Here is a 141,535-nt window from a genome sequence, read left to right on the forward strand (position 1 = left end):
CCATGTCCGATGCCTGGGGTTTCTTGCACAACCACATGTTTGTAGCAGATACAACATGGGACCTAGAGGAAGGCCATGTCTTTTTGGAGTGGTCGCTGAGCAAGTGCCCCAGGGCCTCTCCAGTTTCCTACCAGTGCCCAAACTCCTGAATCCCACCTCTGCCTTTAGGCAAAGTCCAGCCATCTGCATTCAAGCATGCTGCATGAATGAGAGGCACATCCCGCCACGGTCTCCACTCATGTCCTTGCACTCAAAATCTTCCAACTCTCCTTCCCCCACAAACCTCTTCTCCCCTCCAGATAATATGGCCAGGCATTGTGCTAATGATGTCCATGGATCACAGGCTGTCCAGGCCGAGGTACTTCTTCAGTGGCACTTCGTCCTTCCTGGAGATCGGTTCACCTCTGTCACAGGCCCCAAGGTGCTGCAGAGTCAGGCAACAAACCTCTCTCCTGACATTTCTCCATGGCCCAGCTCTGTTTCTCCCTGGCCTTGGGCACTGCAGGGTTTGCTCTCTTAGTGGGAACCTCCTTTCACCATTACATTGCCACCTGCTATCTAGGCCAGCATGTCTCTGCTCTGAAGTGGGGCCATTGCACACGTGGTGTCCTTGGCTTTTGATAGCAGGTTTCACCATGACAAATCTGTTCCCTGTGCCACAGCTGAGGCCTTGCAGCACAGACATAAGTAACTGAAGCTTGGGGCACAGACAGGAGCTGATGGAGATGCACAAGCTGTCACAGTGCTGCCACGTGGCTGGAATAACTGAGAGGTGGTGGGACCGCTCACACGACTGGAGGGCTGTGATGGCAGGGTACCAGCTCTTCAGGAGAAATTGGCAGGGAAGATGATGAGGGGGGAATGCCCTTGGTGTGAAGGGGCAGCTCAGATGTTTGGAGCTCTTCCAGAGGATGGAAAGGGGCTGGGTGAGAGCTTGTGGGTGAGCATCAGAGTAAGGGTGACATTGTGATGGGAGCTTCAGACAATGTGCTTAGAGTGAGAAGGTGGACACAGTCTCCTTTAAGCAGCCTGAGGAAGTCTCTGGGTCACAGGGCCTGGTTCTTATTGGGGGGCAGGGAGGGCTTTAATCTCTCTGACATTCACTGGAAGGGCAAACAGCATGGTGCCAGCAGTCCAGAGGGGTTCTGGAGGGTGTCAGGGATAGCTTCTAAGCACAGCTCCCTGATGGGCCAATCAGGGCATCGCTCATCTGGATCTAGTACTTGCAAGCAAGGAAGAACTGATCAGGGATGTGATCATCAGTGGAAACCTTGGCTGCAATGACCATGAAATAGCGGAGTTCCAGATCATGAGAGTGGTGAGAAAAAACAGTAGCAGAGTGCAGAGTCTGGACTTCAGAGGAACAGACTTGGATCTCCTCCGGGGTCTGCTGGGGGATCCCGTTGGAGGCAGCTCCGAAGGGCAGTGGAACTTAGGAAAGCCAGCTGATTGCTAAGTACAGCAGCCACCAAGCACAAGGATGGTTCATACTGATGCTGAGTAATAGCAGTAGACATCCCAGGGGAGCACCTTGACTGAACAGGGTACTATTGTCCAGGGAAGTAGGAATGGTGTTGGGGAAGCCAAAGCTCCTCTAGGATACACATGTGCAGGCACCTGAAGAAGAGCTGCTAATGCTTCAATGACAGTGCAAGAAGAAACAAAGAAACTGTGGGCTCACTGCTGAATGAGGCAGGGAATCTAGTAACAGCAAGTGCAGGTAGGTCTGAGGAGCTCAAGTCCTTCTTGACTTCAGTCTTCACCAACAAGGTCTGCTGGGCTGCTGTGCCTAGAGTCGGAACTCCAGAGGAGAAAAACCACCAGCAGAGGATGAGGCTTGGGGGAGGATTTGCTTGTGAGAACTCAACCCCAACAAGTCTATGGGACTGGATGGGCTGCACATGAGGACATTGAGAGCTGGCCACTGTCATAGAAGGCCACTTGCTGTCACCTTTGAAAGGTTTTGGAGCTCAAGAGAGGTCCCGCTGACCAGAGAAAAGAATGTGTTGTGCCCATTTTCAAAAAAGGCCACAAGCACAACCGCAGGAGCTGCAGGCTGCTCAGTCTCACTTTGGTGAAGATTGTGTCATGGAGCCAGTCCTCTCACATCACAATCCTGGCCACATGAAGAAGGTGCCTGGGAGCAGTCAGCATGGATTGACTGAAGGCAAATCGTTCCTGACCAACCTGATTGTCTTCTGTGATAGAAGAGCGGTACTTGTGGAGGAGTGGAGAGTAGTGGGTGTCATTTACCATGATTTTAGCAAGGTGTTTGACACTTCCTCCCACAATATTCTTGTAGACCAGTAGGACCTTACAACAGGCTGAGCAGACAATCAGACGGGTGAAAAGCTGGTTGGCTGATCAAGCTCAGAGGGTTTTTATGAATGGGTCACGTTTACCTGGAACACAGTGACAAGTGGAGTATGCAGAGGTCTATACTGCAACCTGTCCTGTCCTGTCCTGTCTAACAGGCTTATCAGGGACCTGCAGGACACAGCTCCCCTCACCCCACAGTGGTAGAAGACACCTAATTGAGCAGAATAGTCACATACTTGAGGGCTGGCATTCAGGGGGACCTTAGCAGGCAGGAGAAATGGGTTTTGTGAAATGCCTTGGTTTTGCTTGCTTTCTACCCTTATTTGGGTAGGGGGGGATCATTTCTGAGATGCTTGACGTACTAATTTCTACCTTTGCCAGCAACTGCATTTAACTAGTACCTCCTCTTATTATGTTTAGTGTCCTGCACTTCCACGTGCCGTTATCCTGGTAGAGGCACTGCAAGACAGGATGAACCATCTGCACACACACATGCACACACATTAAGAGCTGACCCAAAGGAGCTTCAGTCCAGAGGGGCCTTGAAAGACTTGGGGATTTGGCCAACAGAAACTTCATGACATTGTACAAGGAGAAATGGCAGGTCCTGTCTCGGGGTGGGGGTGGGGGGCAGAACAGCCTGTGCATCAGGACAGGCTGGGACTTGACCAGTAGAGGAGTGACCCTGAGGAGAAGGACCTGGACATTGCAAGGGATGCCATATGAGCCAGTGCTGCGTGCTCACCATAAATCAGGCCAGCTGCATACGGGGCAGCATGAGGAAGTGAGTGGCCACCCAGACAAGGTGAACTATTATCCCCCTCATCTCAGCACTGGTGTGGCCACATCTAGAATAGGGTGTCCCAGTGTGGGATGTCCTGTGCTGGAGGAATGGGGAGGAACTGGAGAGAGTCCAGAGGAGGTCTGTGAAGATGAGGTTAGAGGTCTAAAGGACAAGGCCTTTATGGAGAGGCTGAAGGACCTGGGTTGCTTTAGCCTGGTGAAGGGGAGGCTGAGGGCAGTAGCGTAGGAGCCTGTGACTGCTTGAAGGGTGGCTTCAAGATGATGCTTTTCTTGGTAGTGGGAAACAGAAGGGAAAGGGGAAAGAGCCACAAGCTGCAGCTTGTGGGGTTTAGATGTGACATTAGGAAAAGGAAATGTCACTCGTAGGGTAGTGCTGTGGTGCCACAGGTCACCCAGAGGGAGCCTGTGATCAGCCCCTGGCTTTGTGTTTCAAGGAAAAGCAAGTGAGGACAGGAAGACATCAGGAGAGGTCGGGAGATCCTGCGGTGAAAGCAAGGTGGGGAAGCAGGTTGGGTATCTATCATCTGCAGGGAAACAGGCACAGGCGTGGGACAGTGTAGGACAGTCTGTGGTGGAGGTGGCCCAGGGCACTGCCAGGGCTCAAAGCTCCCAACAGAACTGAGGTCTTTGTCCTCTTGGTGTCTCTGCCACCAAGGCCTCTGAGAAGACGCCATCTCCTTAAAGCACGGTGGCTTTGCTGCTTCCTCATCCCCAGGGAGCCCAGGAGGTGCCGTATCATTCTCCTGCACTTGGCATTGCACACCCCAACCCGCACACTGCCCCCAGGAAGAGCCCTGAGCAACGCCTGAGGGAAAGGATCACCCTTTCTTGGGGCTGGGTGTCAGTGCCTGGCTGTTCTGCTTGATAACACACATCAAGGTTGACTTGGCATCAGAGCCACCTGCACACTTCCTTTGCCTATCTGCAGTCAGGGCCTCCAACTTTCTGCTCTAATCAGCCCCCAGGAGCCTTCTTTGGTAATGGCCTTCAGTGGGACCCATTAATGCGCCAAGAAACTTTGGGATTTACATCTGACTTTAACTTCTTGAGAGGTTTGTTCAGCTCCCTCTCAACATCTGAAGTACATGGGCTGTGACCCTGATACACCAGAGCAGTCATTAAAATGCATACAGCCCCTAAGGAGCCATATCTCTTTCCATAATTTTCCATAATTATCCATAATTTTCTTCACTTTTTCAATTCTTGTGTGGATATTTGGAGATATTTCAGGAGCACATTTACAAGAGCAAGGTTTTAGTGAGCACCTGCAAGAGAAAGAATTTTAAATTTTCTTTATTCTTTACATTGCAGAATAAGTGATCTCCACATTCTCCAATTGATATTGATCCAGAGTGTCTCCTAATGAGGTCTGGACATGGAGGAAAAGCAGTATTTTTGATAGGAGAGCTGTATGGACAACCTTCCTCCCACCTCCCCAACCCTGCCATTTCTCTCTTCAGCCACTGGGGACTTGCACCACTCTTGTTAAAAATCTAACCTTTTTCCACTCCAGTCTGCAGCTGAATGTTACAGCTCCTATGCACCAATTCCCACCTGCTTGCCATAGAGAACTAGTGGCAGACACAGGAGGATTTTTCTTAATTGCAAAGAAAGAAAAATAAAATATGATTGAGTTTTTAAAAAAAGTAAAATACACTCCCACACTGTACGTTAAGTCCAAGCTGCCTCCAGCAAGGTCCACTTTCCACAAGGAATAAACCTCCCTGAAATGTTTTAGGCAGATAGATAGGAAAAGCTAGATAGAAACACGACTAAGGAGGTGGCTAAAGAGACAATTAGACTCCTGAATGACAAGGCAAGTTGGAGACACCCTGAAGCTCAAAGCAGCAACTGGAGAGCTGAGAGGTATCTGAATGGATAAAGAGCAAGGGGAGGAGGAAGACTGGGAAACAGCAGAAAGGGTGTATGCCCTGATAGTCTGATGCAAAGGGGACTTTAGAAATAATCAGTTTAATCAGGACAGGTGAAAATATGCAAGAGATTGCTGAGATTACATCCACAGCATAACAGAGCAGTGGTAACACTAGTTGAGGGCCCTATCAATATTTCTTCTCCAGCTATTAATACCCTTCCTCAAAATTTCCACTATTTCATTATGGGAAAACATTGGCATTAAGATTAGTCAATCATTTTAGCTGTTGAAAGTGTGCTCATATTTTTCTAAATGTTGAAAACAGCTCTTCCCCTTTCCAGGCAGGGCTCAGATGTCCAACCACAAGCACCCCGTGGCAGCTGGAGAGGCCTTGGTGTCTCTGAGACACCTGCCTGGGCCTGGCAGCTCTCACAGGGGACCTGTGGCAGACTGGAGCCCCTGGGAGCTGCAGAGGGAGGCTGGGCAGAGGGGACCAGGGCACCTGTATGGCACCACATGTCCATGACCCTGTGACTGCATCCCACCCCATTTCAGTGATTTCTGAAAATCACTTTCCTTCTGAAAACAAAAAAAACAAAACAACAACCCCCCACAAAATCCCCATAAAAGACCACTACATTAAAGAAAAGAAAACAAAGCAAAGAAGGACCATAAGAACACAAAGAAGGTTAAAACCTGGAAACTGCAACCAAATATTCCTTCTCTTTTGATCATTCTCTTAATTTTTTCCTTCTTTCATTTGGTATTGACTTTTTCTAGACTTCTCTGTTATAATCAGGCCTGCACCATTAAAACAGATATTTTTGTGTCTCGCACACATTCTAGTGCACCAAAACCACCCCCTGCCCAGGGCTGTCCATGCAACTCCTCACTCTTTGCACAAAGCGAGTCACACTCTGAGGTGTCGAGCTCTCTCAACTGATAGAGGCAAGCAGGGTGACCAGCTTCAGTGAAATGCTGTATCTTTGGATGGCCAAATCTGCACAAACCTCAACATAGCTGTGTTAGAGTGATGTCTGAAAGGAGTCCCTAACCATCTAGCCACTCTCCCGTTTCCTTCCCTGCACGGTAAATGAAGTGCTACTGCATTTGAGGTGACAACAGGGATGAGGCTGATCTCACCCAATGCCAGGCCATTTTAGTGCACATGCCTATGTCTAACACAAGTGTCTGGACTTTCCTTTCTAGTCAAGAAAGAGAAATAAGTTGTCTCACTGAGAGGTCTTGAGAGACTTCTCCTGGTGGCCACGTAATGCTCCAGAAAGGTTCCCGTAGGTCCTGGGTCACATTTCCCAGCTCCACATGGGCACACAGCCATCCCAGGGCATCTCAGGCAGAAATAGCCTCTATATGTGGGCAGATGAATAAAGGCCTGAACACTGACTTTTAGTCATAAGGTAAAACCTATCCAAAAAATAACTCTATGCAAGAGCTGAAAAAAATCCTCATCTCCACAACTTCACTTTTTTTTTATCAATTGGAATGGATTTTTTATTTTTTTTTTATTGTATATATTTCTTATATACATATATATATATACTTACAGTTATTCATTCCCAATACATTTCCTACCAGCACTCTGCATGGAGAAACTTTGTTCTGAGGAACTACGGTATTCAGATTGACATATTTCCAACCTCTTCTTCTGCCTCTCTGTCCTTTCTTCTGCATCTGCAGAGGATGGGGAGAGGCAGGCAAAAAGGACATGGCTGCAGTGTTGATTTTGAGGTCACTTCCACTGCAGCTGCCTGATTGGCCCTCAAGAGATGTGCTGGCCAGTAGGCATTGTGATGTCACCCAGCACCTCAGAGAGCCCACCCAACAGCAATGACAGCCTTGGAGAGAGGAGGGGATGATGCAGGTGAAAGGGTCCTGTCTGGGTGCTGATTGTGAGGGCACCTCTGTCGCAGCCACCCCACCAGCCCATGGCCAGCAGGCAGGCAGGCATGGCTCACGGCCACCCTGCTCAGGACTCGCCCCTCTGCAGCAGACCTGCCACCGAGCAGCCCACAGCTCCTCGCTTAGATCTCCTCTGAGCCCAATGTGCTGCCCCTGCAGCCCAGGGACAGCACAGGCATGATCTGGAAGTTTGCTTTGGCAGCTCAGTGTGCCCAAAGTAGTGCATGATGTATTATTACCAGCCGTGGGGGTTTTACATAGTGTGATACCAAGAAGGAGTCACACTGCGTGCTCTAATGTACAGTTTGATGATGGGTGGGTGAGTTTAACTGTGCAAGGCCTGCTGGGACAGACCTGGACCACTCTAGAAGGAACTGAACCTCGCTTGTCTTTTTCCACACCTCACTGTCAAGAGGGAACCTTTGTCCAAATTAGCCTCAGAACCACACCTGGGATATCATCTCAGAGGGGGTTCACCTCTAAAGAAGAGTCCATGAGTGAGCTAATAGCTGTGCCTGGACTGATCAGGCTCCCAGAGGCCGAGAGGATGAAGGAGCCAGGTGAGTTCATAGTGCTGCAAAGATGAATTACTCCAGATAAGGGCTGAGACCCTCTGTCAGCTGTAAGAGAAGCCTGGATGAGCAAGAGTGGATGGACCTCCCAATGGTGGTTGTCCAAAACAAGGGGAGACAAATTCCAGCTGAAGACCCATGTGGCATGGGAGCAAGCCAGCAGGAGAAAACCCTCCCTGCTGTCCTCTGGATGAACACAGGGCATGGGTTTAACAGTCATGGGTGGGATTCATCTCCCCTGGTGGCAGAACAAACATGTCTGAGCTTCAGGAAAGAAAGGCTGGAGAGGATGGAACCACCTACTTAGAGGTGCAAACCACACAGGTAGAAAACTCACACCCCAGGTACTGAGACACAAGTCACCTCACAGACTGATTCCCACCCATGTGCTGCTCCTTGCCCATCACTTGCAGAGACAGAAGTGACCTCACCGTCACCTTCGTGGCCATGTGCCTCAGATTGGCCTCTGAGCTTTGGAATCTATCAGCCTGTCAGAAACCAGTACTCTCATCATCATCTTCCAACCCTATATGCCTGCTGCTGGCAGGTCAGCTTCTCAGAGGGACGTTAGCCAGCTATGTGCCAGCTGCTATCCAGTCAGGCACTCATGCAGAAGTGACCTCACAATCACAATCCAACCCATGTGCCTGCTGTTGGCCTATCAGGCGCTCAGGCAGAAGTGACCTCACAGACAGTTTCCAACTCCTGTGCTTGCTCCTGGCCCATCACCTGCAGAGACAGAAGTGACCTCACAGTCACCTGCATGATCATGTGCCTCCTAAGAGCTTACAAGCTTCTGAGACACAATCTTCTCCTAAAATACAGCCATGATACAACAGTTGTTTGCACTGCCATTCAGAGGGACCTCAGTAGGCTGGAGAAATGGACACAGAGGAACCTCATGAAGCTCCACAAAGGGAAATGAAATGTTTTGCACGTGAGAAAGAGTAATCCTATGCACCAGGACATGCTGGTTGCTAACTGGCTGGACAGCAGCTTTGCAGAGAAGGACCTGGGGGTGCTGGTAGACAACATGAAGCAGCACGAGGCAGCAACACATTCTCATGGCAAAGAAAGCCAATGGTTTCCTGGGCTGCCCTGGGAAGAGTGTTGCCAGCAGGGCGAGGGCTCTGTGCCTGCAGGCTCTGCGTCAGCAGGCTCTGTGCCTGCTGTCTAATCAGATCCTCAGGCACAAGTGACCTCAGAAGCACATGCCATGCTGTGAGCCTGCTGCTTGCCTATCACATTCTCCAGCACAAGTGACCTCACAAACAATTACCTTCAGCATAAGCCAAAGGCTGACCTATCAGCTGCTCAGAAAGAAGTTACCTCACAATCATCCATCAAGCCCGGGTGCTTGCTGCAGGCCCTTCTGCTTCCCTGATGGACATGACCTAGCTATTTGCCTGCTACTATCCAGTCAGGTACTACAGCAGAGGTGACTTCACAATCAACATCCAAGCCATGTGCCTCCTGCTGGCCTATCAAGAGCTGACACTGCAGTGACATCACAGTCACCAGTCACCTTCACTGCCAGGTACTTGGTACTGGCCTATCAGCTGCTCCATTATAAGTGACCCCACAATGACCATCCAAGCTGTACACTTGCTGCTGGCCTCTAAGCTGCACAGACAGAGGTGACCTCACAGGCACTTCTACACCCACGTGCTGCTGCTGGACCATCATCTTCAGAGACGAAAGTGACATCACTGTCATCTTCACAGCCAGGGTCCTCCTAGTAGCTTAGGAACTTCCAAGACATAATTCACCTCATTATAACTTTGCCACCCATCAGCCTCTTAGTGGCTCATCAGCTGATCAGTTACAAAGAACCTCACAAACAACATCCAAGCCCACGCACCAGCTCCTGGCCTTTCAGCTTCCTGATAGATGTGACCCAGCTACATGCCTGCTGCTGTCCAGTCAGGTCACTGGGCAGAAGGGACCTCAAAATCAACATCAAAGTCATGTGCCTGCTGCTGGCCAATCAGCTGCAGAGACAGGAGTGACCACAAAACCTGCATCCTAGCCGTATGCCTGTTGGTGGCCTATCAGGTACTCAGGCAGACATGACCTCACAACCCCTTAGCCCAGACAGGAGTCAAGTGCTGGCCTATCAGCTTCACCCACTGAAGTGACCTCATGGTCACTTTCCCACCCTTGTGCCTGCTTCTGGTCCATCACCTGCAGAGACAGAAGTGACCTCACAGACACCTTTATGGTCATGGGCCTCCTGCTATCCAAGGAACTTCTGAGACACAATTCATCTCATAAAAATGTCCCCACTAGTCAGTCTCCTCGTGGTCTATCGGCTCACCAGATACAACTGTCTTCATAATTACCTACCAAGCCAATGGACCTGCTGCTGGTCTTTCACCTTCCCTTAGGGAAATTACCTCAGCACGGTCTTTGTTTCCATCTAGTCAGCTACTCAGGCAGAAACGATGCCACAATTATCATCTGAGCCATGTGCCTGCTGCTGGCCTATCAGAACCTGAGAGAGAAGTGATCTCACAGTCACTGTCCAAGCCATGCAACTGTTTCTGGCCTATCAGCTATTCAGTTCCAAATGACCTCACAAGCAACATCCTAGCCCTGTGCCTCTTGGTGGCCTATCAGGTCCTCAGGCAGAAGTGACCTCACAAACAATTGCCCCAAGCATTAGCCAAGTACTGGCCTATCAGCTGCTCAGATAGAGGTGGCCTTACAATCATCGACTAAGCCCACGTGGCTGCTGATGGCCTTTTAGCTTCTCTGATGGTCAAGGTTTGTGTTCTTGCTTGAGAGGTCACTTCCGTCTCAGCCCCGATAGGCTAGCAGCAGGACCATGGCTGGGGCATGCGCATGTGAGATCACTCCTGCCTTAGCAGCTGATAGGCCAGCAGCAGGCACATGGCTTGGATGCTGATTGTGAGGTTACATATATCTGATCAGCTGAACGTGGGGGTTTATTTAGCACCCTGGCTGGAGATCCTGCAAGAATTTCAGGAACCGCAGGCCCCAACCAGCCTAGTGACACATTGCAAAATGTGCTCAGCTGAGCAGGACACCAGAACAGTCAGGTTAGAAATGACCCCCTTAGAGAAGAGAGGAGCATGTGGAAAGGTGAGAACCATAATACTGGTGGGGCTTGCAGAGTTATTTGCATAAAACAACTTCAACTTGGCAAGCTGATTTTCAACTATTTCCTGTCGACCTGCAGGAAAGCGTTTGAATATTAGGTGATGACTTTCAGGGTCCAAAAGCACTGTTGTAATTTGCTTCATTTTCAGTACCAAAAATAAGCTCTGCACCCTTGAGACAGTACTCACTGTCGTATGTACATCTGGTAGTCGTGGTTGTAAGAGCCCAGTTATTTTCTGAAGAAATACTTTGTCCTTGGAAGTTTTTCTTATTTGCCCATTTTGAAAAGTCATCACTGTGACACTGCTGCTTGAAAGAGTATCTTTAAGCGTAAGGGATGGGAAGTTAGGAGAATAACAAAATAAAGACAAAGCATTCTGTAGACATTAAAATTTACTTTACTACTCTTTGTATTTCTCAGCATCTGTCAAATTATCTTTCATATTAGCAAATACAGCTTTTATGTGTTTTCTTTCTCAGGTAGCCTATATTTCAACTCAGTAAGATGGTCCTTTTGAGTGCTAGCTTTTAAGCCCTGCAATTTTAGTCGTAGAAAGGAGTTACCACTAAACAGAAATGCATGTTTTTTTGCTTCGTACACTGTCATTCTAAAAGTAGGACAGACTTACATTACTTGTGGTTCAGTATACCATAGTAATCACAGGCTTAACTTTTCCATTTTTCATGTCTTTTCATCAAAAAGGGTGTACTCAATATTATAAATTGCCTTTCTGAATACTTTGGAAAGACTTTGTTCTTCCCATCCTTTCTGAAGCATATTTGAAACATTAGAAGTGGTGAATGAACATTCGGCTTCTTAGCAGCTTTTGGAATAGATGTGAAGCACAAAGTCATGGAGGTAGATTAATCCATACAACATGAAGAGCTGAAAGTCACTAAACAAAATACCACTTGTTCAGCATTATTCCAGTTCACTGCAACTCACATTTCATGCCCTAGTAAGAGCACAGGAGGTCGTTCCAGTGCTTCTTGGCCAGGGTAAGTCTGTTGTAGACAGGGCAAGTCTACTGACAGACATGTAAAGATGTAATGACAGCTTTCAAGCTAGAGTTGGAAACTGGAGTTGAGACAATCACAGCATCCCACTGGCAAAGTCATAGGACCTTGTCAGAGTGTGTGTGTGCTTCAGTTGCTTCTGGGTCTTTTTGTGTGAGGACAATATAGAAAACAGAGTAAACAGCACACTACGTACCTGCAGTGTGAAACACTGGGGGCCATTTGAGGAGCGCAGTGTTTCATTCCTGATCTCCAAACAAGCCAAAAAAAGCCAGACTGAAACTGAACATATTGTAGTTTTCTCGTCAAAATAATTTCTATTTTTAGGAAGAAAAATACTTCTCATTCTTCATCCTTACCATTTCTATCCAGTGCTTTTCTATGCAAGTATTCCAGATTTCTTCTTCATTACAATGAGAGAGATTATGACTCTGTACATATAAAGGCTTTCTTTGTACTTTCATGGGCTTCCATCCAGGGCATCTTGAGAAACTTGGGGATTCAGCCAACAGAAACCTTATGATGACATTTTACCAAGACGAGTGGCAAATTCTGCATGTGGGGAAGAATAACCCCATGTATCTAGGCAGTTTGGGGTGTGAACGGCTAAGGAATGGCCTGAGGAGAAGGCCTGGATATTGCAATGGATGCTGTAGGAGCCAGTGGTGCATGCTCACTGTGAATAAGGCCAGACATCAACAGGGCTGCATGAGGAGGAGCATGGCTTCCCAGACAACAGGAGTTATCCCCCTCGAATCAGCACTAGTGTGTCCCATTTCCAGGCTGCCTGGAGCTTCTCTTGGTAGTTGGAAGCAGCATGGGAAGGGGAAAAAAACCTCAAACCTGCAGCTTGGGAAGTTCAGACTGGACATTAGCATGAAAGAAAAAAGAAATTACCTAAAGGGTGGTGCTGTGGTGCAACAGGTCACCCAGAGTTTGCTCAATCTCCTCGCAATAGCTGAGGTTCATGGACTCGGCACCAAATACACTATGGGGCTCATTACAATGCAAAAAGCTCTGATGAACCACGTCTCTCCCTATAATTTTCTTGAAGACTTGTATGGATAATTAGAGTGGTTTCAGCAGTGTAGCTGAAAGATGGTGACTTCAGTTAGAACATCATACAAAGGTATTTCTGATTTTTAAGGTTTTTATGATTAGTATTCTTATTCAGCTTCCAGAATAAGTGACAGCAACATTTTCCAAATGCTACAGATCCAGAGTGTCTCCTAATGAAGTGTGGACATGTAAGAAAAGCAATGTCCCAGAGATCAGACACTGTATGGACAACCTTCCTCCCCATCTCCCCAACCCTGCCATTTCCCTCATCAGCCACCTGGGACTTGCATCACTTTTCTTAACATCTAACTAATTTTCCACTGAAGTCTGTAACTGAATGTTAAAGCTCATACGCCCCAGTTCCCACATGCTTTCCTTAGACAACTAGCTGCAAACAGACAGAGAAAAACTTTTCTTAATTGCAAGCCAAAAAAACCCAAAAAAACAAAAAAACAAAAAAAGCCATGATGCAGTTTCCTAAAGAATAATTACACTTCTCAACTGTATGCCAAGTCCAAGCTGCCTCCAATGAAGTCCACAAGGAATAGCCGGACAATAAATCTTTTGGATAGATAGGAAATGCTGAACAGAAACAGAATGAAGGACTTGCCCAGAGGAACAAACTACTGAATGACAGAGCAAGCTTTAAACTCCCCAAAGCGCAAATCAGCAGCGTGGTATGGGAATGAACAAAGAGTAATAAAAGGAGTTATAATGTTACAGTGTCCAGAGAGTGTTCTGTAAAGGGGATGTTAGAAATTGTTAATTTAATCAGGACCTGTGGAAACAGAAGAGAGAGCCATACAGCTCCTGGGGGTCCTGGACCATGCTGGGGGCTGTGCTGCCCTTGGGCATCTTGGACCAGGCTGTGTTTCTGTACAGAATTCTGGAAAACACTCTATGCAGGCCCCTAGAGAAGAGAGATTTTCCTGGACACTCAGAGCAATCCATGCAGGACTCAGGCATGTCAAGGGAAACCCAGCCCACCCACACCAAACCCACTACTCTCCCTAGACATCTTCCTGGAGCCTTGGCCAGGAGCAGGAAGGGGTGTGGGGACATGGCCACATCCCAGACTAGCCTCCATCAGGCCTGCAGCCCCACAACATGTCACAGCTTCAAGTGAGCTCTCTAAAGCAACACTTCGCATGACCCTGGTGCATTGGCAAGACTTTGGGCAGACACCCAGGAGACAGGGCAGAGAAAGGGCAGAGACCTCAGGGTGCACAGCTGAGCTCACAGCATCACAGAGAGGGTGCCGCAGGCTGGATAAGCAACCCAAAAAAGCAAACGAGTCCTTGCAGTGACTTGGAAAGCTACATCTGTGACAGTATTCAAGGGGGATGGAGTCTCCCTTCTGCAAGAGTCACCCTGGGACTGTGCCAAGACTAGGAAGAACCAGAAGGCCGGTTGTAGGAACGTTCTCAAGCTTCAGCAGTTGCAGAGGTGGGAGCTGGTCACCTCACAAACTTCTGAATGGGCCCAAATGCAGGTCCTGAGGCATTGCACTGCCTTACAGGCTCTGCACCAGAGCCTAGACAGCAGTACTGTGGTGTGTGGGCATGTCCTGAGATGCCCAGGGTCAAAACTATGGGAGATCCAGGGTGCCAGGTCTGTAAAGCTCCCCAGGAGACCTTGGTTGACGGCTGGGTATGTCCAGGGTGCCAGAGGCATAAGCAACCCTCAGGCAAGAAGCACTGCTTTGAGTGGACACTGAAAAGCCCAAGGCCCAACTGAGGCCCAGGCAGGAGAAATGGCTTTCCCTAGGCTCAGCCAGAAGGAAAGCTGGGCAAAATGCATGAGAAATGGGAAAACTTCCCCAGATTTGCCCCCTGTCCTGGCCCTCCAGATGATGTGTGTTAAGGGCACATTTGCTCTTTTCTGGCGTATCATCCTAATCTTAAGCACCGCAGAATGAGAAACCTTGCTGAGGACTTTTAAAAACAAAGAGCCTGCTTTGGTGCCTAAAGGAGGAAGGCTACAACCTGTCAAATGTCGTCCTACCTCCTACTTCTACAAAAAGAGCAACCCACAGCAGAAATCAGTTTTGAAGCTCACCAAAGCATCTCAGCTTGCGGCCATGTGCTGTTTCATCCCACATGACTTTGATCCTGGCTTTGAAAAATGCCAAACCTTAAACCAATCCTGAATCCCTGGCTTCCTGCACAGGTGTGCCCAGTGTAGAGACCTGCCAGTAGAGGAGTGCAGAAGTGACTTCTCCAGTGCCCCATTTTGCATATTTCACACCCTTTGACACCATCTGGAGACACTCCTGAAGGATTTATCAGCAAGTTCTGGAAAATAACTGGGGTGAAGGGAGTTGACTGCTTCCCAGGACAAGAGGGGAAGTCTCTCTGCTCTCTCCCTGGCTGTGCCATCTCCATGCCAGTGACCTCCTGAGCCCGCTGATGACACGAGCTGATGTCATAGCGGGATGTGCCACCTCACACAGAGGTCTCCCCAGTGTCACAGGGGTACCCGCACTTCCCTGCAAGGCCTGGTCACTGCTGGGCACCGCTCATGTGCTGCCTGCCACTGCCCTTTGGAGCCACTCCGGGGCAAGGAGAGGGGATGGGAGCTGCACTGGGGCCCCTCACCAACAGGCAGAGGAGCAGGGACACAGCAGAGAGTTTCATGTAACAAGACGGGAAGAGTGTCCTTCCTCCTCATCTGGAGAGGCGAGCCAAGGGCAAGGGGACAAGCGAGATGGAGGACTGCTGGACCAACACCATCAGCCCAGACCATAGTTCCTTGTTCCCAGCACTCCTGCAGCTCTCCACTGAGGGTAAGGGCTTTGGGAGCTCCTTCCTGAGGGGTCACACAGAGACTGTTAACTGCTGTGACAGAGACTGTAACAGAGACTGTTAACTGCTTAATGGGCTGTGGATCCCGGGCTGTGGGGGTGGCTGCATGGGGTGGGGGCTGCTGTAACAGCCCTGTTGTAGGGTCCCAATGGGGCAAGAGGACCCTGCGCTGCCAGGCCCTGTCCAGCCCTGCCCGGGGGCAGCAGGACATTGCCCGCGGGCTCCGGCACCCTGGCCATGCCCAGGGTCCCCGCGCCGGCACCAGGGCCGGCACTAGCACTGGCGCCAGGGCTGCTCTCCTGCACCCAGCACAGCCCCTGGGCAGCCAGGAGCCTCGCGGGGCCGCTGTGGCAGAGGCCAGCCCCTGCGGGGCAGCTGCGGGGCCCCAGGGCGCCGGTCTGCCCACAGGCCCCACCATGCCCTGCGACGCCCTGAGCTGCCACCCACAACATGGCGCCCCACCGCGGGGGGAGGGGAGTGGCAGAGCTGGCCGCCAGGGCAGGAGGCTGCAATGTTTCCTCAGCAACGCCCCAGTGCTGCCTCCTATTGGCTGCTGTGAGGAGGAGGGCGGGGATGAGCTTGACTGGTCTCTCTGTCAGCCAATCGGAGGCCACCATGTGGGGGGGGGAAAAAAAAAAAAAGGAGGTGACAGCAGTGTGGGATCAAAGCAGGAGCGAGGGGCCAGGCAAGAGCAGGTGTGAGTGGGGGTGGCGGGGCTGCGGGCACGTCCCGATGGCGGCGGGTGCCCTCCCGCTGGGGCAGGGGCAGCAGTGCTGCCCCGGGGCTGCTTTCCTCCCAGAGCTGCAGCAGGGGCTGGTGGGGCCGGGAGCACGGGACAAAGCCCCCTGGCCCCGGGGGAGCTGCCCTGCGAGCCAGATGTGCCGGCTGCCCCCAAGCAGCTGGGCCAAGGTGGCTGGGGGGGTTTGGGGGCAGGAAGCTTTGCCCCTGCCCTGGGTCGCAGACCCCTTGTCCAGCCTTTCCCAGAGCTGCTGCTTTGGGGGCAGTAACTGGTCCGTAGCGGGTGTTTTGTTGCCCAATGAGCATTGCAAGGCCCCAGGGTGAGTCCGGGAGGCCGCTCAGGAGCTGGCTGAGCCCTGGGGGAGGCAGGGGCAGCTGCAGGCGGCAATAGCCGCGTGGCTGGGCTGTGGGCAGGGAGGTCACGGCTGTCTGCGAGAGCTGGGCCAGGAGATCCCCAGTGTCAAATCAGTTCTTGGTCAGTAGCTGCCAGGCCAGCAGGAGGCCCGTGGCTCGGCTGTTGATTGTGAGGTCACTTCTGCCTGAGTCCCTGATAGGCCAGCAGCAGGCAGAGCGGTGTGGAAGCAGACTGTGAGGTCTCCTGGGTCAGAGTACCTGGTAGGGCAGCAGCATGTGCATGGCTGGGGATGTTATTTTGTGGCAACTTGTGTCTCTGAAGCCCTTAGACCATCAGCAGGCACCTGGTGGCGGTATGGACTTGTGAGATCACTTCTATCTGAGCAGCTGATAGGCCAGGAGAAGGTCCATGGCTTGGATGTTGGTGGTGAGGTCACTTCTGGGTTTGGTGAGCATGCCAGGAGGAGGAAGTGACACCTGCAGATCTCTACAGCAATACAGAAATGCAACTAATAAATCAAGCAGAAGTAGACAATAATATTCCACATCTTCTGTTACAAATCTTATTCCACTCCATCATCGTGAATTAGTAGTGCTACTTTTAAAATGAGGATGGTATTCTCTGGGAAATGTAGACATGGAGTCTGACTTTGTATTTCTTGCTAAGTATAGGCTTACAGCCTGCTCCTGGTGGATGAAGGAGTCCACTTACAATTTTTATGCTGCTAAATTAATGAAGTGCTGGTGTGAGCAGTGAGATCAATAATCTGATTTCCAGTGTCTGTGTGCTGCAGAATATTCTGTCCCATCAAAATACCAGGGGGCTTGTGAGATTTTTCTCCCAGATCTGAACGATATCTCTGTCCTTTGATTCCTGGAAGTGGGAAGCGAGCAGGTGCAGGGCTGTGCCTGGCTGTTGAGAAGCAGTGCCTGTTGCAAGGCTTTGGAGGACTAGAAGGGAATGGAAAGCTGGAGAGTTGGTCTGTGTGTGTTTTGGGGCCCTTGAGGATGCCCTGGCTGCTGCCATGTGTGGTGCTGTGCCCTGTGTATCCCTGCTGCAAAGGCGCATGTTGGCTGGACACCCTCTGTGAGGCGAGGGGTGGGGGTGTGGGGTGTCACAGTGGCCAGGTACCCTATGGTGGGGATGGGCGGTGGCCCCAGTGTCTTGGTGCTGCTCTGTGTGGGAGGAAGTGTCTGGAGAGAGCAGTTCTGTGCTTGGGGAGTGCTGCCAGGCTGGGGAGCTGGGGAGTCCTTGGAGGTGAGGAGGTGACTTGGCTCGCAGGGCCCAGGCTGCCCTAGCGGTGTGACCAAGGGAATCTGGGAGCATGCTGCTGTCTGTGCAGGAAGTGCAGGCAGGATGTGCAGGCAGGATGCTGCCTAAAGGTCAGGCAGTGTTTCTGCTCTCTCTGAGATGTGAAACAAGCCTGTTTTTTTCCCCTCCTTCCCTCTTGTTTGCTTTCTGCAATGAGAGATTTCCTCTGCAGCAGTGTTTGCTGAGGGAGGAGGAGGCAGTGGGAGATGCTCTCTGCCTGCTGGCTGTTGGCTTGCTGGCAGCTCTTTGGAGGACTGAAAGCCTTGTGGAGAGGCAGTCTTTGGAGATAGGCAAGATTGTTCTTGGTAGATGACTGTCATGGGGCTTATGCCTTCATATGTCTCTTTAAACAAGCAGTCCCTTTGAGAAGGCAAGCCAATCCAAAGTGCCCTGCAAGGGTTGCACAGCTCAGATTTCTCTTCCTTCCAGTTGTAGTTTCTGCAAGTTCCTTCACCATTCTGCTGTAGTGTGACCTTCCTGTGCTGCAGCAGGGAAAAAAAGAGAGCAGCCCATGTGCAGGCACGAGTGTGCTAGGTGTGGTGGTGTTAGCTGCTGCTATGAGCAAGTGACTGGTTTTTGCCTGAGCTTTCGGTGGGTGTGAGGAGCCCCACTTAGCCCTAGATGCATTGCTGTGAGTAGCTGGAGCCAACGGAGTGGAGGTGAGCACAGTCATCCTCCAAGATGGCTTTTGGGCAGGTGTTGTGGACCCTGAGTGCTTTAAGCACTTGACCCTTGGTGTTTTTTTACCTGAGTGCTTTCAGAGTTTCTCCTCCTTTTTCTGAGGGGAGATTCCTAAAGCTTTTGCCTTATGACCACTCTTGTTTTCCAACTCATGCTCCCTGAGGCCCTGATGGTATAGTCTTCCTCCAGGCCTGTGAAGTCAAGGTACCACTGAGTGGAGCACTAGGAGTCAGTTGTTTCCTAGGGAAAGAGAGAGAAGTCGTCATTCCTCCCATCTGCCCCTGGGGCTGGTTTAGAGGAGAGCTCCTTGCACCCAAAATGAGGACTAACAAGCTTCACCCTGCCATAGCCCAAGCTCCTTCAGTGGGTCACTTTGCTGGTGTTCTTGGACTCTCCCTTTGCCATGCCATGTGGGGCCCTGTAGGCAGAGCCTTTGCTGGCTTTTCCATGTGTCACATGCATTGCTGAAACCTGCTGGCTTGGCTCAAGGCTCTTCTTCGGAAAGAAATCCCAGCCCTTGCTGAGACAGTGCAATACAAATGCTTGAGAGCAGTGGAAGCCTTGTGCCATTCTCCCTATTGGAAGCCTGCTTGTCTAGGACTGGTACCCCGGCCCTGTCCATGCTGGTCTATGTGTCCGTGTGCCACCATGTGCTCATTTGTGAGCCGTCTGAGCAAGCCCCGAGAGTGTGGGAACAGTGCCAAAGAGTTTTGGCCTCCTCCCTTGAAGCTGGAAAGGCACCTCAGTAAGGAGGTCCCTTTTGTGAGTGCCTTGAGGGCATGTGAGGCAAAAGTGAGAGTCAAGAGCTGGCCTGCCGAGCTCTTGTGAGAGCACTTCCTCTGTGCTTCCAGGAGGTAGGAAGTGAGCAGGTGCAGGGCTGTGCCTAGCTGTTGAGAGGAAGTGCCTGTTGCAAGGCCTTGGAGGACTAGAAGCAAATGGAAGGCATGGAGCATTGGCTTTGTGTTTTGGGGCCCTGGGTGTGCCCTGTCTGCTGCCATGTCTGGTCCTGTCCCTTGTGTGTCCCTGCTGCAGAGGCACGTGTTGGCTGGCAACCCTCTTTGATGCATGTGGAGGGTGCAGCATGGGCAGGTGGCCTGTTGTGGGGACAGGGGTGGCCCCAGTGTTGTGCTGCTCTGCATGGGAGGAGGTGTGTGGAGAGAGCAGTGCTGTGCGTTGGTAGCCCTGCTAGGATGGGGAGATGCAGAGCGCTCCGAAGTGAGGATCTGACATCACTCCCAGGGTCCATCATGGTGTCCTTCTTGGGGCTGTGGTGTGGGGACTGTTGGTGACCATGTTCCCTCCTTGGAGCATCCTGGTGCGAGCCAGAGATGCTTGCAGTTTGCTGGTTCCTGTCAGCTGAGGTTCATGTTTGCAGTTTCTGAAGATCTTGATTCTGCTTGAGTCTTTGAGATTGTACTGAGTCTTCTGCAGAAAGTCATCTTCTCACTCCTTTCTGTTGAATATGGACCCTCATTACATCTTCCCACCCCAGACACTAAGCCATTCCAGTCCCTCAGAGAGATGGGGAGTTAATCACAGGAGTCAGAGCCACTTCTGCACTTTGTGCCTGCCCAGACCCTTGCAGGCGGCGGAGATGCCACCTCACAGGAAGTCAGGCCTCTCGGGGGTGATGGGTGGCTCTGAGGTGCCTGTCCTTGGTCAGCAGTGGAGGCGGCAGCTGCAAAGCCACTGGTCCCCTGGGAACGGAGTCTCAAAATAGCAGATTCGTTGAGCCTGCAATGGCAGGGACCTGTGAAGGTAGGGGTCCAACACCTTGCTCAAGGCATGGCCCAGTAGATGAGGGTGCTCCAGGCCTTGTCCAGTCCAGTTCTGAATATCTCCAAGGATGGAGATTGGGGAACCTCTCTGGGTCCCTGTGTTAGGTCGCCCTCATGGTGGAAGATGTTTGTTTTTACTGTCTAAGCAGAATTTCCCGTGCTCCAAGATGTCCCTGTTGCTCTCATGCTGTTACTGTGCACCTCCAAGAAAATCTGGCTCCATCTTCTCTGTGTGCTCCATCAGGTAGCTGTGCACAGTAGGTAGACCCCTCCCGCCTCAGCCTTCTCTTGTCAAGGCTGAACAAACCCAGCTCTCCCAGCCCCTCATTATATGCCCCATGCTCCAGCCCCTGACCTACTTGGTGGCCCTGGGCTGGTCTCCCTCCTGTGTGTCAGTGCCTTTCTGGAATTGGGGAGCTCAGACAGGACCCAGTGTCCAGATAATGGTCTCACCTGTGCCAAAAAACAGGGGTAGAGTCTCTGCAGTGGCCCAGCTGCCTGTGCTCTTATGAATGCAGCTCAGCATGGAGGGGAGACATTTGCCCCTGGCTGTTGTGACTATGTAAGGCCAGCAGAATTGATGATAACCCTCCAATTCCTTCTTCCTAGGTCCCATGGTCGTGCAGGCTGCTGGTGCAGTCCTAGAGCCCCCATAGATGGAGGGAGGATGCCAGGGTGTGTCCCTGTAGCTGTCAACACCTTTGCCAACATCGTGACCCTCTGTGAAAGCAGCTGCAAGTGAATGAGGTGAGGCTACATATGGATGCGAAGGCTCCCATAAATGCCCCTGGCTTCCACAGATGACAGTGTGCTGGTTCACCTCCTGGTACCTCGGCTCTCCTTGAAATTCCTCCTCCTGCAAATGCTGTTACTACCATCCTGCTCAGTGAATGCTATTGTGCCCCCTCCTTTGCTAGAGGGTAGTGGTGGCCTATGAGACAAATTAAAGACCCTTGTAATAAACTGCAGCATCTCTTGAATGCCTTTGTCTAAGTGCCCCAAAGCCACCTTAACTTGAACTAAAGAAGTCTCACAGTGCTTGGGCTTCTAAGTTTGCAAGGGGTGAAGATGTGCCCAGGGCTAGGCGGCCCAAGGCACCAAGCCATCACATAGTGCCCTGCAAACCCAGGTGTGGAGCCCGGGCTCCCAGCTCCAGAGCCTGCACCCCCAGGGCAGCTGGCATTCCAGCAGACCTCCAGTCTGGGGCTGTCTCCTTGCTGGTGCCTCATTTCAAAGCCTCCACACTCCTTTTCCCTTCACAGACACTCCTTGTCCAGGTAGCGAAAGGAGAGGGACAGAGGTTACTTTGGGCTTAGGAGGCCTATGGGATTCCCAAATGTCTCAAAGTTTTGTCTGTAACTTCTGCATTGCAAAACAAATCCCTTAACCCTTGTCCCTAGCTGGAGGTTCATGACATGCTGGAGTGCAGGGGGGAGGCAGCAGCCTGCTGTGCCCACAGGGAGCAGCATCCTTCCCTCTGAAAGCAGCAGCATTGCCCAAGGAGCCAGCTCTGGCTCCAGTCTTGTGCTGAGCCTTTTCACATGCCTTTTGAGCCCAGAGTGCCTTGGCCACTTCCTGGTGTTACCATAAGAGCTTCCCTGTGTGCCTGGGCTGAGAAGCCAAGGGAAGGCAGCAAGCGGAGTACTGCCTGGGGACTGTGCAAATGTTGAATGTCTTGTGTCCATCTCTTCTCGCTGGCACTTGGTTGTATCTAGCAGAACGGCCAGCTCTGTGGGGCAGAGACAGTGTGTTTGTAGACTAGCTGCCACAGCCAAGGTCTGGCATCAGGTCGATGCCTGGTGCAGTGCTGAGTAGATCTGACAATGTCAGAAAGCATTTCCAGTGCAGCTGCTCCCTCAGCTGCTCTCTTTACCTAGGCACTAGAAATGGAAGTGGCGTCCTGCTGTCATTTAGCAGGTGCTGCAGAACAAGTAGTTCACAGCTAGGACTCGATGGTAAAGGAAATGCAAGTGCAATTGTTCCCTTTTGTGATGTGTCCCCAGTGTGACAGAGTGGAGATGTCGTTATGACCTGGAGAGAGTCTTGCCAGGAGATGACAGCTGTTTGCAGAGGAGTGTCATGAAAGGAGTGATGACAGTGACATCAAGGGACATGAGGGTGACCCAGGTGAGCTTCTCCTCTGTGAAGGGCATCAGAGAAGCCTGCCTCAACACCTGTTTTTGTTTTGTTTTGTTTTGTTTTGTGTGTGTGTGAAATGCAGACTGGCCCAGAGATGTTTCTCATGCCTGAAGAACCAGTGGATGTTCCCAGATCCATCACCCCGTGACAGACCTTTGACAGAGCTAATTCCTGTAGAGAAAAGGCTGTGTGCAGCAAGGCTCTTTGGTATGTGCAGAGCCTGGAGAGCTCCTCTGTGTGTTTCCCCAAGCAATGCGTGTGTTCTGCAGCAATGTGTATGTTCCCATCTGGTGATGGAGCTGGGACAGACAGGCCCGCAAAGGATTTCTCCTGCAGCCAATCTCTCCTGAAGGGAAAGGCTTTGGAGATTTGTCCTTCCTATGGATTTGGTGTGGTGATCCAAAGAGCTGTGTAGGCAGGTGGACTGATGGCTGTTTCTAACTGATGACCAGTTGTCTTTAAGTTGTTGTTTATTTGTCCTGTCTTCAGGATGAACCCTGGAAAAACTGCTGGTCCCCCTCCTGCTGCACAGACCCAATGGCTCTTGTTTCTGGAGATGGTTTGTTGCTGGCAGCTCATGGGGGCTGCTCTGCTCCTGCCCTCCTACTCTCTCTGAAGGGAGGGAGAGGAAGCAACAGCCACATAGCTGCAGGTGGAGGAAAGCCTTATTTGCCTCCCATGGGAGCAACTGCCGAGCTGCTCACCTTCCCCAAGGGGGACAAGTGGTGAGAGACAGGCCACCCAGGAGCCACAATTATAATCAGCGGGTCTCCCAGGAGAGACAGGAGTTGTCCCACTGTTATCTCTGATGTAGAAATAAAGAGATTAAGAGACATGATCACATCTGGCCATTCCAGTGTGTCCAACTTCCCAACCTCATAGGCCAGCAGAAGGTGGCAGGCCATGAAAGCAGCCAGGAGGAACATGGCTTGGATGTTGGAAGTGATTTTTCTTCCCCTGGTGTGTCTGATAGGTCACTTAAAGGCACATGAGTGGAATGTGCTTGTGAGGTCATTTGGGACTGTGCAGCAGCCAAGCCAGCAGAAAGTACATGCCATGGATGTTGCTTGTGAGGTCACTTTGTTGTCTGGGGCTGATCGGCCATCTTCAGGCTGTGGTCCGTGCAGGTTCTTGGGATGTCACCTCTGTGTATTCTCCTGATCAGCAAGAAACCTTTTAATAGCTGTAGCGTGGACTTTGAGGTCCCTTCTGCCTGAGTACCTGACAGGTCAGCAGCAGGCCCATGGGGAGGGTATGTGCTTGTGAGGCCACTTTATCCTCAGGACCTGCTGGGCAAGCTGCAGGCAGCTGCCTTGGGTGCTGCCTGTGAGGTGACTTGTGCCTCAGCACCTCCTAGGCCAGGGGGAGGCACCTAAGTGCTGTTGGTGCAGGTTGTGAGGTGCTCCTGCCTCAGTCCTTGATAGGCCAGCAGCAGGCACATGGCTTCGAGGCTGAGTGTGAGGTCACTTGTGCCTCGGTATGGGATAGGGCAGCAGCAGGCACATGTCTGCTGTTTGCATTTGTGAGGTCATTGGTGACTCAGTACCTTCAAGGCTTAATGTGAGGCCCCTTTTCAATCCATACCTGGTAGGCCAGCGTCAGGTACAGTACTGCTGGTTGTCTTGGTGAGGATGTTGTGCCTGAGAACTGGAGAGACTGGCTGCATGCACATGGCTTTGGAGATGATGGTGAGGTCATTGTGTCTCAAGACGTGCTAGGCCAGGAGCAGGCACCTTGCTGCTGTTTGTTCTTGTGGGGTCCTTTCTGCCTCAGCACCTCATAGGCGAGCATCAGGCCCATGGCTTGGATGCAGATGGTGAGGTCCCTTGGCCTCAGTACCTCATGGGCCAGCACAGGCATGTTGGTGCAGTTTGTACTTGTGAGGCCACTTCTGCCTCATGCCAAAGACATGGTCACATGTCTTTGATGCAGATTGTGAGGTCACTTGTGCCTGCGGCCTTGATAGGCCAGTGGGAGGCCCATGGCTGCTGTTCATGCTTGTGAGGTCACTTGTGCCTCAGGCCCCATAGGCCAGGCATGCTGAGCTTGAGAGAAATTGTTTGTCAAGTATAGGAGTTTATGAGAGATAAGTGGTTCTACACATATAACAAACATTGGGCAACACCAAACAATCTACAGACTTAAGTATTAACAAACCTAACAGTATATCAAAGCTCTACTGTTAAGCCACGGATGCACAGTACAATGACCATTCTTTCTTTTTCCTTGTCCTTATGTGGGCCACCCGTCCGGTAACAGTTTTCCCCAGATTGTTCTCACCATACTTGAGCTGTGCTGGGATGATTCACGTCCTCCCTGGCAGTTGGCCTCAGGGTCATCCTCACTGATGGGTGGGCTGTCGGGTCTGCAGGCCAGCTGATGGTGAGTCCGAGTCCACACAGAGGTATGTGGCTTACTCTCTTATCCTTCCTGGGCTTAGTTCATTATCCAGTCAAACAATGCCAGACCATGGTTACACTACAGCTATACAGCCCCAGTCAATACCAACAGGCATACCAAGAGATAACCCAGTGCTCAGTCGACAACAGCACGCGTATTCAACAGACAACCGTACTCAGTCGATAACAGTACGCACGCACATCAACAGGTCCTTCAGTGGAGAATTCCACAGTACCTAGATGCCTGCGGTGCGAGTCTGTGGTGTCACTTCCCCTTTGCTGACTAGGTTTGTTCAGCGATCATGGGGTCGTTGGAGGGTGTGCCACTAGGCTACAGCACCTGCACAGTGTGGTGACTCTGGCCGTGGTGCCCCCAGGGTTCCTTAAGTCTTGGGGAGCCCCCCAGAGCAAACCCCTCTTCTATGGGCTGCACCATCCTAAGTCCCTCGCTTGCCTGTGCGGCACCTATCAAATGGCTGCAAAGGCTCTAGCAGGAGACGGAGAGAATGTCTTCCCCTCCCCCCAAGTCCTGGGCCATGTGTGTGCAGAGGCCTCCTATTCGGAGAAGCTATGGTAAAAAAGAGAGGCAAGAGCTGTCCTGTTGAGCCCCTGTGAGAGCACTTCCTCTCTGCTTGCTGGAGGTGGGAAGTGAAGAGGACCAGGGTTGTGGAGGTCCAGAGGAATTCCCTGTTGCAAGGCCTTGGAGGACTAGAAGCAAATGGAAGGGCTGGAGAGGTGGCCTTTGTGTATTCCGGGGCCCTTGTGGGTCCCCTAGCTGCTGCCACATCTAGTCCTGTCCCCTGTGTGTCTCTGATGCAGAAGCATTTGTTGGCTGGCAACCCTCTATGAGGCGAGGGGCAGGTGGTGCGGTGTGTCACAGTGGTGGGGTGCCCTGTGGTGGGAACGAGTGGTGGCCCCAGTGTCTTGGTGCTGCTCTGCGTGGGAGGAAGTGAGAGAGCAGTGCTGTGCGCGGGGAGTGCCACCAGGCTGGGGAGCTGGGGAGCCCTTGGAGGGGAGGAGGTGACTTGGCTCGCAGGGCCCAGGCTGCCCTGGTGGCGAGAGCCAGGGGTGCTGGCAACCTGCTGCCTTCTGTGCACTGAGGTTCAGGCCTTGAGTTTCCTCACCTCTTGCCAGGATCTGCAGCCAGATATGCCACATAGACTGTGAAATACATAGAAATATGCAGCTTGGAGTATTTGGAGTATAAATGGTCACCTTTCTGAAAGGCTTTCTTGTTGGAGATTCTTGAAGTTAACATTTCTGGGATCTGTCCAACTACAAGTTTTTTTAGGCTAGAGGCATAGCAGTTGCCTCTCTCTCCTAGGCAAAGGCTAAGGGAGGATACTACCTGTATACCTAATTGGTGCAGACACTCTTTTCTTTGCACATGGCAGGCCCTAGAAACTCTTTGCTTATAATGCAGTAGTATCCCCCAGTTAGCCTTAATTAACAATCCGATTAGTCCCCCTTCAATCCAGTGAATTATAGAGAGGATCTTGAGCTCTTCTGAAGGCCTCGCTGCTTCGGGGCTCTCTGCTGCACCCTGCGCACTGCTCTGGGCTCTGACACAAGACACCCAGGGGTTGACATGCAGCAGGAGGCCACAGAGAGGAGTTCAGATCACATGGGACTTTTTTCACCCGCACAGTTAACAAGGAAAAGGTCTTGCCACAGTGGAGCACTCAGAGGCACCCTTTCAAGCGGAAGTGCCGCAGTGATTAGATTTTAAAATGTGCAAAATAAGGAAATCTTCCACTGACAAAGTATTTCTTCAGAAGATAATTGGCCTTTAAAAGCCCTTCTCCCAGATGTGCAGTGCCTACAGTGAGTCATGATGCTCCAGCACTTTCCTGCAAGTCAGCAGGAAATACTTCAGGGGTCATAGCTGAGAATCAGCTTGTAAAGCTGAAGTTGTTTTGTGCAGATAACTTGCAAATCTCCTCAGAATTACGTTCCTCACCTTTCCATGTGCTCCTTTCTTCTCTAAGGGAGTCATTTCTGACCTGACAGTTCAGGTGTCCAACTCAGCTGGGCACGTTTTGCAGTGTGTCACTGAGCTGGTTGAGGCCTGCAGTTCCTGAAGCTCCTGCCTTATCACCTCGGGCACAGCCTGGGTCTTAGCTCACTTGTGGAGAGAAGATTCCTGGAGAGTGCTGGAAACAATTTCTTGGCACAGGCAATCAATGAGCCAACAACAGCTGAACTGTGTCAGTCACAAGCAAAGCAGAAGCAGATAGATATGTAAAGGTTGAGGGCAGCCATGGCTGGAATGATCATGAGATAGTGGAGATGTAAGACAAAAAGCTGAAGCACAGCCCAGGGCTGCAGGAGAGCCTATTTCAGCTTGAATCCTGCTTGGCAGGATCCCCCAGGAGACTTCCCTGGAGGGCAGAGGGGCCATGAGGCCTCTGTAAAGACAGACTAGGCAGAGGAAGAGAGGACAGAGAGGCAGAAGAAGAGAGAGGAGACATGTCAATTTGAATACAGTAGTTTCTCAGAACAAAGTTTCTCCATTCAGAGTGTTGCCAGGAAGTGTATCATGAAGAATAACATATACATATATATAAACATGTAAACTCACATAGAGTAATTACTGTATTGCTCGAATATGGCCAGAAAGAAATAAATTAAATAAATTATCAAAAGCAGGAAAAAAAAAGTTTTGCTACAGTTTTCAACTTTTTAAACTTCTTTGTGTTGTTATTGCCCTTTTTTTTGTTTGGTTCTTTTTTGATACACTGGTCTTTTGGGGAGGTTCTTTTTCTTTTTTTGGGGGGGGGAAGGAAAAGTGATTTTCAGAGCTGGGACAGGATGCAGTCAGAGGGTCATGGATGGCTAGTGCCTTTGCAGGTGCCCTGGTCCCCTTTGCCCAGCCTCCATCTGCAGCTTCCAGGGGCTCCAGTCTCCTACAGGTCCCTGTGAGAGCTGCCAGGCCCAGGCAGGTGCCTCAGAGACACCCGCCTCTCCAAGTGCCACTGGGTGCTTGTGGTTGGACACCTGAGCTCTGCCTGGAAAGGTGAAGAACAACAAAAAAAAAAAGCACACTTTCATCAGCTGGGATGACTGAATAATTTTAATAAAATGTCAGTGTTTTCCTATGATGAGATACTGGAAATTTTGAGGAAGGGCATGAATCTCAGGAGAAGAAATGTTGATCTGCCTGTTAACTCGTGTTACCGCTGCTCTGTCTTATGCCATGGGTATAATCTCAGTAACCTTCCACATATTCCCATGTGTCTTGATTAAATTGATCATTTCTAAAGGCATCTTTGCATCAGATGATCTGGATATGTGCACTTTGCATAGTTTCCCAGTTTTCTTCCTCCCCTTGCTCTTTATCATTCAGATACCTCTCAACTCTCCAGTTGCTGCTCTGAGCTTATGGGAGTCTGAAGCTTGCCTCATCTTTCAGCAGTCCTATTGTCTCTTAAACAAACTCCTTCATTGTGATCCTATCCAGCCTTTCCTATCTATTTGTCAAGAACATTTCCTTGTATATTGTAGACCTCACTACAGGCAACGTGGACTTGACATAAAGTTGAGGAGTGTATTTTATTTCTTATGAAGCTGGATCATGTTTTAGTTTGATTGCAATTAAGACAAATCCTTCTGTGTCTGTTTGCAGCTAGTTCTCTAAGGAAAGCAGGCAGGAATTGGTGCACGTGAGCTGTAACATTCAGCTACAGCCTTGAGTGGAAAAAGGTTAGATTAACAAGAGTGATCCCCAGTGCCTGATGAGGGAACTGGCAGGGCTGGGGAGCTGGGGAGGAAGGTTGCCCATACATGTCTCCTATCAAAAATACTGCTTTACCTACATGCCCAGACTTCATTAGGAGACACTGTGGATCAATATTAGGTGGGGAATGTGGGTATGACTTCTTCTGAAAACTGAAGAATAAAGAAAGCTTCAGAAGCAGACATCTTTTCATTTTCAGGTGCTCATTGAAATCTGCCTAATTTAAATACTCTCCTGAAAACTTCCCCATTAGCCACACAAGAATTGACAAAATGAGGAAAATTATAGAAATAGGCATGGTTCCTTGGGTTTTTTTGCGTTTTAATGACCCCTCAGCTGTATCTGGTGCTAAGTCCACGAACCACAGATGCTGAACAAACCTCTCAAGAAGTTAAAGTCAGAAGCAAATCCCAAGTTTCTTGGAGTGTTAACAGGTCCCACTGAGGGCCATTACCAACAAAGTCTCCCCAGGGGCTGATTAGAGCAGAAAGGTGGAGGCCCTGATTTAAGGCAGGCAAAGGCAATGTGCAGGTGGCTTGATGTGTGTTATCAAGCAGAGCAGCCAGGCACTGACACCCAGCCCCTGGGAAGAGTCATCCTTTCCATCACTCATTGCTCAGGGGTCTTCCTGGGGGAAGTGTGCAGGTAGGGGTGTGCAACGCCGAGTGCAGGACCATGATACAACACCTCCTGGGCTCTCAAGGGACAAGGAGGCTTCAAGGCCACAGTGCTTTGAGGAATGGCATCTTCTCATGGGCCTCGGTGGCAGAGACACCAGCCATAGCCAAGAGGACAAAGACTTACCTGAGTTGGGAGCTTTCAGCCTTGGCAGTGCCCTCGGCCATCTCCACCTCAGGCTGTCCTATTCTTTCCCACACCTGTGCCTGTTTTCCTGCAGCCTGTAGACACCCAGCCTGCTTCCCCACCCTGCTCTCACCCGGGAATCTCCTGACCTCTCCTGATGTCTTCCTGTTCTCACTTGCTTTTCCTTGACACACAAGGCCAGGGGCTGATCACAGACTCCCTCTGGGTGTCCTGTAGCACCACAGCACTACCCTTCAAGTGACATTCTTGTTACCTGAAGTCCAGTCTGAAACTCTCAAACTGCAGTTTGTGGCTCTTTCCCCTTCTCATGCTGTTTCCCACTGTTAAAAACATTGAACTGAAACTGTCTAGAGGTAGCCACTTAGCACAACTTCTCTAAAACTTGCTTAGCATGAGGAGCTAAATTTGCTGAAGCCTTAGGCCACACTTAGATAAAATAATGAACTTTTACCTAGTTCAGTAAAAAAGGGCCTCAGAGCTGGTTCAAGCTGGGAAGATGGAAGCTACAAGCAGTCTGCATTCCTGTGTCTCACACTCCGAAAGGGAGGATGTCAAGGCTTTGAAATAAGATGGGTGCAGGGCATCAGGACCTTGAGGGACAAAGCCTCCTCTTGCTGCTGGGGCAGTGTTAATTGTTACGGTTTGGAATCACTTCCTCCTCCTCAGGACCTTGAGAGAAAACAGTAGGACCCAACAAGAAACGAAGGTACAACCGTCAGCAGAAACTGCAACAGTAAAGATAAGGGAGAAAAACAGCCTACCTAGGAACAAGGATGCAACCCAATAAGGAGCAGGAGACCCCAGACCTAAAAATTACTGTTGGTGTAAACTACTGCATGAGGGATGGGAAACTTAAGTTGAAAAAGTTATAATTGCCTAAGGATTTCTTTGGGGTCCCTCTCTGGAGGCACCCAGCTCAAGCTGTAATTACTGCACATGCGTAATTAAAATTTAATTATTTAATTTGCTTTGATTTGGCTCCGAACTTTTCTGAGGGAACCTTGGGTCAGACCCTGTTATGGTGGCTGGCAAGCCTAACCTCCCATAACGCTTCCCATCCAGTGTTATTACAAATAGTTAAATTTACATCAACCATAGATCTTAGGGTTAGTGTAACATTATTGCCTACTATCAGTCCTTGATCTCGTGCTATTACAGATGGTATTGCTCCTGTAACTGTAGTTCTAAAGATGGATTTTGACTTACCTTCAATGTCTGAGTTGTTCCATGGGTACTGTGAAAAGGCGGAGCCTGTTAGAGACAGGCTTCAGGTGTACCTTCCAGTTATCGGTGTTCCCACGGTGACCAGGTAACACCACATTTTCCTGCAAGAGAAGACACTTAGGTCTTGCACATAATACAAGCCTCAGTTATGGTTAACTTACTCCTTTTACTGTCTACAGCATCCCATACTCCTTTTCCATGGTAAAACAAGAGAGTCACCCAGATTGATCCCTGAATTTGGCGCTTAACCACAACCTCATCTCCAGGATTTTGATAGGATTTTACTTCTCTTTTAACAGGAATTTGTACAGCTACTGACATGAATCCCTTATCTATGAGGCTTCCCATGGGAGTTTTTTGCTCATTTAGTCAATTTACAATTTTCCACAAATGGGATCCCCATTTAGAGGTATTCATGGATTGGCTCTTGGGTAGCTGTTATTTCAGTAATCCATTCCACCTTTCTACCATCCCATTACTTTGAGGTCGATGAGGGAGATGGAAAGCCCATTGTACCCCATTTGAAGAACACCAAGTTTGCATTTCTTTATCCTTAAAATGTGATCCATTATCAGACTGTATTTTTCGGGGCAAGGGAAAAGTGGCAAAACCCCTGTTGAAGCCAGCTACAGTTGATAGACCAGTTGCAGCTCAGGTGGGCTGCACATTCCCAATACCACTAATTATTTCTACTCCTGTGAGGATGTATTTTCTGCCTTCAGGTGTTCTCTTTAAGAGCCCAATATAATCTACTTGCCAAGTTTCCCAGAGTAGTTTACCTTCCCTGAGGTTGGCAAGCTCTTGTCCCTTTGACATGTACTGCAAGACTGTTTGACAAAAATGGCATGAATCTACAATTTGCTTTGCCAGAGCTTTTGTCACAGGCCACCCTCTCCTTGCAGCCTGTTGAAATCAATCATAGCTCCCAGTGTGTCCTAGCCATTTGTGTAACCATTTGCCTAGCTGTTCTGCCTCAGCATTTTGTAATACATTGATTTTAGCCAGATGATCGGCTATCTGATTCCACTTTGCCTCAGGTTTTTTAGGTTTTTGGCAGGCAGATGCATGTCCTGTTGATATGTTTTTAGATTGAGCTATATCATAAATCTTTTCCCAGTGTGTTTTTCCCCATACGTTTCTACTATTTACTTGCCAATTTTTTTTTTCGGTCAGTTCCCCAGCCATTAGGTGGCACCAGCCCATATAGCATGAGTCTGTATAGGCACAAGCGGCTCCTTGCTCCAGGGCTATTTCCACTGCTCTGAGCTCTGCTAGCTGGGCCAAGCCATCCATTTCCTCTGTGAAAACTTTTTTGGTCTCTACGGATAGAGCTGTGGCTTTGCCTCTCCACTGCTTCCCTGTGCACTGGGCTCTCCCGTCTGTGAACCAGACTCCTGCTCTGGTCTTGCCGTCCCAGGGAGGGGCGGCGGTTATTGGGGAGGAGGACAGATGGGAGCACTCCACAGGCATCCCTGTTCAGTCTGCACTCTCCCATAATCTGTTTTCTTTATTTGTCCCATCACTTGTACACCACTAATGTATATACAAAGCCCATCCCTGCACTGTAGTCTTTTGTGCTACCCCTAGGGGTGAAGGTTTACCAGTTAAAATTTGTTTTAAAATAGGAATAAGCACACACAGTTTGATTTTCCTTTCTTGACTTAATGGCTCGGTAGTTAACAGCCCTTCATATGCTGCTAATAGCACTTTCTCAAATGGAGTGTAGTTCCCTTGCCATGGTTTAGAGCCAAAGGGAATAGAGTAATCCTTTCTACCTTGCACATCTTGTTACCATAATCCTCACTGATATCCCTTATCACCTATGCCTTATTGCAGCATAAATGGGTGTGTGGGGTGGATCAGCCCCATAGACTGGTAAGTAACAATTTCATCTTTTAAAGCATTTAAAGCTTCATGATGTTTTTGTTCCCAGTTCCATACCATGTTTTTCTTCAGCAAATCATACAAAGGTCCCACCAGAATATTGGATCCAGGAATGTGCGACCTCCCAAGCCCTCAAGTTCCTAATAAAGTCTGCAATTCTTTTTATATCAGAAGGGGCCGGAATATTTGGTATCTCTGTTAATACAGATTCTGGCACAGTTTTCCATCCTTCTATCCATCAAGTACCTAAAAATATAATCTCTTGATTTGGTCCTTGCTGTTTTGAGTCAGGAATGCAAATATTTAATTCTGGTAGGTGCTGGACAATAGCATCCATACTTTGGCAAACTGTTTCCTCATCTGGTCCTTTGATTAGAATACAATCTATATTGTAAAATTGTTACTTCAGGTAGGAGGAGAACTGATTCTAGTTCTTTAGCTAAAATAGCATGGGCAATGGTGGGGCTATGTTTAAAACCTTGGGGTAGGCGATTAAAGACATATTGTATGCCACACCAAGTAAAAGCAAATTCTGGGTTCTCTTGCTCTTGTATTGGGATCATAAAGAACATATCTTTTATACCTAACATTCTCATCCACAGAAAAGCACATTCATTTATTGTATTAACTATATTATTGTATTAAGTATATCTACTATGCTAGGAACAGTGGCTGTTAAAGGGCCGGTTGCTTTATTTAAAGCCCTATAGTTAATAATTAGGTGCCATGTCCTGTCTGTCTTTTTAACAGGCCATATTGGGCTGTTATATGGTAAATGGGTTTTTTCTATAATACTCACTTGCTCTAATTGTTTGACTAATTCTGTCACAAGTTTTATGGCAGGAGCAGGTAGCTTACACTGAGGAATGTTAACTGGTTTGCTGTTAGGCACAAGTGAGGCTATTTGTAGGAGATTCATAGGCTTGATCATATGGAGATTAGTTTTTCTTGTAACTGGAGGACTACCAATTTCCCATTTACCCCAGCTGTCTATCCAAGACTCTCTCTTCAGAATATCCATTCCTGGAATACTCATTTTGCCCGATAACAACAAGGGTCGTATGGTATATCCATTTGGCAATATTAATTTAGCCCTTACAACTGGATAGTTGTTAATCGTGCCATTAACGCCTGCTACTGAAACTGCTTGTTTCTTTAAAGGAGCTTTACCTTCATAGGTATGCTGATCTATCATTGAAACTTGTGCTTCTGTATCAGTCAAAAATGTTGTGGCATACTTATCATTTATAGCGACCAACATTTCTGGACTCTGGTTCCGTGTAGCTGCCTTGGCGGCCGTGACCCAGACAGCAGAGCCGAGTCGGCTCCCCTATTTATTTGAATTGCTTTGTTCAAAGTGCTGAGTGATATCTTCTAGCTTCAAATGTAAGTAGGGAGCTGGTGTGGGTCCTGATCGCTGTGCTGGAGTTTCCCCTGATAATTGTTTTAGCAGTGCAGTTGGAAGACCATGCAGTAGCTGCCTCGTTAACCCTTTATCTAAGCATTTTCACCAGACAGGACTATTTTCCTTAGACACACCACCTAGAGAAATTTTACCTTTAGTATTTCTTGATTGGAATTGAGGGCGAGCGGTGTTGTTGCTGGGTTTAACCGTTTGTATGGTCCCAATCTTTACCTTAGAGCCTGACATTTCATATAAGGGTAAAGCAGACAGCATCTGCTGCAGAACCGTCTGCTACTGAGTATCTGCATCTATTCCTGTCATTGCAGAAAGAGCAAGCGGTACAAGTGCTGCTGTTGCTGCTCTAACTACAGGACACACACACCCCCCGAATGGCATGGGATTGCCAAGGGTTAATCTTTGGGGGGCTGCCCATTCTGATCTACAGGCTCTGGTCTATCCAGCATGTCTGGGAGAGCAAATTTCAGCATGGCAGTTTGTAACTCCTGAGCACTCTCCCACAATCATTTATTCTTCCCACCCCTCTTGCTGGCAGGGAGCCGCCTGGCCCAGCACACAGTGCAGCCCCACAGGGAGTCAGCTTGCTTCAGTGTAGGGGTTTGTAGGAGAATCTCCGGTTCTAATACTAAACTTTGAGCCTCATCCATGGTGAGGGTAACCTGATTTGCTCCTTTTCCCTATATATGGGCCATCCATTCTAGGGGTGTATCTCCTGCTTTAGCTGAAAACTTAGTTTGGAGATCAGTTAACTCCAAGGAAGTAAAACCTCTTGCAGTTGTCTGAGGGGATGCATCTGCTGTTTGCTCGGTTTTTATCATAGGAGCAACTACTTTCATGTTACTTTGTTATCCCATGTCATTTGAATCATTAACAGGAGGAGGATCAGGAGAATCAGAATCAAGCCAGATATCTCCTGACCGCTCGTCATCCTCAGTATACATTGTAGTCATTACTTTAACAGAGTCTATTTGAGTAGACCGCAGTAAGTGATCCCTACGTATGTGGGCATCAGCTATGATGTTGGGCTACAATTTTGCTTCTAAGAACCCATTCTGATTTTCTATCTGTGTACATCTTGTTTTATACATCATGTTATCTTTTATAATTGTTTTTCTCTCTCACTTTAGCATGTTATTCTTACATATCTCCCTTTCTAACTTTTCCACTATGCTCTCAAGCAACTTCCTAACAACCAGCAAAGGCCTGCTTTTGCCTTTCCTTTCCTCAATTTTTTAGAACTTTTCCATTTTTCAAATTCATCCCAAATATCACTGGGATCAGTACAGTGTTTTTCTACCCATGAAAAATACCAGATAGGATTTTTCCATCCCCTTTTTTCAAATTTATTGGCTATTGTTTTTCAACCTTTGTTACTATTCCTAATGGTTTATACCCTCTTTAATGATAGTGGTCCCATCTGCAGCCAGTCTTATCATTACCCTTTCCAACCAGCATGAGTCGCCTCTGTCAGGCTCTTATCTGCGACTGTAACCTTAAATCAGAAATCCTGGTATTGTCGAAATATTATCAATGCAGTAGAAAATATTCACCCTGAGGAATATCCTGTCCGTGACGCAAACTAGTGTCAGAGTCCAGTACTTTCTGACCAGGTTCTTTTAGATATTCCACACACAGAGAGTGCAATGTTTAATATAAAAGTTTGCTTTGAAGGTATTCAATGTTACACAGGATTTTTGATTTAGCAGAGTGATACAGCAATATACTGAAGTCACAGTGCAAGTGTATATACTTAGTATGAAATACAGCAATTGCAATATACAGTTCAATCACAATACCAATGTGATTCCTATTACTGGACTCTACAATATGCTCACTGACTCAACACTGGGTGTCCCCCAGTCACCAGACAGGAATATGTGGGTTGAAGCCAGTTCAAGCCCATTGCTCTCTTTGAAATTTCTTTGGTAGTTGTTCAAGTTTTATAGTCTATGTTGGGCTGAGCCACATATACGTACACACCCACCCTCCATGTTGGCCTGGCTGTCTCAAGGAGAAACATTTATACCTGGTCCAATTAATGGCTATGGCTGCTTATCTAAAACCAAGGTCACCCTCCAGTCCCCTTTGTGTTGAGACAAAGTCAGTTCTCTGTGGAATAGCTGTGATTAATGAGCCACATCCTACATTATTCTTGAACTTCATGAGGCATCCCACCCTTTGAGTCTTCTCCCATTGTAGGGGTTGTTGGTCTGTCACAGGGCCCCAGCTAGAGCTTAAATGGAGTCCTCGGAGCACAGGGCAGAGGTTGCGCAAGGGCAGGTCCCAGGCGGGGCGTGGTCACAGCAGTTCAAGCCAATTAGTGCATCCAAGGCCCTGACCCTCCTAAGGGAGATGCTTTGCCTGACCTGCTATTCACAGACAAACCAGGAAAAACAGACGGGAGTGTGAAGACAGCAGCAGCCTTGGCTACAACAGCTGTTGGATGGTGGAGATCCAAATCTGCCCAGCAGCAGATTGCCTTGCTCAAGGCTCTGCATGGCAGGCTCCCACTTCACAGCCTTCTTCAGGCAGGGAAGTAACTGAGTGCAGGGCTCAACCAGACAAGCGTACTGACCAGCAGCTTGTTGGCATGGGACTGCTCCCTTTCATCACCCCTCCTCTCCATTTTCCCAAACGTCTTCCTCTCTCTTTCACCTGCATCCACCCTCTTCCCTGCCTTTGGCAATTCTCCTGAACATCACAGCATAAGCTGTCACATTCCCACAGTCCCCTTAAAATATCCCAAGAGACATGCTACACATCCACAAAACCCCCTCAAGTATTTCATGAAGTTTGCTTTTTCCCGAGAGACCAAGAATAATTTTGTCTCCTTGTGATCAGATACAAAGCCCTGCTTCACCCTCTCCAAAGTCATACTGGGGAGGTGCCTTCAATGTCCAACCATAAGTGACCTGAGAGGTCTGGTGTCTGTTACCGTCTCTGTTATATATTGCTCGTTAGTGTTTGTGTAACTGTGTGATTGTTTTTACTTTTGCAGTCTTGTCTTTGTCTTTCAAGTTCAATAACCATTCCCTACATATCCTTACAAACCACATGTCTTTGCCTGCTGGATTTCCGTACAAATGCCATGCAGTATTTTTATGAACATTGGGACAATAGGACAGAGAGCACTGTCAGCACATTCATGGATGATTCCAAATTGCAGGGAGCACTCGACACCTTGGAGGGCCAGCTCACTCTTCAGATGGACCTCAAAAAACTGCAGAATTTCATCTGACAGGAGTCTCATGAAATTCAGCCAAGGCAAGTTCAGTGTCCTTCATCTGGCTGGAATGACCCCAACAGCCCTATGCAAAAGTCTGTCTGGGGACCAACTGGTGAGAGAAGCTTTGCAGAAAATGACATGGTGCTCCTGGTGAGGAAGCTGAGAAGCAGTCAGTGCTGTGCACTGGTGGCAAAAGCCAACAGCCTGCTGGACTGTGTTAGTATGAATCCAGCCAGCAGGCCCAGGGAAGGGGTTATTTCCCTTCTATTTGGGGGATATGAGACCACATGTGGAGTCCTGTGTTCAGCTGAGGGCTCTCCAGTACAAGGAAAACAAGGACAAACTGGAGTAAGTTCAGCAAACGGCTACCAAAGTGTTCATGGGGCTGGAGCATGAGGAGGGGCCAGACTAAATATGTCTGTTTCTGAGTACTCTGCTGGCCAGGGATGGAAAGGGAGCCTCTGCTGATGAACCAGCATGGATGAATGTCCCCACTGGAGACAGATGCATCTTGTCCAGTGGCCACTCCAGTTAGCTAGAGCCAGGTGAAAGGAGGGCTCCAGGCAGGCCCTGGAGAGGGGCTTCAGGAACAGTTCCTCTCCCCTGTAGCAGCAGGCTGACCCAGGCTTTCCCACTTGCTCTCATCCCCCAGGCTTCCTGAAAAGGCTTGGAGGACATAAGGGGCTCTGCAGGCACATGGCCTGTGGGCTATGCTGGCACTGGCCTCAGCAAGGGGCTGAATCATCGAGAGGCTGGCACTGAAGTCCCTGTCTGCAGAAGTGCTCTTGGCCACGCATGGGGAATGAAGGCCTTCTCAGATGTCCTCATGTTTCCCTATTGCCTCTATTTCCTCTCCGCCCTCACTCCCCAGCTGACCTCTTCCTGAGCTCCCCATTTCGTGTGCCCAGCACACAAGCATGCCTGGGATACCCAGAGGCACCTGCAACCACAGGAGGCACCTGCATGAGTATGGACAACTCCGCTCACCTGGGCATCATCACAGGAAAGCAGAGGAGTCAGAGTAACAGGCTGAGATACAGAAATGTACCTTGGACACATGCAGATCCCTGGGGAGAGGGCTCCCATCCCAGGAACCCACAGTTAGGAAAATGTGGTCACAACAGCCCCTGGAACAAGCTCACTTTTCAGCTGAAATTCCTTTCTTCTGTTCACATCCAAAGAAATCTGTGGCATTTTGACAGCCTCCAAAGGCAGGACCACCATTTTATTTAGTTAAAAAAAAAAAAAAAAAAGGCAAGGCAATAACATCTCTTCTGCACTAGAACATGTTTCCCCACTGACTCTTCCCATTCAAGAAATTCAATATTCCACAAATTCACAAGGCAAGTCAGGACAGGCACATGCCTGTCCAGGCCCTCTGTGCGTGTTCAAAACAAAAGCAATTTAGTCCATCAGGTCAATAACTACTGTGCCAGGGACCAGTGAGGGCCAGCGGCTCCCTAAGAGATGGGGAGCCATGACCCCAGCTGCGTAACACAACCAGCAGGGCAGAGACCTCACCAGCCAGGACCCATCCTGCAGCACCTGAGTTAGGGGGAGCAAGGTAGGCAGGGATGGCAGCTGGAATCAACCAAGAGTCCAGATCACCAGCCACATTTGTGGTTACTAGGCAGGTCCGAGGTCAAGCCAGGATGTCAATCCAAAGGTCAGGGTCAGGATCAGGTCCAGTGATGGTAACCAGAATCAGACACAGCCCAGTGATCACCAAACAGGTCCATAGTGACAAGACAAGTCTGGGTTCAAGCCAGGAAGTCACTTTCTTGAGATGTCTCAGCTTGGGTGTTCTGAGCAGCATGTAGGCAATGATGAGGGTGCTGTAGAAAGCAGTGATGATGGTGAGGTAAAGGAAAAGGTGAAGAAGGCCTTTAAAGAACCCTGTTCTCTCTGAGTGTCCAGGAAGCCAGCTGCAAGAGCAATTCTGGGAAGGGGCGCTTCAGAGACACATCAAAAGCAGATGCGTATGCATGAGAGCAAGGAAGCAAACTTCACACAAGTGCTTTCGTCATGGGCAAGCAGAGCTGAAGGAAGACAAGGATTTTTCTCCCTGTTCCAGAAACTACTGCAATTTGTCTAAAAGAGTGTTCTGCTAAAATATAGGTAAACCAGTAGAAGTAAGAATTAGAACCAATCCTAAAAAGCACTGCCTGGAGGAAGGGCCAAAAGCTAGAATCTGTCATGTTTGTTCATTTTCAGACAGTACATCTCTATCTCGTGGTTGCAGTGTCTTTGTTTTGGGTGGAGGGATGCAGAAAAATCCCATTTTGGCCTTGCTGCTCTCCCAGGGATTAGGTTGAAGCAGCAGTGCATCAAGGCCTTGTTATGCAGTCCTGGCAGGATTTAGTTATCTGCACACTAGTTCCTGGTTCTCTCTGGACCCTCTGTGGCAACCAAGGCCTATACATGGCGCTACCAGACGTGATACAGGCCCTGCTGCCCTCCAGGTCTCAAGAGAGTGGCCCATTCATAGGTGTCTATTGCCCTTGGCAGTGTCCTCGGCAACTTAATTGAGGCTTTACTAATGGACATGTAGAGTCATCTAAGACAGGGTTCATTTGCTCAAAGGTAAGTGCCTGGCATCATTGTTGCTGCTGGGGGTGGGTATTGATCAGGACCTCTAGCAGTCCCTCCTGAAGGTGAAGTTTCTCAGTCCTTCCAGCCCCACTTGGTGTCTCAGATGCCACAGGGTACTTTGGCTGTATGTAAGCAGTGGCATCCAACCCTTATGTTGCAGCCTTTCCAAGCTTGTTAAAATGACTCTCAGCCTGGAACACAAACCTTCTCCATGGATGCCTGTGTTATCATCTCCTAAGCTCCCCCAAGATGCGTTTGAGGACATGAATTGTTTTAGATTTTGGGTGCCCTAGGAAACATGTTTGGATGCTTGGTCTTGCAAGAGAGGTCCAGTAATCCAATGATAAGAGTTTCAGGATGTTAGAAGTTGCTGGATCTGGTAACCTGACAGAGGTGAGGCTGCTGCTGTTCTATGTGCCCAGGTCCAGGCAGTAGCAAGGCTGAGCTTCCACCCCCGGTAGGTACCCATGACACTATACATACCTGTAGACATACATACCCATATTACCCATAGACACTATACACATGTACAGACACACAGCCGACCACAGAAGAACGAAGACAGAAACACTTAACACTCATGCAAACACAAACAGCAACAGCAGCCTCTTCCTATTCCTATAACCAGCTATCAAAATGAAAGCTGGTTAATAAAAAATATATAATTATACATACATATATACCATATGGATTCCTCCTAGAGATGGTCTTAGATCCTCAGTCCATCCAGGAGCTGGCCCCTGGATGCCCTGTCTCCCAAGTTGCCTCATACCCATACATGCACACAAAGTCGCTCTGGTACAGCATCACAAGAATCATAGAGTTTGGGCAGCCTGCTACTACCTCCTGTATGCTTCCTTTTCATGTCTGAGAACAAGGAGCCTGGAGCTCCTTGTTCATCCTTGCAGGCCCCCTGCCACCTTTGCTTGACTTGCTGCATGTAAGAGGGATCCCTGAAAATCAAAAAGCTCTCCTTGATCTTTCTTCTCTCTAGGGCTATATACCATGGGGTTCTTCCAAGAAGGTCCACCAACATACCAAAGTCTGCTCTGCTGAAATCTGGGGTTGTGATACTCATATTTCCCTTGTTCCCTTTTGTCAGGGTCCTCAATTCCATCATCTCATGGTTTCTGTGGCCAAGGTTGTCACTGACTTTTACATCCCTGACCAGCTCTTCCATGTTTGTAAGCATAAGGTACCTCCCCAGCTCCTCAATAACCAATGTCAGGAAGTTATCATCAATGCGCTCCAGAAAACTCCTGGATTGCTTGTGCCCTGCTGTGTTGTTCCTCCAGCAGATACCAGGATTGTTCAAGTCTGCCATGAAGATCAGGGCCTGTGATCATGAGACTTCTTCCAATTATCTGAAGAAGGCCTCACAGATGCTCTGCAGCAGACACACCACAACATCATCCATGTGGGTCTGCCTTCTAATCCTGACCCATCAGCTCTCATCTGCTCATCATCCATCCCAAGGCAGAGCTCTGAGCATTCCCACTGCTCTCTCATGTAAAGGGCAACTTCCCCTCTTGGTCCAGACCTATGGCCCTTCAAGTACCAGACCTCCAGACCCCACAGTTTCTCCAGTAGCTGATTGGATCAACTGGTCCTTCCAGCAGCCAACTCACAGGGCCTCTGGGCTCTCCAATATCCAACCCAGACTTATGGCTTCTCTGGTAACTGGCTCCCAAGCATCTTACCTTACTTGCTGGCTGGTCTGCCTTGACGTTCACTAGCAGTTACACACATTGACGTACACACCCACACAACATTCACACGCTCCAATCTCTCCAGCTGCTGGCATCCCAGGCACATGGGCCCCTATGACTTGTGGTCCCCACTCCAGTGGCTGGCACTGAGATCTTACACACACGTGCACACAGAATAGGGAGTCCCTTCATCCTGGAAAATGAAGTTTAATAAGAAGACAGGAGAGACTGGGAGGATCAGGTGCAGGGCATGACCGGACAAGCGTACTGACCAGCAGACTGTTTACATGTGATCAGTTCCTTTCATCCCCTTTTCCCTCTATTTTCTCATGTTTGTAGCCCCTCAAAACACCTTAATCCCTTCCTTTTCCCATCTTTGGTCCTTTCCTAAACACCCCTTACTAAGTCTTGCACAATCCCTAAATGCTCTTACCAGCATCCCAGAATGAGTCTCATACTCCCATAGGCAGTAACCACCATCCTCAGTCTACAAGGCCATCCTGGAAGGCTATCCTGTTGACCTATATGGGTAAGTCTCTCACATGAATATTTTGGACCTATCTCTGAATTGAAGTTTCTCCCCTAGAGTTTTTAATTGTTTCTCTGAAAACAGGGTGATTCATGTCCTAGAAATGTCAATTCTTCATTGGTCTTTCTTACAGAAGTGTGGGTGTTTAGGTCAAATTGAAATGCTATGTGAGGTATGTGTGAAACCAAGCAGGCCAAGTGCATCCCACCTAACTGTGACCAAGTCCTGAGGATATCACCTCCATGAAGCATTTCCTTGCACTGATCAAACCTGATACAGGCCATAGCATCTGTACATCTATCTTGATGACCCAGTGAGTCCTTTACCGGCCTGTCTATATTTCCCTCCAAAGGATGTCACACATTTGAGATCCAATGTCTAAAAGGAATTAAAGTGATAGAAGTGCAAGCCAGGCAGACAATAAGGCAGACTATTTCAAAGTTTCAACCACAACAAACATGTCAAACAATGATTATACACTGAGGTACAGGGAGAATCTGAAAGATGGTCCATCCCCTTCTGAGGGAGATACTGAAATAAGTCCGGTGAATCAGCCTGGCTCCCCTTTCTGTCAGTGGTCAGCAAGTCAGTTTAGAAAAGATGTCTTAGATCCTTTTTCCTCACTGATCCCCTTCCCTAAACATTCCTTAGTTTTGCACAGTCCCGTAAGCACCTCTCGAATATCCAAAATCATCATATCTTGTTTTCCCTTCTTACCCATTAGAAAGTCCAGGTACAAGCTATGCCCATAGTTTCTTTATGGCCCAACAATAGTGACTGGAGACTTTTGGTCTTTGTTATAGTCTCCGTTATCCCTTGCCTATCAGGTTTGTGTCTGTGTGTTTTGTTAAGTGCTTCCCCCTTTGCTTATTATCTCTTTTGCACTGAAAAGGTCTGTGATCAGATAACCTTAATGAAGCAAATGCTCTCACATTCCGCATACCCTTACCTCAGCCAGACAAGGGTACTGACCAGCAGTTTCCCCTTGATCTCTTCCTTTTCCTGCCTTTGGCTTTCTGCCTGAACATCCCAGTGTAGGCTTTCTGCACTCCCACAAGCCCCATAAAACATCCTAGAAAAATATCACACAAGAAATTTGCTCTTTCCCAGGAGACTCCAGATAATTTTGTCTCCTTGTGATCAGCTACAGAGTGGTGCCTGACCCTGTATAGGGCTACACTGGGAAGGTTCCCTCACTGTCCATCCATTAGTGACCTGAGAGCTCTGGTCTTTGCTATTTACTGCTCATTACTCTAGAGGGCTGGGTTACTCTTCACGGGGACCTCAACATATTACAGGCAGGAGCCTCTTGAAATTCAGTCGAGGAGAGGGCAGAGTACTGCACCTGGGGTAGAATAACCCCAATAGCCCCATGCCCAAAGTTGGGCTGGGGCCAACTGGTAAATGAGCAGCTTTTCAGGAGAGGACCTGGGGATGTTGGTGAGGAAGCTGAAGAGGAGTCAGCAGAGTGCCCCAGTGGCGAACACCATCAACCAAGATGCGACTCCCAAGGTCCCATGCTGCAGACAGATTAAGGAGTTGAGATGCATGGAGAACCTGGCCCTTAGGCCCACCCCTGCCCTGGGCTCTGGAGAACCTGTGTAAAAGCTTTTAAATGGGAAGGAGGGCTGGAGAAGGAAGCCTGATCATCCAAGGGAAAAGGAGCTAGGAGGGGGTTGGCTGTCCCCTATCTTCCTACAAAGAGGTGATGGGCGAGGAGCAGAGCTGCAGCTGGAGTTGGGGGCTTCCTGATCCCTCAGTGGACGAGAAGGATATGGGAGAGGGAGACCCAGGTGTCACTTCCACCTCTCTTTTTTAGCCCTCAGTAGCAGGAACTGCCTGCATCACCCCAGCCTTTCCATCTCCTCTTGACACAGGAGAAAGCACAGCACCTCACCCAGACCACCCATTTCCTGCATCCCCAGCTGGTCCCTGAGGCTGTGCCAGGCCAGAGGAGGGAAGAGAGTTGTGGTGGGTTTAACCCTCCCAAGCCCCCAAATAGAAAGAGCACATTTTTTTCTTAGAAGTCCAGAGAAAGTGGACATTCACTGTAGGCTGACAGCTTCTATCCTGGAAATGTGCACCACTGAGGGAGATAACTCCCATCCCAGAGACTCACAGGAAGAAAAATCCTGCCATGGTTGCACCTGGAAGGTACTTGTATATCACCCCAAATTTTTTTTTCTAAATTTTCAGGAAAATAAAACTTTTCAACAGTTCACACATGTAAGACCACCATGCTGTTTATTACCAAAGAAAAAGTAAACACATTACATTTTTAACTTTCTCTTCTAAATAAGAACATTTCTCCCCAAGGACTTTCCCTTTTAGGCCTTCTGCCTTCCCATGCTAGATAGGATTCACAGATAGCAGCTATGATGCACACGTAGGAGGCCAGCATGAACAAGAGATGGAAGACTACATCCAAGAAGCCAAATATGAAAGTAACAAGCCTGACCTTCCTGGTGTCACTGCAGGCAAGCTCTAGCCATGGGGTAAAGTCACAGCAGTCGATTGCTATAGGGCACGGAACTTCACCTGGGATAAGAGGAATATGACTATGACAGACAGCATCAAACCCTCTAGCCAAGATGCTGCTGCCAGCTGCAGAGAGACCTTCCAGATCATGAGGCTTGCCTGGAGCAGGGACTGGCATATGGCCAAGTATCGATCACAGGACATCATGGCCAGCAGGTAACACTCACTAACTGCAAAACTGCCAAAGAAGGAGAGCTGTGCCATAAAGCTGTGAGCAGAGATGTTTCTGTTCCTAGTCAGGAAACTGGCCAGCAGCCAAGGCAGGATGGTGAAGCTGTAGCAGGCCTCCAGGGAGGACAGATTGCCCAGGAGGAAATACATGGGGGTGTGCAGATGCTGGACTGTCACCACCAGCACAAGGATGAGGATGTTCCCAAACATTGTTAACAAGTAGATCATAAGTGAGAAGAGGAAGAGTGGTGTCTGGAGTGTCGGGACATTGCCCATTATCAGTAAATTATGCATTATGCAGCATTATGGAAGCATAAATCATGCCTCACAAACCTGATTGCCTTCTAGGATAAAAGAGCTGGATTTGTAGAGAAAGGAAGAACAGTGGATGTCACTTTGTCTTTAGCAAGGCTTTTGACATGTTCTCCCACAGAAGTCTTGCATCCAAGTCAGGATGTGATGGTGAGGATGGATGAGAAACCAAATGGGGGTCGTAGTGCATGGCAAAATGAACATGAGGCAGCAGTGTGCTCTGGCAGCAAGGAAGGCCAACAGCATCCTGAGATGCATGAACAGGAGCACAGCTGTACTTCAAAGGGATGATCACTCCCCATTATTCAGTGCTCCAGACAACCTCTAGAGTAGTGAGTTCAATGTTGGGTCCTGAATAAGGAAACAGACGATGACAAACAGGAGCTCATTCATTGCAGGGCTATCGAAAAGTTCAGGGGGCTGCATCACTTGCCCTGTGAGGAGAGATGAAGGAATAGGGGTTTTTTTCAGTCTGGAGAAGAGATGGCTTTGTGGAGAGGAGATATAATACCAGCCTGCCAATGCCCACAAGCAGATGTCGAGAAGATGGAATCAGGCTTTTCACAGTGGTGAAAGGTGGGAGGATGAGAGACAGAGGGAATAAACTGAAATAAGAGAAGTTCACACTGGATGAATGGAGAAACTTCTTCCCTGCGAGACAGAGGTTGCCCAGAGAGGTTGTGAAGGCTCCATCCTTGGAGGTTTTCAAGACCTGATGGATAAAGCACTAAACAAATCGGTCTGACCTCAGAGTTGACCTTGATTTGAACAGAAGATTGGACTAAAGACCTCCTAATTTCCCTTACAACCTGAATTACTCTTTGATCCTGTGATATATGTGTCTGGGACTATTTCTGATGCTCTTGGGTATTTGAGAAAGACTGAGGCAGTGGGGAGACATGACACAGGGCTTCAAGGTGATTCTCAGCCTCCCCAAAAGATGACTGGAGTCCAGAGATACACTGCAAGAGCTGAGTTCCACTGACTGCCCATGCACAGGGAAACACCTCCCACCTGTCAGCACTCCAGAATAGGTGAGAAACACACATGCTGAATTCCAGTAAGCCCACATCTGTTAAAGAATATTGAGCTGAAACTGTCTAGAGGCAGCTGCTTAGCACAACTTCTGTAAAACTTGCTTAGCATGAGTAGCTAAATTTGCTGAAGCCTTAGGCCGCACTCCCTAGTTCAGTGAGAAAGGGCCCCAGAGCTGGTGCAGGCTGGAATGATAAGGGAGTTACCAGCAGTTAGCATTCCTATGCTTCACACTCCGGGAGGGAGGATGTCAAGGCTTTGAAGTGAGGCCTGCTTGGGCGCCAGGACCCTGGGAAACAAAGCCTCCTCTCACTGCTGAAACAGTGTTAATTAGGGGGGTCTGGACTATCTCGGGGTCTGGATTATATCCTCTTCGTCAGGACCTTGGGAGATAACACCTACTGTCACTGCTGGGGCAGTGCTAATTGTTGGAACAACACCTGTTTGTCAGGGCCTTGAGAGACAAGGGCGGGACCCGAGGAATGAAGACACATCTGTCAGCAGAAACCACAAGATTAAAGATAAACAGCCTACCTAGGGACAGCGATGAGACCCAATAAGGAGCAGGAGACCCCAGACCTAAATATTACTATTGGTCCAAACTACCACATGAGGGGTGGAGAGCTTAGATTGGAAAGTATAATTGCCCAGGGATTTCTTTGTTCGGGGTCCCTCTTCAGAGACACCCAGCTCGAGCTGTAATTACTGCATGCGTGTCATTAAATTTTAATTATTTAATTTGCTTTGATTTGGCTCTGAACTTTTCTGTGGGAACCTAGGGTCAGGCCCTGTTATGGCGGCCGGCGAGCCTAATTTCCATAACAACATCTGTGTTGACAGTTGCGTTAAAATGACTCTGACTCTCATAAAAAATCAGTCCTCCAACTGAGATCCATGTTTCTTTTCCTTTGAAGCTGCATCACAAATTTCTATGTCCACTGGGCCACTATCTTCTGCCTCTACAACCTTTGATCCTATGATATACGTGTCTGGAACTATTTATGATGATCCTGGGTATTTGAGAAAGACTAAGAGAGTATTGAGATGTGACATGGAGCTTCAAGGTGATTCCCAACCTCCCCAAAAGATAGACAGAGGAAAGAGACACACAGGAGCTGAGCTATACTACCTTCCTGTTCACAAGGAAAGGCCTCCTGAACACCAGCACTCCCAAGTAGATGACGAGAGCCCATGTTGAGCTCCAATGTGCACATCTCTGTTGGCATCTATACTGATATGGCTGTGATTCTCACAGATAAACAATCTGAGCTCAGTGTCTCTTGTCCTTAGAAGCTACAGTATCCACGGGCCCATGCTCCCCTCCCCTTCCAGCCCAGTGAAGAGGGCAAGGAGATTGCTTCTCATGACATGCAATCCAACAGGGTTGAGAGGAATCAGCCCCCGATATGGCTTACATTTGTGAGCACATCTGGCACCTCCCAGAGACAAGAGATGGACCTGAATCAGTAGGACATACAGTATCTCCAGTCCCGATCCTAACATGCCAGGCCCCTGTTCCTCAGGGAGAGGTTTGGGACCTTCTCCCTTCAAGAGATAAAGCCTGGCACCTGAGGGCAAATCTCCATGGCTAGTAGGAAATGCCTGTGGCTCGGCCTCTCCCTCCCCACTAACCATCACGGAAGTGTTGGAGGGACCAGCTCAGGCATTAAGGGCTCTATAAACCTGAGAGCCAGTGAACATACAGTTGCTTGCAGGGAGGTGAAGGGAATCTGACTCATGGGAAAGGGAATCTGACTCATGGAAACTCTCCTGGCTTTGTGTCATGATTTTGGAGGAGCCTGGCAATTGCCCAGCCTCAGTTGCCTTTTCAGAAGAGCGTAACCCTGAGTTGAAATGGCACAGGGTTATGGGTAAAGGCAGGCCTTGGCAGAGGAGTTTGTACAAAGTTTCCAGCAGTTCAGAAGTTTCAGTCTTCTTTAAGAACCAGTTCTGCTGGGGAGAACAAAGCTGCAACATGTACCTTCAGACTTGTTTGTGCTCTACACTCCAGGATGCTCTGGAAAGGAGAGGGCATTTGGGCAAGGACTGCAACTCACCACAAGAGTGCTGGAAATGAACAGCAAGGCAGAGCAATGCTTGAGCCCTGGGTTGTGGTTTACAGAGAGACCAGGGAGGGGAAAGATGTGGTGGGGAAGAAGCAGAAGGTGAGATACTAACCTTCATCTTCATTCCCAGGCACCATTAGCATAGAGGTCACCTGCAGGATTACAGTACATCCACATAAATCCATGGCACTGCAGAGCAGAGATCCGGGGAATTGGATCTGGTGGTGTTCAGCTACAGCTGGACTGCTGGTGTGTTCGCCTTCACGGTGCCCAACAGTGCTGAGCAGGGAGCCCGGCCAGCACAGCTGGCTGTGCTGAGGTCCAGCCGCTGGGCTGGGATGTGCAGGGAGGCAGGCTCAGAGCCCTCAGGAACCATCACTAAAGAGGGAAAGATGTGAAACAAATGATACCCATTGTGCATTTCCCTTCCTCCCTGCACAAAGTCTCTTTCATGTTTCCTAGTCAACTCAAGGTTACTTTTTTCTCTCTTTAATACTTTCCCTTCCTCACGCTGCTTCTTTCTTTCTGTACAGTTTGACACACAACATGGGTTCAAATATCCTCTGTGCATAGTCCCTTTTTCGTCTGAGCTAGTTACTATTCATATGCTCTTTACCAAAGGAATAACTTGGTATGTTCAACAGGTGAATTGTCTCCTCTTAAAGCAAAGGTTTCAGAAAGTTGAGACCACTCACCTAGTGCCATACTCAACTTTCTCCTGGTTGGAGAAAGGAAATCTGTCTTGACATGTTCCAAATTATGATGCTTGTCTTCCTGACACATCTTTCCCTTGCCAAACAGCAAAAAATATCTTTCTTCAACTGCTAGTCTGGATAATTGTGAAAATCCATGGGCACAGGAAAGCAGAATATGTAAAAGTGAGCAAACAAACATGATCTTTTTCTTCCAAAGTGAGTAAGAGGCAGCTCCATGAGGCAAGTCACCCCTGTGGTCAGAAGCAGTTCACTTGTGACAAGCAGGTTTGCCCTCTGGAAGAACCTGTTTCTCTCCTTATACTACGGGGGGTGCAGGGTGAGGGGCAAAAATGGACTGTAAACAAAGGAAAAGTATATATATATTTAGTGGGGTTCTGTTTCTTTTTTCAGCAGTAAAGTCCACCACAACTCTTCTTTAATTTAACACAGAAATGCATGTCATTGCTCACAGGATCCCTTCCTGGCAAGTGGGAAAAGAAAGACCGACAACTCTGTATGGAGAAAAGGGAACAGGACAATGGGACCTCACCAAAGGAGTTTCTCTTGCTGGGACTGAAGAATGTCCCTGAACTCCAGACAGTGCTCTTCCTCCCCTTGCTCATCCCATCCCTTCACAAAGCCATCCACCAAGCCATCCACCCCTCCACAAATCCATCCATCCACTAACCCATACATCCATCTCTGCATCCATCCACACATCCTTCCACTCATCCACCCACCCACCCATCCATTAATCCATCAATCCACCAATGAGTCCATTCATCCATCCAACCATCCATCCACATACCCACCTCTTCCTTTCCTCCAGAATTTGCCCCACACAATTCTCATTCCCACCCAACTGTCCCCTCTCACTCTTCAATGTGTCCTTCCCAAATCATCTGTCCCATCATGCCTCTTTCCCCCCTCTCTCCACCCTGGTGGGCCTCCTCTTTCTCCTCCTTTGCCTCTCCTTATTCTCTCCATCTCTGGAATCCCCCAGTCTCCCCATCTGTTCTCAGTGCCCTCCAGACTTCACAGTTGCCCACCCAGACCTCCCAAGCAACCACCCAGACTCTCCCAGTGGCCTCCAGTCCCTCCCAGTCATTCCTCCAGCCCTTCCAGGTCCTGCTCCAAACCCTCCCAGTTACACACACACCTTTCAGTGTTCCCCACCGCCCCCTCACTTCTCCCTCACACCCTTTCAGTATTTGTGGTCCCTCCCAGTCCTCTCCATCCCACTCCACAATCCCTTATCCTGGCATGTCAGAGACCCACATCTTCTCTCCCAGGGTCCCCTCTAATTGACAGGGTGCCCCCTGCACTCTCTCTCCCTGGTGGCAGCTGTAACCGCTGAGCGTTACTCCCCCGCCCTGCACAGCTCCAGCAGGAAATCATTGTGCAAGAGGAAAGAGGCAGCAATACTCTATCAAGGCGGAGACTCAGGGCTGGAGGGAATGCCCACTGAGGGGCAGGGTTGAAGGACACTGTTCTCAGCCAACGTGGCCATCCAGTGTATCCTGTGTAGTCTAACCCTTAGGCCACACTGCCCTGTCCCAACACAGTGGCTGTGTCCATGGAGGAAATGGGCTTTTCCAGACACCTGTGGGAGTGAGTAATAACACACATGGCCTTGTCTCATGGACATCCTCCGACCCCCGAAACCCATTGTGTGTCACTCAAAGTGTCTGTTCATCATCACTCCCTCCCATAGGGGCCTGGGAAAGCCCTTTCGCTCCAGGGTCAGAGTCATTGTGTTCAGCCAGGGCAGTGTGACCTAGCAGTCACATCACACAGGATAATTCACTTCAGGGCCACTGTGCCTGGGGATGTCAGGGTCTTTTATCCCTGACCTTGCTGAGCACTCCCTCCAGCCCTGGGACCCCTCCCTCATGAAGTATTGCCACCTCCTTCCTCTTGTACAATGATTTCCTGTTGGGGCCATGCAGGGGGGAAGTGAAAGCCAGTGGTTACAGTCATAGCCAGAGACAGAGGGGCTGGGGGGTGCCCTGTCCAGGAAAGCAAACCCTGGAAGAGGAGACAGGAGTCCCCAGCGTGCCAGGGTGAGGAAATTTTGGGTTGGGGTGGAGGTGACTGGGAAAGGACCACAAATACTGAGAGGGTGTGCGGTGGAGCTGGGAAAGTGTGAAGGACACTGGCAGGCAGGGAGGAGAACTAAAGTGTCTGGAGGGGGAACTGAAAGAGATAGAGGAGGCCCTGGGAGGGGGCTGGAAAGCACTGGGGGGAGGGGTCCTAGTGGTCACCTGGGAGATATGGGTGGGTAACTGGGAGGTATGAAGACCCTGGGAGTGGGTGGGGGGACTAGGGTATCCTAGGGCACTGGAAGATAATAGGCTGGGCAAAGAAATGAAGAGAATGAGAAGAGAGGAGTGGAGGAGGAAGAGTCCCCACAGGCTGTAGAGTGAGGGAAGGAGGGATGATGGAATAGATGAATACAGATAGGCTGTGGTGAAAGGTGAGAGGGGGATGTTTGAGTGGGAACAAGAAATGGGGGAAGGAGACTGCGGTGAGGAGGCAGTGTATGTATGGAGAGGAGAGCAAATGGTGTAGAAGAGGCAAGTGTATGTATGGGTGGGTAGATGGATGGATGGTTGGGTAGATGGATGGGTGGAAGGATTTATGTTTCAGTGGAAGGATGGGCAGTTGGATGGGTAAATGAGTGGTTACATGGATGAGTGGGTGGATCAGTTATGTGGGTGGGTGGGTAGATGGATGGATAGGTGGATGGTTGGGTGTTTAAGTTTGTCCAGAGAGAGTCTGTGTAACCCCTCTTTCCCCACCCCCAGCTCCATCTGCCTGCTCTGATGACCCTCCCTCGCTTCTCCAATACAACGGCTGCCCCTCTCCCTGGTGCCACCGCGGGGCTGGTGCTGCTGTCACTGGCCTTTGTTGTGGGCCTCCCAGGCAATGCCTTCGTCCTGTGGAGCTCCACAGTGCTGACACACCGGCGTAGCATTCCAGCATTGCTAGTGACCCATCTCGCGCTGGCCGATGTGGCTACCCTGCTTACTGCCCCTGTCTACCTCCGCTTCCTCAGCACCGGGCGCTGGGAGCTGGGCCATGCAGCCTGCCAGGGCTGCCACTATATCTGTGCCGTCGCCATGTATGCCAGCGTCTTCCTAATCGTCCTCATGAGCCTCCACCGCTGCCTGGCTGTCTCCCGGCCCACGCTGGCCCTGGCAGGCCACTCCACTCGGGCAGCCCATGGCGCTGTGGCTGCCGCATGGGCTATGGCCTTCCTTCTCGCTGTGCCCACCATTACTTTCCGGCAGGTGTCCGGTGAGGCACCGAGGGAGCGGTGTCAGCGGGCACACAACAGCACAGGCTGGCTGGTCTTCCACAACCTCCTGGAGACAGTGGCAGGGTGGGCACTGCCCATGGCCACCATCGCTGCTGGCTATGGTGTTCTGCTGTGGCGGCTCCGGCACACCAGATTTCGGAGGAAGGGCCGTACCCAGCGTCTGGTGGTGCTGGTGGTGGTTGCCTTTGCTGCTGCCTGGGGACCATACCATGCCATCAACCTGCTGGAGGTGGCTGGCGAGCTCCGTGGCACACAGAGCTTGCGTGGAGCTGCTGCAGCTGCCCGGCCCCCTCTCACAGCCCTAGCCTTCTTCAGCAGCGCAGTAAACCCCCTCCTCTATGCCTGCGCTGGACGGGGGCTGCTTCGCACTGCCGGTGCCACCTTCATGGCCCGGCTCTTCGAGGGAACGGCTTCAGAGATTGGCAGTAGACGCACAGGCACAGAGAGGGCCACCCAACGCATGGGTGAGCCGCGGACAGAGGCAGAGGGAGAGGTCGGCAAGGAGGATGACACAGCACCAAGCAGCAACGCAGAGTGACTGGGGAAGGCACAGAGCATGTGTGGATGGGCATACGCAGTGAAATGGCTTGGAATAGATGTGTGTGGACATGGCTGCCACCCACCAACTCAAACATCCACCCACACTTCCATCTACTGATTCATCCAACCACCCATCTATCTGTCCATCCATGAATCCATCCAACTATCCACCCATCCACACACCCATCCAGTCATGTCCCTCCTTACCCCTTTGCCATGTACCTGGTGACACCGGGAGGAATGGGTGCCCCCCATCCTCTCACTGCTCTGCTGGGACTCAGTTGTGCCAATGGCACCTGGTGCTACACAGACAGAGCCACCTGAGGCAGGGTGGGAGGGGCAGAGGGCATGGGGACTCTGCTCCATTAAAGGACACCCTGGGGCTCCAAGGGGCTGCTGGTGTCTGTGGGATGGGTGTAATGGATGAATGGGTGCCTAGAGGGTATTTGTATGGATGGATGAATTTTCATGTATGCATGTATGTAGGTATGGGTGGATAGATAGGTGGATGGATGAATGTGTGGGTGAGTGGATGGATGGATGGGTGTACGGGAGAAGATCTGTCCCTTGCCATGCCTGGCTGAAGTGGTTTGCTGAAAGCCCAATGGCAGATTGAAGTGGTGGGCAGACGAAATGCTATTTGAAGCTGCACACATAAGTTTTCAGGTGTTTGAGGGTGGCCATGATACAAAGCCACATGTATGTGCATCATCCCCTCTCACAGGTACCTGACAGAGCCTATTTTCTTGGGGAAATACAGTAAGCAGGGATGTAAGCGGTCATCATGTTGGGCTATGGCAGCATAGCCTGAGGTTAGATGCTAAAAGGTTATCTTCAGGGCCACTGTGGCTTGGGACACCAGGGTTCTTCATCCCTTCCTGCCACCGAGCACTCTCTCTAGCTCTGAGTCCTCTCTCTGCTGAAGTTTTCCACCTCCTTCCCCTTGTTTCCTGCTGAGGCCATGTAGGGGCAGGGGGCGGGGGTGAGAATGTGACATTGAGTGGTTATGGCCACAGCTGGACAGAGGAAGGGGGTACCAATGGGGAGATGTGAATCCCCCACATGCCAGGATGAGGGACCATGGGTTGGAGTGGAGGTGACTGGAAGGGACTACAAATCCTGGCAAGGTGTGGAGGAGGGGGAACTGGGAGGGAATGGGCACACTGGGATGGGGTGGGATAACTGAGAGAATTTGGAGGGGGAATTGGGAGGGATAGAGGAGGCACTGGAAGGGACAGAGGACAGTGAGAGGGTCTGAGTGGGCAGCTGGGAAGTTTGGGGGACCCTGGGAGCAGATGGGGAGACTGGAGGATCCTTGGTCACTGGGAGGCAACACGTTCAGAAAAGAGATGGAGGAAAGGAGGGAGAGAGACAGAGGAGGAAGAAGAAGTGGTTGTCAAGGGTGAAGAGATGGGAAAGGAGAGATGATGGGCCAGATGAGTACAGGGAGACCCTGTCAAAGTGTGAGAGGGGAAAATGGGTAGGAACAAGACATGGGGCAAGGAGGCTGTGGGGAGAAGGTTTCAGGACAAGTGCTGGAGTAGAGGAAGGAATGGCTGTATCGGTGTGTGTGTGTGGACGAATGAATGGTTGGATGGTTGGATGGATGGATAGCTGTGTAGGTGGCTGGCTGGATGGCTGGCCGGCTGGATGCAAGCAGGGATGAGTGCACTGGGTCAGTGGATGGATGTATGCATGCATGCATTACCTCATGGATGGATGAATGGTTGTATGAGTGGATGAATGGTTGGATGGAGGGATGGATGGGTGGGTAGGTGAGTGGGTGCATTTGTGGCTGGATGAGTAGGTGGGTGGAGGGATAGATGGGTGGACAGATGGATTGGTGGGTGGATGGGTGGGTTGTTGGGTGGAATGGTTCAAAGAATGGATGCAGATAGATGGATGGAAGGGTGGATGAATGGAAGTTTGTGTGGACAGGTGGAGGGGTGTATGGCTAGATGGCTGTGTCAGTGGGTGCATAGATGCCTGGGTGGATGTGAGGGTGGATTTTTTGTGTGGGTGGCTGGGTTGGTGGATGGATGAGTGAGTATGTGGACAGGTGAGTGGCTGGCAGGATGGATAGGTGCATAGATGGATGAGTGGATGGATGAGTGTGTGGGTGGATGGTTGAATGGGTAAATGCATGTGTGGATAAGGGGACTGCTGAATTAATATGTGGGTGAGTTGGTGGACGGATGTTTGGGTGCGTGAATGGGTGGATGGATGGATGAGTGGGTGGGTGGATGGGTAGAAGAGTGGATGGGTGGATGGGTAGAAGAGTGGATGGATGGCCAGATGGATGCATGGGTGATGCATGAATTGACAGATGGATGTGTCGATGTTGGCTGGTTGGATAGTTGGATGGATGGGCGAGTGGGTGGGTGGATACATGCATGTGTGGGTGGATGAATGGTTGAACGGATTCATGGGTGGATGGAAAGGTAGGTGGGTGAATGGGTATGTGGGTGGGAGAGTGGAAGGGTGGATAGATGGGTGGGTGAATATACAAGTGGGTAGATGAATTGGTAGGTGGTTGGATTGCTAGATGGGTGGGTTGGTGGGAGGATGGTTGAAAGGATTGGTGGGGATGGATGGATGGAGATTTGGGTGAATGTGTAGATAGATGTTTGGGTGGATGAATGGGTAAGTTAATGAGTCGGTGGATGTATGGGTCGATGGATGGATGAATGGATAGGTGGTCAATGGGTGGATGGGTGGATTGTTTTGTGGATGGATGGATAGGTGGATATATGATGTGTGGGTGGCTGGATGAATGGGTGGCTGGGTGGTTGTGTGGTTTGGTGGGTGAGTGGGTTGGGAGAATAGAAGGGGATGGATGAGGGCCTTGATGAACGCTGGTGAGTTGATGGATGTTTGGGTGGACAGGTATCTGGATGGATGGGTGGCTGCATGGATGGATGGGTGGCTGGATGGGTGTTTCAATGGATAGAAGGGTGGGTAGATGGATGGGTGGGTGGATTTGTATATGAATGGATGGATGGATTGATAAATGGATGAGTTGGTGGTGGATCAATGGATGGGCCCATGGATGGGTGAACAGATGGAAATGTACCTGGATGGGTGGATCAATGGGTGGTTGCATGAACTGTTATGCAGGTGGATGGGTATGATAGCTAAGGAGGTGAAAGAGTCTGTGGGTGGATGAGCGGATGGATGGATGGATGTGTGTACAAAAATCACATCCTCAAAATACACTCTCCCTGTGGCTACTCCTTCTGTCAGCCCAGGGGAAACCATTCTGAAACTTCATAGGGCAGGAAGCTCCTGTCCTTTGAGTCAACTAAACCATGAAAAATCTCCTTCCACTGCCAAAGATCTTGTATGGAGTCATGGAAAACTCAACCCGCTTGAAACAGAAAGGAAAAAGTAATCGCTGGGACAATCAAGAAGCTTTATCAGTCATCCCACAGTAGGTTGTAAAGGCCATTTGGGGCCTTTAGAGGATCCAGGCACCCAGGAAAGGTCCCTAAAGCCTGATGGAGGGCTGGGCCTTGACAGAACACAATACCTTATGTCATGAGAAGGCACATCCATGTCTTTTAACTTCTTTAAGTTGATTTCTCCCAAGGACACGCTGGATAGTCAAGGGGGCTAGCGGGTGATTTCTACAGCCTTAGGGTATTCACCTTCCTCTTGTCAGATGTTTCACCCTCTAGACTCCATTTACTTTTAATTATTTTCATTTAATGGAACTGGCACTTTTGGTAAAGATGGCTTGAACTAGCCATCTGCTTAGAAATACCTTTGGGCACTGAAGATGCTCCAGTGTATAGTGTTATGATGATATTTAGGAGGGTTCTTATAGATGACAGGAATGCCTCAGGAGACCCCTTCTTGCAGATGATCAAAACTAGGCAGGATTTTTTTTTTTTCCCCTCAAAGTTAATATGGGATGACTATGTTCAGACAACCAAATACCTCACTGGGACTTTTGGTACCTTTGGCACTATTTTACGTATTTTGCAGTACCACTTTCTTCACAGGAATGTTTTTAGGTTGATCCACACTTCATTATTTCTCAGGCTACAGACGACAGGACTGAACATGGCCAGGGCGGGGGGTCACAATCGTGCAAAACAGAGTAAGGTTTTTTTCAGTGTCTGCACAATCCCTTGATGGGTGTTTTAAGTATACAACTGTGCCTGAGCTGTAGGGGAGAGCCATCAATGCAAGGTGTGAGGAGTAAGTGGAAAAGGCTTTGCATCTGTCCAGAACTGAAGGCATTTTTTGAATTTCCCTGATAACTATCAAGAAAAAGGGAAGGATGATGGACAGCAAGATCATGGTGTACAGCATCACTTGGTCCCATAAGATGTCTGCACAGGCTTTTTCCTACAGACAAGAAGCCTCACAGAAGTGATGTACATCATGGGATGCACAGAAGGGCAGAGTGAACATCTGAAGACCTACTCTACTTCTACTCTTACAATAGCCATCCAGGATCCCACTACCTGGCTGACACAGAGCTGCACCACTCATGGTGAGGGAATAATGCAGGGGGTGATAAATGGCTATGTAGCAGTCATAGCCCATGGCAGCCAGGAAAAAACAGGAAATACAGCTGATTAGCACAGCCAAGGAAGGAGATCCTGCCATCCCCCTTCAGGAAATCCACCAGCATTTTTGAGAGAGCAACTAATGTGTAGCAGATCTCTAGGAAAGACAAGATTCTCACTTGCCTAAGCTCTATATGTATGTATAGGAGGCTAACACTGGTTGCTTGTTGAGGAAAGGTTTACAAGCAGAAGACAGAAGAGAACCCTTGAGCCTGAATGACCAGGTTTTGACATATGGTAAGAAAGGTTTATTTTTCCTTTTCAGAGGAGATTTAATTGAAGACAATGTGTGGAGATAGATGAGAAAAAGGAAGAAAATGAAGAAAGAGTAATCAGCTTGAGATCAGTCTTGCTTACATTCCCTCTTCAGGTCTCATAAGATCTGTGTATAATGTTAGAACATTAAGCAGAAGTAGGGTGAGAACAGAGAAAATGGGGCAGGGTGAGGCCAGGCAGGACTTGTTTCTTAGACATTAGTCAGAAAGACTCATCCCAGCTCTCCTCAGAAGTGGACTCATCCACTGCAGCTGTATCACAGAATCACAGAATCACAGAATGGTTGAGGTTGGAAGGGACCTCTGGAGATCATCTAGGCCAACCCCCCTGCTCAAACAGGGTCACCTAGAGCATGTTGAACAGCATCGTGTCCAGGTGGGTTTTGAATATCTCCAGAGAAGGAGACACCACTACCTCTCTGAGCAACTTGTTCCAGTGCTCCGTCACCCTCACAGGAAAGAAGTTTTTCCTCATATTCGGATGGAACTTCCTGTGTTTCAGTTTGTGCCCGCTGCCTCTTGTCCTGTCGCTGGGCACCACTGAGAAGAGTCTGGCCCCATCCTCTTGACACTTCCCCTTAAGATATTTGTATACATTGATAAGACCCCCTCTCAGCCTTCTCTTCTCCAGGCTAAACAGGCCCAGCTCTCTCAGCCTTTCCTCACAGGAGAGATGCTCCAGTGCCCTAATCATCTTCGTAGCCCTCCACTGGACTCCCTCCAGCAGTACCATGTTTCCCTTGTGATGGGGAGCCCAGAATTGGCCACAGTACTCCAGATGTGGCCTCACCAGGACTGGGTAGAGGGGGAGGATCACCTCTCTCAACCTGCTGGCAGCACTCTTCCTAATGCACCCCAGGATATCAGGGCAAGGAGAGACTGCAAGACTACCTTAGATCTGTGATATTTATTTTACATGGTTGAGCTCCATTTGTAAATAGAATACACTTCCATCTGCAAACGAATCCAAGGACCTTGAGGAATCCACAGGACATTTTAACAAGGCTGAAAACTAGCTATTTATTCAGAATCCCCATGCTTTCAGGGTCCTTTTTATTCAAGGAATCAAAATACTGTCTCAAACAGTTTTCAAGGCATCCAAGGAGGAAGATAATTAAAGATGAGCCATGCACCATGTATTTACCTACTTACTACAAAGAACATTATTGAAAATAAAAATTCCCTTGCTTAGTCTATCTGCCTCTCTGAAGGCTGCTGTCCTTCAGAGGGTTACAATAAAAACAAAACAAAAAAAACATAGAACTCCCAAAAAACAAACAAAGAAAATACCTGCCAATCCATTAGGTTACATCTTTGCAGTACTTTTCCAAAACTCATCTTGAATTGATGGAATGACTTCCCTTAAGAACATTTAAAGTTACATTCATGTGTTACTTAAGCTTAAGCAGTTTCTTTTATTCTGATGTTTTTCTTCATCATTTGAGATTTTGACCACCTTTCAGAACATTTCCAGCCCCTTCTGCTTTTGCAAAAGTTTTTGTACTTGAAGGCACTGCAGCTTTATATTTTTTTTCTTTCTTTTCTGCCTTGTAACTATGCTAGGGCTAGGGCTATACCTAGGGCTACTAGCAGCTAGTAGTTAGGGCTACTGTCTGCTTCTCAAGTGTTTTTGGATTAGCTTTTTCAGCAGGACAACCTGTGTTTGTTCACAGCTTGGAATTCTTCCACTTTAATATTCAGTTTCTCCCTCTCTTTTGGTTACTTCTTTAGCACTTCCTTCTCTTTCTGCATTCCCTTCTTGAGAACAGCCCATCTCATCTGCATCAGCTATAGCTTGCACTTCAAAGATTCAGCATTCTGTTGGTGGAGGTTTTAGTAGCCAGCTGAATAAAGGGGACTTCCACTTCCCAATCATATCTTGCATTCACTAATTTTAAAATTTAAAAATGATGAAAGTTTAATAGAATTTAAAATGGCAAATTGACTGCCATTTCTTTTCCCTTTGCCACTCCCTTTTTGCTGTTTTTACTAATTCTTTCAATTTTGCAACCTCTTGTTCAGATTTGGAGATGATTTTATCCCCAAAACGCTCCCACGACCAGCTGACACCCAGGCTCTCAATCACCACCAAAAGTCCTAGGGGAATTTCAGTGGGGTGGCTGCAAGAAGAGACCCGCACCACTCAAGGACATATAATCTACACTTTATTCAGGATGGGGATAGCAGGTGGACATGTCAGGATGTGCCAGGATGTGTCCTGGCCCCTAAGCACCATGGCGTCCCGATCCAATATCAGGAAGGTTTCGTTACAATCCCAAGGACGAGATTAAGACGCTAAAACCAGTCAAATATTGTACAACCTTTTAACTTTATTTTCCACGAAGTGGGGAGAAAAGGTGTGGGGGGGAGGTGAAGGGAAGAGGGGAACAAGGGTAAGGGGAAAAGATAGAGAAAGTTGGAAAAGGAGAGAAGAAGCTAGCTACCACCACTCAGAGGCCGATGATGTTCCGCTGACTCCATTCGAATTACAGCTCAGGCTGGGTGCCTCCGACGAGGGACCCCAAACAAAGAAATCCCTGGGCAGTTATAGCTTTTTCAAATTAAGTTTCCCACCCCTCGCGTGATAGTTCAGACCAATAGTAATATTTAGGTCTGGGGTCTCCTGCTCCTTATTGGGTCTCATCACTGTCCCTAGGTAGGCCGTTTACTGTTTCTGCTGACAGGTATGTCTCCATTCTTGGGTCCAGCCATTATCTCTCAAGGTCCTGACAAAGAGGTGGCAATTCCAGCAATTAACACTGTTTCAGCAGTGCACAGGAATGCAAACTGCTGGTAACTCCCTTATCATTCCAGCCTGGACCAGCTCTGGGGCCCTTTCTCACTGAGCTAGGGAGTGTGGCCTAAGGCTTCAGCAAATTTAGCTACTACTCATGCTAAGCAAGTTTTATAAAAGTTGTGCGAAGTGGCAATAATTTACAGTCCAGGTCCCAAAGTCTCTGCCCAATCGTGATCTGGTTCAGCGCAGGCTCGGTATGTCCTGGGTGGTCGCAGGGAGACCATTTCAGGGGTCGCAGCAGCTTAGTCCTGTTTCCGCTGGGGACAGTCGGCTTGTTTGGGGTTATGGTTTGCTTGCACCTTATGTACCAAGAAATGTTTAAGGCAAAAGTTCACTCATCTGTCCGCTACACCTCTGCACACTGCAGTGGGCTGCCAGCTCATGACTGCTATTGGTATGTCGCCTGTGCATGCACGGTTTTCTCACCTGTCTCAGTTCCACTGACACTGCCATGAGCTCAGCCTGTAATTTAACTCATGCCCCATTCCTGCCCTGTGGCCCTCTGGGGAGGATCTCCCCTACTGCAAGAGCACCAGGTTGCTGACGTGTGCATCTCAAATATTCATGCCAGAACGCCACTGCAGGCAATATGGTCTGGCAGGCCCTCCTCCCACAGGAACCCTCTGATCTAGCTGGGTGTTTTCACTGATAAAAGGGGAATTGGAAGTGGAAGGATTTGGCAATCTTTACTCAGCTGAGACAGGGGTTGTGACAGCTGGGTGCTCCCCCCTGCATAGGTACATTAATCTAACTCAGCAGTGGGATTATTACAGATTGCTGGTCAAGCATCTGAGTTCAGCTGTAACCACTTGGGACTTTCTTCTGTTAACTACTGGCTCTTGCGGGATCCTGCTCCACTGCTGTCTATGTAAACACAGATTCATTTCCCCTTTTCCCATGGGTATCTTTTGTACTCTGTGCCTCACTGTTCATCCTGATTGATCTTCCTGGCTCTCCAGCAGCCATGTGCAGGTTATAAATGGCTTCTGTAATGGTGTCTGTAGGGGGAAGGAAGGGACCCCTGAGGAGTCACATTGAGCTCACACTCCCTGGTGACATGTTCTTTCTCTCCGTAGGAGAACCTGCGAAAGTGTCTCCCAGCTCACTGTTGCAGGGAAACACAACTCAATTCATATAGTTTAAGCCAAATCAACAAAAAGTGATATTTTGATTTATTAGTGACATATAAATTACTGACAATCAGTGAACTACATATTCAGGAGTAATATCAACAACACAAGAAATAAACCACAGTGCTAGACACTTACAGGATGTCAATACACACCTAAAAATGTCTAAACTCCCTTCTATATCTAATCCGCAAAAGCTCTCATCACTCCTGCACAGAGTTACATGCACATGCTCACACTCCTTAATTCCTTTCATCACGAATAATTAAGGTCATGAAGGCATTATGACAGTGCCTCATAGGAGGAAGCTGCATTAATTCCAGAGCAGCTGGGTCATCTGTGGTGGAAGAAATATAACTTTATGCAGCAATGAAATTCAAAAGGATGCCTGAGCTGGTTACAGAGGGGACCAGAGATGTAAATTCATATGTTAAAAATGTTTCACTATTTGGGTTTTGATCATATTAGGGGGAAAAACAATCTAATGTTAAAATCTTCTCCATCACACTGCACTTCATCCATAAGGTATTTTATGTCATCTGATCCTAAAGATGTTAAGATTTATTGTAGCTGAGTGAAAATGCTTCAATTGATTCCAGCTTAAGGATTTAGTCCCTTTCGAGCAGTATTTCCGCTATGAGTTTGACATCAGGAAAATGAAAGGTGGTCTTGATGCCTGGGTTCTCTGGGAGATCAGGGACACTGTTTCAGATGGTAAAAAGACACAGGGTGAAATTCACCAGAGAGGGTGAAATTAGTTGTGCTAGTGGATAGACTGGTAAAGACTTAGACGGATGGGTTTGTGGATGAATGGATGAATGGGACGATGGATGGATGGGTGGCTGGATACGTTGTTGCGTGTATTGGTTGATGGATGCATGCATGAGCTGATGGATGGATGGATGGGTGGGTTGGTTGGTTGGTTGATGGGTGGGTTGCTGGGTAGATGAATGGGCTGATGGATGAATAGATTGGTGGATGGATAGAACAGCTGTCTGATGGATTGGTGGATGCATGGATAGGTTTGTGAATGAATGGATGGATGTGCTGATGGATGGACTGGCTGGCTGATGAGTGTGTGAGTGGTTGGATGGATGGGTTTATGGATGAACAGATGAGTTGGCGGATGGGTGGAAGGGTGGTCAGATTGGTGGCAGTAGGGATGAACTGGTGGATGGATGGGTCAGTGGGTGGATACATGATTAGATGGGTTAGTAGATAGATGAACAATCCCCCCCACACATGGAAGGTTATAGGTGTATCTCAATAGAGGAATAAACAAGATGGTAGCTGGAAAATTGGTCAGTCAAGGGGATGGACAGAGAGTGCAAGGAGCTCTACAGTGTTTGGGAAGTGGATGGCATGTATGCTGTCACCCCTATCCCCTCCACTAAACCCGAAGCTATCAATACATGGAAATGCCTGTTTCCCCTAGGAATTATTCACCAGGTAGGGATGGTGACACCCACCAGGGCACTGTGCTCTAATGTTTAGAGTGACCGCGCTTAATTCCAGGGCAGCAGGGGCAAAGCTTTCACAGTTCCCTCCTCCTTAAGCCCCCAGATGCTGCCTCTCACCCAGTTCCCCTTCTGACTGTGGTTTTGCTGACTCTTACATAAGTGTTTCCTGTTCAGTTGTGTAGAGGGGAAGTCACACCCAGTGGTTATAACAATTGCCAAAGGGACTGGTGCAGAGAGACACCCTGCAGAGGAGAGGGAACCTGGTCCTTGCAAAGACCCCAGGAGAGAAGACGTGAGTCCTAGGTGTGCAGGGGACAAGGGACCTGAGGCTGGGAGAAGGAAGAGTCCTTGTGGGGAGGGGGACGACTGGGGCATGATGGAAGGATGTGCAGGGGGAAATGGGAGGGTTGCGAGGACACTGCGAAGGGTTGCAGAAATGACTGAAAAAAAGTAGGGAGTATGGGAAGGGCCCCATGCTCTGAGCTTCCCCCAAGGCTGCCTTGACCCCGCATTCAGCGAGCTTGCCAAGAGTGCCCCAACAACCTATGGGGTTTAAGGAAAGCCCAGGGGGAGCTCCTACATCCTCCTTTCTAATTAGTTGCAATTAGCACTGGGCAATTAAGGGAGAGCCCGCAGGTGGGGGTCAGGAGAGGTCTGGGTTTACTTGGGTGTGTGGAGTGGATCAGGGTGTCTGGACACCTAGTTCCCCTGGAGGTGGGCGGTAGTGGGGTGGGGGGCAGTGGGGTGTACTGGGACACCTGGTTACCTTGGTTCCCTGGAGGGCAAGGGTGTGTGTGAGATGGAGCAGGGGAATCCTGCATGCCTGGGTCACCTAGGGGCAGTGGGGTATGTGGGAGTGTAGCAGGGGGAGCTTGGACATATATTGCCCTGGGGAGTGGTCAGGTGTGTCGTGCAGAAGGGTCACCATTATACCTCGGTCCTCTGGGAAGCAGTGAGGTGCCCCCAGAGGCCCTCAGAATCTGGGAGCCCCTTACAACTCTGTTCCCAGGTTGCCATGGCCATGAGGTCTCTGTGGTTGATGCTGACCTTAGCCCTTGCCCTGCTGGTGTCTGAGGGTGCTCAGGAGACACGCTACCAGAAGTTCTTGCGGCAGCATGTGGACTACCCCACGACATCAGGGCTTCCAGGGGCCCGTTATTGCAATGTCCTGCTGATGCGACGTGCTGTTAACATCCCTGGGAGACCCTGCAAGCTAGTCAACACTTTTGTGCATGCACCAGCTCAACAACTGCTGGCCGTCTGTGCCCACCAGCCTGATGGGTTCCATGCCACCGTGGGGACCCTGCCTGTCACAGCCTGCCGCCTAGTGGGGAGGAATGTACATCCACCTTGCACCTACCGTGTTGCTCAGCTCAACCACCGGGTCCAGGTGGCCTGTCAGAATGGGCTCCCTGTGCATCTGCATCGCACCTTCTAGCCAGGCATGGATAGGGAAGGCGGGAACCCCTTGGATGGCCCTTAGCCCCACAGGTGCCTCTTACGCCCTGTGGCTGCCACAACTGCCCCATGCTAACCTAACCCTGTGGGCCATCCTTGATCTCCCTGGGCTTGTCAGTGAAGGTCACCCCCCCCACCCGAGTTCCTCAATGCTCCTGGGCTCACCCTTAACCCCTTGACAACCCCCAAAACCTTTGGGCAGTCCCTACCCCCCTTAGGCTGACACTAATCACCCTAGCTCACCCCTAGCACCTGCAGGCTAGCCCTAACCCCTTAGCAGCCCTAAGCCTCCAGTGACAATTGCATTCAGATATGCCAACCCTCCCTTTGCAGCTTTTACTTTGTTCAAGGGAAAAACAGTGCTTCATAGATAACATTAGCAGATAACATCACACTTAAAGATCAATTAAAATTACCCCAAAATATGCATGCACAAAGCTTAAAAGACAATTAGCACATGAACCAGTTGTGCCTGATCACTGCGTGCTCCAGTCAGCCTGAATAGTGTAATTATAGTCACTGCATGGGAGGCCCCATCATGTCCATTGCTAGGTGTCCTTGGGCTGGCTGATTCCCATTGAGGTCCCCAGAGGTGCCTTCAAAGAAGCGGGCAAGGAAGTCAGCCCCAGAGGACCGAATAAGGTGGCCAGCAGCAAAGGCATAGAGGATGGGGTTGAGGCTGCTGCTGAGGAAGGCCAAGGCAGTAGCCCCAGCCCGGGCAGCCTTCCAAGCCTGGCCCAAGCTCTCAGCTGCCTGACCTGTGGCCACACTGGAGGTGGCCTGTAAGACATTGACCACGTGGTAGGGCAACCACAGAGCAGCAAAACAGAGCACCACAGCGGCAACCAACCTCCCTGTGCGGCTGCCATGGCGCCATGGCCGGCCTCGCAGCCGCACCAGAATGGCAGCATAGCTGCCAGCAATAATGATGAAGGGCAGCACAAAGGCCACAGATGTCTCCAAGGCCAGGTGGAAGACAGCCGCAGCAGGGTGGCCATGGCATGGCTCACAGAGCTGGCCTGGCGCAGATGGGTCTGGCACCACACGGCGGTAGACTAGCGCTGGTGAGGCCAAGATGGCAGCCCCCAGCCACGTGGCCACCAAGGCCTTGGTGGCCACAGCCTTCCTCCGCAGAGTGAGGGAGAGGAAGGGCTGGCAGACAGCCAAGCAGCGGTCGAGGCTGAGGAGGGTGACGATGAAGATGCTGGCATACATGGAAAGGCCACAGATGTAGTAGAGAGTCTTGCAGGCGACCTCGCCGAGGAGCCAGGACCGAGCGGCAAGGAAAAGGACAAAGAAGGGTGCGAGGATGAGGACAGCGCCATCAGCCAGGGCCAGGTTGAGCACTAGCACAGCGGTGACAGAACGGCGCCCAGGCTGTGTCCGCCGCAACAGGCTCCAGGCCACAAAGAGATTTCCTGGTAGCCCCAGGAGGGCAGCAACCCCAAGGAGGATGGCACCTGCCACACGGGAAGCTGGCAAGGATAGCAGGGTGCTGTTACCAGAGATGGAGAGGCACTGGGCAGCTGAGGGGGGCAACTGGGAGGCACTGTGGGGGGAAGCAATGGGTGAGGAGGGACCACATAGCCTCACTCCCACTTCATAGCACCACTCCCTCCCAACAGCCTCACTCCAACCCTATCACCATGCTCACAACCCTTACCTCATTTCCACCCCATTGCCCCCACTCATACCACATAGCCCCACTCACACGTTATAAACCAATCCCTGACCATAGCCTCACTCCCACTGCTTGGCCTCACTCCCACATGCATAGCCCACTCCAACACCAAAGCCAACCAACCAGGCCAATGAATAACCACTCCAACACCAAAGCCAGTACCAACACCAGGGTTCCACCCTGTAGCCTCCCTCCCACCCCACAGCCCCACTCCCACTCCACAAACTCCTCCCACATCATGGACCAATCACGCCTCATATGCACACTCTCACCCAATGCCAAATTCCCACCTCATAGCCCCATTCCTACCCCAAAGCCCACTCTCATTCCCTAGCCCTACTCCAGCCCTGTTGCCCCATGCCTTGGTCCATTCCCACCTCAAAGCCTTACTCCCACCTTCAAGGACACTCCAATCACAAAGCTCACTCTCACCCCATAGCCCACTCTAATCCCATAGCCCACTCCCACCCAACAGCACCATAGTTATCTATAGCCCCACTCCCACCTCATAGCATGGTCCCAACGTAGAGCCCGACTCCTGCCTTAGATCCTAGCTCCCACCCCATATCCCAATGCCACCATATCATCCAATTGTACCCCATATTCTGAATCCAACCCTATAGCCCCACTCCCATTGTATAGCCCACACCCTCACAATAGCCCCACTCGCACATCATATTCTCAGTGTCAAACCATAATCGAATCCCTCAGCGTGGCCCCACTGTCACCCCATCTCCTCACTTCCACACCATAGCACATTCCCATCACGTAGCCCATTCCCAACCCATATCCCAGTTTCACACTATGACCTCACTTTCACCCACAGCCTTACTTCCAACCCATAGAACCCACTCCCAGCTCATAGCCCCAGTTCCACCTTGTAGCACCACTCCTTCCTCATAGCCTCACTTCACCCCATAGCCTCACACCCACTCAGAGCCCAACTATCAAATCATAGCCCAGTCCAGCCCTATAGTCTTACTCCATCCTATGGTCTCAATCCTATCACGTAGTCCAATCTCACTCCAAACCCAATCCCACTCTATAACCCTTCTCCCACCCCATAACCCACCACCACCAAGATTCACTTCCTCCCCATAACACATCTCCTACCCCATAGACATTTCCCACCTCATATCCCTGCTTCGAACTCAGAGCCCCACTCTTACACCATAATCCCACTCCCACTCTAGAGGCCCCCTCCCACCCTATAACCCTACTCCAACCTTGTAGCCCAATCCCATCACAAAGTCCAATCCCACCACTCACTCCCACCCCACAGCCCCACTTGCCTCCTAGAACCCCATTCCAAACTCTGTAGTTACAGTCCCCCCCATATCCCCAATCCCCCTTGTACCACAAGCATACTCAAGTCTCAGTCGTATTGCATAACCTCACTCCCGCTCCATAGCCCCACCCCTACCCTAGAGTTCCACTCCCACCCCGTAGCTCCAATTCAACAACATAGCAAAATGCCAAATCCATAGCCTAACTTCCACCATATAGCCAAACTCTCAACTCATGGCCCACTCCAGCTGCATAGCCCTACTCTCACCTCATTAAAAAAAAAAAAAAAAAAAAAAACCTAGCCCATAGTTCCACTGCCAATCAGTACCTGGCTCCCACACCATAGATCCCCTACCACCACATCACCCAATGCCTACCCCATAGCCCACACCAACACTATAAGTCCAATCCTATCTCATAGTCAACCCCCACTCAGACCAATGCCTAACCCGCAGCTCCTTTCTTCATACCATAGACCACCGTCTACACCACCTCATAGCCAAATGCCTAATCCATTGTCCTACAGCTGCCACAGTACCATCAAACAGGTCACTGTTAAACCACAGCCAAGTCCCACCCAATAGCCCAGTCTGACCCCATATCCCTCCTCTGGCATCATAGTCAAACACGCACTCCATAGTGCCACTTCCAACTCCTAACTCCTTCCCATCTCATAGCCCACTCCTCCATGACACAAAGTCTAAACTATATCCACACTCCAACTCATAGCTGCACTTCCACCCCATAGCACAATGCTTGCCTGATAATCCCAGTCCCTTCCCATAGACCCACTCACACCACACAGCCAAATTCTACACCATAGGCAAGAAATCACCCTATAGCCCCCCTCCTAACACCTACTCCAAAACCCCATTTTCACCTCATAGCCCAAAGAAAACCCACTCCATTACTCCATTCCTATTCCATATCCTATCACTTGCCCCCTCTCCATTCCAACACTATAGCCTGACAGCCACCCCATTTCTCCCACTACCATCCCATCACCCAGTCCCACCTTGTAGCCTAACACCTGGCCTGTTGCCTTTTCCCCATCCCATTTCCCTTCTCCCATCCCATAGGCCAAGGACAACCCTATAGAACAACATACACTGCATAGTCCCACTCCTACCACATAACCCCAATTCCACTACCAGCCCCACTCTCACCTCATAGCCCCCATGTCTGTCTTGTACTCCATTGCCTCAGATCACTGTCTCCTCTCACTTTCTTTACTCTCCTTCCTTTGTGTCTTCCAAAGATGGAGGAAGATGGAAGGCAGGACAGAAACCCCGAGAGCTGAGTAATAGGGTGGGACAAATACATTGGATTAGGAGGGACACACACACTTCCTCCCCCTTCATCAATGCCTTCTCTTTCCTCCTCCATCCCCGGCTCCCATAGGGATGAAGGCCCAGGCGGAAGAGGGTGGAGGGGAAGGAAGGATGACTGCAAGGTAGTGATAATGTGGCATAAAGTTGGAAGGAGCAGTTCTTGGGATGGAACCATTTATCTCATTCCCATATCCTGCCACACCAGACACCCCCAGTGCCTCCCCCTACCCCACCCCCACAGCCCCCATATCCCACCCCTGTAGCCTGTCATACCCCCAAAGGCCCCCATATCCTTGCTACCACCCATATCTTGAACTCTCCCCCATAGCCTCCAGGCCCATACACCTCCAGTATCCCATCGTCACAGCCCCTCATGTTGATCCCACAGCTCCCTCCTTTCCTGGTATTCCCTGCCACAGCCAACCCCTATAGCATGTAATATTCCCACAGCCTCCCCCCGACTCACAGTGCCCCACATTCACTCCTCATAACCTCACCAATATCCCCACAGTTCCGCCTATTCCATTCCCAGTGATTCAAATGCCATCTCTGTGTTTTCCGTATGCTCCCAGCCCCACACTTCTCTATGTCCCATATCCCATTCCCACAACCCCCTTATACTACCATCCCCCCATCTCATCTCGAAAGACTCCCATATCACCACATCCTCAGTATCTCCTCATCTAAGCCCACCCCATACCCTCGTACTACTCCATATTCTATTTCCACAGGCCCCCATATCACCACAAACCCATACACACAGTCCCTGTATCACATTACTACAGCTTCCCATAACCTCAAAGTCCATCCATATCTCATCCCCACAGATGCCATATCCCCAGAGTGCCCAATATACTTCTATTGAGTTGCTATCTCATCACAAGTCCAATACTCCGGCCCCCATGTTTCCACAGCCCCCATATTCTATCCACACAGCTCCCCACATCTCATACATATAGCCCTCCAATATGCCATATCCTCTCTACACATGCCCTATAACCACACAGTGCCAGCCTCACAGACCTCATATCCCCATAGTGTCCCATATACTCTTCCCACAGTCCTCCATATACCTACACTGTCCCACATACTTCTGCGTTGCCCTCCATGTCCCCACTGTCACCCATTTTCCTGGCTTTTCCCATAGTGTTTCCCATCTCTAACACCTTCACTGCTGCCCTAGAGAATCCATGCATTGGGGCTCCCCTCAACAATCCTTTACCCCATCTGCCATGGCTCCCCAGAAACCTGCTGTATTCCCTAGGCAGCACTGCCCCAACACCAAAGGCAGGGGCAACCCCCAAGCAGGAAGGAGACAGAGTGACAGTGGTTTAATGATACACAGAAGGACTTGATTTTTTTTGGTGATTCTCTTTCTATCTTCTTTCTTCTCTTCCTTCCTTCCTCTCTTCCCTCACACTCCTCCATTGCCTTTCTAACTTGCTGTTCCTTTCTTCCCATCCTTGTGCCCTTCCTCAGCTCCAAGCCTGCCTTTCCTTCCCCATCACTCTTTCATTCATTCTTTCACTCAGCCATTCTTTATCCTTTGATTTTTCATTCACATCCTTGTCTTCCCCCCCTTTTTGTCTCTTTCAGTCATTCTCACTTTTTTCTCCCATTTTATTTTTCATTTCTCACTCACATCTCTTGCCACCTTTGTCTCCTTACTCCTCCCCCCCCACCTTTCCCATGTAAAATGATAATCCTTTTCTACTGTCTCTCCCACTTCCCCCAGGAAATGGTTCTTGCTTTATCCCACAGCCTGGGTCTGATATGGCTGCATATCAGCCTTTCTGGATGTGTCATACATGAGGAGTGGTCTTGAGGGGTTGGAAATGCCCAATATGTCTTCTTTCACTCATCCTGCTCATACCCATGATGCTGAGTGCTGGGCTGGGGTTGCAGGGTGGACAGGGCTCTACAGGCTGTTTGGGAGGACCCAGTGAGTCTGGCTCCAGACTGTAATGGGGAATCTGTGAGAAAGAGAGACAGAAAGTGAGGTGTGTGCCAGGAAGGAAGAATGTAGGCTGTTTCCCCTTGGCTGAGGATATACCTTCATCTTTCACCCACGTCTGGAAGAAGAGGACGATGAGGCCATTGATGGTGAAGAAGCAACCACCCACAGCCAAGAACCATAAAAGGAGGAACCAGCTGTTTCCTGAAAGGGGAAAGGATGAAAGTGTGAATGGTGTTCATGCATGCTCATGGTGGGAAGGATGTGAACATCTTTCTTTCCCCTTCTCTCTTTCTATTTCTCCATCCCTTCTTTACCCACCCTTTTTAGTTCCTGAGGGCTGAACACCCAAGGATTCTCTCCACTTGCCCTTGTGTGCAGAAGGCATTGAATGTTTTTATAGAGATGGCTTAGAAAGTCGACGAGAGGATGGAGTTGGAAGGGTGGATAGAGGAATGGTCAGATCGATTGGTGGATGGAAAGGTAGTTGGGATGATGGAGGGATTGAGTGAGAGGGAGATGGGTGGGTGGAAGACCAGGTGGGCTAGTTCATGGATGGAAGGATGGATGGTTGGACAGACAGAACAGCTGCTAGATGAAAGAATGGAGGAATCAGCTAGTTTGTAGATGGATGAATAGGTGATGGAATGGACTAATTTTAGGATAAATGGAGGGACAGAGGGAGGAATAATGGAATGGGCTAGTTAGTGGATGGATGGATAGATGGACAGATGGACAAATGAGTCTGTGGATGGATGGATGGCTAGCTCACCTCTCTTGTTGCTATTAATATTGACATTCACGGCTTGGCTTGTGAGGGAGGGGATCCACCTCCCATGCATCTTTTCCTCATACTTGCAGGTAAAGTTTCCACTGTGTTGGGGACTAGCATGCAGAAAGCGGAGGACCATGCCATTATTCAAAATGTCCTCTCTCTCAGATGCATTGTTCTCAGAGCCTGCCTTCCTGTGGGGGAACTCTCTCCCATCCCTGTAGAAGTGAAACCTTCGCTCAGTGGCATTTCCAGGGGCCTTGCAGATGATCCTTAGGAGATCTCCTCTCATCACCTCTCTGAGTGGGGACTCCACCATCAGCAGTGGTTGGGGAAGAGGATCTGAACAAGGAAGGGGAAGAAAGAATGAGGATGTAGCAATAAAGACAACAAAGATGTATCTCCAAGTGTTTGTTTTTCCACTGAATGCAGCAAAGCTTGAGATTGTAACCTTCCTACCATGATGGAAAAAGTGGTCCTAGCCAGTTTGACTAGCTGGCAGCCGCCTTCTACCTCATGCTTATCCCAGCCAGATAGATAATCCACCCAGACATCTTATAGGCTACAGGGCAACTGTATGGATTGGACTGATCTCTGGGGCCCATGAGTCTTATGGCCTACCAGTCAATGGGATTGCTCACATCACTAGCAGCTGAGTAGTCATGTTGGGTGAGTATAGCTGATAGCTATGTTTAGGCATATGAATTTAACAGGGACAAAGCAGAGAGAGATAGAGAAATAGAAATCCCATTGCTCACCCTCAATCTTGATCATCAGTTTCTCACTGGGTGGGGATCTGAATAACCTCTGGGCTTTCTGGAGGGTGTAGCTACAGAAATGTGGCCCTCCATGCTGCATTTTGGAGAGGGTGAACTTGTGGGTGTAGTTGTTCTTCTCGCTATACTCTGATAGTGCCCAGCCAGCCTCACCAAAAAGTTGGTACAAACGCTTCCCAGTGACGCTGGGGGGAGTGGTGCACACCAGCGTAACAGCATCTCCAAGGAAAAACTTCTCCTTTGCCTGCAGCACCGAGAGGGATGGAGCAGGGGCTACAGCTGGATTCACTGGTGGATAGAGAAGAAGACAGGCAGGGCTTCAGTCGGGGTGGGGGCAAAGATAAGGTGAAATGGGTAGAGGCAGCAGAAGCAAGGAGTAACTCCACAGGAAAGAAGGAAACGAGATTTTGTTTCAAGGAATAAGATAACAAAACCGTAGAGGGGATTTAATTAAGTGAAAATTTCTCTAGGTTGGGACTCATTTTGTCTCCACCTGAGTCAGCAAAAGCTGGTCACCCCCTGCCTTGGGTTGTTATCTGACAATATAGGAAAAGAAGCTGAGAACAAACAAGGGGCAAGCGGTTGTCTGGCTCTTTCCATGCATCTCTCAGGGGTGTTAATGGCCCTTTTCAGGTACTGTAGTGATACAGATGCGAGAAGGAAGGGCAGAGCAGACTGCCAAAATCATCCCCTCCAAGGATTTCACTTGTTGCTATTGATTCTTCAACTAGGTATAGATTCCGGGGCCATTGAGCAAAACTTGCAGCTCACATCACTCCAGGTCAAGCCATCCTCTGAATTTAAAGCCCTGTGAAGATGCTAGACAAATGTCTTCATCTCTCTTTGTCCCCTGGATGCACTGGGAGCATCCCACAGTGGGACCCAAAGGGGCAAAGGAAACAATTAAACCTTCCCCCACTCCAGACAGTTTCATAATACAAACAGAAATGTCTTTTCAAGTGAGGTTTTCTAACATGAATTGGCACTTTATGAAAATATCAAATGGGAGGGTGGGGGGAAAGGCAAAGGGTGAAGGGTTACACCCATTGCTGATGCTCTTCTGCAGTAGTTGTGTGGAAACCACAGTGCTTGGTCTGTCACCCACATCTTCTGACCCTACAAAAATACCATCTTCCCATATCCAAACTGGGAGGATTCAGTGTGGGAAGGGGAGGACTGAGGATCGTTCTGATGCTCAAGGTGTTTCCAGAGGAAGCACTCATGACAGAAGTGGGTTTACTGCAGGTGGGACTTCCCTGAAGTGAGCTTTTTGGCTTACCAAGGCTTTTTGCCCTACCAATTAATTTCATTAGTGGGTTCTTCATGGGGTATTTGGAAGGGAAAAGAGGCTGAGGACTTCCCAGGTGATCACATCAGTGTGTCCCAAAGCCCTGGATCTAGATCTGGACTAGCGATCCTGGGGTCCTGTGCCCCAGGCAGTTCAGTCCCTCTATAAGGACACCCTCTCCCACCCCTCAGGAGCCCCAGAGGTGTTACCTTCCTCATGGACCATCTGGCAGGGTAGGAGCTGCACAGTGGCTGAAAGAGAATAGGAGAGAGAAGGGCTAAGTACAGCAGTGTGGAGACAGATGAGTGTGGAGAAGGGGGGGAAAAGGGGGTTGTTTGGAGAGAGGATAAAACAGAGGGGGAAGGAAGGTAAAGAAAGGCAAGGGTAAAGCAGGGGAGGGAGAGAAGGAGGGGGAGGGCAGGGCGGGGCGGGGCAGGGCAGGAGGAAGAAACAGAACAGAAAAAGACAGGAATAGAGAGGAAAATGAAAGAGAGGAAGAAAGGACTAGAAGTCAGAAGAGAGGGGAAAAAGAAGAGATGAGGGCAGAACAAGAAAGATGTAGAGAGGAACAGAATGCAGAAGGAGAAGGGATGAAGACAAAGGAAAAGGAGAGAACTGAGAAGAGAAAAGGGAAGAAAAGAGAAAACAGGAGGGACAGATGCATGAAAGAGGAAGAAGAAGAAAAGGTGCAAGGTGAGGAGATCAGTACTCACTGAGGAGCATCATGAAGGGAGAAATTAACATGCCACCGTGGCCCAGCTGGTGCTCAGTGCTCTATACTGGACTGTCCAGGAGAGTAACTTGCTGCTTGGTCACTTTGTCCTTCCCTCTCCGTCCATCTGACTCAAGTTGGGTGGTCACAAGGGACAGAGAGAGGAAGTGCTGCACAATTAAGCACACGTCACTAACCACAGCTGGAGACAAGGAAATTACAGCCTGGACACTGCATGTCTTCAGAGGCATGTGGTGGACTGAGACAATGTCTCGCCTCCTCTCCTTCCTTCCTCCATTCCAGAGGCATGCCTGGATTGTTTTGGCTTTGGCAGCCACATTGACTCGGTAGGCACTTTGCTCAGAGGCTGTCCACATGTTTTTCACATTTTCAGTGATATTTTCCTCCTCCCATGCTCTAGATCATTTTGGAGCATCATCTTTGCCTCATGAGCCACAGCCCATCTCATCCATCACTAAACCAGAGGACAGAAGGGGTCTGTCTCTACTTTCCCCTGCCTTCGATGCCTTCCTCATGACTGGTGATGATTAGAACCAATAATGACAAGGTCCTTCATTCTTGTTCTTGACTTTCCCAGCTGATCAGGCACCTTCCCCTTCCATTTTTCCCCAATTCCCAGTATACCTGAGACCAACCAAAGCGTGCCATGACTAGACATACCTATAGTCTAGTGGCCAACTGCAAAATGGGCTAAGAAGGGACATTTGCCAAGAGGCAAATTTCTTCCTTAATGCCCTTTTGTGTTATACCAGAGCCAGGATAGCATCAGCTGCTGAACAGGGGCTACTCTTGAATTATTTAGGAGCTACAAAGGGCTCACTTAAAATGCATCAACATCCAGTTAAAACAGTTAACTGGCAGAGACTGGAGGAGTATCTCCCCTAATAGTGCTTGGACAGCACTGTTTTTCTGTCTGATGCTTCTTCTGCCCTTCAGGCTCCTGGATCAAAGCAAATGTCCTCTGCATGGGGTAGTACCACAAGCCAGTATGGACAAGACCAACCCTTTTGTGTGCCCTGAGACCAATTTTACCATTTCTATCAGGCTGAGAAAGATGGCGGAAGGGAATGAGAGAAAGAAACATTGGTGGACTTGAAGAGAGATTTACTGACCAGCTGGACAGGGGCATTTACAAAGTGAACTCTGGCTTCAATGTTCAAAGCAAAGAAGAATAGAAACAATCCTTTTCTTTCCTTTTGTCTTCTTTTTTGCTCCACTGAGGTGGAGAAGAGGCTGAAAATGAGTGCATTTTTTGAGCAAAGATATGTGCCAGGCACTCCTGAGATCAAATACCAGTTTAACTGACCAGGGCCAGAGGATAAGCACTTGTGTCATCTTTGTTGTGGAGCCCCTTCCAGTGAACACGGCCTAGCAAAGAGAGAAATGAAAGAGTTTCTGGTTAAAACACCTGGTTTGCTAAAAATGGGCTGTCACCAGCTGAAAAGGCTCATAGGAGGCCCCCAAAATGTCCTATGCCAATATGGTGTTGCCCCCATCATACCCTCCAAGGATCAGGGTTAGGGTTGAGGTGATATTACCAGTTTGGGCTGCCACCATCACACTAGAGCATGCTGCACAGCATGGGTTTGTGGGAGGATGCTCCGCATGCTCAACCTTCTGGGAATAAACTGTGATCCATGCTTTGGAGGGACCCACAAACCAAAGGCATACTAGGAGTAGGGACACTTGCCCCTTGACTGCACATTTTCTTCTCATCAGTGTCACAATCTCCTTTCCTCTCAAAAGTATCCTCTGATCTTAGCCAGCCTGAATCCTCTTTCTTCCCTTTGCACTCATGACTTACCTCTCCTCCTCTGGCAGATACAGACAGCCAGCAGCAACACCAGGACTATAACAGCTGCAGCAGCTGCGCATCCAGTCACCAATGGGATGGGTAGAGATGAGGCTGTTTACCAGATGATTAGGAAAGATAAGCAACTGTGAACTATCCACAAGAGAGCCTCAGTCCATGCATCTACAAAGCCAAACTTTCAATTTTTCCATAATGGTTCCCTCTGTGAGGAAACACAGAGTTGCTGGATATGATGTCTTACTCTGGTCCCTATAGATGATGAGGATGCAGGCAGCACACAGTTTGGCTAAGTTGCCCCCCCCCCCAAAAAAAAAAAAAAGAAAGAAAGATCTATTACCCCTGCAGTCTCGGGGCCCAGACACAGCATCAGAAGAGTGTGCCAGCCAACATCCTCTCTCACAACCATGCTACAACACTTCAGATGTCGTGGGTTTTATTTTTCAGCCGTTGTTGCTCTCCTTTTCATGAGGCAGGTAACACTCTTCAAGGCACATTTTGGGTCTTGGCCCGTGGCTCAAATAAGCCAGGGACCATTCTGCAGTGGAACCAGATATGGCCACCCTGCCCTATAAGCATAAGACTAACAGCATTCCCTGGCCTACTTTACTTTTTGCCCTACCGTTTATTTTTCATTACTATGGTGGAACTAGACCAAGCGTAAAGCTGTTTAGGCATTTGAGTGTCTGAATATGTCTCTAATGCAACTTGAAGGTACCTATACTCTTTCTGGTTGTGATCTAGCCTGGGAAAAGCTTGGATCGGCTATAGGGACTCACCTTGCATGGTGACCATCATTGCTTGGCTCAGGGGTGATGGGATCCACTTCCCACTGACTCTCTCCTCGTACCTGCAGGTGAATTGCCCTGTCACAGTTGGTTCAGCTGCTGGGATGCTGAAGAAAGAATGGTTCCTTGTGCAAGCCTCTGAGAATTGTTCTGTCCCGTCTTTATAGAAGTAAAACTTCCATTCGCTGCTAATGCCATAGGCTACACAAGTGATAAGTAAGGGGTCCCCTTCCCTCACTTCTCCAGAGGGGGGGTTCAAGATCAGCTCTGGCTGAGCAGGGGGATCTGATAGAAGAAACACAGAAAAGGAGTTAGCAAAAAAACCCCAGTGGTCTGAGACCTCTGAGTTAAAAGGAAAAGTACCCCCAGCTCCTTTCCTTAAAGGATGAAGAAAGGTACTTTCACAGGCAGGTGAGGGGTATCATTATAGTACTGTGTTCAGTGTGTTGCAAACTGAGTGCATTTAAGGACACACTGTCTGCTGGAAGGCTGCAAAGGGTGGACAAAGGCAAACTTAGAGGAGCAGAGAAAATGTACCTGGAAGGAATGAGACCAACAGACACTTCAAGAATGAGGTAAAACACTTTTAGGCTGGTTAGGAGGACTGAGGCCTGCCTCTGTAAGATGTAATTGGCCCTGGGAGTCTGAGGAGAGTTAAAACAGCAAAGGCCTGGGAAATCATGCTATGGACTTTCGAAGGCTAATGCTGGCCACTTAAGAAGACTCTGAGGATGAGTTGGGTGATTGAAATTATCCTCAGTTAAAGAGACAGAAACAAGGATAAAAAATGATGACCATTTTTCACAATGGGAAATTCATTATGGGAGCCTACTTCCAAAACCAGTCCTGAACTGGAGGTGTAAATAATTATATCCACATAGTCTCCTAGAGGTCTGGATGTCTTCAGAACTCACAATAGACCCTGAGACAAACTTACCCTTCACAGTGACCTCCAGAACCTTGCTCTGGGGTGATGGCACCCACGTCCCGCCCACATCCTCCTCAAATCCGCAAGTGAATTTCCCACTGAACCTCCTTGGAGTCTGCGGTAACAGGAGCTCAGTGAAATTCCCAGGGTTCATGGCAGTGATCTCTGAGCCTCCCTGTCCTGGTGAAATCTCAACCCCATCCCTGTAGAAGTGAAATCTCAGCCTTGAGTCATCCCTGAAGGCAATGCAGGTGAAACGTAAGGGGTAGCCTTCAGTCACCACAGCAGAGGAAGGATCCACTCGCAGTTCAGGAGCGAAAGGAGGCTCTGGGGAGAAAAGTTGGGAAAACAAAAACAAAAACTTTGAAAGGGCAACTGTATAGCTCTGGGAAAGGGGGGGGGGGAATAACCAGTAGTTGCACAGGTGGAAAACACGTATTAGTGACAATAGGAGGGAAAGATGGACAAAATGTTGGTTTCAGTCTACCCTCTTGGCTGTGACAGGGCCTTTTGAGACCCAGATGACATGTTAGGGAATAGCTTTGTTCTCTCCCTCATTGTGCTATTGTGCAGATTGTCCTCATCCCTTTTGCTAAGGCATTACCTTTCACAAAGACAGTCACAACACTGCTCACAAAGGACAGGATCCACCTCTCCTCTACTTTCTCCTCGTAGGCACAAGTAAAATTCCCCGTGTGATTCTGACTGCTCTGTGGGATGCAGAGTTGAGCGCTCGTCTCTGATGATTTGACCTCAGATCCAGGGATGACCTCAGCTCCTTCTTTGTAGAAGTGAAACCTATGCTCCACTGTGTTTCCAGGAGCTGTGCAGACGAAGAGGAGGGGGTAGCCCTCACTCACAACTCCCCTGGAAGTGTTCAGAGAAAGTGTGGGAGGGGGTGGAGGGTCTAAAGGGAAAGAACAAATAGATACACTTTAGGGTTCAGTTCTTCCTCCCTGTTTTAACCATCTATTTTTCTATTACATAAATCATGGTCTTGAAATACAGCTCTAAAGAGAATTGAGAGTGGTGAGTTCAGAACAAGCTGTTGCAAAAGAGATGCATGCCACTCCCAATATCCTTCATTAAATATCGAGGAGTCATTGCAAGTCTGAGACTTGCAGGAAAGTATCCATAGACAGAGGAAGGTGTGATGAAGACATAGAACTGTCAAGGAAGGTGGAGAAAGAAATCTAGAGTGATACATAGCTTACCTTTGACACTGATGATGATTGCTTTGCTTTCCTTAGACTGGACTGATCTAAGGAGACGATTTATCACAGTATATCTGCATGTGTGTGACCCACCATCCTTTGGCCCTGTGATGTTGAAGGTGTAGGTGTAGGCTTTCCTGGAGGTCCGAATGTCCACAGCCCATCCAGCTGTCCCTGAGAACTGAAAGCTCTGTATCTTGTCCTTTGAAGTGGGAGCCACACATTGGAAGGAAACAGTGTCTCCGATGAGATATTCCATTTTCTCTGGGCTCACAGAGAGTTTGGGGGGTGCAGGGAGGTCTGGGAAGGAAGTTAGACATTCGACTTATAGAAAGATAAATTCATCCATCACGGACCAGAGCAGGCAGATATCTCTAGCCTTGTGGCCAACGGGTGCAGACATGCTGGCTCAGGTATTTGAGGAAAGGGTGAGCTCAGCTTGCAGCAGCCATCCTAAAATAAGACTCTCTTTCCTGAATGATTCATGAATTCACCAGAAGTAACCAGGCTGTATTGCTGTTACTGGCAGCACAAACTGCAGCCCTGTTACCCATCCCCTCTATGACCCGCCCCCTCCCCCCCCCCCAAAAAAAAGAAGCACACAGTGAAGACCAGAAGTTTTCTTGGAGTCTAATTTCCATTTTTCTCAGAAAGTGTGCAAGAGACCAAAAAAACAGCTCCAAACCAAGTCCAACAAGCCCATGCCATGACTTCCCCAAATAGCATGCAAAGCAATTGAACGATTTTCTTTTTTCCCCCACATTTAAAGCTTGAAACCAAATGAGATCAGTCATTCCTGGAAGACAGCTGCCTGTGACTAGTAACAACAGTCCTTTAGCTGAGGCCAGACCTTTAGGACGCAACCAAAACAGTATTGCTGCTAATGTATGGTATAGGAAAGAGTCCTTCTCGACTCATCCTCGGCCCGTGTCCTGTTCTGTCAGCACTGCAGGGGTTGGGTCAGGCTGTGTCCGCCCTAAGACATAATCAGATGCTCAGATATGCTGCCTACATCTTGATTCACACACTAGCTGGAGAAACACAGATGTGGTACTTGGTGGAGCAGAAGAAAATGCAGGTAGAAGGCAGAGTGGACTCACAATCACAGAGAAAGGCTGGACCAGATGAGGCTGAGGGGTTTCGGTCAGATCCCCTTAGGTTTCAACTCACATTCACCAAAATAAAGCACAGAGCAGCCTGATTGTCAAAGAGGAACAAAGTATTGTGGATGTGGCAGGGGAAGTAGGGTTAGCCACTGAACAGTCAACAAAAAGCTGTTCCCCTCCCTAATTGCGGCATCAGCAATTTCCTTGTAAACAGTGGGGCATCTTCATGCTCCGCATTGATAGTTTGCTGCTGCTCAGGGGCAGTTAGAATGTTGTTCCCATGTTTCTCTCTAGGACCTCATATTGTACAGGTCTAAACACTATCCTGGGTTTCCTCCCAAAGTACAACCAAGCAGGTGATGTGGGATTCTTTCTTTGGATATCTGTTCCAGTCAAACCAGCCTGTTTACTCCAGTTGGTCTGATAAGCAAAGCTTAGTCCCATGATCACTGAGGCAACAACTGGACTGAGAAGACAGACTCATTCTCCTGAAGGTCCATATTTACCCTCCCTGTTTTGGTGCATGGAATGTATTTGTATAACTCAGATTCTCACTGAGGTTCAGGCAATTCATTTTGCCCATGGTCTGTTAACCGGGATAGTGTTTTTGACACATCACCCACCAGCAGTGGTTCTTAAGTGAATCTGGGTGGGATGTGACCAGGTGGAGCACCTGAAATGCTTGAATCCTTGGGGAAACAGATGTCAAATGGGTTCTTATGTGCCCAGTTGTTCAGTTGTCCCAGCAGGATAAGGAAATGAGCTACCCCACATCCTCATCCCAAACCCAGAATTGTTACCTGCAGGTGACCCACACAGGAAAAATATCTGTAGAGATGCTGAAAGACAGAAAGGAAATGAGTGAAAGGTCTGTGGAAGGTATTAGGGATGCCACAGAAACTGGAGAGGCACTGGGAAATGGGTGCCAATGGAGGGGGCTGTAAAGGGATGATGGGGCTTATACAAGTGAAACAGTAGAACAATTGCTTTGCAGTTGTATCAGTAGGGATCAAAATTAAGTGAGAGAATAGGAGGAAAAAAGGGAAAATAATACTGATAATACACAGAGGCAAGGCAGAGAAAGAGGGAGAAAGAAAGAAGAAAGAAGGAAAGAAGGAAGGAAAGAAGGAAAGAAGGAAGGAAGGAAAGAATGAAAGGAAGAAAGAAAGAAAGAAGGAAGGGAGAGAGAAATAAAGAGGGGAAGAGAGACAGATAGAAAAAAAGAAAGAAGGGAAGGAAGTAAGACAACTGATATTTAGACAGAACAGAAAGAAGAGAGAAGGGAAGAATTTTAATAGAAACGGTGAAGAGAGAAGGAATGAAAATTTGCCATCCCTGAGAGATGAAAAAAAGAGATAGTAAGAGAAGGAAGAAGAAAAAGGAGAGACAAAAAGAAAAGGAAAGGGGAAGAGGTGAGAGATATATAGAGAAGAGACACCTATGTAGATGGAGAGAGTGTTATATAAATAAAGAGAAAGGAAAGGAAGAAGAGAGGAAGGATAGAATTTGTCTAACTGGAAAAGGAAAGAAACCTAATGGAGAAACAAAGGAATAGTGAAAGGAAAAGAGGAATGTTATTAAAATGATGGAAGAACACATTAAGTGAAGAAGGACAAGGGCCAAGACAGTCACTCACCAAGCAGAGGCAGAAAATAAGGGGACTCCATGCTGAACCAGTCCTCCTTGGTATATGAGCTGGCCTCTCTTTCCGTTACTGTCCACGAAGGGAACAGACTCTTCCTCTTGTTCAACCCCAGTTGACTGTGTTCCCTCCCCTCCATCACATGAGCAAGGAGAATTCACTCAGACAGCTCACTGCTAGGAGAAAGAGAAAGAGAGAAAGGGGGGGGGGGAAGGAAGGAAGGAGGAAGGAAGGTGGGAAGGAGGGAGGAAGGGAGGAAGGAATAGTAATAACATCTTCCCGAAACTTTATGGTCTGCTGCATCAGCCCAATAGTTTTGCTTACATTCCCTTTGGTCACTGAGCTGGGATATTTGATCATTTTAATTTTCCTCTGCCAGTTAAGACAAGGGAACATTTTGCTTTAGTTCTTTAATTGGATATGGAGCCATGAGAAATAGTTTATGGGAGGAAAGACATGGACAACCTTAAACCTTTTGGGGACAGGAAGTACTGAACCCACACAGGTTGCCCAGATCTCAGCTAGAGATACTGAATTGCCTCTCTGGTCAATGGAAAGAAAGACATAGGGGACAGAGCCCTTCTCATGCCCTTTATGTTTATCAGTCTCTGCCAACCAGAGACCATCATGACTCCATTTTTCTCCTGAAGCTAGGTTAACTTCACCAAACTAAGACTAACTCCACATGAGCCCTTTTCAGCCAGTGAAATGAAACTGATGCCTCTGATGGACAATATGTGCCAGCTACCTTCATAACTTGTTTTATGAGGGGATATTCCTGGTCTAGGAACAGACTCAAGGGTAAAGATGGGAAGGGGCCACACTCTGGTGACACATAGGGTAAGATTCTGTTGCTTGAACATAGATGTCCAGAGTTACTTGAGTACTTCAGAGTACCCAACACATCTACAAAGAGTTGGTGGGTGTGAGGAAGGGCTCAATGGGGGACCCAGATCTTTCTTGAGCAGCTAGAATACGCTAAGGCATTTCAAATGGAGTTAGAAATCTATGTTCAGCAACTCAATTAGTGCTACATTTGGTGAGAGAAACCCCACTCTGGTGCACATTCCATGGTGATTTGCAAGTGCAGTGGAAAATTAAGAGACAGAACAGGTAATACTTCCTTCCCATTTTCCAGAATGGATCTAGCTCTGCTTTCCACTCGAAGTAGAAAATGCCTCAGTAGTGAGTCACGTGCTTTTTGGGTTTTCTTCTTTGCTGACTAAGGGCATATGAACTTCTTTTCCAAGAAGGCAGGTAGGCAAGGAGTGATCTGTAACGCTGATTCGCTTCCAGAGTCCCAGCACTCAGAGGCTCATTTAGAGCTCCCAAGCTCACCACAGTTTGGTATCACCTCTACTAACTTCAGGCGGACACAATCATAGAGGTCTCTGGCCTGGATGCAATTCATCTTGGCCTAAAGGAGATGTCCTTGCTTGGTCAGATGGATTGCACTCTAAAAGAATCATGTGGTCTCCAATAAGGAATAGCTCATAAAAGAACACCTAAAATCAGGTAAGGTGGATCTTGCACTAGGATATGGTGAGCTTGATCTCTGTTCCTCTGCTCTGGTGTCCCAGTCCCATCTGCATTGATTAGGAGCCTATCCCTAACTTCACTTGCTCTGCCAAAATTTTTTTGAAGTTTCTCTCTTTCTGTATTCAGTGAATACAGAGCAAAGTATCTCATGCTTTTTCTGCTAGTTCCCATCTCCGTCCATCTACTTACCACCTAAAGTGCTTTGAGTGTTTACATGTCTAACATATGCAACTGAGTTCAATATGTCAGTAGATGTTGGGAATAATCTCTTCCCCTTAGTGTCATCTGCTGATTGCTGAGTTTCCTGACACTGTTGGAGGAAATATGTAAAGTTTTACTTCCCAAATCCTATTCCTGGGGAACTTCATTAGTACACTGAAACTTCCCCTTTCCAGGCAACACTTTACGCTGTTCTTCCTTGGCTGTTCTCTGTTATATGATTCATCTCTTCTAATGCTAGTCTGTTCTCTGTTAGATAGTGATTCATCTCTTCTAATGCTAGTCTTCTAGAAATCAGTTGTCTAAATCCAGTCTATGCGCAAAAATCAAAATATCTGAAGGACAATTTATCCATGGCTAAAATCAAGGTCAGAGACAGGTGTGATGAATCGCTGTTGGAAAGTGTTGATTTCTATCCATATTCAACAGTGAGAATCTACATGCAAAGCATTGATTGCCTTTTTGAATTGGCTGTAAACAAGAAAGAGATCACAGCCTTCTTTAGCTTTCCAAAGTTTACGCATTGCACCAGGTCAATGCTTTATTCAAGTGTACACAGGTGAGATCAGTATTTCCCTGGTCTCCAAAGAGATCCTCACTCCCTTGGTTCATCCATCTCTAGGCAAGTCAAAGAGGTATTTTCCCTCCATTCTCACTTATATTTTGGCCTTTTGTTGTTCCTTCTTTCCAGTAATGGCCCAAAGCCTTGCAAGACATTCCAACACATTGCTGTTCGTCTCCAATTTCCCCTCCAGAGCTGGAGAATACCAGTGTCCCTGAAGCGATCACTGCCCCCAAGCCTCCCAAGATGTACAACCAAAGACACATTAGCCATAAAACCCCCAAGACCTATGGCTGTGACAGAACCCAGACCCACAGTGAACACTTCCTCTAGCAAAACCTGATACAGAAAACCTCCTTCTATCACCCTGGGGAAAAAATAAATCTGAGACAAGGAAAATATATCTTGAATAATGATATAATGAAGCTTATTTGGCTTCTAGCACAACTAGGAGACCCAGTCCTACAGGAACTCACCTCTGTGTACTGCTGTTGCATGTATTGAATTAGTCAGGGCATGAGAAACTGGAAAGCAGCTCTTACTTGCTCTTGAAACTAAATTGCAGGTCTCTAAGACCAGCATAGTCATTCTCACTGCAGAAATACAGCCCATCCTTGTCAGAGCAAAAAGGCACCTTTGAAATCCAGCAGAAAATTCCACTTGAGAAGCAAGAACAGAAGATAAGGAAGACGAGGCCACTGATGAAGGCAAAGGTTTCCCACCACCACTGATACTGGAGCCCAGCTGAGGAGGGAGGCTGCTGAGAAAGAGGATAGCTTTGTGAAGCTGTGTTGTCCTGTGTTGGTGGGTATTCATCTGCCCTTTCTCCCCACTCTTGGATGTCTGGTTGGTGAGCAAGGGCATGCAGCTGTGTCTTCCACTTTTGTTGGGATGAATGCATCCTGGTCTTTATGGTTTCCTCCTTTGTTCTTGGGGGAAGGAGACTAAATGGGGAGAGAATCTCATGTATGGGAATATGACCATCCCAAAAAACATCACATCTCTTGGTGACAATGATACTTGTGACCTGATTCTGAGAGATATGATCCATCTGCCCCTTACTTCCTCCTTCTACTAACTAGCAAATTTCACAGTATTGCTAGGACTGGTTCATGAGATGGTGAGCAAGAAGGTGGATGTAGCCTGAACTCTACTGTACAGCAGCTTGATCTTCAGCCTCATGTCCCCAAGGATAATCTGGACTCAATCTTTGCAGATGTGAAACCATTCCTTGCAGGTATCTCTGAGGACTCTGCAGACTGCAAGGATGGGTTCCTCTCCATCAAAGCCCCAGAGAGGGCATCTACCTTCACTACCACCTCAGGAAGAAGATCACAGGGCAGAAGAGACAGAGGGGGCCAGAAGGGACCTTGAAGGCTTTCTCACATAACCTAAAAACATCGGCCATGCAGAATTCATTTAAATCAACCTATCTGATATCTACCTTTGCTCCCATGAGTTATATCCACTCTTTAGGCTCCAGTCATGAGGGATAGGATTCAGCTGTCTAAAAAATAGGTGGCCAGAAAAGAATATCTATCAATTGAGGAGAGATGAGTAGTCTCCACCTTAGAAGAGAGAAAACTTGAAAGACTCCTAGACTAGGAATACCCTCAAAACAGCACCTAGGTCATTGTTTTCTTATGCCATGCAGCATTGTCATACACTTATTGCACCAGGATGCCTAGAAGTCTAAAATTAGGAAGAGACCTAATGGCTAGACCTAGCCATAGCTAAATCTTCCCAGTGTCCAGCAGGTAGCAAAGAAGGGAAGAAAGGGACCTTTCTGTGGACCTTACCGGCATCCCCTGCAGAGATAGCTTTCGACAGCAAAAGTTGTAGGAGATAAATCTCACTCCAAATATGATCACATAGAACAACTTACAGACAATCTCTTAAGGACTAACCCATCACTGATATCTGTACAAAGTTGTTGGTGCTGGAGAGTACCTCTTCTCCTGATTCATCCCTCAAGTATCAGCAAGTATATGGCTCAGCCTTGTTTTCTGAACTGTGAATTCCAGCCTGCCCAGGAAAACCCTCATGAAGATCTGTTCCCTTCTGGGGATGATGAATTGGTACCCACAGGCATTCTAACCTAGCAGTGGGGAAGAGATGAGGATGATATATTCCTATGTGATGTAGAGCATGTAGATGTTATGAGGGTTCCAAGGAGAGCACTGGAGTGGGTACAGGGCCTGACAGAAAAGTCATGGTTTCATTAGCCATTTACAAAAGATCTATAAAACCTTAGACCTTGCCCTAAATTGGACACTGATTATTGATATTTCATTAGTGTCAAAAGTTTGTCCATTAGAGTAGATTAGAGAGGAGGACTTCTGAGTCTCATTTCCCCTTCTTGTCTACCCCATCAGACCCCATGCTCCCTTCTGAGTCCTGAAATGGCAACCCTTGAGATCTGGGCCCATACCATTTACTCCAACTCAAATCCCATCTCAGATGAGGGAAAATCAGTTGGAGAGGAGAGGAGAGGGGCGGGAAGGGGAGGGGAGGTAGCCTCTTGGGCAAGCCTGATTTACACCAGCTGAGGAACAGATCCATCCAGAGCCCGAGCTCAGTGCAGCCATGACTGTGGGAATTGGTTAGGTGTTCTCTGCTTCACCACAGTTCCGCTCTGTCTTCAGGGACTATGCTGCTGCAGGCATAGTTGTGGAAGGGGCTAATGTGTGCACAAGGCTTCAAGCAAGCCTAAGCAGCTGGGCTGACACACAGCATGTGGTGCAACCTGGCGTTCAGAGGGGAAGTTAGCACTTTTGAGCTTTCTTGTTCATGCTGAGGGCAGGCTGCAGAGCTCTTCCCCATTTACCCAGGATGATTTATACCCTCTGGTGCTGAAGCAGAAAGTTTTGATCTCTACAATGATCCCATGCTGGGAGTCCCTTCTTCCATCTGCTCTTCCTTTGGGAATGAATTATGGCCTAAGGGATCTGATCCCAGGGATGTTTTCTGTGATCCAGTCCCCCCCCCCCCCCCCGCCGCCTTTTCCCTCTCCAAGAAATCGGTCCTCTACAGATGCAAGCCAGCATATCTTGGCAGTGCAGATATTTGTTATCCCTGAACACCCAGCATCTAGAGGGACAAGGAACTGATGTGCCTGTGTGCCCTCCCCCTTCTGGCAGGTCCCACGGTTCAGAGATAAATGCCCAAGGTGCAGTGGTGTACCACAAAGGAGTCTGAATTTCAGATGAAAGTAAGAACCGGATTTAATGATAACATGGTGGAGTTACATGTGTGGTGGAGCAGATGCACACACACATGCACAAACACACACGAACACATTCTCCAGGATGGAGGATATCTTTTGATGAAACCCACACCACAAAGATACAACACCCAGATTTAATCAGAGAGATGTGAGACGTTTGAAGGCACAGAGGAGAGAAGCAGGCCAAGTAATTTCAGTTCAGCATTCACCACTGTTGTCTTTTGGGGACACTGAAACAGGCAAGAGGGAATTAGGCAAGGTCCTAGGGAATGGATTGCCTTTACTAAATAGGGCAAAAAGCCTTTGGGGATGTTTCTTCTGCTTCATATTGTTATTCCATCCCGAATCCCTCCTCCAGATCTGCAAAGAAAGGAGCAACAGCATCTGAAATTGCTTTCTTTAGTCTCAGACCTCTAAAGGAGACAAGTTTGGGGGCCAAATGAGGAAGGATGGTAAAGAGAGATCCTGTTCAAATTCTCTGACCAGAACATTCCCCCCAAAACGCTTTGAACAAGTGTTTTTTGTTTTTTGTTTTTTGTTTTTTTTTCCTTTCAAAGGAATGTGAAATAACAAAAAGTGGATCATTTTTGGAAAAGAAAATAAAGTCCCAGGATTATAAGAATCAGTGTGTCCTGATGAAAATATAGCATTTACCTCTTCTCTTCATCAGGCAGTGGGAGAAGAAAAAGATGAGGCCATTGATGGTAAAGAATGAGCCACCCACAGCAATCTCTCGGATCCAGCTGATTTTCTGGCCTGCGTGGATGAGGAGAAATCAATGGTGATTTAATCATTGTGCAATATTCCCCTCCTCCCCAGTAGAGAAAGTTAATCCTACCACAACCAAAAAACATCTATAGCTTCTATTCCACCCACATATCAGAGGGAATGAGGTTATGCTCCCTCCAGATCTTCTACCGCAAATTCCCAGAACAGAAACTTTGAGAATGGGTGTGAGAGTCAGTGGAGCTCCAGATTCTGAAAACGTATCAGCCAGTAGCTGTATGGTCCTACAAATAAGAAGCTAAACTGTGTTGGCTACCCTACCATACACTTTTAATCTTCTGTACTGGTCCTTGGGAGATTGGTTAGCAAGTAATCCTCTTTGAAAGCTTCGGTGCATGTCCCCTTCGGGAAAGCTGCATCACAGCTGTGATCTTATCAGAAAAGCCTTATAAGATGATGAGAAACTCTTTTCATGGAGATTTTCCCATTATATCCCATTATTTTGGTAGATAAACACATGGAGGGGTATGGCAATGAACTCATTTAGTGATGGATAGAAACACTGAGACAAGAAGAGGTAGATGTTCATATCACAGGAGGGGATGGAGATGAGATCCATGAATGACTTCATAGACAAGTGCATGGAGATGAATTAACTGATGATAGAGCAGGAGTTATTGGACCCCCCTAGTGTGCAAGTTTTTAAGAACTCACTTTTCACATAGACATGGACCCAGTGACTCCTCTCTGAGCGAACAGGACGTGTAGACCAAAATACAAAATAGGCACAACTGTAAAACCCAGAGACCTCCTTTCCAGTGATACTGAGGTTGTAGCTGTAGTTTTTAATGTCTGATACTGGGATAGAGATTGCAAGTCCAAAGTCCCCATAGTACTGGATTTCTCTAACATAGTCTGCAGATGACGGGACAGAGCAGAGTAGCTTGACATAGTCCCCGGATATGTAGACCTCTTGCTGAGGTTCTAGGGACAAAGTTGGAGCCATGGGAGCATCTGCAAAAAAAAATTTTTTAAATAAAGAAAACAAAAAACAAAAAACCCTGCTAGCTATTGACACCAGACCCTGGGCAGATGAAGCCCCCCACAAAATCCATGTATGATGAAGGAAATAGAAAGGATATTAATTCTTAGTTCACACATTATTGGGATGAATATACATCCTTTAACCACAAAAAACCTTTTTTTGGGGGGAAGTCATTCTTGGCTCTTTTTTCTATGCCGTTCTTGAACCATGAGCCACAGAAAACAGTCCCACAAGTTTCAGAGACAGTAACTCAGATCAGCTTACCAGGCTTCACTGAGGTACAGAAAATATGTATCTTTATATAGCCTGTGTGGGAAGGCATATGATACACTTACAACCCCAATGAAAGCATTGTGGTTGATAGGTGTTAAAAGACCTCTTGGAGTGGCACAATTTCTGAAGTCACTGTTATGCAGCCTTATTCCTGCTTTCTGGAAAAAATCCAGTAGCATGTAAAGACATTATGAGAAGTCATGGACTACAGTCAGAGCAACTTCATTTTGGATTGGCAGCCAAATGATGGGGCCACTCTACAAGCTCATGGTCTAATGGGAGATGTGCAGTGAATGGGGGTGATGGTACCAAAGTCATATCCACAAGAGAAACATACCCTGCACCTTAACTGAAAGAGGAAGGCTCCTATTGGAAGAGATTTTTTGTCCGGAATCCTCCACCCAGTACATGCAAGTGTATTCTCCATTGGATGCTTTTGTAGCTGTGAGTTGGAACCAGGCAGTTGTGTGGTGATAGGGTGCTCTCCAGTAGATTTGGTCCCCACTTTGGTTGAAGAAACAAAAGCCACCTAGTGTCTTCTTTGTTGGAGCCAAGCATGTCAAAGCTACACGCTCCCCTTCATAGTATACATCATAACTGGGGTCTGTGGAGAGGGTAGGGACTGGCAAAGGGTCTGGAAAAGAAAGCAAGGATTTAGAGAATGGGAGGAAACCCTCAGAGAGGAAAAAAGATGATGAGACACGCCCCTTTTTCTCCATCTTACCAGATGCAACTCAATCCCACCTTGTTGCTGAAGGCTCACTTTCCAGTTGGACATCTTATGACAGGTAAAAATGTACTTACCTGCAGATAATGCATCAAACAGGAACACCGGGAGGAAGGCTGCAAGAGATGGACATTGAGAGCTTTGAGAAGGCAAGACAGAGGAGGCTACTAAAAGGAGAGGAAGAAAGTCACTCACACATCAGATGCAGAAGGAAAGAGAGCACCATACTGAGCAAAACTCTCCCAGAGAACAAAGCTGGGCACCAGGCCAGGCTGTATTTCAGGACCCATGAAGTCCTGCCCCCTTTGGCATTCAGTCAGGCAGGATACGCCTCCCCAGTGCCACATGTTCATACTGTTTATGGTTAATTTCTATGCAGCCATGAGATGGAAGATCAAGATAGATGACAGAGCAAAGCCAAGAAACAAAGTCCACTACACAACAGTCACACTATAGATTTTGGAGAGGGCATGACAAATTCAGGATGCGATACTGCCCTCTCATACCATGCGCCTTGTGACTATTTCTCTCTGGATGGATGTCTGCCTCATCCAGAGGTAGGTACTGTGCTTGTCCATTTATTCTCCTAGTGACCCTATCTGGCTTGGTGAAGCTTTCCTTTCTGTCAGTATGGCAATAATCACTAGCAATTTTATATATTAATGACCAGCCTTTCATTCTACAGCCACTCATCTATCCATATACATACCCATCCACCTACATCTTCGTGTCCATCTATCCCCCTGGATTACTACGCAGCTACACTTATTCATCTGTACTACTCAGTTTCTGCTGCTTTCTGCTTTTGGTTCAGTGTTTCTGAACACAGACTCACATATCCACTAGTGCAGGTACATGCAGATACTGAATTTGTGAAGACCACTAAGTCAACATGGTTCTCTAGCCAAAACCACCCAAACTATAACCTGAAATGTCCTAAAATTCCACCTATCTAGGCAATGAAAAAAGTGTTGCACCTGCAAATGTGGTCACCTTGCGGTTGATCAACCACCTGTGGATTCAACCTGTGGGTCAACCTCGGAATAAATTTCTATCATATGTCTAACATCTTCTAAAGACCTTCAACCAGTGGCCAACCACTTCAGAAAATTCTGCACTGAAGGCACCTGTTCCTTCAAAACCCAGCTATTAACACTTGAGTGTCTTTATTCTATGTTCAGGCTACTAATCCTTGATGCAGTAAAGTGGGATTCATTCAGATTCAAGCTGAGAAAAGAAATTCAAGTGCCTAAATGAATGCTCAGTGCCATTTTCAGCATGCTCAGAGATGTTGAACAGAAATGGATGATACAGCAGCCTTCAGAGATGATGAACTACATTAACTATTAGAAGCAAAAATTACATTACTAGGAGGAAGCAAAAGAGCTTATTTGCAAAAATAGATCAAAAGGGCTTGTTTCAGGAAGGACAGGTGATTTCTGACTGTTGTTTTAACTGCAGAAAATTGAAAAGAATTTAGGCATCAGTTTTGATGAACCTGCAGAAATTCCATATGCTGATGAAGCCTCCCCAGTAAAACCAGATACAAAACTCAGCATGCCCCTGAATTTATCTTTCAGCTACATGTAACATGTGTTGAACAAGATTATTTCTTCTGTTAGAAGTGACTTTCTGATTGCTGGGCAATTGATTGATATCAGCACTGAGAAATTATATCTTGAGTAAAGAAATGGTGCTGACGTGCTCCTTAAGGGATTAGGAAGGAAGTGAGATCACATGGGTTTTAACAGGGGAGGAAAGGCTCATTGAGCTGGGGTATAAAATACCTTGAGGTCAGGGTCTAATTGCCAGCTCTGAGAGGTAATGGGATTGACTGGATTACAGCTGATAAGGGTCTTAGGAGCCAAGATACTGAGGTTCTCTCCCCAGGCCTGGGAGAGGAAAACCATTGCATCAACACAGCACAAGATATTTGTGTATGACTCCCCCCCCCCCCCCCCCCCCGCCGCCTGAGAAGAAACAAGGCTAACTCTGATCTGATATTTACCTCCAGAATCAGTTGGATGTGTGCTCATGATCACAATTCTCTGAATTCCCTTTGGATTTGCACTCAGATTTTCTCTGGCCCTGGTTAACCCCTCCCCTCATCTCTGTTCTCTCTATTCATAAATAATGATCTGAACCCAACGTATCCCATCCTCCATCCCCCCCGAAATATATAAACAAGTGTCTCAAGTCATTCAGATGCAACTGGAGGTTTATAAGCACTGGCCTTTGATACCCTGCTTAAAAAAAAAAAGAAACAGAAAAACAAACAAACAAACTTTTGATGACTTCTTCTCAACTAAATTTCCAAGAGATCTGTTGGGGACCACAAAGCAAAATAGAAGAGAAACTCATCAGTCCTCTCTGTGTTTTTGGTTTGGTTTGGTTTGGTTTGGCTTGTTTGTTTGTTTCTCCCTACTAAGATTAAAAAACAAACAAACAAACAAACCAACAAACCTTCCAGTTACTAAACACTAACAGCCTCTTTGTTTAATCCTATGGCACTGGTGTGAGCTCCCAGAAGTCATGGAGCTGTCAGTATCTCCATCTCCATCTGTCTCTTAATGGAGAGAGGGCAGCACCTCCTGAAACTGTTGGCTTCTCCCTTTATCCTCCCTGGAAAAGCAGTTTAGACTTGAACAACTTGGGGGTGAGTGCCTTAATTTTGGCATTGACTTCCTGTTATAGATACCCTAGAGATTTATCTGGCCTGAGTTTTGGTGTGTTGATCCGGAAGCAGATATCTATATTTCATCCCCTGAATCACTTTCAGCTCCCTTCCTGGCATCTGAAATAGCCTTAGATCTACGTCTAGACATGGGAAGTGCTTCACAAAAGCAGAAATAAGGCCCCACCCTGCTTCTCCCAGCTCCTTTTATGTACATGTTGACATGTGCATGCTCTGTGCTCCTGGGGCGGGGGGAGGGGGAACCTTCTCAGGACTATCCTATGACACCATCCAAGGTTAGATGACACAAGACTACCTAGCAACTGCTGATCACATGAAAACACAGTCTAATCAAACGCTGACTTGTCATAGACCCTGGGTCTCTGTGGAAATAATTCTGGAAGTATCAGGAGTGAGGAGGTTAGGAAGAGGCAGCAGTGAGGGGACAGGTCCTGGGCTCAGCAGTATGAGCACGGCGTTCGACTATTGACATGAATGGTGCAGTTGGATGATGTGTTTTTCCTGTTGTAAGTCAGAGGCAGCAGATCTAATCATTTGCTTTCTGCTGAAAAAAAGTCTTCTGCATGTGGCCAGGTAAATGTAGTGTCCTTTATTGAACAGGGTGAGATACATAGAGGAAGAGGATGTGTGTGTTTGCATGTATCTCCTTCCTTTTTTACCTCCACTGATGAGACTGAAAAGTTACTGCCTGAAAGGATGTGACATGGATGCTGAGCAGTTTAAGTCCTGGAGCACAGTGTTGTCCAAGGTGGGTCTTTCTCAGATAGATCGTCTCTCTGTTTCATCTGTCACAGACTAATCTGATCCTCAAACCATAAACCAGACAGGGAAAGAAAGCAGAATGACTGGTAAGATCTGATCTGATAAGTTTCTACATCAGAAATAAAATGGCAGAGCTATTATTTAACAGTCAGATCCATTTGCCACAGGTAAGATCATGTGTTGGAAGCCTTTCCAACTCCACCATAGCAAAGAGTTTTGAGCTAGCTCCTGCAGCCATTCTCCCTCTCCAGAGAACACCAGTACCCTGCTAACAGACCCTCTTGTACTAACCAACCAGATCCCACAGCAGCAAGAAATATATTCTGGAGATTGAACGAGCACAACCTCTGCCCATTGAAACAAGGGCCTTAATGATTGCAGACATTCTCATTGCACTGCTCAAGAAGTTTCTCACCCTTTGGGACTGCAATACCCATTGTTTCTTGCAGGATCAGTTAGTCTCAGGGTGCTCCTTCCGCTTCAGGTCACCAGAATGTCAATGCAATAAAAATAATGTATTGATCATTGTATCTGTTTTTTTTTCTTTCCCCCCAAGTTAATAAACAGCTCCTTAGAAAGACATAAATGCATAGAATTATCTGCAGACAGATAGAGGACCTAGCTAAACCCAGAAAAATCAACCTTGAATGTCCATTTCACAACATCACTTCTTGGTTAAAAAGGGATAATAATATGATCTAAATTACCATCTTCTAGTGCTGAATAAGAGGTTGTCTCTCCCCAGCCAGTGTTCAACCTCAGCTACATTTATCCCTGTCCCCACTTTTATTCTGTAACAGAATTCCCTATTTAATAGGATATATAACGTGATAGAGTTAACTGTTCATGTGGTTCTTTATGTTTTTTTCAATCTCTTCCTCTCTCTCTTTGTCCCCAGACATTCTGGATTATAAATTCCACTTGACATTGTTCCTCCCTTGCCTGTGGTTTTGTTCCCTGCCACCACTGTCTCAATGTGATTCTTTGTGGATAGGATCTCTCTCTTTTTTTGGGGGGGGTAGGGACAGGGGAGATGCATATTCCCCTCTCCCCTCCAGTCAGTCCCCCCCTGCCAATCAAACTTCATTCCCTGGGGACAAGAGCCATTCCCTGATAGAGTTTCCTATTTATCATTAGCCATTAAGAAGTTGGATGATCAGTGAAAACTAGCCTTTCTGTTTCCTCCTGTGCTCAGCTGGGAAAGAAAAACAGCACTGGGAAAGAATATATTCAACTCACTTGCTGTGGTTCCTTTGGAATGAGCAAATTGTAATCATGATCTACACATCTCAGAAAAGGCCTTAACTGTGCTATGATAAATCCAGTCTTCAGATTCTAACAAAGATTAATTTTATTGCCTATATCTTTTCTGCTACAGGATTTCTCGGTCTAACATTATAATATTATAATATGCTTGAGCCATTTCCATAAAGTTTCCTTCTGGGTCAGCTTGGCCAGTACTTCTCCAAGGCCTTGGAGCTGAAAAAGAAACAGAGCAGAAGTTGGGAGAAACTTTGGTGAGTTTATCAAGAGTGTGCAGATCCTGCTCTCTCCTTTCTCTGCCTTCCTATTTTCTTACAACGGTACTATCCAAAAGCAGAAAATATTTCAGCCAAAGCCATGACAAAGCTAGTTATAAGTAGTATATCATGTAACCAAGAGATCGTCATCCTCAAGAAAAGATTCACTGTGGAATTCATCCTAAGAATAGGAAAATGGGTTCCCGAAACCATCACCAAGGGAGTTGAAAAGGGAAATTTTCCATAACTCAGTCTTTTTTTCTTCTTTCAGTCCTTCTCTATGCATGCCCTCAGAGAGTCTGGCTGCCAGGAAGTATGTTATCTCAGAGATGTAAGATAAAATGTTGCCTTCCTTCAAATATTCCATATCATAATAATTCTATACTTTTAATATTCTTACCTAAAATACAGACAGGCACAGGCTGGTTCCAGTTTTGTGAGATACACCTCCCAGTCATTTGCTCCTCATGCTCACAGCTAAATACACCAGTTGGCTGGTATTTGCCTACGGGACTGGGAGCACAGCCAGAGCCCTCAGGCTGGCTCCATTCCCCCAGTACTGATCTCAGACCCCACGTTACCAATCTTAGCTCTGTCCATGCAGAAGTGAAATGTCCTCTTTCAGACTTTCCCAGGTGATGAGCAGTGGCTGGCTAGCACTGAGATCCCTGATATGGGATCCACAGTGATGGAAGGCTGAGGAGGCTTTGCTGGGAGCAGTAGTGAAGAAAGATGGGATAAAAGGTCAAAGTTGATGTTCCTACCTGAAATTTGACCCTCATTTAGCATGTGGAAGAGAAGATACAAAGGAAAGGTGGACTGCAAAAAGCTCAAAGTTCAGGGTATAGAAAGAGGGAATTATTTCCCTCACTCCATATTTCCCATTCCCCAGGAGTCACTTCAACTCCTGCTTAATTGGTGTTACCTTTGTTCATCACTAAATGAACAGGTCAATCTCATCTTTTTCTTCTTCAGGAAGGTGTTATGGATTGGCTCAAGAGACATTTTTATTTCTCCAGTGGAGCTGGAAAATCGAAAATAGAGAAGCGAGAAGAGGAATCAATGCATTTTAACAAAGTAAATCCACAGCTCCAGGATTCTCAACACTTCATGAGCCATTGGCTTAGAGGAATTTGAAATGGAGAGGTATTAATGTGACTAGCCAGTATAAGCAGTAGGTAGGTTTCTACAATGAATATCATCATACGTGAGCACTCTTTAATTAATAACTTTGTCCAGAAGCAAACAAAAGTAAAGATTAATGGGGGCATGGGGGAGTGCGGGGGGGACAAAACAAAACAAAACATAGAGCTCCAAACTTCTAAAAAAAAAAAACACCAAAAAAACACTGTTCTGTCTTTTCTGGCATTTCTACCCACTGAACAGCAGAAGAAAGAGCAACTTGCCACAGAGACATAGATAATGTTGCTCTTCTCAGATATGAGCTCTTAGTCAGCTTCCATAGGTGTAAACACACATCTGTATGATATTTCAAACTCCATCTGATTGTGCTCTGTAACTTTCCTCTGCCATCATCAGTGCTAATTATTTTAAAGCTCTGTTACAATGATTGTTAAAAGCTCATTATCTTGGTGCCTTTCCCAGCCCAGGAGCTAAGCACCTTAGGTGACATACTCTCCTAGGAGAAGCACAGGAGCATGTGGTGGATCTAGAGCAAGAGAAAAAGGTTGGGACAGAGGGAAATGCCCCATCAGGGGAGGTGAAGAGCAACACACAGTCACCTATGATATGATTCAGAGCACTCCTAGCCCATGGGGAAGGAGTGCTCATATGTGCTTGGGGATTATCTACCCTATCATACTCTGCAGGAGATGGAAATCCTAAACCCAGTTCCAGTTGCAAGCAAATGTTTCAGATGGGCTGCAGGGCCCACATATAAATCAACGGTGGGATTTTTAGATACTTGTGGATATCCAGGAAAGGAGTATGAGGCATGACTGTGATGTTGGACTTCTAGGAAACCCACACCAAGCATCAGACAAAGCCTAGGGGGCACCAAATATCACTAGATACCCATGTTTGGATAAAAGAAACCAGAACACTGCCTTCACTGAACACCAGATGGGTAGGCGAGTATCCCCATGGGAGCTAGGAGCTGAAGGTCACTTTGTATGTCAGGGGATCTTGGATCAGTCTCCGCACCAGGAGCAGTTAGTGGGGTTGGTAAATAAAAAGCATGGGATACAGATGATCAGTTTTCATGCTGGAATGGTCCCTCGAAACCCACAGGAATATCTGCGGACATAGCAAGTGCCACTGGATCTGTAGGTTTTGGTAAGAATGTCCTGCCCTTGGTCTGGGCTCAGAGAGGGAGAGACTGTTGTTTATTAGCAGCAAAAAGAGAAATTAATGACTGCAGAAGCTATGTCTGTAACGTCAAGGCTAAAAAAACCCTTTTTTTTTGGTGTGTTGGTCCTACGCTTTTGGAAACAGAGCTGTGTTCTCCTTTGGAGAGCTATCACTAGCCCAGTGTCTGACTGGCATACAGCATGAACTCCTACATAGGTGCCTTTGAAAAAGACCTGGGAGGATATCTTAAAAATCATGGCTCAACCTGCTATCCATGGAAAAACCTTTCTGCGGGATTTACCCTATTTGTACTGAAAACCTCTCTTCTTTCAGCTGTCCCTCTGCTCCACATCTCTAGTCACTCCCTTCAAATTAGACTCCTAAAGTAGTTAAATGAGATTGGAGGAAACAAGGGAGAGGAAAGGGGCCATAGGTAGTACTGAATGTCAGAGGAGTTGACAAATGTGAAACACAGGAAGAAATCTTCTCTTATTTACTCTATAACAACCATGACGGGAGAACAGGACTATTATCCAGGGTGTGGAACCTCTCCATTGATGGTTGCAAGCTGAATCCAAATTCCCAGCCCTGTTAAATGGCTTTTTTTTCCCTTTTTTTTTCACTAACACACCAGAACAGTGGCTTAGGCACCAAAGACACTTAAATGGCCAAGCTTTTCCTGTTATGACTGCCTTCAGCATCACTTCTTTGCTAAAGGAAAGGGATTGGATCAACATGCCTTGGTAACAGTACTCCTCTGACGAGACCTCATGTGGCTATAAAATAGCCTGAGCTGACTGATTCAAAGGGAAATGTCCATTTGAGTTACATAGTCCCCAACTCTTTTGTGAGATCCCAGCAGCAAAGCCAGGGAATAAACAAGAAAGGAATGAATCCTCTCATGTGACATGCCACCTTTATAGAGATAGAGACAGCTAGGAAGGAATTTACTCCACATCTTTTCTGGCAGCATCATTTATTCAGATAACTCCATACCCCACATTAATGCTGTGCACTCCTGTGCAATTATTACAGGAAAAAACTGCCCAGTATCATATGTGTACATTTATTACAGTCTTAATTAACGTGATTCATCTAATTCTCCCCAGAGCCTGTTCCTCTGTACAAGCAAGCAAGCAACAACAACAACAACAACAATCAGTATTAAAGCATTCCTGGGCATTTCCAAGTCATATTTTAGAAATTTATAAGTTAATCTTAGGGGTCTCCAGGATGATTACTGCAGTTATTAAAAATAAATAAATAAATAAACAAGTCTCTATTTCTATGGATGCTGTATGTACAAATGTCCCTCTTACAGAGAGAAAGTCATAGTCTGCTACAGCCACATTATATCTCTTTTGGACCACTGGCTTGTAAAGGACATGAATTCTCTCCTAACTCCTCCCTCTTACCTGCAGGTACTATCTCTCGTTGTTGCTGTTGTCCTGACCAGTGCTTATGTGCTGAAGATGGCTCACTTTTCTGATGGTACCATTACACACATTTCACAAGGAAAGGAGGTTTGTTTAAAGAAGCCAAATTTTCCAGGAATGCTTCAGGAGAAGATGCCATACTTTGCAGAATTACAACAAAGCAATGATTTTTGTATCCAGCTGCTGGGAAGAACAATGGGTAGGTTAGTCCAAGAAGCACAGCTGCTCCTGCTGTGAAAAATGAGCATTCATCTATAACGCTCAGGTTGCCTGCAGTCAATCCTCTTTCACAATTATCTCCCATCCACCATAGCCAGGGAGCTCCATTGAAGTAGGCATTACCTGAGAGCCTAAGGGTGCTGCAAATTCCATGGCATGGAGGAACCAGAGAGAAAGACAGCAGGGATGTCTTTGGTCTTACTCAGTTTGGAAAATGAGAGCTATGTGGGGTATTTTCAGAAGAAGAATTCTCCTCACGTATTTATTTTTTTCTGCCCAGTGTTGGTCACCACTTCACTTTACACCACCTCATCCTGTGCTATACTTCATTTTGCATGGATCTTTCTTGAACTTTGTGAAATTCACAGATGTGTAAGCTATTTCTCAGTCCTGGTGAGGGAGGGGGGAAAGAGAGAGAGAAAAGAAAAAAGGGAGCAGATAGGTGACTAACTCATCATTTCCCAGCCCTTTCCTCTGCAGAGAATTGTGAAACTCCTTTTGTAATCAGGAAATAGAATGGAGATGCAGGAAGGCTGTATTTCTATTTAAACTCCTCCTTGATTCCCAAGACATAGCCTACCTCCTGTGTAAATATATCACCAGATATAAAAAAAACAGAGAGCTGTGGAGAAAAGTTTTCTTCAGAAGAGTTGGACTGGGAAATATCTATAGTGTTTGAACCTTTGGTCCCGTTATTTCCACCTGACTTTACCTGTATAACTGCATTCTGGGCTCCCTTTCTTCTTTGTGGCTATGCAGAGGGTCATCTCCAGAAACCCAGTAACATTGGATCCTCCTCACTGAACTTCGTCTCCCCTGAGTCTACGAAGAGACAAGCAGCTTGTACATGGAAAATATTTAACTCAAGAATCTCCTTATAGTCAGTGAATGAACTCAAGTTCTATATTCTAATCATGGTAGACGTTACCTCCTGTATCTGCCCCCTTCCAGGACTCCCAATATCAGTTCCAAAACTACAGTAGGTGTGATTCATTTCTGCATCACTTTCCATAGCTTTACTATGGCTGGTGTTTTCAGAAATTACCAGAGCTGAAAAAGAACAAGATGGAAACAGAGCTATAGTGGAGACATGCACAAGAATCATCTTACAGGAACAACTTTACAATTTACAGAGGTCTTCAGGGACATGATTTTTCCAAACTCATTTTCAACACCTGCCTTAGGCTGGGATGGTTCTCCATGAATATCACAGATGTCCAGTTTGTAAGCAGATTGGTCCATTTTTCCTCGGCTTGAGTTGGCCAGGAGAATTCCTCCTGCCATTCCCTTGCTATTGTATAGGGGTGAGGGCACTTGGGGCAGCTGACTCATTTCACAGGAGTGGAAAACCCCCACAAGACAGTGCCATACTGCCTGGATGCCTAGGACAGAGCTACTTCCCAGCTAGTGTCTGGGATAGGCATGTCCAATGGAAATCACTCCAAAGATAAGAAGAAAAAGTTGGAGGGTGGAACAACCCCTGAAAAATAAACCCCTGAAATACCAGAGACCAGAAGCATGAAAAGCCTTTAAAGCTCTTTTCAAATAAGGGGTGCATGGGGTTTAGGGCCTCTGGCAAAGCCAGGCTGTAGCACCTGAAAAGGGACAGTACATGGGAGAAGTAGCAAAATAGACTTTTTGCTCTACTAATTTTTACTGTGTGCTCCTGTTGCTCTTGGTTTTGTGAAAGGATCTCAGCTGATCATGAGACATGCAAGTATTTTTGTGTTAATCTTTTTCTGTATTGTTTTTCCTGAAAGCTGTGCATCCCATCTCCTCACTGCCATGAAGTCACAGACTAGAATTCAGGCATCAATGTATAACCTTTGGCACCTAGATAAGGATCTTAAATGTAAAAAAACAAACAAAAAACAAACAAAAAAAAACCCAAAATAACTTCCTTCTCAAGAACTAGCATAAAATTTGGACTCCACGGGGCTACTCCTGGCAGTCAGTTTGCTGGGTCTCAAATCTATCCATTTATTTGATATCTTAATAAGATTCCAGTGTCATATATTATTAACTACTCTTTCAAAGACTTGCATAGACATTTTGAAAAGAACTAAATTTCCTGTTTATCATTTAAATCCTTTAAAATATCTATTCTCTGAGGGATAAAAATGAGAGTAGTTTATAAGCAATATTATCCAGAAGTGTTAAAAGAAATTTTATAGTGAGAAGTCTCTGATTGCTTACTTTCACTGAAATATCCAGAGTTTGGAATAAGTTGATATAGTGCTAAAAAATCAGTTAAGATTTGATTCCTATATGGTATCCAACTGATGTAAGTCTTTTTTGCCAACTGTGGAGTTATACCAGTTTGTGATAGTTGAACCATCCCATGATGTTATGGCAGCACCTCAGTTTCTCAGTTGTTTCAGACATCCAAGTAATGGGAGGAAAAAGGCATAGGGTCCCAGTTCCCTGAGCAGGACACTTAAAGTTGTCCTGTGAAGAACAGAGCATTGCAACTGGGGGTTCTCTACAGCAGAGAGTAACAGGGTTACCATGCATAACTGAAAATCTGCATACCTGCCTTGTGCAACAGGATCCTCTTGAATCAGAAATGTAAATCCTTCAAGCCCTTTTAAAATCTGGGATAAGTCCAACCCTTTTGGCAAGGAGACAGATTAGATGAACTCTGCAGAATTTTTATTATAACTCATGTTACTCACCTTATTCTAACACTGACTGCAGTGGGGCCCTAGTTTCTCCACTTGTCACCTGAGGATAAAGGTATTTTGTTTGCAAAACTCATGTGGGCAGATGGATGCTGAACTATTCCAGGAGAACAGATGTTTGTCAAAAGGGCAGCCCCTCCAAGTTTAAGCAATCTTTTTTTTGTTACTTGTCATTGTATCTCTTGTAAGAACCCCCAGAAAAGGATGCTGTTGTATAGTTGAAATTCAGCCATTAGAAGCTGACATGTATTTTGGAATTCAAACCTTCTAGTAAGAACTGGGAATTAAACTCCTAAATTCAGAAAATGAGAAATGTGTCTGAAAATTTCAGAGGAATGCTTGTGAAAAGTGCCCAAGACATTTAAAAAATGGAATCTCCATGAAAATTTGCCTCTTTCATCCTTTAGATTCCTTCCAAAACTTCAGCTCTGAGGCAGGCTTTTCAAACACATATGTTTGCTAACACTTTAATCCTCATGAACCATGACTGCAGTTAACATGACTGGCATATTAACATGAAAATAAAAGTTGGAATTTTAGCCCCTGGATGTCAAAGCTTGTGGATTTTTCCTCTTAAAATAAATATAGTCTACAAATTCTGCATTACAGTTTGGACTCTCAAAGACTCTCTCACACACACTAGAAGTGCTTGGACAGCAAAGATCCTACTTTTGGAACATGCTTGAGACTTTTTTTTCTGAATGAAGTACCATTTCTACTATTTTTCTCAGTACTTGTAGATGGTATTGAAATGTTTTACACTGTGGGAAACATATAGTGGGGGAGATGGTGGATAAGTGTTTTAAGCATATCAGGAAATTCTGGAGAAGTGGAGATAAAAATTCCAGAAACTTCATTTTGTCCTTTCTTTCCTACTTTTCACATTTATGATGGGAATAAGATTCAGTCTAAAAGCAGGGATACCCTAAAGTGATTCAGCTGCTCCCAGGGCTGACAGATTTGACCCAAGACATGGAAGAGACAGCTGGCTTTCTGAAGTGGTAGCTAGAGGGCAATTAGGATACACAGGACATCTGAATTGGCATTAAAACCTTCTGACTGGGTTTTGAGATACCAAGTGTTCCAATTTTGGGAGATTGAGAAGTATGCTGCAAGATGGGCTCATTAATTAAATACCTTTCCAGAGTGCCATAATGCTATTTACTCCTTACTGAAGACCATGTTAACATGCCTGGGTCAGGCCCCACACAAAAGGATTCAGAAGACTTTCAAAGAGGGGAAAAAGACCCGCTTTTGAAGCTGAGCTTTTGTTAATAAAAGAATCAACCTTTTTCTCTACTTTAGCAGAACTGCTTTAGTTTATTTCTACAAGAAATTCCACTCATTGGGATAGTGTTGTATCCTTAAAAGTTCCTCATCTGAAGGTCCCACACTTACAAAAGAAATAATCCCCATATATGGGCATGATGTTTGGGAAAAAGAAAAAAAAAACATTTTAGGAGCCAAAGGGTTTAAAGGCTACTATGGAGCAAGAAAGAAAGACAAAATTTCCCAAGGAACAGTCATGACTGGACTGTATCAGAACTATATGTGACAGCTCTTAAGAAAGCAAGCAAAAGATCAAAGTCATTCCCAAATGCTTCTTCTTTTACAGAGAGTCAAGAAGATTCTTCCCCGGAAGTCATTGAAATTAAATCAAGAAAAGCAAAACAAAATATCAACAAAGTGAATGTGACTTTTTTGTCAAGGAATTTCTATCTCATCAGCCTTCATATGTCTGATGGTAGGGTAGTACATGAAATGAAGGCCTCTGTTGTAACACTCAGAGGATGTACAGTACTATTAAAATCGTTGAGGTGGACCCAGGTACAGATGTGATCTACAAGACAGGATACAAAGGCTAACAAAAGGCAAGATACAAGAGCCAACAAAATACCACTAAGTACAGTGTTGTGGTCCAAACACAACCTATTTCTAGGAGAAGCATTTTGCAATTTTTATCCTTGCTTCTGCTAAGAAGCACCCCTTTGGTCACCCAGAAGGAATGAGAAGACACACTCAGAAATATATTTAAGTGCTGAAGTAGGTAAAGTCAAGGGATATTTAAAGCAATTAATGTAGATGGCATAAACTCATTGTTTAAGTGTTCTTTTTTATTATTATTGTCTAAAAAAGGACACCTTTGTGAACTTATCCTTACATAAGACAGGGAATCAGGAAGCTTAAGTATGTATTCCTGGTGGAAGACAGCCTGAAATAACTTTTATGAAAGCAAAAAGAAATAAAAGGAAAAGCAGTGCTTTTGCCCAAAATATCTGTTCATTTCTATTGGAGGACACTTTTCCATGATACAACTCATTCAAAAAGGCTGGGAAAAAAATGTCTCAGGAATTTTTTTGTTCACTACAATTTCATATGGAAAGCTTTTCTTCTCTCCTCAAATTAATCTCAAAATTAATGAGCTACCATCTGATTCTCAGACACTGCTGACACTACTCGGACACTGCTTAAAAAAAAATAGAATATAATTTATAGTATCTTTCTTTATCACACTACAGAAGAGAAGGTTGAAGAACTAATAACAATGAATGCTTGCAACATTACAGATTCCTCTTGAGAAGGTTAGTTAGCTAAAGAGACAGTGAAGTTACATTATTGTGCTGGGGATTCAATAAAAATGCATGAAAATGTGTTTTATCGGAGTAGTGCCAGGAAGTGTCAAATTGCAGATATTTATGGAACACTAACTGTGACACTAAACAAGCAACAGGAAGTAAAATCCTCTGTCAGAAGACATCTTCTCTGCACTTGGCTCATTTTCCTATCCCCTTTTCCTTTATCACTGCTTCCCTTCCTGCAGCTATGTCTCTCTTTTTTTTTCTTTTCTTTTTCTTTTTTTCCCCTGCCACAGTCTCTCCCATCTTTTCTTTCTTGCTAAAACAGATATTGAAATGGAGAAAGTAAACATCCTGCCCATGGCTTTGAAAGCCCTGTGGCAAAAAGCATAGCCTTTAATATGCTCATGAATATCAAGTTATTTCTTTTCTGAGGTAGTAAACACATCGCTCATTCCCTGGAAACATGGGAGGAAAGTACACAAAGTGACAACTTAGCTTTGCATACTTTGTAAGCCTACCTGTAGTGACAGCAGCTCCCCTCCCTCTTTCCTCTGAACTTGTAAATGTTACCATGGAGTAACTCACTGGAGGCTATTCCCCAGGCTGCCTGTGCACCAGCTGAGTCCAGAACACCTCAGATTTTATCAGAAGTGGCTAAGAAATCTCCCTTTGGCTGTTTTAAATGTCAGAGAACAAAACTTGGAGAAAAATCAGGATAAATAAAAATGAAAATCACAACACAATCAAATCACAGCAGCCCAAGGCCCAAATATGGGAAAAAAGGAAGGGGAGAGGAGTAGGGGGAATATTTAAGCTAAGGTACCTGAAGAAGCACAAAGAATGATTCAGCTCCTCCTGAATGAAGGGAGGTAATGAGACAGAGGCTCATAGACCCAACTGTGTTAAATGCAGACAAGAATTTGAAAGAAACATTGTTCTTCTAGGTATTGAGGAAGTGAGGCAAGAGTGGGATGAAGAAAAGCAGAAGAGAACACAGGCCAGCAACAGTTTTGACTGCACAGGTCAACTTTGTCAATAACATACATCTAAAGCACCACAGAAACCCCAGGCCCTATATATCAGTCAGGGCCTTCACTTCATCACATTGCTTCTCATTTAATGATCTCTGAAAGTCGTCTTAGACATTTTGTGCTGTTGAACTGTTGTCCTGCTTAGTTATTTGCTGTAATTTTAAGAACCGTTTTTGTTATTTGTTACCCTCAGTGCACAACAGGATGCATTTTTTTTCTCATCCCTCTGCTAGGCAGAAAGAGTTACATCTCCTGACTTCTCTATCCATCATTTAAAGTCATTATGCTTTAAAATCTTTCCTCATATTACATTATTCTTTGCCAAAGTAATGCTTTACTGCTTAAGCACAACAGCAACATTTTACAGGTTTAATTTTTAATGTGGTTTTAGCAGTTGTAATTTTCTAACGTAGATGAACAGATCTCAGCTGGCCCCAAGGTGACTCAGTTCAGCCAGAGCTGTAGTAACATTCTGATTTGCATCTTTTCAGTAGAAAAATGTATCTTTTTGGTTAAGTATATGCTACCTATGTTTTTGGTTTCTGTATTAGTTACCAAAATAAAGTTTCATTATGCCAAAGGATTGTGTGGTTTGTGCTGTGCATTTTCTTCTGAAATTTGGGTGTCAACTGTGGAAATCCATCTGTCCTATACCATGAACACTGAGATCTAGAAATCCAGCTACTGCAGCTAGATTTTCCCCTTGGCTGAATTAGTACTCTTTGGCTTTGCACAAGGAACAGAAGAGTTTCTTTAGCACATATGAAAGAATTCAGGAGTGATGATTTCTGGCTCCACTCATTTGAATACATTTTAATTATTCATCTTTTGCAAATTACCCAAGCTCAAAACTGTGAACTACAGCGAAAAAAACAGATGAGTCCAGAGATAAACCAGTTAAGAGATGGGCTGATATAAGCACGAGGAAGACCACAGATCTAAGAAGAGGAGAGAACATACTGTTTATTTTCCACTCACTGATACTGGGAAGGGAACAAGAGGAAATACTGTGGGGTGGTTTGAGAGGGTGATAACATAGCAACTTGGATGGTACTCAAAAACATCCAAACCTACACATTCCCCAGCTCAATTTTCTCTCACGGTTGCATGCTGCCTACCAACTTGAAGCAGGACACTGTGGTTAAGAGTTATGATTAAGTTACACTATGAAAAGCAATCCCCCCCCCAGCACTTCTGACAGAACATGTTAACCACTTCCTGGGCAGAAGCATGCAAGCTTTTTCAGATACTGTCTGAGGTATGTCTGGCTCCAGAACAATACTCTGCCAAAGGGTGCACAGCAAAGGTCTCTTTAACTAGCCTCAGGCATTTTGAGCCTTTAGACCCTAAACTGTCTTTAACCGATCCAGAAGGTGAGACATTTATATGGAAAATTCGAAGACTTTAAAAATGCTTTTTTTTTTAATCATTCCTCAACCATGATGTAAATGGGGGTAGGATAGGGTTGCTCGCTTTTTGTTTTATGCTGATTTCTTGATAAACACCCATAAACTTTTTGCATTATATTCTACAGCATGTCATTTGCTGTTATTCACGTGATGCAAACTGGGACTCTGATCTATGGGTTTCAGTGTAACACAAGGGAAAAGTGTTCTCTGAGTAGTCCTTGGTTGGCCCAGAGGGCACTGGCAGAATAAAAATCCTGCACCTTGCCATGAGCAAAGAGAAGGATCTACAAATATGCAGTTAGCAAAGGGCACAACATTGGCTGTTACAGTAATACATAAACAAGATAAAGATAGCTTTATTTTGCTAAAGCCCATCAGTAGGACTACAGGACAACAAAAGCCTCATCTCAAGTGTGATGAGATTCAGGGTGTGTGTGATGCTTCAATGGTAAAGTATTTCATACCTCTCTACACCAGTGAAAACAAAACTGGTGTGGAAATGCCCACACTAAATGACTAAAATGTCAATCACTCCATCATCTAGGCCCCATTTAGTCAAATCCAGGAAACCAGGCAGCTTTTAATGGATAACTTGAACTCTTCAGTTTTGTGGAATATGCAGGGGAGATACCCTGGATCCCTTAGCCACCTACCTGGCTTGTCTCATCTGCATGACTCAGGACCAGCCTCTTTTGCTGGTCTGGTGACCATGCCTATGTCTGATCTGAGACTTTATATCAGGTCAGTACATGCGAAATAAAAGGCTTTGTCCTAGCTGGCCAGAGTGGTGCTTCTGTAGCATCATGCCAAGGATGGGTACCCTTGGAAACAGTGCAACTATACTTGTATGGAGGACAACCCAGTGTATTCTGCACCTGTACTGGCCAGAGCAAGCTGTTGTCAGCTCTGTCCATCCTTCCTCTGGAAAGGAAAGAGTTAGCTTACTGCAGGACAAGACTGCCAATGCTGGCATAAACTAAATGAAGCCAAGGGAGCAAATGACCTATATACTCTCCTGTGGAGAAGGAACATCTATTTAAATCCTATGAGGAAGGCTGGCACCTAGATCACTGTCTTATAAAAAAGGAAAGTATTGCTTTTTCCCGCATGACACCTATTAGATCAACTGATTTAGGTGCAGCTGGAGTACTATTCCCAGCTGGGGCTCCGAGTACAAAAAAGGTGTTGACATATTAGAGTGAATCTAGCAGAGGTCATAAAAATCATTCATGGGCTGGAGCACAAGATGCACAACAGAAATGGGTTTTTTCAGTCTTAGGAAAAGACAATGAAGAGGAGATTTTTCTGCTGTCTTCAGCTACAAAGGGGATGATGTGGACAAGACAAACCCAAATTCTTCCCAAAGAAAACCTCAAATAGATACTAGGGAGAAAAAATGCCATGGGGCTGCTCAAACACAATAGGTGCCCAGAGAGGTTGGGAGAACTCCCTTGCAGATATTCAAAATTCAACAGAACAAAGATCTGAGCAATCTGAGCTAAGCAAGCCCTGCCTTGGGGCTTCTTATCACCGAGGAACCTTACACAAAGGAGGACAACATTATTGATCTTTGTTACATCAGTTAGCACTTTCATTTTCGTGATCCCCAAATTTAGCTAATGCACAATTTCTAGACCTTGCACTCCCTCTATTATAAAACCTAATATGAAAATGCTGTTTACTTTGTGACTAAACCGAACCCTAGGACACGTCCAGTTCCCACTGAACTGTGTAGAAGTGCAAAAAAAGCAGGTCATAAAAGCTAAAAGGCAAGTCAAAGCAAGTAACATACCTTAAAATTGAGTTTCCTGGTTACTCACTCAGTTATTTGTTTAGTTCACTGGAGAAAAAGTTTCCTATAGGAAATCCATATTTTCTGACAATTAGAGAAATATCCAAGCATTGAAGATATTGGCTGAGGAACACTAAAAACGTTGGTCTGGAAGGACTGAGACATTTTAGTAGTTTCAGTGAAAAGAATATATACTCAAGCTTTGGAAGTCTTTTTCAATTCCTGACTCTGAAACAGATTAGCTTACTGTAGGGAAAAAAATGTTGAATGCTTTTCTTGCAAAAGATTTTTGATATACTCTATCAATTTTACATCAAACATCCAATGTGAAAAGGCTGTTCTGCACATGCAGCCTTACACTTCAGTAAAAGACTCATGCAGCCGCTGATAGCTTCTAATTCAGGCCTCACACAGCAGAGGACAATGTATTTTTGCCACTACAGAAATGTACAAAGAAGACCAAAAGTTAGGGCTGGGATTTTCAAAGAAACCTAGGAGAACTAGGCATGTTTGTCCCGTTGGACCCTGATCGTTTCAAGTTCTCTTAAAAAAATACTTTAATTATATTATTCTATCAATACATAGATGCTCACAGCTTTGTTAAATTCTCAGTCATTGCCAGAGCATTTCAGAGCTCTTTGCCACCAAAGCTAGTCTTCCTAAATGATTTAGCCTGCCTTACATCAAGGGTGAAACTCTAAGTCACCTGGGATTGCCATTTTATCACCTCATAGACATGTCAAGGTTATCTTTAGCACACAGGAGAACTTTGGCACACTTCAGCTGCGCTTGAAGCCAAGTGGATATCAAGTAGTTAACGTTCCTGTGGTTAACCCAAGCAAATAGTGTCTGAGTTAATGAGGTCTGGGGGGGTTATGGTTTAGGGAGGGCTTTCAGCCAGCCAGTTCAGGGTGGGCAGCTCAAGATCATACCTGTGTACAAAACATTGTAGACAAAGCCTGTGTGAGCAGAGAAGAGAAAATGCAGCCATTACCTTGCAGTGTTTGGAGGGAAAAGCTTCAGCTCCTGATTTCTTTGCACTTACCATCTATATCCCATATGCAACTCCTCTTGAAAAATAAGGACTAACATAATCCTTCTGAGAATTATTCTCCTTATGTCAGTTTTCAGGGGTAATTTAATTGCTACAATTTTTGCAGACTCAGGTCATTAACGGAGAGTTACCCAGCAATTTATTTTTTTCCTTCTTTACCCATCAGGCTTTCAGTCTCAGGCAAAATGTTTTCAAAGTGGAGGTGATATTCAAAAGCCAGGAGATTCACTCGAGATTTCCTGTAAAGCATCTGGATCTAGCTTTGGAGTCTACTGGTTGAGCTAGCTTGGACTCCCAAGACAGGGTTTTAATGGGCTGCAACCATTAGTTTTCTGGCAGGAGATGTTAAAAAGTATGCTACCTTTGCCAGATGGTGATTTACCATATCCAGAAAAAGTGCCCAGAATACACTCTATTTGCAAATGGACTTGCCGAAGCCTGAAGAGACTGGTTTTTATTACTGCACTGAACCACACAGCATTTATAAACTTTTGTGAGCTCAAACAAAACCTGGCTGCTGTTTTATTAGGTGACACATTGCCAGCATTGAGAAAGCTGCAAATACTGAGTGGGATAACTTTCAGTTATATAAAGACAAAACTATTAAGTTGATCTGTTGGAGCACCCCTTTTTGAAGCTGAGTTTTTGAAGATGAGAGCCTTACCTCCCTTTTTCTGAAGATGCTGTTGAACACAGACTCCAATTTCACCAGGTGTACGCTGGCAAAATACAACATACTCTGTGTTCCTCACAGGTCCACTAATATCCAGTAAAGCCAGATGTTCTTGAACATCTTCAAGACTATCAATTTCTAGAAGCCTCATTACATGAGTGGTTTTTCTAAAAGCCCATGCTGGTAATTAGTGGGGGTTCTTACCAGAGGAGGAAATGGGAACTGGTTCCATCTGTAAAGCCAGCCAGAAGCCCCACTTGGATCAAGTCACTGCAGAGCTCTTATGACAATTCGCAAACTGATTCAGGAAAGATGACTGTAATACTGTGGCTAAACATGATTTTCTTCATAAAGACCCTGCCTGGTAATTACATTTCACTCCATATGCCTATACTGTCTCAAGATTATGGTATTTGTCATGATTCCTAACAGGCTTATTGTATTGAAAAGGCCGGGGAGTTGCTTTGCTTCCACTATAAAAACTCTGGCTTCATGTTCAGCAAGTACTGAATGAGCTGGTATCCTGTAACAAGTTGAACATGGGCCAGAAATGTGCCCTTGCGGCAAAGGCGGCCAAAGGGCTGCATTAGGATGAGTGTTGCCAGCAGGTCGAGGGAGGTGATCTTTCCCCTCTATTCAGGAATGGTTAGGCCACATCTCAAGTACTGGGCTCCCCAGAAATAAAAAGACATGGATTTACTGGAGCAAGTCCAGTGAAGGGCTATGAAGATGATTAAGGGTCTGGAGCAGCTGTCATATGAGGAGAGGCTGAGAGAGCTGAGGGCGTTTAGCCTGGAGAAGGGGAGGCTCAAGGCAGATCTTATCAATGTGCATGGATATCTGATGGGAAGGGGTGAAGAAGGTGGGGCCAGAGTCTTCTCAGTGGTGCCCAGTGACAGGACGAGAGGCAATGGGCACAAATGGAAACACAGGAAATTCCACTCGGACACAAGAAAACACTTGTTCACTGTGAGGGTGGTTGCACATTGGAACAGGCATCCCGGAGGTGTTGTGGAGTCGCCATCCTTGTAGATACTCAAAACCCAACTTGACATGGTCCTGGGCAACCTTCTCTAGGGGACCCTGCTTGAGCAGGGGGGTTGGACTATATGAGCTCCAGAGATCTCTTCCAACCCCAAATATTCTGTGATTCTGAGTATATCCCAGCAGGCAACTAGAATGGGTATCCAGCATAGATAGCTGATTCATCATCCCTTGGAACAATGCCAAGAACACAGTGTATTTGCAGATGAACAACTTGAAACCTGAAGACACAAGTCTCTACCATTGCATTGATGCAGTGTGCAAATGTGAACCCAAGTTAAGACTAAAACTCTTGACTTGCATCATAAAAAAAGGGAACTGATGGGTTTAGGCACCTAAGGAGATGCAAACAAGAATTTGGCCAGATTTTCAAAGTTCTTTCACCTGAAAGAACTGTGACTTCTTAAAATAGGCATTATATTACGACTAAGCAGCTTTCAATGGAACAACAGGCAATAAAAGAATTATTTTCTGTTTCTGAACTTCTTGCGCAAAATGTTGACTTTCAAAGATTCTAATTTGGATGAACAAGTGGGAGAAAGTGGAGCATATTAACTGTTTTTTTCAAGCATCACAGTGCTCCTAGATATCTTTGTCTCCTTTGTGAGAACCTGTAAAAATGTCAGGTGTGTTTGCAAGCTGTTGGAATTCTACAATGAAAATACCTTCAAAAGAGTAAGCAACAGGCCACCTGCTTTATAGTTGCAAACATCAATGCCAGGTAAAGTCTGAAGTTGTTCTTAACAGGAGATAGATACCTTTGCTTCAAGAAACTTCCATAAAAATAGATGATTCAATAAGCAAATAAAGTTCTTTGGAAGCTTGCTGAACTCCTTCACATACCTATGGTTTCTATAAGCAGCTGCTTTTTCTCCTGCGTCCAGTTTTAACATTTTGGGGGCCAGATCCAGTCTAAGCTACCAAGAATTTCTATAAACTCTTTAATCAGGGAGGGTATGGGTTTCTCACCATGAAATAAAAACTGTAATAAAAAGAGCCAGGCAAAAACTCCAGCAGAGAAGCACAGAACTGCAAAAGGAGATAACTCAAGCTTGGTAGAGAAATGAAACTCATTACAGCACTTTTTCTTTTTTTTTTTTTGGCTACCCTCACAACTGAAATAATTCCACAAATCTTCTATGTCTTTCCTCATTTCAAGAGCTTCATTGATCTTCAAGAGAACAATTTTTTTTCTTTCCATTTTGCATTTTTATTTATCATTTTTCAATTCCTGGCATACAATCACCATTAATTAATTAGTAATTAGTAGTTAGCCATCTCCAGCCTGCTCATACAGTCTTACTTTGAAGTCTTATGTCTACTATTCCCCAAAACTTTGTTTTGTGGAGACTAAGGTTCTGAGATTGAACTTTGCAACAGCATTTCAGAGGGACAATTCCTCAGGTGATATGCCGAGAGTGGAAATGACTGCTGAGAAAACAAGCAACTAGACAAATGCCTGAGAACCTGAACCTGTGAAGCATATGAAAAATTGTGGTTGGTTTTCAATAACAAATAAGGCTGAAATAAGCAAAGAAATCATGCATCTGAGCTGTTATAAGCAGATAAAGAGTATTTCCCCAAGATCATTTGGATGTTCATTTGTATATAAAATCAGGAATGTCTGCTCTAAACCCAACTACGTGTTTTTCTCTTCAGAGGTATTTGCATAGCCATTTAGCACTGTGGAAGTAGGAACTATCTTCAAAAGGAACTAAAGTTTCTCTAGCAGCAAGTGACTGATTCTTCATGCTCAGAAAAGGGCAGTTTATGGTTCTATTTCAAAAATGAAATTAGCTAAGATGTGAAGCTAAGACAGATGTGAACAAAATGAGCATGTGACTGTGTAGGAATTCATTTGCTGGCCTTGTAATGATGGTAGTTCTTCATAGCAGTGCATTTATTAACAGGATGCTGACAGTAAAGAAACAGCCAGGTACATTTCTAAGGCAGAAAGCTGAACTCAACTACTGTTTAGATTCAACACACCAAGCTATGCACCACATAGAACACATTGCCTGTGCTGCATCCTGAGCAGCATATACTTCACAGCAGCAGGATTAGGAGAAACTTCTAATTTAGACTCTATTTCCTTTTTGGACCTAGCTACTGCAAGCTATACATTTGCCATAAATGCATCAAATAGTACCTTAAGTTATCATAATTCTTGCACCTGTCAGGACCCAGTCCAGGCACTGGTTTTGCATAGTTGGAAGAAGGTTCTTAACTCCATTTTATTTATAACAAAGGTTTATTCAACTTTTCTTGTGTTTTATTGCTCTTTGTATTAAATTGCTCTCTCCCCTTGGTGAGTTTTACCGCTTACAGATACTTAAAGAGAAATCATCTTATCCCATTGAGTCTTCCTGTTGCTGAGATAAATAACACAAGAAAAACCTACTTAAAGAATTCTATTCCCCCTCTTTAAATCTATGACACTTGAAATAAAACTTTGGAATAAGGATACCAAAAATTTATAGATTAATCCAGGTATTTTTCTGTGGCTTTAATCTTCTCTCTCATGGAATCTCAATAGATACAACATGCAAACTTATCAGAAGTAGTTTAAGAAAAGATTTTACAGATTCTAGTTTGTGATCACCCCCCCTCTATGCTGTTGTCAGAGCACTGAGAAGCAGACATGAATTTCAAAACTCTCAGAAATTTAGTGCGATGTTTAAGTTACATGTGTATAAGATATGTATGTATTTTTGTATTATTTTTAAAAACTCACAATGTAAAATTTGGTCTGGTCCTTTCAGATGTAACATTCCCACCTTGGACAACTACTGTGGATGAGATCAGTAGCCCTTCAGATTCCCCCCTCCAAGGTTACTAACCAAAATTTTATGCTACTTTGATTATTTGTGAACAAAAAATATCTTTCAGCTAGGTTGGAACTAGAGCACACAATCTTGACCAGAAGTAAGCAGGAGTATTTTAAAACTCCCAGTGATGCCAAGAAAGAGTCACTATTTTTGAAAGTAAAAGGATCTCCTGTTTAAACAGGATCTCCTTTTTCTCCTGAAATTGGTACAAAAAACTTCCTGATGTTTTTTTCTCCGATCCAAAGAAGAATACTCACTTTGCACTTGTAAATATTTGTACCTCCTGCTGTAAATCACCACACAGCCATATGAGTCAATTATGAATATCTTCTGCAGGTTAAAATCTATCCTGTGGAGCCATTTTCATTGAAGTGGTTTCCTCATTTCTCCTCCATTAGCATGATTATGAAATTCTATTGTCTTCATTTTTACTGTGAATGCTATACTTCATCCTTACTATTGTCTTTTCTTTGTCTTTATGTCGCCTTTGAGCTAGAGAAAAATATTAATTAAATTTTTTTTCTATCCTATTTTCTTTGTTCCTCTTCATGTTATATTAAATTTAAGATCCTTTTTTCCTGAAAATATAAACTTTCACCCAAAATGTATTTCCATTTTTCATCTAGACACAAGTCAGGTGAAAACAATACATGCTATGCTCCATCTTTCTGGGTCCAAAAATCTTGCTTGCAAAGAGTAAGGTTTTTAACGGCATCCTGTTGACAAGTTGAATTTCTAAGACAAGTGATACTTTGTTATTTAGAATGGCACCTGGCATAGTTGATGGTGGTACTCATACAGGATAAGGGACAGGATATTTTTTACCAGATTATTGGAAAATTCTGGAAGTATTCAAACCTTGACTGGATGGGCCCTAAGCAGCCTGATCTGAGATGGTTCTTCTTTGAGCAGGGGTTGGACAAGAGATCCTTAGAGGTCCCTTGCAACTTATATTATTCTATGATTTTTGGGGTACAGAAGTTCAATTCTTGTCGTCAAAAAAGAATTTTCACACTGATATTTCTCTTTCAGACTTGCAAGAGTCACTGAAGGAGGAACAATGAGCAGGAACATTGTCCCAAGTTTGACTTTTAGCAAATGGCCAAGTAAGGTGTTTTTAGGAAATGCAGAAAATTAGTCCTGATAGCCATCTTTATTTCCATTTTTAATGTGCATGTGTGTAAACAGTGCTTTTTTGCAACTGTGTAAAGAACTAAAGCATTACTATGACAACTCCAAATTTTATGTTGAAAGATATTTTTAGTTTAAGATTTTCATCTCCTTCCTGGCCAAAACCATCTCAGTAGATAGATAGATAGACAGACAGACAGACAGATAGAACCCACCAAACTTTTATAGCTAACACAGAATACTTGACAGATTTATATCAGTTCCCCATAATTCTTCCAAATGCCTTTGAAAATGTTCTTACTGATATTCTTGTCTTTCCTTTTCATGTGGCAATAGGGTTTTGCATTGCAGTGAGCATTGCAGTAAAAAAAAGTTATTGAAAGAGTCTGATTTCTCTGGTATTGTTCCATTTCTCATGTACTGAGAAGAGCTCTGCAGTCTGTCACACAGTTCACCACCCCCACTAGTGCACTGCTATTCACCACTGCAAATGTGTTCATCTCTGATATCTTGGCTTGAAGTGGTGTTGGAAACATTTCTCATCAAGTTCAACCCCCCCAGTTTGAAATGCCTTTAAGCCTAATTCCATTACTGTTAGTTTAGCGCTAGGTTAGGGCAGCCCCATATTAACTTGGCTGTGTACACAGCATGCCCTGCAAGACTAAAAAGAGTATTTTTATGCATGCCTGAGAGCGCACTCTCCCAGCTAGCGTAGGCAGGTGTCATCAAGGGGGATGGACTGGTCTCTGGAAATCCTTTCTCTTTCCCTGGCTCTCCACTAACTAGAGCTTGAACCGCCAACTCTAATACAGACCTAGTTTTTCCATGACTAAGTATAGGTAAGATGTATCCTATCCCCAGTGACATTTAGGAGGAGTTAGGAGGAAAATCTTTAAAGGGAGGTCCAAGGAAAGTCTTAACTCTGATGCCTAATTCAACAACAAGCCAGAGCTGACAGGCATCTGAACTGTCTCCTAAGCACCTTGGAAGGGGAGAAAGTCATCAAATAGAATACTTGGGTAGAAAATTCAGACAAAGAAAACACTCCTTCCCTCTGTTCTCCAAGACTAATTAACCTGGAGAATTCTTTGTCAAGACATCCTGCAGACATCAAGAAATCTATCTGGCTCATGATCAACTTGCTGTCCACCAGGACCCCCGAGTCCTTCTCTGCAGAGCTGCTTTCCAGCAGTCTGACTGCTGCATGGGGTTATTCCTGCACCTGAGCTAGCCCTAGAGAGAACCTCTCAAGTTAGCAGTGAGCAGAAGGGTCTTCTACTATGTGATGAAGGCTTTAGCAAGTATATTGCAATCAAAACTTCAAAGTGGGAGTGGTTAGTTCAGAGTCCTTCATTATACACATAGCAGTAGGTTTGTTCTCCCCTACCTCAAGCCCATGTATCATATTTATCTGTGTTTACTCCAACAGCAGCAGAAGTTGTACTTTTGTAAAGAAGTGCAACACTGTGGGCTGGGGAGGCACTGTGCTGCATCATCACTAGAGATTTGTGTAAAACCCTGGAATCCTGAAAGCAAAGCATTTTCCTCATTCAGCCACAAAACTCTTTTGTGCTTTATATCTGAGAGAAGACACATGTCTTTAGTATTTGTTTTGTTATGTTTTGCCTCTTGTTCAAATACATACATATGAAAAAGAGAATGCAGAAGATTTTGAGAGATCTGACTTTAGTCTGCCTTTGGAAGAAGATACTCCTTTTGTATTATTACCCACCTTTTCTGACATATTTTAACTTTAAGCTTTTTTTTTTCTAAAACACAGCCTGGAATGAAGGTATAACCCCCCCAAGTTTATACGTTAAGTTTTCTTAGGGAGGTTTTTGTGCACCTCTGTATTTATGTGAAGTGACTTGTCTGTAACAAAAGTTGCTGTTGATGAAAGTAAGGTATCATTTTTAAACTCTTCACAAATTAAATAGCCTAGAAGTGCTCTTTGTAAAATCCATACTTTTCAACATGCATAATCTCAATCAGAATTAAGACTAATGAAAACTTCCAGCATTTCCAGAAATTGCCTTTCTTCAAGTTGTGAATAGCTTCGAACTGGAGTGAGCAGTTATTGAAAAAATGCAATTTTTTTTCCCCGTTAGTCTGTTTTTTTCACCTGATTTTATAACATCAGAGAAAAAAAAAAAAAGACCCAACAACCCTCAGTTTCAGCACAAACTTAAAGTACTTTGCTGAGGCTCACAGGTAGCTTGGAGACACTTTCACCTTTATAGCTGGACAAATGTTTTCTCAATTTCCTCAAGTCACTATTCACTTGAAGAACAATCCCAGCCAGTTTTTTACCCACAGGCTAAAAGAGAAGGATTTCTGGAGGCTGACCAAAGTAACATTACCTTCTCTTTTAGTCTTAGTTGAGAAAAAATCTCTTTTCCTTGGGTGAAAAACAAGACACTGATATCTGCCTCTCAACCAACGAGGCATTCCTGAAGTCTCACTTCAGGAGCTTTAATTTGACCAGGAAAGAATTATCTTCATTCCTGAGGATGCTGGACAGGAAGACAAACTTTAAAATTTTTCAATCCTTGATAGCACAGCAATCTGCTGTACAACTTGCCTGAGAAACTACTGTATTAGAGTCCTTAGGAAGGAAGAAGGAAGACAAGAGCCAAACAATTGCTTGCAAAAAAAGTAGTAGTTATGCTGCATGTATAAATTACAAGGGAAAGAAGCATTCAGGCCCTATTTTCAAGAAATATATTTTCTTTGGTGCCACATTTAATATTGAGATCAAAAATACTGAGCATCATGAATACGCAACTCCTTTTAGGGTCTGTTGAATTATGATCCAAATGCAGGAGCGTACAAGTAATTTTTTGTTCTTGCATCCTTAACCCTAGAAACAGTGTGCAATTTAGAAGTCATGCTACAGCATTAATTGCAGGGACAGACACATGTTCTTATGTGACTGGGTTTTTTTTCCTTTTCAGCTAACCTAACACCTCTTGAGCCAGCTGCATTCATTTTGAAATCAGAAGACTCAGGTGGAATTGCTGCTTGTGTAGTGAAGGATTTTTACCTCTCAGAACTGAAGATCTCCATGAACTCTGGAAACCCAGCTGTCTATGAGAAAGCAGAGTCCGAAGTCTCATCCAGTGGAAAATTCAGCACTGTGCATGTCTCCAGCATTTCATCAACACTGATGTGTGTTGCTCAGTACAACACAACAAAAAGGAGAAAGAGAAAATCCTAGCTGCAACAAAACAGACAGGTGGGCCTTACGACCAAGCTTTGATTTCCACAGCTGTGATGTTATGTTTGCAACTACATGTCCTGATAACTCCAGCTTTTCATTCATGATGAGTTGCATTCAGATTGCAGTCCCATCTTCTCTCCTCTCAGCTGAACTGCTGTTTGGTGAAAGGAGGCAGAGAAATATTTACTGTCTTTGACTTAGAAGGACAGATAAGAAGGCTAGATACTTAAGCTGCTGAATGTCAAATGGATTTATGTTCTTAACCTGTTTATGCATTTTGAACATCTCATGCAGTCCATAATTCTGCGAAGAACTGGCTTTGGGATCTAAAATCCCACTTGCTAAACTGGCTTTGAAAACAGGATATACATACTTCTGGACCACTTATACACGGATGAACACTAACATGCCTTCTGTCACACACATCTCAGTCATATGGTCCCAGAGGCTAATTTACAGATTATTTACTTTTTTTCCCCCTTACAATTAGTGATTTCTACTCGCCTCTTACATGTTCCCCTACAGACATAAGTTCTGCACCTTCCACAAGAGGTGAAAAATTCAACAGAAGTGCAAACCCCAGCATCCAAGGTTACTATGAGAGAAGAGAGGAGACTGTAGCACCTCATTCATTCTGGTGCAGATTGCCAAGAGAAGTTGTGGAGTCTCCATCCTTGGAGATAGTCCAAACCTCACTGGATACAGACCTGGACAGCCTGCCCTATCTGGCCCTGCTTTGAACAGGGGGGTTGGACTAGGTGATCTCCAAAGCTTCCTTTGGAGGGATGGCTTTTCCCAGGGCATTCCTGGTATCAGTTTCCTTCACAGCTGTGGATTGTGATGCACCTGGTCATGATGCAGATCAGGTTGAGAGGCTTTAGGAGCTTTTCTACCCCTGTGCCTGACATCATCATCCTACCTGGGAGACGGGGCCTTGGCAAGTGAGTTAGGAAATTATTCTGACCACTAAAGGGGGATGAAGTTTGTACATGTGGTGCGAGGCGTGGAGGGTGTCTGGGGCGGGAGGGGGGGCATAATTTATGCCTACTCTCTCTGACCTCAGCTTCCCCCTAGCATCTTCAGGCTGGAGAGAAAAGGTGGGAAGAGGGGATGCTGGACAATTCCCTGGCACTGGGGAATGGGTGGTGGAAATGGACCAGGTACTCCTGCTCTCCCTAAAAAGCATCTCCTATTGTCACCATCAGGCATGACACCGGGCTGGGGGCACCACTAGTCTGACCCAGGAGTTCACAGTGTATGTTACCCAGTCCCCAGCACTCTGAGACTCGCTGAAGACAGCAGCATAAAAAAGTCAGTCAATGCTGGTCCAGAGCAGGGTGCGACACTGCTTAGTGAGCTGCACTGAAGGTTCTGCTGTGGGGCTGCAAATGAGGTGGAGACAATGAGGAGGAGGACAGGTGGGTGCCAGCACTGAACTGGAGTGAGTCTCGCACCCTAGACCAGACATTCATTTTCATCTCTGACTGGAGCAACTGTGCAAGGGGCAGCAGCATCTCACAGAGCAGGAAGGGTCAGCTCTGAATCTGGGCTGCAGCAGGGTCCAGGCACTCGCCTGGAAGGTGGGGACCACCCTTTGGGAAAACTGTGGTACCTTTGTCTCCCCAGACCTGGTACCTGTGCTGGGGCACCAGAGTGTGCCAGGAGCTGCTGGTCCCAGCACATCCCGGAGTCATCCAAATTAAAGCCTAAAGGTGTACTGGAGAGGGGAAACGACACTTCAGCATCTGTCTCTGACACCTCCACAATCCCCTGGCTGCTCTACTGTGCAACACCTTGCAAAAAAAAGCCAGCCAACCAAACCAACCAAAAAAAACCCAACGACAAAAAGAACAACAGAAGTTCCTTAGCCAAGCTGCAGTGCTTGTGTCTGTACCTTCATAGTGAGGGATCAAAGAGAGGGGACCAGGTCAGACAGAATCAGGGCAATGACTTGGAAAAAGAGAGCTGAGGGAGGATCCCAGGGGGACACTGAGGCAGAATGGAGTCCTGTGGCTGGAGAATGGGTGGAAGGAGCCCAGTTTGGATTGTGAGTCTGGACCTTCAGGCTGGAGGGGAGCAGGAGGAAGGTTTTGTACAGGCCCTGGGGGTCCTGGTGCACAGCAAGCTGACCGTGAGCCAGCAGTGTGCCCTGGCAGCAAGGAAAGCCAACAGCATCCTGGGCTGTAGGAACAGGAGCACAGCCAGTTGATTGAAGGAATTGCTCAGCCCCCACTGCTCAGTGCTTGTTAGACCACAGCTAGCGTGCTGAGTCACATTTTGGGTCCTCAGTATAGGAAAGACAATGACAAAAGGGAGTGAGTTCAGCAGAAGGCAACCAGATGCTCATGGGGCTGCAGCACTTGCCATGTAAGAAGAGGTGAAGGAATGGGGCTTGTTGAGTCTAGAGAAGAAACCAGTTCAGCAGGGAAAATAATACCAGGCTTCCAGTGCCTGCAAGGAGGTCATCGAGATGATGGAGCCAGGCTCTTCACAGCGGTGCAAGGTGGGAGGGTAAGAGAAAATGGGTATAAATTAAAGCAGCACTGGTTTTGACTGGATGAATGGAGAAACTTTTCCCCCAAGCACTGAGAGAAGTTGCCCAGCGAGGTCATGCAGTCTCCAGCCTTGGAGTCATTTTAATGACTCAATAGATGAAGCCCTTAGCAACCCAGTCTCACCTCAAGCTGACCCCGCTTTGAGCAGGAGGCTGGGCAAGAGCCCTCCTTATGTCCCTTCCTGGACTGTCCTTTGATCCTGTGACATGTGTCTCTGGGACTATTTCTGATGCTCCTGGGTATTTGAGAAAGACTGAGGCAGTGGGGATATGTGTCACAGGGCTTAGAGGTGATTCTCAGCCTTCCCAAAAGGCAGCTGGAGGCAAGACACACACTACAGGGGATGAGCTGCTCTGTCTTCCCATGCATGAGGAAAGGTATCCCGCATACCCACACTGCTGAATACGTGAGAAGCAAGAGTGTCAGACTCCAGTGTGCACACCTCTGGGTTGGCACTTACATTAAAATGATTGTGACTCTCCTAAACATTCAATTCTCCCACTGAAATTCATGTTCCTTGTCCTTAGGAGATACAGCCAAAACGTCTGTGTCGACCGTGCCACCCTCCCCTGTCCTCCCAGCCAGGGCAGAGGCCAAGGAGGCTGCATCTTTGGACATGCAAGTCCAAATGAGCCTAGGGGAATCATGCCCTGTGGCACCTGTTTTTGCCACAAGAGGAGGCCTTGAGGCACCTCCCAGGTAGGAGAGATGGACTGGAACTGGGAGGATGCATCAGTAGCTCTGCTACCTTCAGTCCCCAACACACCAGGCCCCTATGCCTCAGGGAGAGGTTTGGAGGCCCTCTCCCCTCAGGGGTCAGAGCCTGGCACCCAAGGGGGACCCACCCCATCCCAGGGGGCAAGTCTCCATGGCTGGGAGGTAATGCCTCTGGCTCGGCCTCTTGCTCCTCGCTGACCATTGTGGGAGGCTGGAGGAACCAGCTCAGGCCATTAGCACTCTCTAAGCCTAAGAGAGCCAGTGAACAGACAGTCTTTGGAAGAGAGGCGAGGGGAATCCCACTCATGGAGTCTCCCCTGGCTTTGTATCATGAGTTTGGAGGAGTCCTGATGATTGCCCGGTCTCAGTTCCCAGGCCATGGGGAAAAGCAGGTCTCCCCAGCAGAGTTTACAAAGTTTCCAGCTGCTCTGGGGTTTCAGTCTCCTTTTAGAGCCAGTTATGCTTTGCTTCCTCTCTGACATTCCTAGGGAGAGCTGAGTTGCAGCAGGAACTTTCAGAGATTCATTTCTGTTATGAACCTCAGCACAACCTGTACAGCACGGGGGCAGTTGAGTGCTGCTAGAAGCTTACCTCAGGAGCTGCTGCAAGAAGCTGGCATGGGCATTGCTGCTTTGGGCCCTGGGTCAGGGTTTGCAGAGACTCCAGGAAGGGAATGCTGTTGTGAGGAAGAGGCAGGAGGTGAGACGCCAGCCTTAGTCATCATTACCAGGCACCACCAGCAGAGAGGTCACTACTTCATGCTGAGGATTTCAGGGTGGTGTTGTATTTGCTAAGTCAAGACAGGTTGTTAGTAATGAGCCAGTGGTTCTCTGAGCAGTAAAAAACTAGGGAGTGAAAACTCTCAGTCCTGCCCATCCCTGCTTGTGTTTCTACCCCAGCTCACTCCTTCTCCCAGACACCCCCTGAGTCCCTTGCACTGTGGAGCCGTGGAGATCCTGGGGAGGGGGGCTGGTGGTGCTAACCTGCAGCTGGGCTGCCAGCCCTGCAGAACTCACCAACTTTGGCTGGGATAGAGGAAGATGTCTGGCAGGGTATTTGGGGTTAGAATGATTTGACTTTCACTTCACCAACCCTAAAGGGCTTTCCATCTCTTTCCCTTTCTCATAGTCCCACAGGTCTAGATCTCAGAGCCTCAGCTCTCTCTCATTTGTCTCTAATCCAGTCAGTGGGAAGGACTGGGGATTTCAGTCATTCCATAATAAGACTGGTTTTCCTGCCTAATGGGGTCTGATCTTGTCACCTCCATAAAAAAAAAAAAAAATCACCCCATTCTAGGAAATGGGTGTGAGCGTGGGCAGCTCTTCCATCTCAGGAGTCTCAGGAGCTCCTGGACAGTCCAGATATCTCCTTGAGCATCTCCAACTCACTATAAAAGGTCAAGAAGTCCAGGAAGTGAATGAGAAAGGGCATGAGTTTCACAGAATCACAGAATATTTGGGGCTGAAAGAGATCTCTGGAGCTCATATAGTCCAACCCCCCTGCTCAAGCAGGGTCCCCTAGAGAAGGTTGCCCAGGACCATGTCAAGTTGGGTTTTGAGTATCTACAAGGATGGCGACTCCACAACACCTCCGGGATGCCTGTTCCAATGTGCAACCACCCTCACAGTGAACAAGTGTTTTCTTGTGTCCGAGTGGAATTTCCTGTGTTTCCATTTGTGCCCATTGCCTCTCGTCCTGTCACTGGGCACCACTGAGAAGACTCTGGCCCCACCTTCTTCACCCCTTCCCATCAGATATCCATGCACATTGATAAGATCTGCCTTGAGCCTCCCCTTCTCCAGGCTAAACGCCCTCAGCTCTCTCAGCCTCTCCTCATATGACAGCTGCTCCAGACCCTTAATCATCTTCATAGCCCTTTGCTGGACTCGCATCATTAGCTGCTGCTGCCCAAATCACTGTGGGGTGGAAAGGAGCCTCTGCTGAGGAGCTGTCATGGACAGGGGTCCCCACAAGAAACAGCTGTGTCTCCTCCAGGGAGGAGGTGAGTGGAGGACTCATGCTGTATGCAAGAGTTGGGTGTTACGGGTGGTTCATCTCTCCCAAGGCCACAGGCTGACACAGGAACCTTCTCCCTCTGACAGTCTTTCTCCAGGATCTCCAGACAGACAGCAGAGCACCCTGAAGGCACCCTCTATCTGGCCTGTGTTAGCACTGACCTCAGGCTGGACTGAACCACAGACAGACTGGTGCTGAAGCCCTGTCTGGAGGCATGAGCAACATCAGCCATACACAGTCACCACGGGCCCCTTCCAATGCCCTCAGGCCTCCCTGCTGCCTCCCTTTACACTCTTGTTTCCAGCTCACCTCTTCCCTTGGGTGCCTTTGTGTCTGCCAGGCTTGGGCTGGGATGTCAGGGAGATGCAGGACCATCCCAGGAGTCAGGAAAGAGCAATGTTCCCATGGGCAGCTGTGTCAGGAGGTGGATCTCTTCTGACTACAAGAGTAACAAGGGTCACAGTCTGAGGCACATGCCTGTGCCTTGGAAACGTTCACAGCAGAGGCAGATGGCTCCACTATCACGAACCCACTGTCACAACAAAGTGGCCACGCTGACCCCTCGGAGCAGCCTGCATTCCATCCCAAGGACCTTCTTTCTTTTCTCAGGAAAAGAAATGAGAACATTTCTACAGTTCCCAAGCTAAGCATCACAATTTGATTTACGTTCAGAAAACAGCACAGCAGTCACATGTTTCCCACTCCCTGCAAACCAGCAAAACCATTCCCTAGGAAACTGCCCCCTGTCCTTCATTTGCACAAGTAGTCTCAGCACCGTGCACTTCTGAGAGGTTATGTAGTATTCAGCACAGTCTTTTCTAGTTTCCAGAGGAGCCAGAAGATTTTTTGTTTTACTTGCAGGTACACAACTATCCTCAGTTCTGGGCATAGGCCAGGGCTCTCATGCGCCTCTGCCTGGTGACCTTCCTGGGCTTTTGGAAATGATAGGAATAGAGAAATTCATGCCCCTGCTCATTCACTTTGTGGACTTTTGGACCTTTCACATTGAGTCGGAGATGGCTAAGGAGATGTCTGGAGTCTCCAGAGAGCCCCTGGGACGAGTGAGTTTCCCATGGATCTCCTAGGCTGAGATGAATTTTCTGTGGAGGTGAAAATACCTCCATAAAACACCAATAAGGAGAGGTTACCAGAATTACTACAGAATGACTGATGTCCCCAAGGCTCCCCACTGACTGGGTGAGAATCAGATGTGAGAAAGCTGAGGCCCTGAGACCCAAGCCCATGAGACTATAAGAAAAAGAGAGGTGAGAAGCCCTTTAGGGGTGGTGAAGTGAAGGATGAAGCATTTCCAGCCTCACTCCAGCCTCACTCTGTAGCTACAACTGCACAAATAGTCACATGTTAAATAGCTCCCATCTTTTTCTCAGAAAAAGCAACCCCTACCTGCAATCCTCAGCATGGAGCGGTGACTTCTGCTCTGATGGTGCCCTGGAGCGAAGACCAAGCTTGGGTCTCACCCTTTGTCTTTTCCCCACCACATCCTTCACTTCCGTGGGCTCTCCACAAAATGTGACCCAGGACATTGGCATTGCTCTGCCCTTTCTGTCTTCTTCCAGCAGCTGCTGTGGTGAGTCTCAAACGGCACATAAATGCCCCCTGCTCTCCAGGTTAAAATGGGGTGTATAGCAGAAACAAGTTTCTAAAGGTCCCTGCTGCAGCTGGGCTCTCCCTAAGGATTGCAGAGTAAAAAAAATATATATATATATGTATATATTTAATTGACTCCTGGGTGAAACAAAAGCTCCGTGCTTCTGAAAACCATGTCAGCACCTCCAACAGGGCTAATAGCTCCCGAAACCTCTAGGGTAGCCCTCCAGACTGCTCTGTTGAAGAGGTAAACTGAGGCAGGTCACTGAGGAAGGGCATATCTGAACTTGGTCAGCAGGGACATGAAAGTCCCAGGAAATGGGATTCACTTCACTTCCCTGCAAACCACTGTCTTTTCACTGACACTCAAAGAATTAGAAATTCACATTCTGTCTGAGCCAAAGGGGTCTGGGGTGCTGCAAGCTGAAGGGAGCAGAGCAGCTGATCTGTCCTCCGAGTTAGGCTTCCTCTCTTCTACTGGAAATGTGCACAGAGGCCTCCTTTGCTGCTTGGATAGCCTTCTCCTCTTTGTCTGCCCTCGAAGGAAAGGCAGAAAGGGGTGGCCCCATGGATACAATCATTTGTGCTGTAGTTGCTAAGGATGAAGAATAGGAATCATGGCCTCTGCACTGACATGCACGCCTTGATGTTGGAGGGAGAGGGGGGAATCCTTTGCACACCGGAAGGCAGTGTGTCTCAGCCCTTGCTGACTGTGTCTTCTTGAGTTCCTGCTGCCACTGGCAAAGCCGGAAAGCCACCTCTGATCCCTGTGTCCACTCTCTCTAATCCATCAGAGGTTTCAGATACCCAAAGACATCAGAAATGGCCCCCAGCACCCATGTCCAGGCCGTGCAAGGCAACGAGTGCCCCCCTGCTCAAATGCCTCCCCCACCAACCAGGGCTCACAGACAAGAGCTCTGGGCATGCCAAGCTTGCCTCTGGATGCCTAGGGCAGCCCCCACAACACCTGCCCTGCTCACCTGACTCCCCTCCCGACACTTACAGCAGGATTACTCACGCCTCACTACTAGCAGTGCCACCCTGTTGAAACACCTTCCCCACCAACCAGGGCTCACACTCAAGCTCCCTGGGCATGCCAAGCTTGCCTCCGCATGGCTAAGGCACCCCACAATACGTGCCCTGCTTGCTTTCCTGTCTGTCCAAACCTTACACCATGCCTACACTCACCAACCAGGCCTCACATGCAAGAGCTTTGCAGATGCCAAATTTGCCTTGGCATCCCTGGGAAGACCCACAAAAGTGCCCTGCTTGGCTGCTTCCCCTGATGACCATTACACCAGGCCTACAGACAGATTACTGCTAGTAGTGCCACCCTGATCAAAAAGCTCCCCCACAAAAAGGACTCACAGGCAAGAACTCTGGGTTGGCCTATATTGTCTTGACATGTGTGTAGCAATGCCTCAGGATGTGCCCAGCTCGCCTTTCTCCCCCGCCCCCCAGCTGTCTTTGTACGCTGCTCCTGTTTGAGTTGCAGCCACCACTTGAGCTTCTCTGCATTGGTTTTGCCATCCACCTCCTCCCATCATATGCCAGCTTGCAGCAGGTCTTGTAACACAGTGCTGTGACTCACTCTTTCTTTCTCCTTCACGTTTACCCACCTGTTTCCCAACTTCCTAACTCTGCTAATAAAGGACGCCTCTGCTAACTGAGATAGCAGCACTGCAACTTCCCCCACTGTACCAGTCCAACCCCAAATCATAGATAGCACCATTGCTTTAAGTTGGGGGGGGGGGGGAGGCAGTTCGCAGCATCTTAGTCCCTATGATTCTGCTCATGGGGCCCTGATCCAGTCCGGTAAAGTCGGGGAGTAAATTCCAGACATCACTCCTAGTTGTCGCAGCTGGTTTATCCCTGCTGCGATAGTAGTCCACTCAGTGAGCCCATCATTGATATCTGCGGGGGTCAGCCAGGTTAAATGCACTGCATCCATCAGCCAGTCCATTAAGGAGGGGAAAACATTAAGGTTTTGCTGCTGTAGGGTATGGAGGGTGTTGTGCAGCATGGGATCCTGGCACAGAGCCCCCATCCTATTGAGCTCTTCTCTAGTAAAATGAACAGCATCTGCCCCATCGTCCCACAGCCCTAACAGCCATTCTAACAACCCTTCACGGGGCTGCTGCTTGTAGCGCCCATGCATATCCTGCAGCTTTGATGCTTTAAAATCACAACTAGTTGTGTTCCCTTGCAGATTGGCTGCATTCAGTCTGGAAAGCCACTGCTCTACCACCGGCCGGGCAGCTCCTTCCCCCTCATACTCTATGTCTGACTCCGAGCTGGGGGGGCTTGTCTGAGTCCCAGACATTTCCATCCCAAGTTTCCTGATCCCGATCCGCTTTTTGCACCAGTACCCACACAGCCAGGGGATGGTCCTCTCGCCCCTGCCCCACCCCCATCACCACCTGCAGTTTGCAGTGTGGGCAGCCATAATAGCACACCAGTGCTGCAGCTTCTCAGCTCGATGCATGGTTGCAGTCGCCACCTCCTGGGACATTTGTCAAGCCTCCTTAGTGGCTTCAAGATCACTTTCCAGCTGCCTAATTCGCTGGTGCTGTGTCAACAGCACCTTGTCCTGGATGCGGAGTGCAGTGAGGAAGACCTCCCCCCCCCCAGAACCCCTGCTGTCTTTCATGTTGCCAGTCCTGCTTTTTCCAGACACAACTTGGAAACCAGTTCCACTAGCCGCTCTGGGGAAACCCCTGGCTCACTCTCTAGCTCCGGCTATGCTGTGGGGGCAATACACACTGCCAGCATATGAGCCATGGGTGCCCACCAACCCATAGTGGGCCACCCAGGAATGCAGCTCACTCTCTCCTTGTCCTTTCACCTCCAAAGAGGCATCTCCACACTGGTATCCTGCTGACTACACCAAATGGGACTGCAAGGAGGGCAAGAGAAGGCTGGATAACGGTGGAGAGAGACGCTCAAAGTTCATGAGGGGTTAAACAAGATAGATTTAATAAAGGACTTACAATCCAAGCTGATCAGGGAGACCCAGGAACCGTGAGGAGGCGTCGCCGACAGGAGGCTGCTGGAGGTACCGTTCAGATGCACAGGTTGAATGCATGGGCAGGACTTCCCCTGTGGTTCATAAGGTCCCCCTTAAACCTACTAGAACTATTTCTTTATCTTAGCTGTGCTAACTGTGAGAGACTATTGCCTGGGAAGCAGCTAGACATTGTAGACAAAACAGAATGTGCATACCTGGTTCTGATGGGAACTTGGTCAGTGTGTAGTGTCACACACTGGGCCTGCTCTCACATACTCTGCCAGTCACTGACTCCTCGACAGATCTTCTACAGGTGTTCTCACTACACTCCACCCCCTGACTGACAGGGACGTGGTATCAGTGCCACCAATGTGTGGACAAGCTTCAGACATGTCTTTCCAGTATTAGCCTAACTAACAGCTAAGGTGTGCAAGTGACTAAATCATAGTGAATATATATATATATATATGTGCACAGTAAATTATAACATATATGCATACAGAACTAATCAGCTCAGAACCAGGAGCATAATACATTCCCCCATAGTCCTAAATTCAACAGCCATGATGACAACAGTCACTGCTAGAGCTCGTCCTGCGCGGACTCTTCGGACTTTACATCATGTAATCCTTGAAGTAAGCTCTTTATCTAGTGGAATTTTAGTTCGATGCTCTCACCGCAGTTCCACTGGTGTCCTGACTGCCGTGAGTGTACGAGGCTGGGATGGAAAGAGCAACGTTGTGGCTCTGCTCAGCATATTCATCAGGTCACAGTTCTCTGGGTCTTCTAGAGAAGACATAGACTGGGACACATTCCCCGTTGATTAGTACCAGGTAGGTATCTCCTAACCCATCAGCAATGATTTCCCTTCTGACTGTTCAGGTTTAGCCGGATCATGCACCCACGCAGTACACCCTGTAGACCCGAACCACCTGGTTGCTGAGTGGGTTGCAAAGAATCTATTTTCTAGATAGTGGGGTCCCCTATCTGCTCACAAATCAGTTGGGCTATTTGAACTTCCTGTGTACATCAGGCGGGTTGGGATCCAGTGTAATGGATCGCAACCTTCACCTCTTCAAAATGGTTTGAGTCAATGACCTCCGCAATGATGTCCACCTCCTGGAGAGCTAAACCATTACAAGGTGCTACACGACCATAATACCCTTGAGGTATGGCAACTGCCAACCCCATACTCAAAAGATGGTGGCTCTCTGGTTCCAGGGTTATTTCTTTGTGTGGCAATTGCAGATCCGGCCCTGCAGCCCCAAGAGTGACTCACATGGGGAGGCAAGCTTGGGGGTGCAGCCACTGCACTCTAAGCACACGTGGACGCTCAGTGGATTCTCCCTTGAAACGAGCGTACAGCATAGAGTCATACAGTGGGCAGTCATTGAGGCAGTCAGTTGCCTGACAAATGTTTTAACGCCAACCTATGAGGGTACTAGTAGGGGACCTGTTGTCCCCCATTAGGCCCGAAAATTGCCCCCTAGAAAGTGCCCTGCATGGTTTTGTCCCCTCCCAGAACCTACATGAGGCCTACTCACACTTTACTTCTAGTAGTGCCATCCTGAAAAAACACCCCCAACCAACCAGGGCTCACAGGCAAGAATTCTGGGCATGCCAATCTAGCCTCAGCATGCCTAGGGCAGCCTCACAACAGGTACCCTTCTTGCCTTCATCCTTGCCTGAAACTTATACCAGGCCTACTCACACCTTACTACTAGGAGGGACACCCTGCTCGAACACCTCCCCCACCAACCAGGGCTTACAGGCATGGGCAGTGGAGCTAAGTTTAGGGCTTCTGGTAAAAATGACCTCACTAATTCAAACAGCAGCCATTGGCCTGCCACTGGCCCTTCAGGCACTGAGGCAGAAGTGAGCTCAGAAGCACAGGCAGGAGTCATGGCGCTCTGAGCGTCTCATCAGGCTCTGAGGTCAAAGGGACCCCACAAGCACAGCCAGCAGCTAGGGGCCTGCCATGGTGCATCAAGCACGGAGAAAGAAGTGACCTCCCAAGCAGATCAGCAGCCATGGGCGTGGCAATGGCTAATTAGGCATGCAGGTCGAAGTGATATCATAAGGCACAACCAGCAACCATGGGCTGGCCACTGCTCTTTTTGGCATGGAGACACAAATGTCCTCACAAGCCAAGCCAGGAGGCATGGCCCTGCCACTGGCCTATCAAGCACGGAGGCAGAAGCGGCCTCACAAGCAGAGCCAGCAGCCATGGCCCTGCAACTGGCCTAGCAGGCCGTGAGGCAGAAGTGACATGACTATTTCATCCAGCAGTGGTGAGCCTGACAATATCATTTCAGGCAGAGGGTAAAGTGATATCACAGAGCTTGGAGAACCTTAACAGAAAAAAAGGCACTCAGAGGCATGAGCACTGGGAAAAAAGGGCACTCAGAGGCCATGCACTGCAAAAATATGCACTTGGAGAACACTGTACTGGAAAAAAAGGCACTTGGGGGCCCCTGCACTGAGAAAAAAAGGTACTCAGGGGCCCCCGCACCAGAAAAACAAGCACGTGGAGGCTGCTACACGGCAAAAAAAGGCACTCAGATGCCCCTACACTGCAAAAAAAGGCACTTGGAGGCCCCTGCACTGGAAAAAAGGGCACTCAGAGGACCCTGCACTGAAAAAAAGGCACTTGGAGGTCCCTGCACACCAAAAAAAGGCACTCGGAGGCCCCTATAATGGAAATAAAGGCAATCAGAGGCCCCTGCACCACAAAAAAAGGCACTCAGAGGCCTGTCCACAAGAAAAGAAGGCACTCAGAGGCCGCTACACTAGAAAAAAAGGCACACGGAGGCCCCTGCACCACAAAAAAAGGCACTCGGAGGCCCCTCACTGGAAAAAAGAAAGGCACTTTGTGGCCACCACACCACAAAAAAAGGCACTCGGGTGCTGCTACAGTGCAAAAAAGGCACTCGCATGCCCCTACACTGGAAATAAAGGCACTCAGAGGGTCCTGCAGTGGAAATAAAGCTACTCGGAAGGCCCAGCACCGCAAGAAAAGGCACTTGGACTCTGCTACACCGCAAAAAAGGCACTCGGATGCCCCTACATGGGAAATAAAGGCACTTGGAGGCCGCTGCACCTTGAAAAAGGCATTCAGCAGCCCCAGCACCGCAAAAAAAGGCACTCAGAGGCCTCTGCAGAGGAAAAAAATGCACTCTGAGGACCCTACACTGCCAAAAAAGGCACTTGGAGGCCATAACACTACAAGAAAAGGCAATCGGAGGCACCTTCACTGCAAAAAAAATGCACTCGGTGGCCCCAGGAACAGAAAAAAAGGCACTCATAGGCCCCTGCAGAGGAAAAAAAGGCACTCAGAGGCCCCTACACATGAAAAAAAGGCACTCGGAGGCGCCGACACCGCAAAAACAGGCCCTCGTAGGACCCTGCACCTCAAAAAAGGCATTCAGGGGCTGCTACAATGTGAAAACAGGCACTCAGAGGCCCCCACACCACAAAAAAAGGCACTAGGTGGCCCCCTCAGTGGAAAAAAAGTGCACTCAGAGGCCACTATGGCGCAAAAAAAGGCACTCGGATGCCACTACACCACAAACAAAGGCACTCGGAGGCCCCTGCACCGCAAAGAAAGGCACTCGGGGGATGCTACAATGCAAAAAAAGGCACTCAGAGGACCCTACACCACAAAAAAGGCACTTGGAGGCCACTACACTGCAAAGAAAGACACTCAGAAGTCCCTACATGGCAAAAAATGGCACTCGGAGGCCGCTGCACCGGAAAAAACGGCACTCAGAGGTCACTGCATGGGAAAGAAAGGCACTCAGAGACCGCTACAATGCAAAAAAAGGCATCCAGATGCCCCTGCAGCAAAAGAATGGCACTCGGAGGCCACTGCAACACAAAGAAAGGCACTCGGAAGTCCCTACACTGCAAAAAAGGCACTCGGAGGCCACTTCACTGCAAAGAAAGACACTTGGAAGTCCCTATATGGCAAAAAATGGCACTTGGAGGCCACTGCACCGGAAAAAACGGCACTCAGAGGTCACTGCATGGGAAAGAAAGGCACTCAGAGACTGCTACAATGCAAAAAAAGGCATCCGGATGCCCCTGCAGCAAAAGAATGGCACTCGGAGGCCACTGCAACACAAAGAAAGGCACTCGGAAATCCCTACACCACAAAAAAAGGCACTCGGGGGCTGCTACACAGGGAAAAAAAGGCCCTCCGAGGCCGCTACACTGCAAAAAAATGCACTCGGAGAACCCTGCACCAGAGAAAAAGGCACTCAGAGGGCCCTGCGCCACAAAAAAAGGCACTCAGAGGCTGCTACACCGCAAAAAAAGCCACTTGGAGGCCCTTAAACTGGAAATAAAGGCACCCGGAGGACCCTGCAGCAGAAAAAAAGGCACTCGGAGGACCCTACACCAGAAGAAAAGCCACTCAGATACCTCTACACCGCAATAAGGCACTCGGAGGCCCCTGCACCACAAAGAAAGGCCCTCGGCAGCCCCTACACCACAAAGAAAGGCACTCAGAGAGCGCTACAATGCAAAAAAAGGCACTTGGAGGCCACTATACTGGAAAAAAAGGCACTCGGAGGCCCCAGCACAGCATAAAAAAAGCACTCAGAGGCCCCTACGCTGGAAGAAAATGCATATGGAAGCCAGTGCACTGCAAAAAAAGGCACTCGGAGGCTGCTAAACCGCAAGAAAAAGCACTCCGAGGCCCCCACACTGCAAAAAAAGGCACTTGAAGGCTGCTACACTGCAAAAAAAGGCACTTGGGGCCCTAGCACCACAAAAAAAGGCACTTGGAGGCCCCTGCACTGCCAAAAAAGCCACTGGGAGGCGACTACATTGCAAAAAAAGGCACTCGGAGGCACTTATAACAAAAAAAAAACGGTATTGGAGGGCCAGGCGCCACAAAGGAAAGGCTCTTGGAGGCCTCTGCAGTGGAAAAAACTGCACTCGGATGCTGCTACAACGCAGAAAAAGGCACTAGGATGCTTCTGCACTGCAAACAAAGGCACTCAGAGGCCTCTGCATCGCAAAAAAAGGAACTCGGGGGGTGCCTGCACCGAACAGCAGGCACTCGGAGGCTACTATAGTGCAAAAAATGCACTCGGAGGCTGCTACACCTCAAAAACTGGCACTGGAAGGCCCCTTCAACGCAAAAAAAAGCACTCAGAGGCCCCTGCACCAGAAAGGAATGTACTTAGAGGCCCCTGCACTGCCAAAAAAGGCACTCGGAGGCCCTGCACTGCAAAAAAAAGGCACTCGGAGGCCCCTGCACCACCAAAAAAGGCACTGGGAGGCCGCTACACCTCAAGAAAAGGCCCTCGGAGGCCCCTGCAAAGCCAAAAGTTTTTGCAGAAATGACCTCAACAGCGCAGCCAGCCACCGTGGGCCTGCCAATGTCCTTTGAGGCACTAAGGAGAAAGTGACCTCGCAAGTCCAGCCAGCAGCCATGCCCCTGCCCATCAGGCACCGAGGCAGAAGTGACCTCACTACCTCAGCCACCAGCCATGCCCCTGCCACTGGCCCTTCAGGCACTGAGGCAGAAGTGACCTCACTACCTCAGCATGCAGCCATTGACCTGCCACTTGCCAATCAGGCACTGAGGCAGAAGTGAGCTCAGAAGCACAGGCAGGAGTCATGGCGCTCTGAGCGTCTCATCAGGCCTGGAGGTCAAAGGGACCTCACAAGCACAGCCAGCAGCTCGGGGCCTGCCATGGCGCATCAAGCACGGAGAAAGACGTGACCTCCCAAGCAGATCAGCAGCCATGGGCGTGGCAATGGCTAATCAGGCATGCAGGTCGAAGTGATATCATAAGGCACAACCAGCAACCATGGGCTGGCCACTGCTCTTTTTGGCATGGAGACACAAGCGTCCTCACAACTTGCCTATCAGGCCCTGAGGCAGAAGTGACCTCACGAGACACAACCAGGCGCCATGGGCCTGACACGGGCCTGTGCAACACTGTGGCGGAAGTGACCTCCCAAGGAGACCAGCAGCCATGGGCGTGGCAATGGCTAATCAGGCATGCAGGTCCAAGTGCCATCACAAGCACAGCCAGCAGCATTGGGACTGGGAGTGGCCAAGCAGGCGCCGAGGCAGAGGGACTTCACAGGCACACCGGCAGCCATGGGCCTGGCACAGGCCCTTTAGGCTCGGAGGCACAAGTGACATCACAAGATGCAAATGGGAGCCATGGGCCTGCCATTGCCCTTTCTGGCATGGAGACACAAGTGACCTCACAAGCCCAGCCAGCAGCCATGGCCCTGCAATGGCCCTATCAGGCACAGAGGCAGAAGTGCCCTCACCAGCACAGCCAACAGCCTTGGGCCTGACAGCGGCCTCTAAGGAACAGAGGCAGAAGTGACCTCACAGGCAAGGCCAGCAGCCGTGGGCCTGCCACTCCCCTCTCAGGCACTGAGGCAGAAGTGACCTCCCAGGCACAAGCAGTAGTCAGGTGCCTGCCACTGGCCCTTTAGGCACAGTGGCAGAAGTGACCTCAGCAGCACAGCCAGCAGCCATGGTCCTGCCACTGGCCTGTGAGGCAATGAGGGAGGCAGAAGTGACCTCATAAGCAGACCAAGAGCCATGGGTGAGGCACTGGCTTCTGAGGCACTGAGGCAGAAGTGGCCTCACAAGCACAGCCAGTAGCCCTGGGCCTGACACTCGCTAAGCAGGCACTGAGGCAGAAGTGCCCTCACTGCCTCAGCCAGCAGCCATGGCTTTGCCATTAGCCTCTCACGCACTGAGGGGGAAGTGACTTCCCCAGCACAACCACCAGCCATGGCCTGCCCCTGGCCCGGCCTGGCAGGCCCAGAGGCAGCCGTGACCTCACAAACATAGCCAGGATCTATGGCCTGCCACTGGCCTTGCAGGGACGCAGGCAGAATTGAGCGCAGAAGCACAGCCAGCAGCCAGGGGCCTGCCACGGGCCCTGCAGGCACTGAGGCAGAAGTGCCATCACAAGCAGAGCCAGGAGGCAGGTGCCTGCAAGTACCAGAGGAAGCACTAAGGGAGAAGTCCCATGACAAGCTGACTGTGTCTTGGGAGGTCACTTCTGCCTCTGTGCCTAAAGGGCCAGTGGCAGGCCCATGGCTGCTGGCTCTGCTTGGGAGGGCTGTGCTGCCTCCATGCCTCAGAGGCCACTGCCGGCTAATGGCTGTTGCCTGGGCTGGTGGGGTCCCTTCTGCCTGAGTGCCTCTCAGGCCAGTGGCAGGCCCCTGGCTGCTGGCTAAGGTAGGGAGGTCACTTCTGCCTCAGTGTTGGAGAAGGCCATGGCTGCGGCTGTGCTTGTCAGCTCACTTCTGCCTCAGGGCATGAGAGGCGACTGGCAGGCCTGTATGTCCTGGCTGTTCATCTAAGGTCCCTTCCACCTCCATGTCTTCTAGGCCAGTGGCAGCACGTGGCTGCTGCTCTCCTTGTGAGATCAGTTCTGCCTGCAGGCCTCACAGGCCAAGAGGAGACCCATGCCTCCTGGCTGTGCTTTCGAGGTCACTTCTGCATCCGTGCCTGAGAGGCAAGTTGCAAGGCCGTGGCTGCTGGCTGTGCTTGTCAGGTCACTTTTCCCTTTGTGCCCCTACACTGCAAAACAAGGCACTCGGAGGCCGCTACAGCACGAAAAAGGGCACTCGGACGCCACTATATTGTAAAAAAAAACACTCGGAGGCCCCTACACTGGAAGAAAAGGCCCTCGGAGGCCACTGCACCGCAAAAAAAAGCACTCGGAGGACCCTGTACCACAAAAGATGGCACTTGGAGGACCCTGCACTGCCAAAAAAAAGGCACGCAGAGGACCCCACCCTGCAAAAAAAGGCATTCGGAGGCCCCTGCACTGGAGAGAAAGGCACCCGGAGGCCCCTGCACCAGAAAAGAAGGCACTGGGAGGCCGCTGCACCAGCAAAAAAAGGCACTCAGAGGCCCCTGCAGCAGAAAAAAAGGTACTCAGAGGCCCCTGCACCACAGAAAAAGGCACTCGGAGGCCCCTATACTTCAAAAAAAAGGCACTCGGAGGCCCCTACAAAGCAAAGTGCTTTTTTTGTTGGTATGGGGCCCTCCGAGTGACTTTTTTCACATTGTAGCAGCCCCCAAGTGCCTTTTTTTGCGGTGCAGGGGCCTCAGAGTGCCTTGTATTGCGGTGTAGGGGCCTCCGAGTGCCTTTTTTCACATTATAGCAGATGCTGAGTGCCTTTTTTTGTGCTGTAGGGGCCAACAAGTGCCTTTTTTTTGTGGTGTAGGGGCCTCAGGGTGCCTTTTTTCCCAGTGTAGGGGCCTCAGAGCGCATGTTTTTCTGGTGCAGGTGCATCTGAGTGCATTTTTTTCCAGGGTAGGGGCCACCGATTGCTTTTTCTGCTTCAGGGGCCTCCAAGTGCCTTTTTCTGTGCTGCAGGGCCCTCTGAGTGCCTTTATTGTGGTGTAGGGGCCTCTGAGTGCCTTTTTTTGCATTATAGCAGCCCCTGAGTGCCTTTTTTTGCAGTGTAGTGGCCTCCGAATGCCTTCTTTTCTGGTGTAGCAGCCTCCAAGTGCCTTCTTTTCCAGTGTAGCGGCTTCCGAGTGGCTTTCCTTGCAGTGCAGGGGACTCCGAGTGCATTTTTGACAGTGTAGGGGCCTCAGGGTGCATTTTTTTGTGGTGTGGTGGCATCCGAGTGCCTTTTTTTCCACTCAAGGGGCTTCTGAGTGCCTTTCTTTGCGGTGAAGGGGCCACCGAGTGCCATTTTTTCTCCTTCAGGGGCCTCTGAGTGCCTCTTTTTGTGGTGCAGGGCCCTCCAAGTGCCTTTATTTCCGGTGTAGGGTCATCCAAGTGCCTTTTTCACATTGTAGCAGCCCACGAGTGCCTCTTCTTGTCGTGTAGGGACCACCGAGTGTCTTTTTTTGTGGTGTATGGACCTCAGGGTGCATTTTTTTGTGCTGTAGTGGCCTCCGAGTTCCTTTTTTGTGGTGTAGTGGCTTCCAAGTGCCTTTCTTTGTGGTGCAGGGGCCTAAGAGTGCCTTTTCTCCCGCTGCAGGGGCCTCCAAGTACCATTTTTTATTTGCAGTGTAGAGGCCTCCAAGTGCCTTTTTTTTGCGGTGTAGTGGCCCCGAGTGCCTTTTCTTGTGGTTCAGGGGCCTCCAAGTGCCTTTTCTTGCGGTGTAGTGGCCTCCGAATGCCTTCTTTTCTGGTGTAGCGGCCTCCAAATCCCTTCTTTTCCAGTGTAGGGGCTTCCGAGTGGCTTTCCTTGCAGTGCAGGGACCTCTGAGTGCCTTTTTTTTGCAGTGTAGCGGGCCCCGAGTGTCCTTTTCTCCCACGTACAGGCCTCCAAGTGCCTTTTTTTGTAGTGCATGGCCCACTGAGTACCTTTTTCTGCGGTGAATGGGCCTCTGAGTGCCTTTTCTTGTGGTGCAGGGGGCCCCGAGTACCTTTTTTCCATGTGTTGGGGCCTCCGAGTGCCTTTTTTTGCAGTACAGCCGCCTCCAAGTGCCTTCTTTTGCGGTGTCGGCACCTCCGAGTGCCCTTTTTTTGCATTGTAACAGCCTCTGAGTGCATGTTTTTCTGGTGCAGAGGCCTCCGAGTACCCTTTTTGCTCACTGCAGGGGCCTCCGAGTGCCTTTTTTTGTGGCGTAGGGGCCTCCGAGTGCCTTTTTTTGCAGTACTAGGGCCTCGGAGTGCCTTTTTTTGGTGTGTAGGGACCTCTGAGTGCCTTTTCTTCTAATATAGTTTCCTTGGAGAGCCATTTTTTCCACTGCAGTGACCTCTGAATACTTTCTTTTGCCGTGCCGTGGCCTCCAAGTGCCTTTTTTTGCATTGTAGCGGCCCCCGAGTGCCTTTTTTTGCGGTGTAGTGGCCTCCGAATGCCTTCTTTTCTGGTGTAGCGGCCTCCAAATGCCTTCTTTTCCAGTGTAGGGGCTTCCGAGTGGCTTTCCTTGCAGTGCAGGGACCTCTGAGTGCCTTTTTTTTGCAGTGTAGCGGGCCCCAAGTGTCCTTTTCTCCCACGTACAGGCCTCCAAGTGCCTTTTTTTGTAGTGCATGGCCCACTGAGTACCTTTTTCTGCGGTGAATGGGCCTCTGAGTGCCTTTTTTGTCCGTGCGGGGGACTCCAAGTGTCTGTTTTTGTGGTGCCGAAGCCTCTGAGTGTTTCTTTTTGCGGTGCAGGGGTCTCTGAGTGCTTTTTTTTGTGGTGCAGGGGGCCCCGAGTACCTTTTTTCCATGTGTTGGGGCCTCCAAGTGCCTTTTTTTGCAGTACAGCCACCTCCAAGTGCCTTCTTTTGTGGTGTCGGCGCCTCCGAGTGCCCTTTTATCGCATTGTAACAGCCTCTGAGTGCATGTTTTTCTGGTGCAGAGGCCTCCGAGTACCCTTTTTTCTCACTGCAGGGGCCTCCCCAGGCATGTTTTTGTGGTGTGGTGGCATCCAAGTGCCTTTTTTTTCCACTCAAGGGGCTTCTGAGTGCCTTTTTTCGCATTGTAGCAGCCCCCGAGTGCCTTTTTTTGCGGTGTAGTGGCCTCCGAATGCCTTCTTTTCTGGTGTAGTGGCCTCCAAATGCCTTCTTTTCCAGTGTAGGGGCTTCCGAGTGGCTTTCCTTGCAGTGCAGGGACCTCTGAGTGCCTTTTTTTTGCAGTGTAGCGGGCCCCGAGTGTCCTTTTCTCCCACGTACAGGCCTCCAAGTGCCTTTTTTTGTAGTGCATGGCCCACTGAGTACCTTTTTCTGCGGTGAATGGGCCTCTGAGTGCCTTTTCTTGTGGTGCAGGGGGCCCCGAGTACCTTTTTTCCATGTGTTGGGGCCTCCGAGTGCCTTTTTTTGCGGTACAGCTGCCTCCAAGTGCCTTCTTTTGCGGTGTCGGCGCCTCCGAGTGCCCTTTTATCGCATTGTAACAGCCTCTGAGTGCATGTTTTTCTGGTGCAGAGGCCTCCGAGTACCCTTTTTTCTCACTGCAGGGGCCTCCGAGTGCCTTTTTTTGTGGCATAGGGGCCTCCGAGTGCCTTTTTTTGCAGTACTAGGGCCTCGGAGTGCCTTTTTTTGGTGTGTAGGGACCTCTGAGTGCCTTTTCTTCTGATATAGTTTCCTTGGAGTGCCATTTTTTCCACTGCAGTGACCTCTGAATACTTTCTTTTGCCGTGCCGTGGCCTCCAAGTGCCTTTTTTTGCATTGTAGCAGCCCCCGAGTGCCTTTTTTTGTGGTGCGGGGCCCTGCGAGTGCCTTTATTTCCAGTGTAGGGGCCTCAGGGTGCCTTTTTTCGCATTGTAGCAGCCCCCAAGTGCCTTTTTTTGTGGTGTAGGGGCCACCGAATGCATTTGTTTTGCGCTGTAGGGGTCTCGGGGTGAAATCTTTTTTTGATGTAGTGGCCTCCAAGTGCCTTCTTTTCCAGTGTAGCGGCTTCTGAGTGCCTTTTTTTGCGGCGTAGGGGCCACCAAGTGCTTTCTTTTGCGGTGCGGGGGCCTCCGAGTGCATTTTTGACAGTGTAGGGGCCTCAGGGTGCATTTTTTTGTGGTGTGGTGGCATCCGAGTGCCTTTTTTTCCACTCAAGGGGCTTCTGAGTGCCTTTCTTTGCGGTGAAGGGGCCTCTGAGTGCCATTTTTTCTGCTTCAGGGGCCTCTGAGTGCCTCTTTTTGTGGTGCAGGGGGCCCCGAGTACCTTTTTTCCATGTGTTGGGGCCTCCAAGTGCCTTTTTTTGCATTGTAGCGGCCCCCGAGTGCCTTTTTTTGCGGTGTAGTGGCCTCCGAATGCCTTCTTTTCTGGTGTAGCGGCCTCCAAATGCCTTCTTTTCCAGTGTAGGGGCTTCCGAGTGGCTTTCCTTGCAGTGCAGGGACCTCTGAGTGCCTTTTTTTTGCAGTGTAGCGGGCCCCGAGTGTCCTTTTCTCCCACGTACAGGCCTCCAAGTGCCTTTTTTTGTAGTGCATGGCCCACTGAGTACCTTTTTCTGCGGTGAATGGGCCTCTGAGTGCCTTTTTTGTCCATGCGGGGGACTCCAAGTGTCTGTTTTTGTGGTGCCGAAGCCTCTGAGTGTTTCTTTTTGCGGTGCAGGGGTCTCTGAGTGCTTTTTTTTGTGGTGCAGGGGGCCCCGAGTACCTTTTTTCCATGTGTTGGGGCCTCCAAGTGCCTTTTTTTGCAGTACAGCCACCTCCAAGTGCCTTCTTTTGTGGTGTCGGCGCCTCCGAGTGCCCTTTTATCGCATTGTAACAGCCTCTGAGTGCATGTTTTTCTGGTGCAGAGGCCTCCGAGTACCCTTTTTTCTCACTGCAGGGGCCTCCCCAGGCATGTTTTTGTGGTGTGGTGGCATCCAAGTGCCTTTTTTTTCCACTCAAGGGGCTTCTGAGTGCCTTTTTTCGCATTGTAGCAGCCCCCGAGTGCCTTTTTTTGCGGTGTAGTGGCCTCCGAATGCCTTCTTTTCTGGTGTAGTGGCCTCCAAATGCCTTCTTTTCCAGTGTAGGGGCTTCCGAGTGGCTTTCTTTGCAGTGCAGGGACCTCTGAGTGCCTTTTTTTTGCAGTGTAGCGGGCCCCGAGTGTCCTTTTCTCCCACGTACAGGCCTCCAAGTGCCTTTTTTTGTAGTGCATGGCCCACTGAGTACCTTTTCCTGTGGTGAATGGGCCTCTGAGTGCCTTTTCTTGTGGTGCAGGGGGCCCCGAGTACCTTTTTTCCATGTGTTGGGGCCTCCGAGTGCCTTTTTTTGCGGTACAGCTGCCTCCAAGTGCCTTCTTTTGCAGTGTCGGCGCCTCCGAGTGCCCTTTTATCGCATTGTAACAGCCTCTGAGTGCATGTTTTTCTGGTGCAGAGGCCTCCGAGTACCCTTTTTTCTCACTGCAGGGGCCTCCGAGTGCCTTTTTTTGTGGCATAGGGGCCTCCGAGTGCCTTTTTTTGCAGTACTAGGGCCTCGGAGTGCCTTTTTTTGGTGTGTAGGGACCTCTGAGTGCCTTTTCTTCTGATATAGTTTCCTTGGAGTGCCATTTTTTCCACTGCAGTGACCTCTGAATACTTTCTTTTGCCGTGCCGTGGCCTCCAAGTGCCTTTTTTTGCATTGTAGCAGCCCCCGAGTGCCTTTTTTTGTGGTGCGGGGCCCTGCGAGTGCCTTTATTTCCAGTGTAGGGGCCTCAGGGTGCCTTTTTTCGCATTGTAGCAGCCCCCAAGTGCCTTTTTTTGTGGTGTAGGGGCCACCGAATGCATTTGTTTTGCGCTGTAGGGGTCTCGGGGTGAAATCTTTTTTTGATGTAGTGGCCTCCAAGTGCCTTCTTTTCCAGTGTAGCGGCT

The 141,535-nt window shown here is 47.7% G+C and overlaps 6 protein-coding genes across 6 annotated transcripts; 2 read left to right on the plus strand and 4 right to left on the minus strand.

The window, feature by feature from the left end:
* Nucleotides 1-50,860: 50,860 nt before the first annotated feature.
* LOC135326238 (leukotriene B4 receptor 1-like) lies at nt 50,861-53,200 on the plus strand. The gene is made up of 2 exons (XM_064504088.1): nt 50,861-50,920; nt 51,665-53,200. Exon 2 carries the CDS (start codon nt 51,683-51,685, stop codon nt 52,715-52,717), a length of 1,035 nt encoding a protein of 344 aa, XP_064360158.1. The 5' UTR covers nt 50,861-50,920; nt 51,665-51,682; the 3' UTR covers nt 52,718-53,200.
* Nucleotides 53,201-62,812: 9,612 nt separating this feature from the next.
* Nucleotides 62,813-64,396, plus strand: LOC112994038 (ribonuclease CL2-like). Its single transcript, XM_064504015.1, has 2 exons — nt 62,813-62,947; nt 63,968-64,396. Exons 1-2 carry the CDS (start codon nt 62,813-62,815, stop codon nt 64,394-64,396), a joined length of 564 nt encoding a protein of 187 aa, XP_064360085.1.
* Nucleotides 64,397-64,659: 263 nt separating this feature from the next.
* Nucleotides 64,660-68,814, minus strand: LOC135326150 (leukotriene B4 receptor 2-like). Its single transcript, XM_064504000.1, has 2 exons — nt 68,551-68,814; nt 64,660-65,965 (listed from the first exon to the last, which is right to left on the minus strand). The coding sequence occupies exons 1-2, from the start codon at nt 68,580-68,582 to the stop codon at nt 64,933-64,935; spliced, it is 1,065 nt and encodes a 354-aa protein (XP_064360070.1). The 5' UTR covers nt 68,583-68,814; the 3' UTR covers nt 64,660-64,932.
* Nucleotides 68,815-70,314: 1,500 nt separating this feature from the next.
* LOC135326151 (Fc receptor-like protein 1) lies at nt 70,315-74,513 on the minus strand. Its single transcript, XM_064504001.1, has 6 exons — nt 74,219-74,513; nt 73,715-73,756; nt 72,200-72,505; nt 71,442-71,783; nt 70,769-70,873; nt 70,315-70,688 (listed from the first exon to the last, which is right to left on the minus strand). The coding sequence occupies exons 1-6, from the start codon at nt 74,247-74,249 to the stop codon at nt 70,570-70,572; spliced, it is 945 nt and encodes a 314-aa protein (XP_064360071.1). The 5' UTR covers nt 74,250-74,513; the 3' UTR covers nt 70,315-70,569.
* Nucleotides 74,514-75,325: 812 nt separating this feature from the next.
* On the minus strand, nt 75,326-81,854 carry LOC135326157 (Fc receptor-like protein 4). Its single transcript, XM_064504005.1, has 8 exons — nt 81,721-81,854; nt 80,885-80,923; nt 78,979-79,278; nt 78,369-78,671; nt 77,774-78,091; nt 76,828-77,121; nt 76,043-76,144; nt 75,326-75,606 (listed from the first exon to the last, which is right to left on the minus strand). The coding sequence occupies exons 1-8, from the start codon at nt 81,749-81,751 to the stop codon at nt 75,536-75,538; spliced, it is 1,458 nt and encodes a 485-aa protein (XP_064360075.1). The 5' UTR covers nt 81,752-81,854; the 3' UTR covers nt 75,326-75,535.
* Nucleotides 81,855-87,254: 5,400 nt separating this feature from the next.
* LOC135326154 (uncharacterized) lies at nt 87,255-90,275 on the minus strand. The gene is made up of 6 exons (XM_064504003.1): nt 90,239-90,275; nt 90,121-90,159; nt 89,654-89,950; nt 88,713-89,012; nt 87,927-88,028; nt 87,255-87,632 (listed from the first exon to the last, which is right to left on the minus strand). Exons 1-6 carry the CDS (start codon nt 90,267-90,269, stop codon nt 87,604-87,606), a joined length of 798 nt encoding a protein of 265 aa, XP_064360073.1. The 5' UTR covers nt 90,270-90,275; the 3' UTR covers nt 87,255-87,603.
* Nucleotides 90,276-141,535: the final 51,260 nt, after the last annotated feature.

The sequence above is a fragment of the Dromaius novaehollandiae genome, unplaced genomic scaffold (assembly GCF_036370855.1).
Source record: "Dromaius novaehollandiae isolate bDroNov1 unplaced genomic scaffold, bDroNov1.hap1 HAP1_SCAFFOLD_37, whole genome shotgun sequence".
Lineage (NCBI taxonomy): Eukaryota > Metazoa > Chordata > Aves > Casuariiformes > Dromaiidae > Dromaius > Dromaius novaehollandiae.

Coding starts and splice junctions, on each gene's coding strand:
- LOC135326157 (XM_064504005.1), bottom strand. CDS start 81,751: ATGGAGTCCCCTTATTTTCTGCCTCTGCTTG. Junction 80,924..81,720: donor TTATTTTCTGCCTCTGCTTG/GTGAGTGACTGT, acceptor TCTGTCTTTCAG/CATCTCTACAGATATTTTTC. Junction 75,607..76,042: donor TATCTGCCAGAGGAGGAGAG/GTAAGTCATGAG, acceptor TCTCTTTGCTAG/GCCGTGTTCACTGGAAGGGG.
- LOC135326154 (XM_064504003.1), bottom strand. CDS start 90,269: ATGGTGCTCTCTTTCCTTCTGCATCTGATGT. Junction 89,951..90,120: donor GTTTGATGCATTATCTGCAG/GTAAGTACATTT, acceptor TTTCTTTTCCAG/ACCCTTTGCCAGTCCCTACC. Junction 89,013..89,653: donor TCTTTCAGTTAAGGTGCAGG/GTATGTTTCTCT, acceptor TTTTTTTTGCAG/ATGCTCCCATGGCTCCAACT.
- LOC135326151 (XM_064504001.1), bottom strand. CDS start 74,249: ATGTTAATTTCTCCCTTCATGATGCTCCTCA. Junction 72,506..73,714: donor CCAGATGGTCCATGAGGAAG/GTAACACCTCTG, acceptor TCTATCCACCAG/TGAATCCAGCTGTAGCCCCT. Junction 70,874..71,441: donor TATTAATAGCAACAAGAGAG/GTGAGCTAGCCA, acceptor TTCCCCTTTCAG/GAAACAGCTGGTTCCTCCTT.
- LOC135326150 (XM_064504000.1), bottom strand. CDS start 68,582: ATGGAGTACAAGACAGACATGGGGGCTATGAG. Junction 65,966..68,550: donor ACAGACATGGGGGCTATGAG/GTGAGAGTGGGG, acceptor TTCCCCCCACAG/TGCCTCCCAGTTGCCCCCCT.
- LOC112994038 (XM_064504015.1), top strand. CDS start 62,813: ATGGACAGAGAGTGCAAGGAGCTCTACAGTGTTTGGGAAGTGGATGGC. Junction 62,948..63,967: donor CCCTAGGAATTATTCACCAG/GTAGGGATGGTG, acceptor CTCTGTTCCCAG/GTTGCCATGGCCATGAGGTC.
- LOC135326238 (XM_064504088.1), top strand. CDS start 51,683: ATGACCCTCCCTCGCTTCTCCAATACAACGGCTGCCCCTCTCCCTGGT.